Source organism: Trichoplusia ni, chromosome 1 (genome assembly GCF_003590095.1).
Source record: "Trichoplusia ni isolate ovarian cell line Hi5 chromosome 1, tn1, whole genome shotgun sequence".
Lineage (NCBI taxonomy): Eukaryota > Metazoa > Arthropoda > Insecta > Lepidoptera > Noctuidae > Trichoplusia > Trichoplusia ni.
This window is the reverse complement of record NC_039478.1, coordinates 15,554,883-15,699,061: the sequence shown is the minus strand read 5'-3', so window position 1 is coordinate 15,699,061 and position 144,179 is coordinate 15,554,883. Positions and strand designations below refer to the sequence as shown.

The 144,179-nt window shown below is 34.1% G+C and overlaps 3 protein-coding genes across 3 annotated transcripts; 1 reads left to right on the top strand and 2 right to left on the bottom strand.

The window, feature by feature from the left end:
- Positions 1-55,733: 55,733 nt before the first annotated feature.
- Positions 55,734-133,484, top strand: LOC113497191 (collagen alpha-1(XVIII) chain-like). Its single transcript, XM_026876617.1, has 28 exons — positions 55,734-57,305; positions 64,916-65,463; positions 94,469-94,540; positions 95,157-95,198; positions 106,211-106,301; positions 107,074-107,120; positions 108,351-108,464; positions 111,193-111,207; positions 112,163-112,318; positions 112,633-112,830; positions 114,035-114,202; positions 114,285-114,402; positions 114,923-115,003; positions 115,375-115,421; positions 115,895-116,104; positions 116,652-116,795; positions 117,095-117,103; positions 117,395-117,493; positions 125,395-125,653; positions 126,866-126,934; positions 128,168-128,277; positions 128,698-128,790; positions 129,238-129,381; positions 129,911-130,041; positions 130,379-130,555; positions 131,321-131,464; positions 132,040-132,123; positions 132,262-133,484. The coding sequence occupies exons 1-28, from the start codon at positions 56,963-56,965 to the stop codon at positions 132,365-132,367; spliced, it is 3,819 nt and encodes a 1,272-aa protein (XP_026732418.1). The 5' UTR covers positions 55,734-56,962; the 3' UTR covers positions 132,368-133,484.
- On the bottom strand, positions 117,488-119,831 carry LOC113497175 (cytochrome P450 6B2-like). Its single transcript, XM_026876590.1, has 2 exons — positions 118,412-119,831; positions 117,488-117,934 (listed from the first exon to the last, which is right to left on the bottom strand). The coding sequence occupies exons 1-2, from the start codon at positions 119,772-119,774 to the stop codon at positions 117,750-117,752; spliced, it is 1,548 nt and encodes a 515-aa protein (XP_026732391.1). The 5' UTR covers positions 119,775-119,831; the 3' UTR covers positions 117,488-117,749.
- Positions 122,344-124,495, bottom strand: LOC113497185 (cytochrome P450 6B2-like). The gene is made up of 2 exons (XM_026876603.1): positions 123,048-124,495; positions 122,344-122,893 (listed from the first exon to the last, which is right to left on the bottom strand). Exons 1-2 carry the CDS (start codon positions 124,408-124,410, stop codon positions 122,709-122,711), a joined length of 1,548 nt encoding a protein of 515 aa, XP_026732404.1. The 5' UTR covers positions 124,411-124,495; the 3' UTR covers positions 122,344-122,708.
- Positions 133,485-144,179: the final 10,695 nt, after the last annotated feature.

Here is a 144,179-nt window from a genome sequence, read left to right as displayed (position 1 = left end):
ATACTTTCCTCAGGCTCTTTTTGTAAAATTTCTCCGAAGCACAAAACACTTGAAGGGAAGTTTTACCCTAGTATTAAAACGTAGACTGTAAACTGCAGATGTCCATTATGTTCAGTAGAAAAATATTCCTGTATCAATAAGATAAGCGGAGCAATCTCCTGGTGACCTATAACCGTTGGAATTGTAGTTCGATGCTCTACCATTTGAAAATATTGTGTGCTTGTGTTGTTGTAAATTCGACTTTATGAACGTGTAGTAGAGTTCCATGTCTAGATCATTGAATATTTATTTTACTTTCTTTTTGTATTTCATTCAAGTTTTGTGTTGGAAAATTAATATTGGTAGTAAAGTAAAAAGGTGAAATTCAAGGGCAGGGAAAACCCAGGAAGAATGGTATTTGATGAATTAAGTGACATTCTGAATAAAATTGCTAAAAGCCATCTGGAGCTCCATCCTCACATAAGTTAGAAATCATGCCTAAAAGTTTTATCATTTATAGAGGTTGACGTCAAGTGATTATACGATAGCAAAGTAAAATAAAAGTACCCAAGCAAATCAGACTCAAAGAATTTCTGTATATCGAGATTTTTATTCAATAAAGAAAGACTTCAAACCATAACAGAAAATACAACCCAAACCCACCCTTATCCCACTCAAAATCTTCAATTTAAACCGATACTTAACGATAGTACCGATCCAAACAACGTCAAACTAGATAGTAACGTGGGCGAAGTTTTGCAATAACAAAATCGCTATGTGAAACTCAGTTTTTTGCTACAAGGAGCAATACAATCGAGTTGAGAGGGTGTCCCAGCTACGTTTGTTATAACCGTACGATAGAAATTGTGTCGAGAATTTTAAAGAAAGTCGGTAAAGTGTTTTGTTATATAGTAGCTCAGCTTGGGGATTTGTTGCGACTTCATGGCTTATGTACAATCGTATTGTGAAGATGTAATGTTGTGTCTTTGCACTGTTTTATTGAGGTACGAAGTTGAGATTATCAAATACCGAAACTTTATTTTTAAAGTCTTTAGACCTCTATCTGTCTTTATATTTTGTCTTGAATTGAAAGAAACAATAACGTACTTAGTGATGCTTAAAACTGATTGATGTTTCACTATTTAGCCGAAAGAAGGTTGGTTTTGGGCTTTTGTTTGTATCACAAGCATAAAGCTTAAAGCTTGATTAATAATATCGTCAACATTAATTTAAGAAGCCTTTTTGTTAGGGTTTTTAAACGTTTGTGGTAATTCATTGTAGACAAAAGCTGTAATTTATAACTCACCTTCTGTTGTTAAATATGAATAATTTTACTAATCACGCATACATATATACACAAGGGTTTTTTAAAAAGATGTTTAGCTCCAAACCGTAAACACTATTAAGGCACTTACACTCATCCATAAAGGAATTGGAATTATAAAACAAAACACTAAATAAAATAGAAAAGGAAATTTAAAACGCCATCAATATACAAGGAACGCTCTAAAATCCAGTGTTAAGAATCACGAACACGGACAAAATCCGCAAGGATTCCTCGAATTGCTTTCAAAATTTAGTGTAACCAATATATCTGGAGTTCGAATCCGCTTGCCTGGATTCAATAGCGTTGAAGACCGGATCACAAGTTGCCCCACAATCTTCCTGCTTAGAAATCTAACAAAAGCTTTTAAACACACTTCACATGGATTCACACAAGGCAACCTATATGTTTAACCCCGAGGAGTACCATAATTTTCGCTAACAGTTTCCTTACTGCAAAATATAATATAAATTATTTGAAAACGCCTTCCTCTCGATTCTCGAGAACGTATCGTAAAACTGCAAAACCGTTTTCGATGTAAAGCACTTTTCACACAGCCGTGGTTACCGCCTGCCACAATGACCCACTTTGGTTGGACAATGGACTGTATTGTATTATATTTTTAGTCGAATTTCATTTTTGTAGCGTCGATTAAGTGACTGAAGTGAATATGACTATCAATATTCTTCAAACCCTTAAGCTTATTAAGTTAGCTTTTCAATATTCAGAATTTGGATTTTGGGAAATTAATATAAAATTGTTTGGATTAACTGTTTACAAAGCTGCTTTTGGCTAACATTGGATCATATAGGTTAAAATACATTATTTGTCCTTAAGAATAGAGCCCTCGTAAAAGGTTATTAAGATAGTAGGAGTTCGTGCATTATTAAAGTCGGAGATTGAAAGAATTATTTCCAATGCACAAAAACGCCTCCATTGCAACATTTCTACAAACATCAGCTCATTCCACAGCGTACGCGAACTCTTAATCCAAAAAGCTGAATGTGGGATATAGTTTTAAAACACATAATCCTTAATCGATAGGTTTCATTTTCACGAGAGCTTCACTCAATAATGGAAACACGATCAACATACGAATGAAAAACGACGGCACACGAGTGTTCGTAGCTTTCGAATACTCGATTTTGTACAAGTTTAAACCTTGGCTCATAGGCGGGAAGTGGAATTACATCGCGTAATTACCTCATAATGTTTCGCATATATTACTCGATATTACTGCATTAATAGAGTCCTTATGCACAGCTATTTGCTTTAAGATTCGAGTGTAGCACAACTTCTGTAGGAGTGGCTTTATGAGTATTTGTTAATACGTTTATAGACTTGTTTAATCACTTAGAATAAGGTTTGCGTTATATTATAAGTGATTATGCCTCAAATGTTAAATCAAAGTTTAAGTATCTGCTAAAGTTCATGATGAGAATCCTCGTATTTTGCTTCGGTGGCGATTTTTGGCAGTATTAATAATCAAGCACGGTCTGTGACACGGGAAAACAAACAAATTCGGTTGAGTGCTAGTCGGACTCAGAACACTGAATGTTTCGTACAAAGGAGCTGAATGAATACAAATAGAATTTATTCGTCTAACAATGACAACCGTTTTTTAAATTTTATTGTATCAATAGGAATATATTCATCCATCTGTGAAAATGTCAACTGCCTAGCTTTCACGATCATTTGCTATCCAACTCCTGAGGTACAGCGTGGTCATGGACGCACAAATAGCATTGCGTCAGTAATACGTGTTCCGTTTTACCCTGAGGACCCAGATCCCTAAAAAGAAGACTATGTAGAATACAGAACGCCCCGATTTGTATACATTTAAAATAACTCATTTGATTCTCATTCCATTCATAAATCCACATTATGAATTCCATTCACAGTTTTAGATAAACATGGAAAATAATGGACTTCAGCACGCGGTAATAATTGTCTGTTGCAATTCGTGACTAATGTATTCCGCGTTTTTGTATTCATTATTAAAGGCAGATGCCCCAATTTTAAGCCGTGATGACGAGAGCGAGAAATTTTAATTTCCCAACAGATTGGTATTAATATCCCCGCTGATTATTTCACGGTTGTAATTTATGCGACCGTCATCATTACTCTTGTTGAGAGCTATTTTGTTTAAGAGAATCTTAAAAGATTCAAAACTTGTGTAAAGTAATTGATTTAGAAATTAGTTAAATCATTATATATGTAGTTTAGATTCATGCAATTCCCAAAAAAGCTCAATTTTTTTTTTAGTCTGAAATACATTTTGATTGCATAGTTAACTATTTATATGGGTCGATGGATTTTTCCATCTCAGCCTCAGCATTGGCCACCGGCTATAGTTGTTCTGCAAAGAGAGTATATAGGTGGGAGGGTACATGATAAATTCATCTGATTTCTGGAAATCTTGTGAATTCGTTGGAAATTAAACTCTAAATACAAAAATTATTAAGTATTGTTATTCCGTACAAACTTGTACGCATTCAGTCAGAATAAAAATAACTGACATGGTTTTCATGTAACTCTATAATTGTTTTAGTGTGCAATGAAACCCGAGACATGTCTACGAGACAGAATGGTGCTTCTTTTTTTTTAAATAACACAGATACTGCATCTGTGACGAAATTTGTATCTTCACGGATTGTTACAAAATGTCCTGTTACATACTTGTAGGCATCGTGTTACCGTTTTTTCGAAAGTGAAGATTTTGTTTTATTTTGGTAGTGCGCATTGTGTTCGTCATTGAACTTACCTGAAAGGAGAACATTTCGTTACGTTTCGAATTATTCTGAGGATATGCGATAATACGTTTAGATGATGTGCAAAAAAAGTGGAGAATGGTAAGTGGTACTGAACATTGGTTAAAAGAGATAAATATAAAAAAAAATATTGCTCTAGATAAACAAAATTGTCTGTTCTTCAAGCAGAAAGATTAAATATGATATTACTAAAGGAACAGTTGTATATAACAAAACACAATCAATTTACTAAACACAAGAATTTCACTCAAGCTCAACAGAATTGTCGTCGGTATTCCGAGTCACATCCACACTACAAGCTATTTATTGAGAGTATCCTATGCCCCGTATTTATTAGATCAAGGAACCCAATTCAGGCTTTCACAGAAGCTTACAATGGCTGCGTACAATACCGTATCGAATGCGGTGTTGCACCGTAAACGCTGTCGTTCTCCTCCCACAATTTGGTCGGTAACGTATCCTAAGGCATTGTTTGTACTGAACCGATCATATACTAGAGATAAACTTAATACCTATGGTTCAATAGGTTTATAGATATCTTCGAAACTGGAACATGAATTAAATTTAAGGCTAACGAAGGCTTAGGAAGCATGGAGATTATGTGAGTAGATCATATTTATTCAAAATCTCGTCAAATATGGTAGTGTTTCTATGTCTGGTTTTGTATGAAAGGAACTTTTTGAGAAAACATGGATTCTATAAATTGGAATTTGAAATTGCAGGCTAGCGATCAATGCTCAAACCTTCTCTATGTTTATTTTGTCTTATTTTATATACCTATATATTATGCTAAAAGTTCTGCAGGTGATGTATACAAACTGGTATTATATCATATTATTATAAATCACGAGATATGCCACGTGCAAAATCCCGTTCATACAAAAATATGAACATACTAAATAGTATTTTTTGTTTTACATTTTCCAGCATAATATTTTATAACTTGTCATTTATACATGCATTGCTGAAATACCTTGTGTTTTCCATAAACTAAGTGTATTGCCAGTATTGGTGTTGCCTTGAACGGCATTTTGGGATGCAAGGAGATGCGTTTCTAATCTAGACGCGAGTTGACTCCGAGCCAAATTTGCAGAATATGAAATCTACCCTGCTTTTTCAACATTATCCATTGTATCTTAGCTCCCATTAGTCGCAGCGTAATGATTTATACCCTTAAACCTTCCTCTATGAATGATCTATTGAACACAAAAAAAAATTTCAATTTGAACCAGTAGTTCCTGAGATTAGCGCGTTCAAACAAACAAACAAACTCTTCAGCTTTATATATTAGTATAGAGTATAGATTAGAATAAAGGTAATTCGATTTCGATCCTCAACTTGTCGTGTTGAAGCAATACGTAAATTATTATGAGTTCTTGAAAAGTTCGAAGTTGTTCATAAAATGTATAATTTGTATATTTTAGTTAAGTGTTTACACATCAATGGTTTAATCAACGGGACATTGGATGTAATAATATTTAGGGTTCCTTACGGGTCAAAAAGAACACCATATTGCTGAAGCATCGCTGTGAGTTCGACCTTCCGTCACAAGACTGTTTTTTATGAAACCGGGTTATACGAAGTTACGAATCTAACGGACATTTCCTGAGGACGTTTAACCAAAAATTTACTTACCATCCAACAATTTTTTTTCTGTTGCTATTCGAACGGAACCCTTAGTTGTAGGAACTCGCACTTGACCGAGACATAGTTCCTTTTTTTAAAGACCAAAGGCATATCATTACTATCTTAATGAAACACATTACTTGACAAAATTCTAAAGGTCAAAACTGTCAATCCGTTGATTACTGATTAGATATTGAGATGTACTTCCTATGGAGTTATTAATGATCGTCATTACGTTTTATCATGTTTGCATATCAAGTAGCTCACAAAAACCAATCACTTTATCTATACCACTTAAAATTCTTCACCCTTCATTAAACTTATAACACATTGCTCAATAAAAAATATCAACGTCGTTAGAAAGTTACGAAAATCGATTGATCAGTAACCAAAGTTACAATCGATTAAAAGCATCGGTAACAATCGAATGATTTAATGCGCTCGCCTCGATAAACTTGTCGGTAATTTTTCAATCAGCGCCTTTTACCATATGATTGTAATCGATAAACGATTCTACGCCGTTACGTTAAGAATATTCGAAATGCCGTGTTTGTTTGAATAAACATTCCTTTGATTTATCGATACTAACTATGTAATCGATACTATCGATAATGATGCGTATAAGCCTAAATAAATACAGACAAGATAAAACTTATTGAATGAGAAAGATTTAGGGAGGCGTAGGCGTTCATATTTGTAGTGTAAATAATCTGTTTGTTTTTTTTTTGCCGCTGGGTTTTTAAATTGATTATATATTCAAGATTAGGAATATTTTGGAACATTTCGATGCAACGTTTTTATATTGATACTATCATAATGTAAGTTTATGATTCTTTTTTAGCGGTGGGCGTTTTAAGGGATTTTTGGAACGACCGGAAAAGTGCTTAACGTTCTTAAGATCATTGATATGCATCGTCTCTTTAACCACCCACTGAGGGAAATATTCTGTAGGATACCGAACCCAAAGGGGAAAACGGAACTCTACTACCATGGTCTTGCTGTCCGGTCGTCTATTTACATAAAGGCTGAAGTATCTTTTAAAATCGAAATAGATTAAAGTTCAAATTTTCACAAGAGCGTACTCTGTTGGAGGCTGTAACAAAAAAAAAAATACACAAACATAAAATCATATTCGAGAAAAAAAAATACCTTTTACCCTATTTGAACAAAACATGTCGCTAGTCCAACTCGCATTTAACCAGTTTTTGAAGTCATTCAAGTGGGAGAAAGACTCGTGGTTACTGTGGTTAGCCACAAGACATGAAATATTAATGATTCATTCACTCTATTTGTCAATGAGGCGCCATAGTAAAGTGGCAGTTAGCAACGTCTAATGACATATCACAGAAGTTGATCTGACGGACAAGATACTATTTTGAAAGCCGTATTCATTAGCTCTTACTATTTTCGGAATAAGATTAGTACGTAAGAACTTGTCATAAAATCACTTTTATGACAAGTTCAAGTAATAAAATTTTCGAAAATTTTATTAATTTTCATTTCATTTTATTTCATTTCAATTTAAATTCTGACCGATCTAAATCACACAGATTTTAAAATAAAACATTTAGCTGGCCACTACACTTCATAAAAATCGACTGAACATTTATCGTAATGATTTTACACAATGGTGAGCCAAACAAAACAAACGTTCGTCCTCTAATTATTATCAGACAAAGTCAAGATGAGCTCAAACAAATTGGTCAAGGTCTCTTGAGTTCGGTGTTCGGGTTACTGACCTTTATAACATTGATAGTCATGTAATAATTAAAGTATCATGTTTGCGAAATTATGTTGTAGAAATTTGATTTCTATTGCACGGATATACGGTTTTTATTGTGATTTTTTTTTAATATTTAATATACACGGTAGGTACAGGGAAAGCTAGCGTAACTAGACTTGCCTGAAGTCTCAATTGCGGGATATCAAGGTATCCATTTTATTGAATGTGGAATACCACGTAAAGCAATAATAATAAACTTTATACTAAAGAACTATTAATTGATAGATAGAAAAAAATCTAAGCTTCGTAACTCCTCCTGACAAAAAGCGGTATGCATTGTTCTTTATATGACACTACACAGCAACGCACAGAATTATTTATCACCACGTAATTTACGATGAATCATTTAGGGCAACGTTCTGAGACTACCGACACGTTTATGCCCAATAAAAATCCCCAATAGGTCCTTCCCATAATTGATACGGCTTGCTACGAAGGTGTTGCCACACGCATTGATTTATGTGTTGGATACCGCGTTTCCGGCTTCCAGCTAGTGACAATGTGGTGACAAAAAAGTTTGTAACCGATTAAAAAAAAATAACGTTTTTTGTATTCGGAATCGTTTTAGATTTGGTCTGTTACATATGTTTTGAGGTTGTAAAAGGTGTAGTGATGTAATAATACGATTGTAAAAGTTTGACGGTTTTTTGTTAGAAGAGAATTTGTCTTAAATTGGAGTGTAAGATTTAGACCTAGTTGTTGGAAGGTTAAGGGTAAATTTCACCTGTTATTAATGTACTTAAAAAAAATTGTTTGCAAATCATGTAAAGCGATTCACAGCACTTGACATTCACAGTTTGACTGAGGTTTTTTTTGAATAACTGTCATGTTTTGGAATCTAAAATCTAATCCACCTTGAGTGGTGGAGGGGTTGTAAAATCATTCACACAGGTATTTGGAGCGGATCACAAAAATGCTCCGTCCGACACTCTAGCGACACGTATGCGAAAAATGGGTTTGGCACGCTGATCTCTACCCTCGGCTATCCGTGCAATTAGTTTCTTGTCGCATTATTTCTCTTTATTACCTTAAATTAAATAAAGCAAAATGCCAAAAAGCTTCAAAACTTAAAATCTCTTCACGTATCCTAAAATACCACATTCAAAACCCATTGGGAAAACAATTAGAGTCTCTTATGAAGCTTTAAATTGCGGCCAGCATAATACCCTAACTATTAAACTATCCAATCTTCCTAATAGACAAAATAAACTCACCAACGTTAACTAAGCATAATTGATGAGTCTGCTTGAAGCTACTCTGTCCGTTCCCGAAACCTATACATTGAGTGTCACCCGCTGGACACGTTTGACACTTCATTCATCAATATCGATCCACTCATTTAGGAGGTTCGGAGCTCGAACGATTTGGAACACTTAAGGCTCTTCAGCTCGTGACTATGTCGTCTAAAATTTGTTATCATTTAAAGTGGACTAGATTCGTGTAGCAGCGATTAGATGTAAGCGGGATAAAAATGAAAATCAGAATAACATATTCTTTGTAATATGCTTACATATACATAAATATATCGAATATGACTCATACAACGCTGATTTTCCTTATATACCATTTATTTCTTACCAAGCTTTTCTCAAAATAAGCAATAAGTTAAACGAGATAATAATAAACACTTTTAACTACATAATTTATTAATGCGTTGACAGATTTTTATAGTTTAAAACCACTCGCACATAAGTCACTTTTGATACAAATTTTACTTTAGATACACTTAATCAATAAAAAATAATTGTAGTTATTCATTCCCAGTGGTATACCAAGAATTAATTAGCTAAGTCAGATGGTACGGAAGCATACACTGATTCCATTCATATTGTCAGTCCTAAATGCATTGGCTGAGTACAATAGAAACTCGAATTAACCAGGCTGTCAGTCAGCCTACAAATTAGTGACAGGCCTATTGACACGCCTTGACAGTTTAGTCGATCGCAAGCTTGAACTTGTGGTAATCGCATGTGCATGCGACTTTTAGTAGTTATGTATGATTAGTACAGAAGTTAGTGATGGTAAGCTTTTGGGATTGAAAGAGTTATTTTAATCTGTTTTATTATGAACAGCAATTAGTTTTTAATAGTTGTCTATTTTTACTGTTTAAGTTTTTTTTTTTAAGTTGCCGTTTCGCAAGGTAGATTTTTAACATAATTTGGATAAATTTCATCATCAATCATTTTTGAAAGCAATAAAAATTGCGAAGATAAAACGAAGAAAATATCAAAATCAAGTACAGGAACTAATAAAAACTTAGTCTTGAAAGGAATATTAATAGGTCGAACCTGCAGTAGACCTGCAGACGTCAGGTTCTCTCAGCTATGAACAGCTTACAAGACAATTGCAATATTTATAAATGTAAGCAGTCATGTACAAAGCACACAATGTTTTATATTTTTGTGTTAAGTACTATTTAAATGGGTCAGCGGATCAATGATTATTCGGATAAAACGTTCTGTTGTGGTTTTGCCTTTGTTGAGGTATCAAGCTAAAGCGAATTTAATGTTCACTCAAAGCAAATAGTAAAGTGGCTACCCACGATACAATTTTATTACAGATTAAATATTGATGTTAAGTGTAATATTTATACATTTCTCTAAAAAAAATGTATTTCATTGGCCTAGCCTTTTCCCAACTATGTTGGAGTCGGCTACCAGTCCAACCAGTTTCAGCTAAGTACCAGTGTTTTACAAGGAGCGACTGCCTATCTGACCTCCTTAACCCAGTTACCTGGGCAACACGATTCTGACTACCTGTAACGACTGTCAAAGATGTAGAAATAACAGCCGGGACCCACAATTTAACGTGCCTTCCGAAACACGGAGGAACTCGTTATGACAAAGATGGTCACCCATCTGCGGACCAACCGCGTCAAGCATAGCTTAACCTGCGATCGAATCACTTATGCGGTTATAGCTTAGCCACGAGCTGTATTTATGATAATTTAAAAATCGAACCATGTTTTTTCTTTAATACTTTTTGCTTACTACCTTCTTCTATTCATAAAAAACCGTTCCACCACATCCGATATTAAAAAGCTCGAGCAAAATAAAAAATAAATAGGTAAGTCTCAGCTAAATCCAGCATTCAAACCCCCGACACGGACCAGCTACAATGTATAATTAACCACACCTATTCCCAGCTGATATCAGCGAGAATTTCCAAACTACTGCTACGACTTATTAATTCAACCAACTGCACCGAGAGGGTTAAACTGTACCGGGAATGCCCCAAGCCTCGGGCATTCGAGGCATTCTGGTGACGTAATTATTAATTAGTGTTACACGGATAATGTTAAATCGGCTTGGGACAGTATAATGTCAATTAAGGTGAAACGTGACCGATGGACAATCAGCTGATAATTGGCGGTGACGAAATTTGTGATACCAGATTAAATGTATTGTCAAAAGATTGGTCGGTGAACACGGTATTAAGTTTTAATAGTTACGTATGTTTCGATTTGGAGAGTATAGTAAAATCTAGTACTTTAAGACGACTTTATGGCAGCGTTCCCACCAAAACTGTGCAAGGGAAATTAGTAGTATATGTACCTCGATTGGAGACGCACATTTTGATAGATATTAGGAGTATGTATGATGAACACGATAGGCCAAAAATAGTATGAGACTGAAATTTCTGAAGAAAGTTCCAGCAAAAACTTACTTGCTGGTTTTTTTATTAAAGTTGCAAGAGATTTTAGAAGCCAATGTCTTGATGGAAAATGGTTTTCTTAAATCACTATGACGGGTACAATAATTATTATAATTTATTTACCAAAATTCATAAGAATTTCGTATAAAGGGTCATTTTTACGAAAATGATGAAAGATAGTGTTTCTTTTGTTTAAAAAAAACTACTGACTTAAAGTTTTTTTAGCATTTAATTAAAACTTGTGAACATGGACATTCGCAACAGTTTACGAAGGCAAATATTTGCATAATTAAAACGCGGAAATTTACCAGCAGTTACATTGGCTGTTAATTTACAAAGTGTACGGAACCATAGCGCTTCCGGCTTAATACTAGGATAGGTTCAGTGACATGAACGAAATTAGGTCAATAAGGTCAATCAACGAATCGTATGTAAGTAGTAGTGGGTCCAACATGAACGGTCAGTACAGAGGAAACCGAGCTCTAATCAACCATTAATCAAGTAAACGATTTTAATATGTATGTCTTGTACTTTAAAGTTGATTTGAGATTAAATTACTACATAATTATAAGTCCTTAATAGTGTCTCCATGATAAAGTTTCATAAAAAAATGGAATAAGGTTTTATTCTGCCTATCGGTGTTCCTTCCGTATTTAAATCAACGGTTAATTAATTGAAGGACAATAATTAAAAAAAAAAGAGTCTGATTTCTTAAATTCGTTTTCCTACACAGAAGTGATGTCTAAAATATGACCGCGCATTTCCAATATACCACATACTTAATTAATAATTTAATTATTTCTTCACAATTCCGTGAATTAAATAACTTTAATCGATAAACATTTTATAAGTTTCACTTAAAGACAATAACAGGCAATAAAATTGTAAATAATTCAATCATTACATAAGAATCGATACTAAATCGATAACGATTACCAGGAAACGATACACATTTACAATTTTACGAGCGTAACATATTGGGATTAGAATTAAGTAGAACTTTATCATTTGAATGATCGAGACCCGACCCGGGTTTGGGATTCTTAGATTTAGGAAATGGCTAAGTACGAGTCGGTCTTACGACACTAAGGGTTTGATATGAATAAACTGAAAAAAACAAATCAGTTGGGTGACAAATGAATTTAAAAGATCCCAATAAAAGTATTACCCTACCAATCATTGCTTAACCTCAATGTTTACTTTCAATATTTTTCACAATAGCGGCAACACACAAATTCAATTTTTTCGTTGTAAAGTTCATGAGGCTGGTGAGAGACGGACGGGCGGACAGTTAGCCTCAGTAACGGAATCCGTACGGATCCCCTAAAACATAAAGATCATAATCATATTTTTTTAAATTCTTAAAAACATTCAAAATTATGAAGTTTTAAAAGTAATGGGCATTATACATTATCAACACAATAGGATATGGATATGGATACAAAATAAGAAAAAAAATTGACTATAATAAATTCAAATGCATCGAATGAAATTACTTTTTATAGATCACAAAATAGTTATCACAAATAACAAAAATATAATAACAACCAAAAACAAGAACATAAACAAACAAAACGAACTCATTAACAATTAAATTACAAATGAAATAGTTGAACATTTAATTTTACATTGTAATGGTACATTAAATAAAAGATTGAAAGGCAATTAATTATTATTATCGGTACGTTTTGAAAGCTACGATAAATGCCTACCCACGATACACCTACGCTTGACAATTACTGATATAGCTTTAAGAATAATGCTCAGAGCCTATCAGAGCGTCTTAAAGTTGACAGTTGTTGGAAAGAGACAGCGCATAGGGCCGTAGAGCCTTGTCTCTCTTCTACAACGTTAATAATATTACTTTAAGATGAGATGACTTTGTGTTTCTGTTGATAGGGGAATTTAAAAGATTACGAATATTAAGAATGATTAAATGGATGGAGATGGACTTTTTTTTGTTTTTAATAGTATTAGTAAAATTTGGTCTTAACTGGAAACTATTCTACGATGACATGATGTGGTTTTGTAGTGGAATATGAGCACACATGCAGGTATTGTTTCGAAAATTTAGAAATTTCTTAGTTTATTTAATATACATGGTGGTAAAAATTGTAAAGTGGGTCTTACATAGCAAGTTCTAGCCACAGGCACAAAGACACCAATCTAAGAACAAGCATTTGTGGATGACACAAATATTTGTCTTAAGTGGAGATCGAACCAGCGACGTGTCGCGCTCAGTACCAGCTCAAATGTACCATTACTACTTGGCTAACCAGGCAGTTTGTAAGCTCGTCGTTGTCGACGATTATTTTCATTGCGTGAAGAAAATGCGTCACCGTATCGTTGTACCGTTGCCAACTAGGACGACGCTTCTTTGAGGATTAATATTCGCAGTTTGGATCAAATATTAATAAATCTACCGTGACGTCTCATAATGTTAGTTTGAGAAATCAATGCAATGCAGAATACGACATAATAAATAAAAATAAATAAAATCTACAACATCGTACAGCCTTCTACAACAATGAAAACAAATGATTTCCTTAATAACTAAGTTCTATGCGGTCACCAATATGTATATGTGGTGTAATAATAGGGGGGGGGGGCGACCAATATTCTAGAAAAACCTAAGTCAGGTTCTTACTAAAGAATGAGTCAATTGATTGACTGTATTCTAATAATACCTACACTCCACTCCTTTATTTTTGAGAAGAGCCATTTTTTTGTAGTTTTTTGCCGTCTTTCTTTACTAATAACATTTTGAAACCATGCACCTAGAGTCGTCATTGTAAAGTTTTAAAAATAAATCCCTGAAAAAATCTCTATTCTTGTTCTATATTTTAGCCCCTGACCAGCAGTGAGCTTTAAGCTGACTTAATTGATATTGACCATCACATCTGTGTGAACAGAATACTTAGTCACATCTTAACGCACCTCATAAATGCACTTTACTTAGTTCAGTAATGACTGAAGCTAATAATAATGTTTTAGTTAGTTAATATTCCCTACATGTTAAGTAGGTCCAAAGGGTTATGGACCATTAAGGTGCCTGAGGGCAGAACGCACGCATCGTAACTTGCACTGCAATTAAACCTTGCCTAACGCATGTTACTTAAATGTAACAAAGTTATAAACACATTTGTAATGACTAAAATTTGTATCAAACTTGTTAATAAATAACTGTTGTTGCAAGCGCCTTTGTTCGCGTGATCTTAAGTAAAATTTTGAGAATCTGATGAAGAGTAACATAGATTTACTGTAGCAAATTTCATAACTGTTCCGTTTTTGTGAATCATATCGGGATGGTTTTTGCCTTTGCCAATAAATGGACTATCTAACACTGAAATATTTTTTCAAATCGGACCCGCTGTTCCTGAGATTAGCAAACATTATTCAGTATTCTTTAAGTATAGATAAAACAGGCCTAATGAAAATGCGAGTCACATAAACTAAAAAGAAACAAATCGGCTTGGTGACATACTTCTAATCTTCTAAAACACCTATCTAACATGCTAAACATAATTCCCCAAATTTCTTTGCTTTAAAACTGTTGATACCGACGTTAAGATAAACGAAAACCTCTCACGTCGTCATTTAAACGCCTATCAAAGCACCTTATCCAATCTTTAATCGCTTACCTACCGCATACTAACAAATAATTTGATGCAAATGCATATTTACGACAGATTTTTCGTGTGAGAGTAATTTTCATTAACCTTTTTGTGTTTTTGGATGTTTAATTAAGTCAATTATTGCTTTATTTTTTGTTAACGATAATTGATACAATTAAGACAGGTTTTATGTTGTTAGTATAATAAGATCGACATAGGATGTCAAAGGAAGCTCGCAGCAGTTGTTGGTAGACGAAACCAACCGTAACTTTAAGGTGACCCTTTTTTATAAATCAACTCCCGCAGAGATCAGAAAAGCCTGGAACTTAACATTTGTATCCTGGCGGGTTTAAAAACATTCAATTCACATGCATACATTTGCTTGTACCGCGTGCGAGGATCAAAAAACCCGCGCCACGTCTCGCACAGCGGTCCATAATAACAATATACAGGTATTAATGAGATCATTGTTTCAACGTATTATATTTCCTTTACCATCTCCATCGCGATGTTATCGTTAATCGTTCTAAATCAACATTAATAACAGCTCATAATCGAATATTAAGTATCCATTAATTCTATAACAGTAACTTGCAACTAAGTGTCAATTAAAACGAACTTAATAGCGCTAGTAAAAAGCGATCCATCAACTTTTGTCTAAGTACACTTTAAGCTTGATTTAGTCTGTGCGAAAATTTGTATTAAATAGCTATACATTGCCGGGCTGGTACAGCGATGGTACAATAAATGACGGAATTAGACAGCAATGAACAGCATTTGTAGTGTAATTCTCGCGCTATGGTCTTTATTGTAACTTGACACGATTATTGGTGTAGGTGTAGGTGTTGAACAATATGGTTTGATACTTGTGTTTTAAGGTTTTTTCAGTTATTATACCGTATGGTAGTATCGTAGTAAATTATTTGTATTTGTGTTTTAGTTTTGCCTATTAAGAATGCTAATGTATCGATTTATTTTGGTTTTAAGTTGGCTTTCTGTTATAAGTTGTTGCACATATTTCTTTATAAAATTAATGTTCTATCTTTATAACGAATTTATATTTCTGTCTTCTTATGCTTTTTATAACAGACAATTCTGAAATATTACGTTATTTAAAGTATGTCAGTCTATAAAATCATTTTCATTTCACTGTATAATATTTTTTTGCATTTTGAATTTCGACATGATTTATGACAGCCGGTGTTACTCAAGCAAAATAAAACAGACTCAGAACAACGGCAACTGAAACTAGTTAGCGACTTAACATGCTATTAACCTATATACCTATTTACTTTTGTGCACGTACCTGTCGTTATGCCAATAGTTTAACGATCACATAAACAAACAATAAAACAAACTTAACACCAGTGGCTCAACTGTCTAACAAAACCAGTTGTCATCCAATAATTCAAGAGCTCGTGACGAAGTTGTCACTTTATATAAACGTCTGGGGCCCATTTATCTTGGTGTGACAACGTAACCAATGTCGGCAGCCAAGTAATCGTATTAAAACTAAGCCTGCATCATTATACGTACTATTAACTTAATTTATTACAACGATATTGAACCTTAAGTTGACGTAATAAGGGCTCAGGATGCGTCGGGTGACGCTACTTTGTACAAGTCGTAAATCTCTTCGAACGTCTTAAGTAGTAATAGGTATGTTTGTTACACGTGTACAATATCGCGAATAAATCTTTGAGAGGGAATCTTGTGCGTGCTTAATGAATCACTTATGTGTAAAACTGTACCTTAATTTGTTCAGTCGACAGGTGAATAGGTCCCTTAAAAGGATTGGAATAACTGTGAACCGTGACCGCATTATTAACTTTATAGCTCAATCAAACCCAAGGCGAGGTACATTTAATTTACGATATTGGAATAGAAAACCTTATAACGGACTTGCAGATAAATTACTTGACAACAACCAATGAATTTGTAGCAATCACATAAATACGACTACTAATCACGTAAAGGACACCTCGAGTAAACATTATGGCATTCGCTTCAAACATTTCATAATTATGTAATAACGTTATTCAACACTATAATGTGCAATCAACAATTTCAACGCCCTTATGAGGTAAAATAAACTGATGTTGAATGCAAGAGAAATGCAATAAAAACGTCGACGAGCTTATTATTAGAGAGCGTATGTTTAACAAAGGAACACGTTGTAATGATGAAAGAATTTCATGTTATGTTAACCATTTGGTGCTGTTGGAGATACGAGAGTTCAAAGATGTGTATTATAGGTAGAAGGTGTAGATGAGACGTGTTTTTGATGAGTTGATGGGATAGACGGAGCAGAAACAAATGCTGAACTGAAAATAAACTGGTTAAGTGAGAGTCAGACACACGATACTGAGGGTTTTGTAGAAGTTTTCTAGAACCTCTCACTCATCAAATTTATGAATGCTACTGCTTGAACTCATAATTGTTATCTATTGCTTTTGGTAAAATTTATCTGAAAATGTCAAGTACCTAATTATCATCGGTTCTTCCTATACAGCCTGTCAGGCAGACGGACAGCGGGCCGGTATGAAGATATAAAAATGTGCATTTAAATGAATTCATCTGCGTTTAACTAAATCTGAATTGTTTGTGTATTTAATCTTGACAAAGAGTACTTTATTTCGTATGTTTGTGTGAAAGGTGATCAAATAAATGAGATATCTTTAAACGGTAACTCAACGGAATTCTTGACGAAGAAGATAAAATAGCGATCTCCCAGATTCCTAGAAACAAGAAAATGATAGCAGAATAGATTAAAGCAACAATTCTTCAGTTACCGACACCTACAAAGTTTATGAACTTACAAAGTTATTCGAGCTTAACTAATTAGACACCCGAGCACTAACTATGATAACTTCTATCCAAATTCCGTTCCACACAAAGCTTCATCCGAAACTCTTTAGTATTATACAATTTATGATGCCGGTTTTACAGTTCAATATCAAAACTATATGAAGTCATCATTCTTGCTAAATTATAACTTGAGTTTTTTATAGAAAACTTTTTCTCATGATCAAGGTAAGATCTTTTTTCTTTTGTTTTATGGCATCCATCTTTAATATTAACAGACAGTATCAGAACGATTACGTAATACTCAAAACAACCTCTACCTACCATCATTTCTTGAACGTCTTGGATTTTGAATTCTACCACCATGAATTTAAGATACAATTTGGATCATATCGGCCTATCCCTTGCCTGCCAGTTTCGAACAATTGAGCCCGCATGACCACTATCTACCTGCAGCCCCGTGGCCAACAGTTGTCTTGTCGCATGTCTCTTGTCAACATTTCCGACTCGTGTTCCGGTATCACGAACTTTTTTCTACGTGCTGCCATTGTTTTACACCGAAACGGTTTTGGAACACAGCCAGTATTAATGTTTTGATTGACATACAAGACGCAAAGTTTCACTCTTGCATACCTTAAGGTAGGCATTTAAGCCTTTCTAAGTCTCTTTGTATGAAATAGACGATTTAACTGGTTTTTGAAGCTACTTTAATGCTGGCATCTGTTATAGATCGGACATTACCAAAACTCTTCAGCATACTTAAATAACTGGCCTCAAGAATGTTTGTCGTATAAAATAGTAAGACGACCATTAAATAAAATTTTGAACTCAAAAATTAAAATATTAATATGCAAAATTTCTCTAGCACATCACCAAAGCAATTTCATTCCGTCGTTCATATTACAGACATAATCAAAATGAATTCATTTAAATTCACCGGCCGTGGTCAGTTCCACCTACTTTACACAAAGCTTAGTAAACAAGTGGAACTAACTCGAGAGGAAGCACGCATTTGTAATGAAATTTAACGTGAGTGTAAAGCTTTGAGAGTAGTGGAAAGTACACCTGCGACCGTTTACAGACTGCATGCAACGTAACATGCTCCAAGTGTTTATATCTGCGATAAAAGTTGCCGTTGTTCTTTAGAAGTACAAGAGACATTTGCAATGCTTTTAGCTGATTAGATCTAGATGAACTTGGCTTTAAAAATGGATATATTTAAAGTAGTAGGAAAAAATAATCTTTTTTTTCAATGAATCCTTGTGTTTCAGAAACATTCAAGTCATATGCACAAAGATACAGATGCACAGAAAGCTTGTATTAGGCGGGGATCGAATGTGCGACAAATCGCGCACAAAGGGGTTTATCGTGGTGATCACTGGTCTGTTTCTCATCACAATTGCATTTTTACTGCCTCTCTCTTCTATGAATTAAATATTTACGTTTCTGTACAAAATTGTCAGAAAAAGGAGCTAACAAAAGTTGATGAGAAACCAATAAGCGTGTAATGAAGAGGAAAAATACCAAGTACACGACATAACATCCCTCATAATATAATTTCGTTTCGAAGCACGATACCACTAACAGATGGTTCTTTCTCACAAAAACCTCACAAAGAAAATAGTAGAAAAGATATATGTTTTAATCACTCAAACTTGGCATATCAATTACAACTGCCAGATGTCCTAGATATCCAAGTTTGTTCCAAAGAGTTCTAGAAAATACGTGACCATAATCCTACCAAACTTTGCTTTTCGCAAAATTACGTAATTCCCTGACTACGGTAGTTTTATTCCGAGAGCTCTGAAACTACATTGTTTGGAAAAGGGAGAATTATATTCGCAGTTAATTAAGCGTATCACTTGCATTTCGTCAGTTCTAATTTTTGGTTTAATGAAAAAAGGACTTTATGTTAATGTTTTTGCATCTCATTTTTGCATGTATGATGATAGTTATTTTATATATACTGTTGCCAAAGTCTGTGACCGTAACTTAAAAGGGCGAAAAAAGTCAGGATAAAGCAGGTAGAAATGATAGAAATACCCTAGCAACAAAGGTTAAAAACCAGCAGTAGCAATCAAAACTATTTATGGCATCCTCATTTAATTGGCGATGTAGCTGTTATTCTAATTAGCTAAGAAACGAGTCTGTTACGGAGATTCAAGAACTAATTAACAGCCATCCAATTAGCTGGGCCCTGAATCAGCACTAAGACGATCTAAGTAATTAGGTTTGGTTGCGAATGGAATGTATCGCCTGAAATGTTTATAGCACTGGTTTTTTCCAATGATTTCGTTTTCTTTACGTTAATGATGGATGACTGGTGTTGGAATTTTGATAATTAGACCCACCTTTCAATCTTTTGTTTATACGTATCAGCATGTCAGAGTTGTTTAGACTTGGTATGGTGTAGAAGGCACTGTACTATTGCCTCAAAATTATGAACTTTGGGATCTGTGTCTATAACCTCATTCCTCAAGGGATATTTTTGCTGGTTCCTCAAACTCTCCTATGTAATCATTAGTTTCAGATGCTGTCAATCACCTCGTTTTCAAATTAACTGCTTATACGGTTTACTAAATCTACGCAACCCTTTTTCAAACAATCTTTACCATTCGTGCAAACTGCTCAATCTCATCAAAACTATTCCCGTGTAAGAATAAACTCATGCTCGCAAAATACAAAAGGATCTTCCACACAACATTTCCGAACACATTTACCAAACTCAATCAATATGTATGACTAAATGAACCGTTGAAAGTGGTTCCAAGATAATTTCGGGCAAGTCTATTTGTGCCGAAATTAACTAAGAACTCTATTCAGAACTTCGGGCAACTTTCAAAATGTAACGTAATAGACTGAAGCAATTCACCCTTGGAAGACAAAAGCTATTGTATAAAGATCCTTCCTCAACAATCCGATTGATATTAGCAATGTTTAATTGACTATTGTGTAGTAAATATTCCAAAAATAGCAAGATCTTTATTGTTGGTTTGAAGAACGTTATTGTATTGTGATGTTTTACCAATGTTTCGAGGACTGTAATTTATTTTAAAATTGAGATCCTCAATTTGTTGAATTCTGTAAGGCATTGTTAAATTGTGGAGCTGAGTATGTCTGTAATAGAAATTAATGACGATGGTTCTATTTTTTCAATTCAAAATATCTTCCTTACAGAATTCCAGATACAAGTGCGATACGGAAAAAAATATTTAGTGAAATAAAAATGTGTTTTGTGATACATATATTTAAGAGAAATTTGAACCAAATTTAAAAAGATTTGCTTCTATTGCGTCATTCCCAAATATGGTAATTAATGCTCATCAGAACGAGTACTGTATGATGATGAAATCTTAAGACAATAGACGATCGTATCTTGATCGTATCAGCTGACTGGCGCTCAAGCAATAGAAATATTTAGATAAACTGATATCAAGTACAATGGACTGGAAACCTAGATTTGTGAGCATTATTGACAGTATCTATGCACGCAAATGCTTAAAGTACTGACTTGATCTTATGATCAGAAACAAAGTGGCAATATCTTAAACAATTAATACACAATTCCAATAAATGTTTAGGCAGTCAAATGATAAAGTGATATTGAATCGATTTTCAATCTAAGTAATTATTTATCTAAATTGATCTTAAATGAAACGATCAACTTCGTGTTATAGTTGAGTGATACTTATAAGTTAAGGGTCAAGGGGTAACATGAACTTGATGATTATTTGAACTATTTTGGTAGAGGAGACAAAACCAAATGCATAGAAGAAATTGTTATTTTCTCAGTATTTATCGTTTTTGGCTATATTTAATAAACAATATGTTTCCCCTTTCTTTGGATTCTTTCATTGCCCACTTTTTGCAAGTAATGCTTCAGAAAGCGAAAACATAAAATTGTGTTGAATATTTTATTTTGCCATAGAAATTAATCCATTCTCAAAGAAGACTACTCGAGAGAGTACTTGAAGTTCGGCTTGCACTATAACCTTGCGCATAGTTACATCCATAGATAAATCTATCGATCCAATTTAATCTGTGATTTGTGGAGAATCAGTCCAATCATTACCATCAGCTATTAATCGATTATCTAGTACAAACAATGCTGTCTACTATCAGACGATGATTTATAAAGAGTAATGCACCGTTTGTCCATAACAGGATCGGGTAATCGTCCGCTTGCAATACCACTTCGCTTTATGTTTTATTGTCTTAAGTTGATATATGACCTGCCATAGGTTCACAGCGACAATTCTGTCTGGTCCCTTCGTGCACACGTACTGTGTCCCATATATCATATTGTAGTGTTTCGATATATCATGATGTTTAAACTTCATTTCGATTTCAGTCCATTGTCCGGTGGATTATTTTCGTTGCGATCTAGGAAAGTTAAATGGCTATAAGCCGGCTATACATGGTAATTGTAATGACGGATTTAGCTTGCAAAAAGTTAATTATTTAGGAAATATTTTTATCTCATGATAATCAAGATTATTAATATTATTTTGCACAACAACCATTAAAACTTATCCCTATTCTTAACGCCACATTTTTTGCGATGGTATTACAATTTTACTTTGAGATAAAATTCTGCCGCTCAACGGTAAGCTCTTACAATCTATTTAATTAACATTATTTTCATTAAATCTTTACAACCGGTGCTAAACTGCATTAATATAATTTCTATATGAAGATAAAAGTGTATGGTCGGCATGTTCAATGCACGCTTGCATTAACTGACTATAAATAGTTTTATTATTATTACATGCAATTAGAAGCTTTTTGATCTAATCTCAAAGGTATGTGAGGTTTATTGATTTATGACTTTTTAATTTCTGATAATGTTATGTAGTTTACAGATCTTAATATGGCTTGAAAAATACATCAACATTTATAACATTCTTTGGTAAGAGGAAAATCTTGAAGTAGGTTAAACAAAACGTTTAATTAAGTTTGTGTGCATTTAAAGTTAATTTTAATTTAGCTTCGAATTTCGAGTCGATGGGAATGGGCACGACTAAAGGCAAATAAAGTAAATTGTTGTGGGAATATCGCTAATCGATAGTAGGAGGATACTGTATTTACTTTTAATCAGACGTCTTAGTGACAGCTAGATTTTTCTCAAACATGAAACACAGTACCTCTTTGAAAGCAGATAAGAACGAGAGATTCCGCTTAAGTCATGTTTGCACCGTCATATTCCTTCTTAGAAGAAAGTAATGTTTGAAATACTGTTATAACGGTTACGAAATAAACTAAGAAACTTAACACCAACATCTACCATTGTTCTGCGCTGAAAATGGTCACAATTCCTAACATTTACTATAAGGGAATTTCACATAAGATTGTGTGATTTACAATACAATGTCCCTTGAATACCAAGAACTGATAAATCGTCGTCAGCTGCGTTTGCGCAGAATGTATCCAAATTTGCAAGGCAAAGGGAAACACATGATTTAAACTTGGACAGCAACAATATTAATGGATTTAGTAACGCTTCAGCAAAAATGGCCGTGGAATTAAATTTAGCGTAAGATTTATGTTTGTGGCAAATGTGGGAGAAAAAGAAATTAATGAAAATGGAAGCTAACTTTGGATTATATCTACTGGAAATTATAGGGTAATGATGAATTTGTCGCACCAGAAAGTATAGGCTGGTGAACAGTGCGCACACAAAGACTACATACTCTGTTTTGAAAAATTGGCAATTTAGAAAAATATATGAGTTTGGATAAAACAGTCATTATGTAGGTACTATTAGACATTAATGTGAAAAAGAAGAAAAAATCAGCCCTAATCTCCCATGTACTTTAACTAAAATCAGAACTGATCGATAACGTTTCTGTTTTGAGTAGGTACCCAACAAAATAACTATTTGCCAACTGATTGAAATAATTGAGTAAGAAAACGGCAAAACTAATATCAATCGCATAAAAAGCTGAATGGTAATGGTCACCACGCGAGTGACTGTAGTGCCCGACGTGTACCCACAAATGTCTGTTCTAATTTCAGGTGACTTCATATATGGGTGGATCGTGATCACAAATATAAGAATATCAGTTCGGGAATCGTTAAAAACATTGACTTGTTATGATGTATAAGTATCACAAATAAGATGAATACAGACACTTTTCCAATTGTTAAAATCCCCGAGAAACATCGTGACGCCCACGGAACAGTGTGGGCGAGCGAACAGTAGCGTTTCCCATGAGAGCAAGCTTTATTGTTGTATCAATAGCCCCATTGCGAGAATATAAAATTAATCTATTTCTTCCATAAAACTTTCAAGTCTCTTTCAAATAATCTGTACTAATATTGTAAGTGAAGTGATTGTCTATTTGGTTCTGAATACCTTAAACGTATTGTTTGACTGTTTCAACGTACTCTTAGGGCATTGTCTGTGACGATGTTATAGCTTTAGAATTTTTACTAATTTCAATGGAATTTGTGCCGCTTCATTCAATTTGAAGAAGGATATAAATAGGTTGAGGTGATTAATGAAATTTGGTATCAGAGTAGCTTTAAGTCCAAAAAGGACATTAGTATACGCGTTAACTAACAGCTATAAGGAAGATATATAGGCAAAAGCTAATTTAAAATTATCTTATATCTAAAATTCTCGTGTCATAGTGACCGATTCTCATGAAATGCTGTGTGCATTTTGGGTAGGTCTAAGAATCGGACAACATCTGTTTTCATACCCCATTTTTTATTCCCTGGAACTCATTTGTATTGCAAAACAACGTTTACCATGTCAGGTACATCTTCTATAAAATTTGGCCTTTGTGTTATTTCACAATAACTTCGTTAATAACAATATGTTTTGGAAACATTTCAACATTCATGTTTTGGTTGAACGTTCTCATTTAATGCTAAACTCGAAGTTTGGTCACGAGTCACGACCTCGCAGGCTAAGGACTTGTGATTGAAGGTTTTAATCGAGTTTCAAACAAGTCGGACATGCGGAATATTGTGCATTAGTATATCAACAACACGAGCTTGAAGTTTGGATTGCATGTTATTAACAAAAGTGCGTTTTGTGTGACTTGTTAAATCTGATACGGCATAATATTAAAAGATTTTAATATTGTATTGTATAATTTTAACTTTTATATCTTTATGGCAAATTATTTATTTTACCTACTATAATACATGACATCTAATTAATACAAAGATCTAATTAACATATAATTAATATAAAGAAATTTACATCAAATGAAATGTTTTTGGAAAAAACTTTTTATAAAGCGTTAAATGGACAACAGAGAGAAACAGTTCTGCCTGTACTTTTAACTTTTTCCCTATTTCGATTTTTGACCTACTTAATTTCGTACTTCGCAATGCAACGTTTAACCTTCTTGCAAAGACAGACCGTCAGGTATTCAGATATATATATCATTATTAGCAATCTACCATAGTTTATCACTAATATTTTGTCAAAACTGCGTAACAGCTCTTCTCTCTAACAACGTTAAGTCATTAAAAGTCCACCATATAGGGCCTATTTACACGACTGTAACTGCAATAATATATATTTCCATACTACTCGAGTGAGTCTCATTGCACTATAGACTCCACGATCTGTAAAACAAAGGCTCGTGTACTGAGCATTACCATTTTAAGAGACTCGGTTAGAACGAGCCACAAATCAGTGTCATTCTTGATCTTTACTATAATTGTTTTCAAATATCTTGTTTAGTCTGCAAATATTATTTTAAAGTAATAGAACTTATGGTTTACAAATGACTACATGGTTTAGTTTCTTACAAAATCTATTCGTCTTGGAATCGTTATTTATGAACGCCACTTATAGTAATAGTGCAGATAAACAAAAAATATCTGCGTGTCTATGCGTCTGTGTAAAATACTAATGTGTAAATCTAAATTTAAAATCGTCGGGTTGATACCAGTACATAAAACCCCTTTTTTGGTGACGTCTCAAACCATCTTTTGTGAGAAGAGCCAGCTACATGCAACAAAAATACTGGGGAGTGCCTTTTGGTAAGATAAGATAAAACAAATAAAATTATAAAACAGATCTAGCTAAGTAACCGGTAAGTGTAGTAAAAAGCAAATTATGAATGGTACCAAAAACCTCTAAACATAGAACCATTAGTAAACAAACACGAATCCCACACGTAATTATAAACATCAAAATCAAAGGCAACCACAACGCCAGTCAGCTGTTACGCAGAGCACAAAATTCAGGACCCCTTTGTGACATAACCATTGTTTTCGTAATTTATAATATGTCACAGTACTCTGTATGAAAGACAGGTAATTTCATGTGTCGCTATTATACTGAAACAATAGGGGGCTGTGTGTGACAGTCCATTAGGGAAGGCCATCGTCAATAGAACGCTCTATCCGTATCAGTTAATGATTAATATCGAAAAACAAGTGATAGTATCGGGTCACCGTATTAATTGTTTTGGGGCGTTTGTCTTTTGTTGTGTTTTGTTTCTATTGGAAACTATTTGGAATGTGATATGTTATTTATAGATTTGTTCTAGTTGCTTAAGAGGAATCTGGTCGTATTTTTAATGATATGGGCCTAAATAGAAATTGACATGGTTTTGCAAAGAAAAAAGCTGTCGGTATATTTGTTAGACTTTTATACTGCATTATCAAAATCAATAGATTTTTATTCAAATCAAGTGATAAGTAGCAATTTCGAAGGTCAAACTATATTGGACAGCGCCCAGTTTCGCAAACCCTTCATCGCTTCCTAAGTGCTTTTGCTGTGAGAGAAGAAACGGCACAAAAAAATCCACAACAGTACGCTGTCTTTCAGTTTACTATAATGATCATTTAATAATATAATTTTACCGACCTGTCTGTCCAAGGATAATATTATATACCGATCTGACTGATCCGAGATCCGAGTCCGAGGATATACTGACATATTTTTATGGATTTCAATTTGAAAAATCGGTCATAAATCGTGTCGTTTTGTCTTCAATCTTTTATTGAGAAGTGCTGTCGTTATCGTTAAGTTTAACGACAATTTTGACAACTGCCATTTAAAAATAATTTTGCTTTGTTGCAGAATGAAAATACTCTTACTGTGTTTTGTATAGCAGGCTTATTCATCTTCCTTTAATATATATATTTTTTGTATGTAAAAATGTAATTACCAACATGCTAGTAACTTATTAATGACACCAAGACTTAGGACAAGTATTCGTAGATCAGATGGATACTTGTCTTAATCGGAGATCGAACCTGGGTTTCTCAAACCATATCCAGAGAATCTGAATTTATAATTAACATTTTATTCCTCAAAAACTTGATGCCTTAGACAAATTTTTGAAATTCCAATCATAGAATACGTACGAGTATCTAAATATCATCGACATAGTATATACAGTATGTTTCAAAAGATATAACATGAAATTTCATTCCGTATACAGCATTAATACAATATACACATAATATGAATGTCTGTATTTACGAATGTACGATAACATCTACCCATATGACCCAGCATTCTGCCTACAGACACAGACTACATCCAAAGCTCTCAGTATAATCCTCTCCGAGTAATAGCCGAAGCATTCACGGTCGAACTAACCTCTATAGGATAAAATCATTCGAATACATTTACACGAAACTGTAAACAAATGCAATTTACGAGGAAAATACGTTTACGAAATAGATGTTACCGTGGAAGCCTGTCCCTTAAGGGAATTAAATAAAAAGATCTACAGATTCAAAACAACGTAAGTTTCAAAAAGATTTTTTATATTTTCTCTCATAAATACATAGGAATACATTACAATTACATACACAAGGATTCTTAATTACTTGCTTAAAGATAACTAAATAAGTATTCTTTTGTGTGGAGCGTAAGGTTCGAAATTGCGTGCTTGAATTGAATTTTACCTAAGGATTTAAGACTTTTCGGAATTCAAAGCCAGAATAGTGCTGTCACAATTGAAACGCGTTGACGGGCGCTACAAAGGAACATTGATTTACATCTCAATCCGCTGCCTTCTTAGAATTTTTGCGTTTTCTCTTCCAAATACGTTTTATGCACATTGTGTAACTGGGGAATGTAAAGGCACTGATATTGTCGGAGATAGTGATTTATTTGTATACTGTGTCTTCTGTCTATCAATTGGGTAAATATTCCTTACTAACTGTTGCCCGCGACTTTGCCCGCGTGGTTAGAAGATTTATGAACGGAAGCCCTCGAAAATGAATAATTTTCCCTGCTTTTTCCACATTTTCCATTGTATCTTCGCTCCTAGTAGTCGCAGCGTGATGGTATATAACCTAAAACCTTCCTCGATTAATGGTCTATTCAACACAAAAAGACTTTTTTGAACCAGTAGTTCCTGAGATTAGCGTGTTCAAACAAACAAACAAACTTTTCAGCTTTATATATTAAGTATAGATTTTCTTATATCTATGTACATTCTGAATTAGATTATCCTCAAGTACGAATGAATATGATTCTCTTGTGTTTTTTATATAGCTTTCCTTGCTTAGTATTGGGATGGTATTGCTAGTAATGTTTTTAATATTGCAAATGTCACTTTTATTCCTTCTATGAATTTTATAATAATAATTACATTAAAGACAATAATCAAATGATTATTATTATGTTCTAATTTCAATCTCTACATTATTTACATTCAACGGTATAATTAGTGTCGTTCCTTTATCGTATACATTTTGTGTGCCAGTAATATCTGGTATAATTAATTAATCACCACTGAACATGTCTAATAGACTATTATTATACATTTGTGGGACTATTTAATTACAGAGCTATGAGTACAGATTGATGGTACGGTAATCTGTTATATTAACGCCTAAGATGGTCCTGGCTGTTCTATTGATAACTCTTAATTGCTTCGAGCGACGCAGACAGACCAAAAAGGTTTTATTCTTGTTCGAAAATGAGACACCGGTACTGAGGTTTCTACTGCCTCGTCTTGAAGAATATTATAGCGTGGAAGGGAGATGCCGCTCTACGTGGTGTATAACGCTATCCCGTTTCCTCCTTTTGGAGATGTATCAGCCCTTTTGATGATTGTATAAAATGAACGTCTATAAATTTGTTTTGTAAGTAGTAGTCGCTTGGAGAGTAAAATCCTAATAGCTGAAGTAATGAATTACGCTGATAATTTTGTATGAATTTGGAAGGACACAGAAGTGTAACATAATGTACTTAATTCAAATAAAAGCAGAGGACACTTAATAACCTAACAACTCCGTCTAAACTACAACTAATTACATTTCCATTATTAACTTAATTACAAATTACAAAAATAGCTCTACTCAACCAAGTCTATTTGTAAACCACAAAACGAAAAACAACTCTATTAAAGCAAACAAGCTGAAACAAACAAAAGGAATAAAAATCAGAATTTAAAAGATGATCTGAGGCTCAGAGTGTATTACTCACACACTTTAATCATAAATCTAAATGTGCTCTCGCCAATCAAGCAGGCACTTTGCAGCTGCCTTTAATTTGTCTCGACATTTCACACTACAGAACGGTCTTTGTAAACACCCTTGCAGATACAATCGAGAAACGCTGCGTGAAAAGATCAAATGAGTTTATTCATGAACATCGTGGAATTTAATTAGATTTTTGTTTTTGTTGCTCTTAGATTTTGCAGTGATATGAGATGCATGAGAATACGAGTGTTAAGATGTGTGAACTAAAGGCTCGCTGTGAAACACGTGGTTTTTGGTTTGATTTGACACTGGCTTGAAGTTTGATTACATAGTTCGTGGTCCCACCTCATCAGCTTATGATAAACGACTCTAGTCGGGTCTGAAACTTGTCAGGCAATATGAGTATACCATTGTATGATAAAGTATTGAATGGCATTTTACACTAGTGGCTAGTAACCCTGCTGTACAGGAGTTCGCGGGTTTGATAACCACCTGGAATAAATATTTGTGTGATAAACACGATCATTTGTTCTGTTATGTTCTGTATTATGTATATACTTAGATTTAAAAAAGTATGTTTATCAATCGTCTAGTACTCATAACACAAGCTTTGCATAGTTTGACCAAATTTTGAACCAAACATGTTTGATCGTTTTAGTAGCTTTTAAGATTCAACAAAGATAATATTAAGAATAAATATTTTGAGTTGAAGATCAAAGTTGTTTTGTGTGCAAAAATAAATACGATTTGGCAAAGAATGGTATTTACTGAGCGAAAGGATGATAGATAGTATCAGTATGTAAATAACTCTTCTTAATTGTTTTGACATTGCAGTCTTAAAATACCGTAGCATTTATTTAGGACATTTTGTTTACCTGTCATTGGAACAAAAATATCTTAAATTAAACTTTAAAAAAAATCTGTTACGAATCAGTTTATGAAGTTTTTGATGTGATTTAGTGTTCTGCTTACTGTTTAGCCTTTTCCGAGTTTTAAAAGGGTGTATTTACTATGCCTCTTACTCTAACAGAGGTTGTGCATCAACCACGTCACGATGAGAAAAAAAACTTCTCCAAGTAAAGAACCAATATTCCTTATTATATGTTGATAACAATCCCTAAATTGTTTTATGCCACATTTGTCTTTTATTTGTTCTGTTTATTAATGAAATATTGTACTAATTCATAACATTTAAATTGCTATGTCAAGGAAATTAATGATTCCATTTAATTGTAACTTGAACATCAACAATTATCCAAATTTCTACACTAAAAATTGTAGAAATGTTCGTATTCTTCAAATAAATTCTCCACAACGCGGGTTTCAAGCTTCAACTAACAATTCTGTACGGCCCTTAACATCATTTAAACCTTTGTTTCTCTGTTTGCTAATCAACAAGTGTGGATTGTTTCGCTGAAGATTTTTCATTGAACCAATCATTTTAACCAAGACTCATTGTTTTATGGCGAGGATTAAAATACACGAGCAGATTTAGATGTTTAATGAGTGCGTAGATAGATTGATGTACGCTATTAATTACTAGGAATAATTGAAACTATGTGATCTTTTGGTGAACTCTCAATGTACTTCAAACGGAACACCTGGTTTGCTGATGTTTTGCGCTTTTTGCCTTCTACGCGATGTATTTTGGTATGGCCAAGAATTCTTTGTGCACAGTTTTGCAGAGGTTAATTTGTTTGAACTTTCACGTTGAGAGATATGTTGGGTTGAGATTTAAATAATATGTGTTTGTTTTGTCATTTTTAGAACGACTGATTTGTCTTGTTTTAGGTGGTAAAATAATAAAACTTGAATTTTTGTGAGCGGTGCTGGTTGGAAACTTAAAGGAAGGCCACTTAAAAAACTGAAAAATTTTATTTTTCGTAGATTTCCGTTCTCCTTCGTAGATTCCACTTTTATATGGGAAATGCTTTTTAATAGACATACAAAAAAGGAAAAAAAAAACATTTTATTTAAAAGAATAACATAATTAGTAGGTATTATATTTTACGCCTTTAAATGTTTTAAGTAATGTTTTTCTTTGTAGAGAAATTCAGCAAATATAAAAATTAAAGATTTAAATCAACATTCTTATTTATAATGCCATATTATTTACTGACGAAACAACTTTACGTCCATACTCAAATACTAATAGTCACCTAATATTATTGTTAGACGCAAACCTTATTTGAGCAGTTACTCCATGCGGATAATCTCAATAGCTAATCAATTATGGTTGTTAACACTTGTGTTCCAATAGTCTGTGTACTATTCAACCGACTAACAAAAGGAGGAGGTTCTCAATACTCTTTGTATGTTTGTTACCTTAAAAACTTGGGACAAGTTGAACTGATTTTGTTGATTGTTTTTTTATTTAACTTAAAATAGCTGTCATTTGCTCGCAGATTTGGCTAAGTTTTAATTTTTGCATCAAACATACAACAAAACTGTCGCAAATAAAATTCTATTAAAAAAATATCATATGATCAGTTTCATTATATAGGTACGTACAAATTAAGTCCGTCGTGAAAATAAGTATTTTCATAATTTATTCAACTTTGCAACGGATTTGAATCAATAAAAGAGCACACACAAAGTTTCTAACCAACATTCTGTTCCATTGTAACTGGGCGTAAACATACAGCTTCAGAACCGAAACTGGCTACTAATATAAATCGATGTTAAATTAAAACTAACCACTCTAAACTATTCGATAATTTAATTAGACTAGATCACTTAGCCATGCAGATCAGCATAATAATATGCATTTAGTCCGTGCGTGTAATTTGCACTCACTCAGCTAATAATTACTCATGTATTCGGAACGCAAACAATGGCCTCAGTTGAGTTTCATTACAATCGCTATATCGGGCAATGACCTAAAATATCTTATAAATATTTTTAAGGCAATAAATTATAAAAAAGAACCCTTTTACTCAGTTTCTTGTCGTCTGTCAGTCCGTCTGTCGTTTAGGCTGTATGTCATGTACTGGGATAGCTACATATACGACGACCTCCGTGGTCGAGTGGCGTACGCACCGGTTTCAAGGTGTCGCTAGCTCTGAGGTCCCGGGTTCGATCCCCGGTCGGGTCAATGTAAAAAATAACATTTCTACATTGTCTAGGATCTGGGTGTTTGTGGTACCTTCGTTGTATCTGAATTCCCTAACACAAGTGCTTTAGCAACTTACTTCGGGTTCAGAACAATGTATGTGATGTTGTCCGCATTATTTATTTATTAGCTACCTATACGGTTGTTTTTTTTTACGATCATGAGTCATAGATTGTTATTTCCCCACTAACAACAATATACTAAGAATAGAATCTAACCAACTTTGGCATAGTCATTTTGAGTAAATAGTTATTTTTGCAAATTTGTTTTTTTTAGGCTATTTGTACGGAACTCTCAGTGTTGGGGCTCACATAACACATTTTTTGTGTCTATATCTCTTATCTTTGTCACATTTTCATTATGTTTTTTAAACATTTTTACAATATGAATAGAATTATAAAAACAAATAACACATATCAAGAATAAGAAAATTGATTACAAGATGAAGGTAATTACACAAAAAACCTTGGTTACGTTGAATACGTCTCGGTACAGTTTCTTTGTAATAGTAACAAAGTCCTCAATGAAAGTTAAAGAGACTTCAGTACCGATACAAATAACAATAACACTTATTACAAACAATAACAAATTATTGCATTTCACTTAAGGCTTGTATTCTGGCTAGTGACCTTGTGCATTTGGACGAGTGCGGGTTTGATACAGATGCAGTATTTATACGGGACGCATTTTTAAATAGTTATAATAGAAATCAGACATATTTTTAAAAAGTAAATAAACCAAATCATTTTCCTATGTATTGCAAAGTAGATATTTTTCTAATGTTCTTTTATTGAAAATAAAGCAGTAAAATGGTTTTATCTCTACGAATTGGCGGTGATTTGGGGATTTTTTTACTTGTTATGTGGTGCCAATAGAAAAATTATGGCTAAACCAAATTACGTATCATATCATGTAGATAACTATTTTTAGCAGATATAAATTCTCTGTAAGTGCCGACGAAAAGCTGTTTCATCTGCACGCTTTTTTCAAGCTTTTTACGAAAGAGCAGCCTTAAAAATAATAAAATACGACTACTTTTCTAGTAGAAACAAAACAAATATTACGTTGGTAGGTCTAACATCGAATATCGCATTGATAATTAGATATGATAGCAACCAACTGGCCAAGCGTTTGATCAAACGTTTGTTCAGACAACATTTATACGTGATTCTATGCGGTAATGTTTGACCAATATTTTCTGAGCTTTGGTACTATGGAATTTCTGTCTTTTACTTATAGTAATGTTATCTTTGGTAATGCTTTAATGCTTGGTCGTTCAAAAAAAATAAAGTTTACTTCGATTTGAAAACTGTATGTCTGTATATGTATTTTTAATGCCACATTATAAAAAAATAAAATCAAAAAATTTCATCCAAAAAATCAAATATTTTTTTTATAGTGTGAGCAACCCTTAACACTAAGGCGTATGAAAAATATATGTTAGTCGAGTTAGTCAGACCTACTGAATACGCATATAAAATTTGGTAAAAATCGACTAAGCCGTTTCGGGGGAGTACGGTAACTAACATCGTGACACGGGAATTTTATATATTAGAAGAAGAAGATATTGGCTATTTTTATTAGAGGTGCTAAACCCTCTAATAAAAAAAAGCATTGTCGGTTCTTTACCTTTTTACATGTCAATACGGAATAATAATTAAAATCTGAGTGCAGTGTGTGTGTTGTTAATAAGAATGTTTTAAAATAATATTATTATTAAATTTATGAACACAGAAATATAAATTCAAACAAATTAATTCGTCTAGAAACTTGCAACTTAAATTTAGTAGTAAAACACATGGTATACGTTGAGGAATACATTTCACCGTATAATTTTATCTTCTCAGCTGTGAAGAATAAATTTTAAAGCTCTTGGACTGAATGTTAATTTCAATTAAATTCATCGTAAGTTTACTGGGAACGGGCTCTCAAAATAGTTGCTAGTGCCGTGACTAACGTACCTCTCTATCTGTTGCTATGGTTCAACTTGGTTGCTATGGTTACGGTAAAGAAGTTTCCATTGATATCCTACTAATATTATAAACCTTATTTATTCCTCTTTCACGTAAAAACTACTGAACGGATACAGACGAAACTTGGTACACAGATAGTTGATAACCAGGATTAACATTTGAAATATTTGTATCCCGATTTTATGTTCCCGTGTAGCATCCCGCTGCAGCTTGTTATTCTTATTTTTCTTTCACTTAACTACTAACTACTATTAACTTTACTACTCGTTTAAGCTTTAATAGGTCGCCATCAAAATTATCACTTATGGCGACGTGAGTTCGAGCCCCGCGTTATACAAAAGTATGTGACATCCTGTCATCTTAAGACTAGAAGTGTTTGCGGTCTGATTGTCTACAAATACAATTGAGTGTGATCTGTATGTCTGTGAAACCACTGAAGACACGAAGATTAAAATCTTAGCACTTGAGAAGAAACATGCACAACAAAAGCTTTTGAAAAATGTCATGAAAAAGAACTTTTAAACCTACCAACAGTTTGCTCACGTGTGTGCACAAAACAGTTTTACGACTCAATCTTTATTTATGAAAGTATCATAATTAACTCTAATTACTTTAAGTAATAATTGAAATATAACCCCATATGAAACTCGTGACTAAACATTAAATGGGAAGACCAATTATGAAAGCTTATGATAAATGAGTCTAATGAATGTATTGAATGAAGATGGAGGGTCAACTTATATTGGTTGTATTTTAATGTCTTAAACAATGGAACGATTACATATTCCCGATATTGAACTTTAAATGTTATTTGTAGAGTGGTAAATTATATTTCCTGTCAATAGTGTATCTTTGTGAAGAAAATAAGTTAATTTACGCGACTGCTCAAAAATGAGTTTAATTGAGATTTTCCTCCTCTTTTTCATTGGGTTATTAAAGGTGTATTTCGTTTTATTCGAACAAAAATACCAGTGCCTCAATTGGTTTAGGTGTATCGTTGTATTTTTTGGCATTAGTGAGAGAGTGACTGGTTATTGTGAAAATAATATTTGAAATATAGGTTAATTGTTTCCCCCATATAGACATTTCCCGATCCCGATTTATTCTTATTCTTTGAATGTGTTAAAAATATCTTGGACAATTCCTAAATTAATTTTAATTTTCCAATTTAATAGCCCTTTTTTCTTGTTCGAAATCCGTAAAAGGCTCATAAGCTTCGGTTATAAGAATTTTAATATAATATCTTAAATTTTTAATTAACATTAGGGATGTCTGACCTTTTAAAAGGTTTGGAAGACTTCACAAATACAGAGTTCAAACTTAAGAATTTTGATTAAAATTATATATTTTTTTTGATATTCGAACCCTTAAAAATGTAAATTTACCGTTATTAGCAAAGATTTTGTTAATTATAAGATATCAACAAAATCTGGTGGTATACCGATTGACATTCAGAAGGCATTAATTCTTCTTATTAAATAATATTAAATATTGATTTTTTTATTTAGAAGAATTAATATTGAACCAAATGTTTAATATTAATTCTTCACAGAGACGAAAAAGCAAAATTTTAAATAAGAAACAGATTCTAGTGTTTTAACTTTAGAGGAATGAAGATTTAAATCGACAGGTCGAACAGTCAAAAACCACCATTAGATAATGGTTAGCCGAGTGAACGCGGGTTTGACTCCCGACTAAGAAAAGCATTGACCTGATCAGGCAATGCTTGTCTTTGTGCATGTGACTTGAATGTTGAAACCCTTCACTGCAAGAATAAATTCATCAGTGCGGGAAGCATGTTTTTAAATATCTATGTTAGTGTGATCATGATTTGTTCACGGAAATGTAAAAAAATATATAACATAACTAACTAATGCAACTCAATATAACACAAAACAAAAGTCAACCAGAAAACCAAAAGAGTATCGAAGACTCACAAAAGCCATTCCAAAAATGGCATCTTAAATAATTGACTACATCGTTCTGTGAGCAACCGCTACTTATAACTGTGTTCCTAATTTACATCTTAATTACTTGTAAATCAGTCATAGGAAACAACGAACCAATTACAACTACTTTCTTCGCACGCAAATGTTGGGAACGTGCTCCTAACAGAATTTCAAAGCCTTACTTTGCGTTTAAAATAAACTTCGTGTACACAATGTTTTGAAATACGCAATTAAAATTTGACTAGCTTTCACGTAGTTGGAACGGGGAATTGATTTTGATGTGACTGGATTTAGATTTTATTACACAACACATGCCATTATTGAAAGTAACACCAAAAAATATTACTGTTAATTGCGAATCTTTTTTTGAGGTCCGTGAACATATTTCATTTTTCTTTCGTAGAAAAATGTAAAGACATTGCAAGTACCACAATAAATCTTATTTTTGCTAGTCGGTTTATCGCCATAACTGTTTTGGAGGAAGAAAGAACAAGTCATGACATTAAATAATTTTCTTTTTGTATTCTTCTTTGATGATTATTCAAGTAAGGATTCCTCTCTAATTTCATACTTTGTCTAATATCCTAATCAGTTGATATATCTTGCAGGACAATCTTTCGGGACCGCTAGTTTTATTTAAGTTATTTAAGAAGTCGTTTGGTCAGAGCGACGGTGGCGCCTCTAACGGAAATTTATGGCACTTCTCCTGGTACTAAGCCAATTAGCTAACAAATTCACTAAAGCGTTACGTAAGCGTGAGCTTAGTTTCTTGAATACGACTATATCAATGGTCTTAAAATTAAGTGGAATGATTTCAAATTAGGTTAAGCTATTTTCGAGATGAAATTTTCCTTTAAAATAATTAGTTCTTCTGTTTGTATAGAATGGAAAGTGTTTATATCAGGAATGCTTAAATTAACGCCTTTTTATGTACCAAATTGACATTGACACAGCGATATCATGTGTTATAAACTTTGAGCTTTTTTTTCAATAAGTAAAATTAGTATAGGTACCTCAAATAACGGAACAAATACAACTTAAAATAAAACTGACAAGTTATGATTATTATAATGTGTACCCAATCAATAATAATTGTTATTTGTTGTCTTTATTTTGGTTTCGGAATCTTAACGAAGAAATACTGAAGTATAAAAAAAATATTAAAACCATTCTTATATGCCACCAACGAAACATGATTCAAAGAACAATAAAATTAAATAAGAACGTACCTTCCCGACCAGATTTTAAAACAGTAACACCCAAGAACAAGTCAATTTAGTATTCAAAATGTTTATGAACTTATTCATATTTGTACCCGACACGTCAACCATTACAAAATTAAGACAAGGCAATGTTTTACGAACAATGCCTTGAAGTATTTTTATTCCTTTTTAGGGTTCCGTAATCCGTAATCGATCTTATTATTGTCAAAAACACATTTTTTGTGCAAATGTACGTAAGATGATTTTTCAAAAAAAAATATTTATTAAATTTGAAGTCAAACCAAATCTTAAAGGTTTTAAAATAGCTTGTTTGTTAGCACTGTATTTTTTTTTTAAATCCAATGCTGTCATAACGTGGTAATTTACTAAAAAACTACTTTTAAACTTAAAAACTGTACCTAAAATAAACCAAGAAACTCTACTAACCTAAAATGATTAACCTTTAAGATATTTGTTAAGAATAATTAATTTATCAGTACAACATATAAATTCCATTATTTTTCGTGCCGCGGTACCCACAACACAAGAGTCGACTCGCACTGACTTTGTTTTTTGGCATCGGTATGCAAGTATTGTGTGCATAAAAATGAGGTTCTTACTCAAAAACGTTTGCTGTTAACAATCAGTATTGTACTGCACCCAATGCTTTGAAAATGAAGTTTAATATTCTTGTAAGAACTTCCGTTGTTCAGATGAAGACGTCTCGATAAACGAAGGTATTTTGCTAAAGGATGGGATCGTTTGTAGTATAAAATGTTATTTGAATTCTTTGTTGTACAGCAATAAGACAACTGGAAACAAATAAGTTGTTGAAGAAGGATGGATAGGTATTTTAGGTTTTTTTGATAAATATTTTTGAACTGTTCCTTATCCAAGGGGTACAACGAAAACGTTTGTCAGTCCCAAGGCTGTTATCTCATGAACCATGATAGCTAGAATTTCTGCTTGCTTTTCATAAATCTGTTTTTGGGTGACGAATTTATTTAAGGGTGGTTTCGCACTTTTTTTTGACACCCTGCCAATTTGTTTATTTTAGCCCATTTCGCAAGAAATGCTAAATAGTCACGAGTTAGACTCGCACTTGGCCGGCTTCCGTTTTTTAATAAAACTGGTCTGTATTTTTTTTCTGTAAATACCAAAAATACGCAAATTAACATGCACATGGAAATGAAAAACTTTCTTTATGGCAATAATTAAATACCAATGAATCTTTAAAAAAACTTCTGCATATTTAATGCGGGAGCGACATTTTAAGTGTTGCTATTTGTGTGAATAGTCTGTCATATTCACACAAACAGGAATTTCTGTAACACCACTGTTACAATGTGAATAATTACTGACTTCCACTTAACAAGGCTATAAAGAATAAATTATGTTACCCATCCCGATCTTCATTTGTTTTCCCGTATAATTTTTAACACGTCGTTCACTTTTCACTTTAAAATCATATTACGGTACGTTTTTGTTGGCCGCGTAAATTATCATCCACTCGCCTTTGTGTTATGAATGGCATAAAAATTAACATAAAAGTCGGACCATTCATTATGTTCCCGAGAGGATCTCGTCAAAATGTTGCTTGCGTAATTTAAAATCCATACTAATATTATAAATGCAAAAGTATCCGTGTCTGTCTGACTCGCTTTTACGCCAAAACTACAGAACAAATAGTAATGGTACACAAATTGTTCCGAGTCTGTGAAAGGATATATACATTTATAATCTAGCTTTTAATTAATATTTGTAATTTACATTTGATTTTAAATTTTAAGGAAGTGGGATTTAAGGCTTCATTTTATCCCGGCATGTCCACAAAAACGGGAACCACCGTGCTCTACAAACTGAAGTCCACGCGGGTGGAGTCGCGTGCAGCAGCTAGTCATTAATAAATGTAATATAGTCAATAAACGTTCCGTAAATCATATAAAAAGATTAATCCGTTCACTATTTAAGTTAACAAAAGATTTTAATCAATGATACAATGCTTTCGTGCGTATTTTGCGTCATTTACGTGAAATCGGTGCACGTGTGTGCTTGACTTGAATCCGAGCGAGAAATGAACGGGTAATGCGTTGGCTTATCTGGTATTTACGCTGAAGTTTGCAGAATGCCAAGAAAATGTGGAACCAGTTCTACTGAAATGGTTTTAATATAATAGTAAGTTGTATAGTACACGAGGTAGACTGCGCTATGTGGATTTTGTTACGGGAGGAATTATAAGAAGTTGTTTTTTGTTTAGCGTAATTAATTTAAACAATTTTATTCTTTTGAGAGTTTTGCAGCTGATATTATATATAAATACTTTAAGGGCTAAGTTCAAATGTCGAGAATTGTATCACTGAGGCACTACTGTCTGTCCGTCGGTCATTCAAGAGGCGATCTCATGAACCGTGTGAGTGAAATGGTGTACCTACTCCAGTTGGCCTCAACTGGAGTAGGTACACCATGTTGTTTATGTTTCATTTTGCCGGACTGATTGAAATTGATATAACTGTAAAAAAAATGCTTAAATGGAGGAAAAGATAAATTGAGTTTAAAGAGGTGAGGTGACAGTATGTTTTTTGGTGTTCATGTCAATAATTTTATTTTGTCTCTTAAAACATTCAAAATTTTAGAAAAGCTCTCTATCCAACCCCGAAAACAGAGTAACTTATGGAGTTTCTTGCCGGTTCTTCTCCATAAGAATGAAAGTTTGGAACCGTGCAACTAGAGTCAGTAATGTAAAGTTTTAAAAGTCCCTGGGAAACGGGCTATTTGAAATAAAAATTTTTGATTTTGATTTTGAATTCCTCTATTTACGCCGTTTTACCATTTAACTTCTACTGCTCTTCTTCTGCACACAAGCCGTTTGTCCCATACCTACATCAGCAAAACGGATACTATTTCATTGCACAGTGGGCCTCTTCTCATGGAAATCATACAAATTATGGGGCTCATAGTGCGACCAGTCATGCGATACAAGATTGCAGGTACACGCTGAAATTCCATTTTCTCTTTGTGAATTATTCCGTTGCTTCTCGCTACGGTCAATTACAAACGTAAGGACGTTTCTGACACCGTCAAATTGTGAGTATCTAAACGTTTTGAATTTTATTTCTTCAGTTTTTAGACATGTGCTTTATTGTTCCAAAAAGGAATTGCAGGACACACGGAATAAGATTTTGAGTAAGCTTTACATTTTCAAACTGTCAAATAGTGAAATCTATACGTCATATAATATTGAAAAAAGAAGCTAAAAATTATTAAATGTATCATATTACTTCCTCTTATTAGATTTAATTGTGCTTCATTTTATATTTAGTGTTTGGCTTATTTCAATCGAAACATAATTAAAAAAAGTTGTGCCAAAGTGAAAGTGAAAAACAAAACAATTTCAAAAAATATGGAACTTGAAAATATATTCCTTGAGCTAAATAAAGGTTGGAATATAAACCACAGCTCCCAGGCACACTCCACACTTGACCGTTTTTTTATAGTCACACTTTACGCAAATGTCTCGAGACAAGTACCCTGCATACATAGCTCCCTGGGGTGCTACAGGCAAAGGTGACATTTCCCTGTTTTTTGTTACCCTGTTTGTTGGAAATGTCCCGTTGAATAATTTATAAGAACTTCGATACCTTGTTTTGACGTTTGTCTTTGTTCATAGAGATCGTTTTTAATGAGGTCTGAGTGACTACCGCCATCTCTTAGCGCCTGTTTCACAATCACTAATTAGCCGCTACCTGGCAGATAAATTGAAAAATTCGACATTATTTGTATGAAAAAATCTGTCAAGTAATTTATCAGGAACTTATGTGGCGATGGTGAAACAGGCCTATAGAGTAATATTGTTACTGGTATAAAGCATGACAGAGCTCTACACAGCGTAGAGCACTACCACTTCCATGCTTGCAATGACATTACTTTAACTTGTTTGTAGGCTATCTAATTTCTGTGGGCTATTAATCTATAATGGGGTTTTGTTTTTTTTTTATAACGTGAATTTGAAAATAACATTTAAGTTAGTTTCCTTTGCTTTAGGATGGAGATAGGGTCAAACCTTGCAACTTTAAAATAAACAATGTTTACTTTAAATTAATGAAAAGTGAGATTTTCACTTGATAATTTGTGATACCTATTTGGGTTGAGCACCCAAAAGGTGAATACAGACCATACATTTCCACAACACCGTGTGAAGAAATAAAGCGATAATTCTAGCTATAGCATCAATCTTATCCAATTACAATTATCATTACAATCGGTATTCAATGATTGAACGTGAGAAATTCTAGAAATAAAATTACATCATTGCCACCCAATTATAGATAACTATCAGATATTGGAACGGAACGCTGACTGGACATTCTTAAACTACATCCCAATGAATTTGACTGCACGGATAGACGGGTAGTATAAGTCATCAGCCGAAACTCACTGTATGCGACGACCTAGCCTAGGACAAGAATTTGAGGAATATACGAAAGCTTGATCCGAGTCTGGGTATCTGATGCATGTTATTTGGATGGACTCCCGTGATACAACGATTAAATTCCTTGGAGCGAGAGGGGATTTCAACGATAAATAAAAGTCAAAAAAATGAGACAGCTTACGTTTCTGATAGAAGATTGTGAAGAATTTGGAATAGCTAATCCGTAAATGTGAAACTATTTTCTCTTTATGGGAATAGGTTTAGGGCCCCTATATTTTTTTGGTCTCTTTTGTTAGCTATTCTTTTAGTTAACTATCAACACTTCTGCAGAATGACATAAATATAACCCTAATTTTGACAAAGGTTCTCGTATACAAGACACATACATTAATCAAATTACAAAACTTGATTCTAAATCAATTTGTAAAGAGAATCGATTGTATAATAACTCGTTTCCTGTGCTATTAGACGGCTATAAAGTAAATACTAATGAGAAACCTATAACCTGTAGTAAGTGCTAACTAATCGTCCATTAGCTTCTAATGACTGTTGCACAATTTTAATAGTCCCCTACTAAACTTCTACCACTTGTGAGAAAACTTCGAATTATTGATAGATTGAGGTTCTTTTATTAGTGGCGAATTATTGGTAACTTTTTTTTTACATAAAGTAAGGAATTTAATCCTTGTGTCACGGGGGGTTTACAAACATAAACTCACATGCACAAAAATACCCGGACTCAGAACAAGCATTTGTTGATCACACAAATACTTGTCCTATGCGGGGATCGAACCCGCGACACGGCGCGCACAGTGGGTTTGGCGTGGTGACATCAACCACTATCCATGCAGGCAAATGGGTCTTGATAGTTTCACCTGCCCCATTGTCTGCAATCATATCCTTCAATACCTCTCTTAGTGAATTGAGGTAAACTTCACATACTTTTGCTTGTTAGGTGACAATTCAATTGTTATTGTTAAATGAAGTTGAAACTGAATTTACTTTTGAATTTTGTTAGATCTTGCAGTTTAGTACTATAAGCTTGATCTCATGACGTTAAAGGAAATTGCGTAAAACTTCTATTTGAGAACTATACGCCTACAGACTACAGACAAGACCTACAGACTTTTTTGAGAAGAGCATTATTGTTACTATTATTTCTAGAACAACCACAAATAGATCCATTGGTATACTCATTATCAATATTTATTGGGTCAAAGGCAAAAACTAAATTAAAAACAAAAGACGCAACACGTAGACTTAATATTGTCCCATGCGGGAATAAAACCCGCAAACCGCAGCGGTCACTTAATGACTTGGCCAAGCTATATTTCATTTTTTATAACTATAAAATAATTGGACTCACTGCCTTTGTAAAAGCGTTTTAATACCTTAGTTTCGAAACGATTGAAATATATAAAAGAGTTTTTATATAAAACCCGCTCACAAACAGAGGCGAAAGCGACACCGGATTATTTACACACTATTAAGTATTAATTTATGGTATTAAAGCTGCTGACATCATTGTTATTCTCACGGCCTTTCAAAACACAGTAAATTAACAAAACACTTTACGAGAATATTGTGAAATGTTCTCGTAAAGCAATTTCTTAAGGGCCATGGAAATGATCGAACATGTTTGGTTCAAACGTTACGTTTTTTTGGAACCGTTTGAACCAGCTTAAGCCTTAAAAACTAAAGTTTGAAACCAGTGGGAATAATGCCACAATTACTAAATACTTTACTTACTTTGCTAACGAGCTTCAAACAAAGTTAATTTTGGTCAGTTACATCAGAGATAGGGACTGAAATTTTATCAAATGCGCTCGTCAACCTCATCATCAAACTGAGCCAAACCAATAACCACAAGTTTGACCCAAACAGGTTTGATCGTGTCCGGCCCTTTAGCCCTTTCCTAATGAAGAACTGAGAAAGGTAAACAAATGAGTGCTTTATTCGACACAACTAGCTTCAATTCTCTAAGTAAACGAAACACTCAATTAAGACCATTCAAGTCTTTGGAAAAATGATTTTATAATGAGCACTATTCAGCAGCCAATTAACTTCGATTTGTTACTAAGTACTAAATACTCAGGCTACAGAAAAACATACTCTATTTTGAGAGCATTAAGGATGGTATTTCGAGAATTATATTGAAAAGGATCTTATTAGTACGATGTTTGGTTATTGCTCAATAATAAATTGTGTGGCCATTAAACTGCCTTCACAGCTTTTCAATCTGATCTTGATCAGATCATTGATATATTAGACCAACTAAACATGAAACAGCTTCAATCCCAATTTAATTTTGGAAAAATTGTCGCCCCAAAATACTGTTGTTGTAATTTTTATTTATTTATTTAATCATTCATTACCAACGGGAAGTTAAGTTGTATTTTTCAAAACTGTATCCGTTCAAGCAACGCAATTCTTTAAACCTTTTCTATCAATTTTAGGCATATCATTCTACACTCCATTTTAGTGGCCACGAAACAAAATATGCACCAGTTGCGTACCAGCAATAATTCAATCAATCTACAAAGTTATGTGCAAGTTATGTTGGACGGTATGTCTAAGCGAGCGTCAATCAATTCTTGGGTAATTGACAGCAACACTATGTTTATTGGCTCAACTGGAAGGGAATTAGCCCGGATTTGGTATTGAGACGACCTGATTGGTATAGATGCTATTGTCTTCTGATTAGATAGAGCAGTTTAAGGGATGTAAATTATTTGATACTTTAGAGTTGGGTGTCTGGGGAACAAGAACTATTGAATTTAAGTAGGCATTTTAAGACAGTTTTAAATCGTTATACTAATGATTGTAGTTGCTCGGTACCAAAATGTTATTCATTGTTTTCTAGAGGAACGGGTAAAATACTAAAATGACCCTTTTAAAATCAGAGGTAAAATAGTAAAGTAAGTGATTTCAGATAAAACTGCAACTGCTAAAAAGTGATTAAACTAGTTTAAACTAGTTGATAGTGGTCAGTCTAAAGTATTTTAAAATAAGAAACTGAAAGTTATATAGCCAATGTGTTTACACATAGCATCTTATAGCATAATAATAGGCAAAACTTCTTCATAAACGTTGAATTCTTCATGTTTGTTCTCTAATATAACGGGGGTGAACAAGCCCTGGTAGATGACCATCGCATTTTAGATAAAAATTCTCAACAACGCCTCTGTAGGATCTGTGTTTCTTTCTTGAAGTCGTTTCTTGTGAATACAAATGAAATCCAGATATTTTTAAAAGGTTACGTAAACGAATGTTTTAACTGTTTGCTGTTTGCCTAATATACCTACACACAATAGATCCGAACTGTAAGCCAGGGCATAGTGAATAACAAATCCAAATTTCAGTACATGATAATCTATACTTCTATACTAATATATAAAGCTGAAGAGTTTGTTTGATTGTTTGTTTGAACGCGCTAATCTCAGGAACAACTGTTTCGATTTGAAAAATTATTTTTGTGTTGAATAGGTCAATTATCACGGAAGGCTATAGGCTATATAACATCACGCTGCGACTAATAGGAGCGAAGATACAATGTGATAAAATGTGGAAAAAACGGGGAAAATTCTAACCACGGACGAAGTCGCGGGCAACAGCTAGTATAATATATGTATAAACGGTAAATTATGAATGTGTGACTCTACTTAAGGTTTAATTATATTACGAGTACGTACTGTAAGTCATAATTGACAAATTTACATAATTACTAACTGCATAATTATCTGCATATATTAAACAATATAAATAACAATTATGATGTCAGTGCATCTTATCATTATGCATCAGACTTAAGGTGCGGTACAAATTAATGGCATCCTTCAACATTTGTTTATTTCAATTAATCATAATTATATTATTATGTATGCGTTAACGATTAAGATGATATTGTTTTAGTAAGCAATATTTTTTTCTGGGAATCTCAATTTATTTTATTTTTGCCTTCTCACCAGCCACTATTGCATAATAGGATTTATCTGAAGCGAGTCGCTACGAATTATGAAGTGTTGTCGGATAGTTATTGATGAAGGAGAACATAAAAACTAAAGTGTTTTAGTCAGTAGAAGCCCACTTTTAACGTGCATTTTGACGGTTAAGGTAGTTAAGGAAAATTTTCACCGTATCGTAAAAGGCATTATCAATTTTATATACTTCAAATATTTTGTTTTGGAAATACAAGATATTTATACAGAGACAGATAGACAGACATAGCATGAATATTGTAACATAATATAACTGCATATAAACCTCATCTGTAAATGTCGGTCTGTAGGTTCAAACTATCCCGGAAGCATTTAATTTACGATTTACATTCAATACTGCACAGATTCCGTTGTTATTCATGTACAAATAATAAATACAAGTATCCTGATGTGAAACAAATATCGGTCAAGTTATACAAATATTAGCAACGGAGTAATAACACGGAGTTTGAACTGAGAATGAATCTAAATATCCACGTATCTATACTCATATTGTAAATACTAAAATGTAAATACAGGAATCTTCCCATTGTTAATATCTCCTTTTCTTAAGGTGGATACTACACACCAACAACCCTGGAATATTTAAAACACCCGTAGGTCATCGGCATGGTTTTAACGGAACATACCCTTGAAAAATTCTCAGGTGTCATTTCTTACGATGGCATCCTTCACCGATGTAGCAACTTGTGATGATTTAAAATACGCATATAAATTCTAAAGGCATTTATATAGAGCATATTAGAGCGGAGTGTCATTTAGGTACCTACAGAATTTGAAACAAATAAAGTTTCAAACGGGCCTGGTTCTAAGCCAAATTGTTTAAAACCTAGTACTTTAAAGAAGAAATTATAACAGACACCTAAAATTTAGAGGACTTAGCAATATGATTTTATCTAGCCCCCTATACTACTAGGCAAAAGCCTCCCAAAAAACAGTCCCCCAAACCTCAATCTTGGATCTCGATGTTCGATGGAACCATCCCATACAGCAAGCGTATACATCAATATAGTGTATTTAATACTATCCCTCCACACCATAACAGTTCAGCAAGGTATGTGTGGTACCCCATACATCTCAGTATTATCTCATGGTACTGCCATATCAAAACGCACTAAATCCTAAGGACTGTTGTAAATGCAAAGCAGACATTGTCTCTCGTAATAATATGAACTGCCAGCTATTAGGGTTGTACGTGACGATCGTAACAATAGACTTAACAAAAAACACGTGTGAAAACGTTTAAGCTTAATAGCTATACACTATTTTATGTAAATGCTGTCGATTTGTAACGACAAGATTTTTTTATAGTATTTTTTTTTTTCTATTTTAGATTTGGAGAAGACATTTTTTCTGATCTCTAGTGATTATGACTCTTATGATCAGTTTATGTGAACTCGTAATAAAATATTCTTGATCTTGACTGCACATTAATAGCCCAGCGGTATAGGTTGCTACGCCAAAATATTTGTGCGTGATATGCCGTGGGTTCGATCCCCGTAGAGAACAAGTATTTGTGATATCCACGAACATTTGTTCTGAGTCTTGTTAATGTCTGTAATGCTGTGTTTTTATTCATGTGACTTGAATGTTTGGTAAACTTTTTTTTTTAATTAATCGCCTCAGCAATAGTTTATTAAATAAACTTGTTGTTCTGTTTGTTAGGTAGACAAATAACCTAAATAGTTTTCTTTAGGCAAATCTCAAGATTCAGTCATGTCACTCTTTTCCAAATGTCAATCCTGAGTAAAATCTTTTAAAAACAAAAGGAATTATTGTAGTTGACATTCAAACAACATTTTGTGACAAAAATAATACAAATTTATAACGTTTTCATATAACACACATTACTCACGCTTACACTTCTATCAATAAAAAACTCTGTATCAGCTCTCTTTTTTCCATTCAACTATTATCTAATACAGCTATTCACAAGGCCACACCCTAACAATACTTCAATATGGCTTTTAAACCTATAACAACAAATAGTTTTCAATTCAAATGTACGCATACCAAAGCACCTATAAACCAGGATCTCGTTATACGACCTTTTGACACACGTATTTAGCGCCAAGCCCAGAACATTTCTCACAATAAACCTTAGAAATATCTATTTGATCGAAACATAATATTTGAATTATTTGTACGCAAAATATGTTGTTTCTTGTCAAATGTTGGGTTTAAGTCGACTGAATTGACAAAGTGATAAACTATGCGTTTTGAATATGGCTAATAGGTAATTATAATAACTGTCGTTTGCGAGCAGTTTATCCACGTGTATTTATCAAGACCACTCGCGACTCCACCGAAACGTCAGTTCATAAATAAGACTATTTTTTTAAAATTTTTGAAGTAAATATTTTTTTTAATGGGTATGTTTATAACGATCACCAAACGTCAATACAATTCATTACAAAAAACCTGTAGCATATAATAAAAAAATACTCCCTATAAATCTCCATTTATCGGTTATTTTATTTTAACGAGGTCTCAGTATAATGCGCCTACAACCACAATTTTCTAAGACAAAAACCAATGTTGAAGCGAGACGCCGCTCTACAATATATATGGCGCTGTCTCTTTCCCACAACTACAACAGTCTCGTATCAAGAGATCGTGGTAGTCCCCCTGATAACATCAATGCGTGACTGTGAATACGTTTGGAAGTAGCGGGTCATGTCCCAAGTTAATTTATGACCGACGTGTGTTCGCAAATGATTAGTTAAATGGCTGTAAATCAATCGGAAAAGTTTATTCAGAATTACTATGTTAATTGGCCGATTGTTCCCGGCTCAATGGACAAATGATTCTAGTTATGTGCATGTACATACATTGCTGTAGAGAGCTACTTGTAAATGTATTCTGAGACTGTGGTTGACAATTGACACCAAACGTCATCTACATTAAGAACAAAATTTACGCATGCAAACCTTTATTTCATAAGGAGGGACTTCAAAAAACATAAAATAGACCACTTGGTAGTCAATCTGCCCTTTTCAGATGGTAAGTCATCATATGAATCCTCCCGCTTAGATGTTGAGCAGAAAGGAGCGCCAGACATTTAGATGCCTAAAACAACCTAGATTCTTAAAAATTACGTACAAAAATTAACATTGTTTTCTAATTAATCGATAACTTATACTAGACTTCATGCAAACAGTGATCATCTTATTTGACTCCACTAGAATCAATTCGTTAAATAAAGTAACTTAATTCGCGATTCTAACACAAAACAGTCCTATTAAACCATTATAACCTCAAAATCACACTTCAAACAACAATAACGTGATTCCTTTCGTAAACGTACCGTAATTACATGTCTAGCAAAGGTCGATGGGAATTAGGGCCATAATCCACAATGGTAACTGCTGTAGGGCCAATAATAATAAATAATGTTACAAAGGTACTCAAATCGAAAACGTGAACTTTCACCTTAAGGGCGATTAATACTGCATTATACTCTTTGAGTGATTTGTTACGGAATTCATAACAATAAGTGAGTGCGCTAATGATTTTTATGTACAACACAGCGTGTGTTGCGATAAAATTGTATAAAAACCTAATCAACTTGCGATCGGATTGTGAATATGAATTGTGTAAGGTTTAAAAGGTCGTGAGTTCATTCTTTATTGCTCTTTGATAAATTATTTGATTGGTTAGATAGTCTTGGACGAAGAAGGTTCAATAACTTAACGGTTATATAATGCATTAGTTAGTTAAATGTGTTCAGCGATTGTTTTGTGATTTTTAAGTAAATTCTACTTAAGGGTCCGCACCTAAAGGGTGAAAACGGCACCCTATTATTAAGGCATTGTTGTCTGTCCGTCTGTACATTCGTCTGCCACCAGGCTATATGGGACAAGCATCAAGCATGGGATGTAGTATTTATGTTGACATTTTGAAATTCGTACGAATTCATGGTGTTTATTTTCCAAAAAGCGTACCCATACATTTGTCTCTTGCCGAATATGGATGCTACTTACAAAGTTAATTTGTTTGCCGTCATAACTTTAGTTCTGGTACAACATGCAAAACAAACATTAAACGACCAAGAAACTCAATCCATTACAAATCACTGGGTACCATAAATGTGTTTTTATAATAGATACTAATATCTTCTGTCATTGTTCAATACCTTGTTATTACTATAAAACTATTAAAATAATGTCATCTTGAGCGAAAATAAATTATCATGATATTTTTAAAAAAATTATTTTGAAAAATAATGAAACGACTCTAAAAAATAGAGCGAAAAATTATAGCAAAAAAAAACTCATTGGAAAATTATAAAACAATTGACACACGCATGCAAAATTAATGGCCGCATCCCAGATAGCGTATTGTTTGTTCACATCGATACCGATTTGATTTACCGACGCTACAATTGACATAATCTGTAGTAGTGTAAACCATGTTCACATATTTCAAGTACGAACCGTTGTATGGACATTGAGTGGGCTGCATTCAATGTTTGAGTAATTTCAATTATTATAGTCCGAATGTTTGTGTGTTTGTGCTTATTTCCACCGCACTGTGAAGTGGATGTCGATAGAATTATTAACTAGTGTTCTGTGTGCTAGTAAATGTATAACAAAAGTCGGGTATATATAGCATTCAAATTTAAAGTGAAACATGTTTATTTTATTTAAATGGAAATGACTCCAATAACGACTCCCATTTGCCTGCCCATACCTTCAGGTTGTTATTTCGATGTGCTATTCTTGTGATGACGATCGAGTTTCTGTCAAGTTTAATGTCATATTAACCTTGTAATCGTGGATGACTTCCTCAGATTTTGTCCAGAAAAAAATCTAGAATATTTGACATTTAACATTTACATTTGCGTCTGGCTAGCAAATTACAGTGAATTAATATTTAATAAGCATGTGATTGAGTAACTCCAAAAACATGCTAAAGAATAGCAACGAATAGTCTATCATCAGGTAGCCTCACAAAGATATTTTTAATAAAACCATAATTAGTTAATCGACGACGTCACTTAACCACCGTCTACTGATATTATTTGTTAATATCAATATGCAATAATCTACTGAAAATTAATGGATGTGTGTGGTACAATTTATCATCCACAACGTCAAGATTAACGTTCAATTTTCATATATTTTCATCAGCTAATGTAACGAGCATGAAACCTTAATTGGTCACCAGTTTGTCATTCAAAGCATAATGCAATTTGTTAACTATTAGATAAGGATTATTTTCCAATGGATCTGATGACAAGTAGGAGTAGTGTAATTACACTAATATTATAAACGTGACAGTTTGTATGTATGGATGTTTGTTCCTCTTTCACGCAAAAACCACTGAACGTATTTAGACGAAACTTGGTACACAGATAGATTATAATTATGTATACGTTCCCATGGGACCATTTATGTTTTGTAGCTAGTGGATCAGTGGGCTGCAGTTGAACAAAAAGTATTTTATATTAAATCAAGTGATACTTTTTTAAATTTTGGCTTTCCTCTTATGTTAATGTCTTGGGTAGGACGTCTTCCAGCCCAATAGATCAATGACCTGAAAATACCTGGTTATAATGGTCATGTACAACTTGAGAGAGCCCAGCAGTGGACCGTCATAAGTTGAGTTGATTGACTTATTGCAGAATAATTTAAAATGTGCATAATTACACATTCCAATAGAAAACAAGTTTATACAACCAATTTCCGTTTATAAATACAGTTCGGTAATTTGTTAACTAATAATAATAATTATAATTAGAATATTAAATTTACTATGTAAAACATGAAATTTAGAATTTAAATGACTTTGCATATGATAAAACTAAAGTACCGTTTTGTTGATTGCATTTGAGTGCATATTAACACAAATTTTAATTGATCTCGATAAGGCATAATTTGATTTAGAATCATTGAGTTTATAATTAACATATTTCTCACATTTTGTATAATGTGGTTAAAATTATATTGATTTGAGTTTATATCGAATCGCATTGATTTATGGAAATGTGTTATATTAGTTGAGTTTTCTTCATAGGCTTTGTGTTTTTAACCAGAAACTCACTGGCTACCAAAGTAAGACAGATTTATAAGGTGGCCATACGTGTACAAAGACCCAAGTGACATGCTTCTAACTAATATGCCACTATTCCTATTGGCAAACAGTATAGGACGTCCTAAGATCTACGCGAGATGGCTGGTAGGAGCTGGATCCGAGCTGCCGAAGATATATCTCGATGACGTGCAATTGGGGAGGCCTACGTCGAGCAGTGGACGAATATGGGCTGATGATGTCGGTATCTATGTGAAAATCTCTAGAATCTTTCAGACGTCGTCTCCGAGATTGATGTTTTGGAAAAATATAAATTAAATATATACCCTGCTTTCGTGCGGTATAATTGATACCAGTTCCATGTACCTCTGATGATTCAGCGCATTCCGTTGTCCCTTAACTATAGTAATAGTGGCATTGTGTTTGCTCAGACAACTGTATTCGCATGGAATTCATAATAAATTCATCATCTCAGATATCCTAAGGGTACACCCAAAACAACCCTTTAGCGAAACAATGACGGGACGTTCATAATACAACAGAATTGGCCTAATCTCGTTATCATGGCATTGTTCTGTCCTAGCATCGGAGATACGGGACCATTCTGTCCTGAATGGACCTTGAATCACGGAAATGGTCCGAATTAATTATCACGAGGGGAACAAAAGTCTCGAGGACCAATCCATCACGGGAGACGGACAGAGGTCTAATTTGTACACTATTCTAAATGGGAAACAAGTGGGAGTTTTCTGGACTTTAAATCGAATTAAGTGGGTGTAATTGTTTATAGGTAGGTGTGGTCCAGCTTGTAGATAATGAGATGGTTATTTTTTTTCCTATCAAAAGTGAGTATAGGTATTCCTTAAAGACTTCAATCCTAACACCCCGGGCCTTGACCACTTACGCATGCTCTACGTGGCTCTGGGAATTCTAGGACTTGGTCTTTTTGGACTCCTTCTTGAGGAATGAGTTTAAACAGCCCGACCTCAGGTATATTCTTATCTACCGCTGGTCTTTTTATGGCTTTCTACCTGTATCAATCTGGAGCTAGCCATACCACGACGAAACTTAAGCTCATTTTTTTATTTTTAACCTGCAAAGAAGGATGCGGTTATAAAATCGTTTTTTTTTTCTATAAAAATTCCGCTCAACCCAAAAATAATAGTTTTTGGCATTATAAAAATCAATAAAATACTTTCTTCTACTGACTCGTTTTACGTTTCCTTTTTCAATCGTGCCTGTTGTGACCCGGTCGGCAATTAAAGATGTCAATAAAAGTCACAGCAACCATTTCTAAGCATAATAGAGATAGCAGCGTTATTAATTAATTTATCGATACATTGATGGCGGGTTGCGCAGCACGCATGGAACTATCTCTGCATACTAGGTTAATAGCTACAAATTGTCGTTACAAACTCGTGTTAACTAATATATCGTGTTTCGTTCTGCTCTACACATTTGTACCGATTTAAAAAAAAAAATATAGAGTTTTGTCTAATAAGTCACTTAGGCAAATTTCTTAAAATATTTATAAACAAAAACAACACAGATAAAACAGATCAAGTGTGGTAAATCGTATGGAAGTGGCAGCAATAGTAAAGTGATAGTCTCGTGTGACGTCATTTGGTAAATCGTATAGAAGTGGGAGCAATTATATAGTAAAGTAATAAGCTCGTGTGACGTCATTTGTCATTACACCTTAGCCAACAAGTGACGTCACAGAGATTAGAAAACAGTATTTAATCTTTAGAACAAAACTGAAGGAACTTAATAATTTAAAAACAAACCTTCAAACGTACAAACACATGTTTATCATATTCATAGCTCTATTTGTCCAAACACTGTCCATTCTAAGGCCAAAAGTCGGTAAACAAACTCCTATCCGTCTCATAATTATCACAGCTGCTCGCCTACGTACCTTACAAATGACTTGTAAGTAATTACTCGAGAGATTCACGTCCCTGTAATAATATACACTTTATGTAATAACAAACTGACACTTCCCACGAATTACTTTATTAGGGGTCCGTATCGAAATTGTAAAACGGCTCCACTGTCCGTCCATCTGTCCGTCCGCCAACTACCTCATGAACTGTGATAGACAATTGACAATCAACAACTATTAATTTGACATCCAAATGATTCATTTATCTTTTACCTATTTGAACAAGACTATCTGTGTCGCGACTCGCACTTGACCGGTTTCTATTAACAGTAGCTTATAAACACCTATTATAGGAAAGTGAATGTCAGTTTGCCTAAGTTATGGTGATGAGAGCTTGTTGACATTTTGTTTTAGTTAAGGAATATTTAAAATATCTCCTAGTTATTTAATGTTTTTTTCTACTAACCTCACTCAATATACATCTATCTTAATAAGCGGTTAAGTATCAGCTTATTAATACGTTTGGGTAATGCAGTATTCCACAGCAAGGCTAGTTATCAGAGAAATAATGACTTAGCGATTGTCTTTGATCAGAATAAAATGGTCACCCATTCACATAAAACCAGTGACGTATTTTCGTTTTAATCATCGATCATACTTAGACTAAAGTTTCCGTTAGATAGCTAAAAGTTTCTACGTCATAATGAAAATAAATTCACTTCTCTATTGACTTAACCAGTTCAATTAATAAAAAAATCTCCTTTATCATTCATTTATGTGATTCGCAAAGCAATATTCTCCATTTGCGCATACCCCTATCACAAAACAAAAAACTATTATTTGATAACAACAACAAATTCGAAAGCGCAATTCCATCAGTGAAACTTGTCATATTAAATTCCTGGCGATCCGATGCAACTTGTACTGCTAATAAAATTTAGATTTTATGTGCTTCAAGCTCAGTTCAAGGGGGCACTCGCCTCACATTTATTAACACACACATACAAAGTACTTTAAGTTCAATGAAAACAATAACATGAAGTAATATGTATAACTAGTATAAGTAGTAGTCAAGTACGAATCGGATTTGAATTCGGAAAAGACGTTCGAAATTGAGCAAGTATTTTTTTCCAATTATTGTTATCATCAAGATTGATTGAAACCTTTTTTGTGTTCAATGCTATTATAGGTATTTCATATTTTTAAAATTTACTACTTTTTGACATCTGAGTGGATTGATTGTTTGTCAACTCACCTTTATAAGACTAGGTCCCTACTTGAATACCGTAATTGTAAGTTTATCTACATAGCCATCTGATATACGGACTTGATAGACGCACATTGTTTCGTGAGCATAAACCCTAAAAAGTGTATGTCTAGGTCTTCTTTTGTTTTCGCTTTAATACGCGAATAGGGATGATGACTGGGTATAAAAAGAAAGAATCTCATAAGTCCCTCAGTTAGATAATTGAAAAGTATGAGACACGTATTTTTTCCTTTTTCAGAAAAACTAGAATTGACAAAGATTATCTGCTTCAAAGTTTAGGAGAGGGGCTTGTGACGTAACGATAGAGTGAAATTTATACTCAATCGTGACGTCACGCGTAAGTTTCATTCACTGTAATTTGGTCAATTTATGTTTGCGGGACAAATTAAAAAATACGTATCCAATATTATACAAAAAACTAGAAGGAGGACACTGCAAAAAAAAATTGTCATCCCTTTTGCAGTGTCTGTTGTTTAGCAAATAAGTTTGTCTTCACTTGAAACACAGTCTCATTGGATACGAGCAAAAATTTTATTTGATCTACTGTCTCTACTCGTTTAATTTAGTTTTGTTTGTTAAAACTTCATTTAGCTGACTTCAGTCATAACCTTCGTGTCAGAGAAATGTTTGTTAGTCTTCAAGCTATGCTAAGCTGCATAACTAAACAGGTATTGAGTTGATTGAAAACATGGCTGCGAATGTAATCATAATTTAAATGTGCCCTTTGACATACACAAAGTAATGTCCTATATACAATACTCAGCAATTCAAGTTCGTAAATATTATAATTGTTATGAAATGAGGCAAAATATCAACCGACCGTTTTTATAACTTTCATTTTCATGTTTACGATATTTATGAAAATATTTTATAGCATGCAGCATATGTTCAAGATTAACTTTAGTATTTTGCATCCAATCAAGAACTATTATATCCTCCTTATTTGGTAGAACTAGCTTGAAAATCAATGCGAACATCGTAAAGTCGGCTTAACTGACCGTTGAATCGAATACAGATAAATTTCAATAAAAGCACTATTTGTAATTGGCATACAACCTGTCACTTGGAAAGCACTTACTATAAAACTTTATCGCTGAACTGTGGCCGTTGTGAAAAAGGAGACAAAGCTACGTGCAGTGTAGTGTGCCATCTCGCTTCCATTTAAGAAACAATTCTGCGTCATAAGCTCACAAAATCCCACTGAGTTTAGTCAGTAATTGGGCTTAAATCGTGCCTCTGCGACTTGATAAGTATTGATTATAGAATTAAATGCTAGGTCAAAGATTATCATCGTGTAATTGAATTGCAAATTAATGTCTTATAATATTGTCCGTTGCAAATCCTGCGAAACTCGATTGAGAAATAAAGTAATGATTACAACGACATGTCTTGAATTACGGTGACTTGGGTCGAGAATAGATTAATGCTGTTCCCACGCAAATTATAAGAAACGACTGAAGGAAGCATAGGTGTGGCAATAGATCATTGCCATTAAGTACTTACTTTTGATTATAAGTCTACTAGCTTCTGCAATAGAAATTCTGTTTGAAGCTTACTATTCATGCGGCACACGTGGGTTGAAATCTAAAGAAATTAATTTATGATGTGCGATACACCGGCGCGTAGTAATTATAATTTACGTTTATAGCTCTTTGTTTCATTTCGAAAGGCATGATCATTTAGGTTATTTATTGCAGGTTAGTCATTAATTTGATTCATTAATTTAAAATATCGCTGAAGTTGTACTATAACACTTTAATGAGTCGTATTGTTTTTGAAAGGTAACTTTTTGTTCTTGATTTCTTCGCAGTGACGTTTTTTTGCCTAAATGATGGTACATTTAAATTAAAAAAAAAACGTAAACTATCCGACTCAATGCCAATATTCGTATCAATTAAGGTTCTCTTCAGCCGAACCGTTTCAAACGCGATTTGAATTGCAAATACACACTTTTTCTTCGCGTTTCGAATGTACGTCTAAATGGATCTAATTGGAAATTCAACGCTCCTTAAATCGTCCAAGTTTGTTTCCAGAAGCGAATTGGTCCTTTTGACAGATTATTTATTGAACGAACTGTACTGAAAAACTGGAACATTTTACGTCCTGAATATCCACCATCCAATATTTGAGGATCCAAACATTCATGAAGACTAATGACCAGCTTGTTTCGGAATCGTTGACGAAAAACAAATGGCAAATATTGACAGCTTTATTTAGAGAAAGTGAACGAATGCTGGCGGAAGAGGAAATTCGGCGGATGAATAAAAACTGCTTCAAAATTGACATCACGTTTTTAAAACAGTTAAAAAAACAACTGGTTGAATACTTTAAACTAAAAATCCCATCGCTCCTCATCCAAAAAGCAGTGTCACATGATGTGTCTAATATATTCTATTTCTTTTTCAGATATCAATGGTTTATCATTCTGCTTCTGTCTTCGCTGTGCACCGCCAACGATGGACTCTTTGGATCCAAATTTCAAACCGGTAAATACTTATTATTACTTTCAATTATACTTAATTTATTCATTTGAATATTGTGAATCAATGATTGGACTTGAACATACATATATTGTGTATTAATTTTACATTTGGAGGAACAAAAACCTCAACAATTTGGAGGAAAACTGTTTATCGTACATTTTATGCACAAAGTACGCATTATTTAACTTATTTGAGAACGGTTGACGAACCAATTGAAGTGCTTAATTGAGGCGAGTTCATCTTCAATTTTTTTTTTTAGTTACGTTCAAACCTTATGTCACAGGCACATTATAAAACACTGAAAAATAATGACCGTCTATACAGAATCAATCATAATTTAATCATCTATTTAAAATGATATTTATAACCTTATGTTGTTTATTAAATACTCTAATGACGACGCGAGAAAGCTTAACATATTGTAATTTGTAATTAAAATCCAATTAGTATTCAACACATTATAATGTTAACGAATATACGTCCACTGTTAAACATTAGCGTCCTCGTAAACCGAGTAATTAACCGTCGATAGTAATAAAATAATAGCGAATGAGTCGGATAACCACTAGCTGTTCATGAAAACGGGATAAATGTTACGAATATATTAGTTATTTATTTTTATTTAAATATTTATGTCTACTGAATAACACTGACGACAAGAAGTTAGGGCTTGTTTTTATTCTTAACTTTGGACTTTTGACTGCGCTGATGCAGGGTGGTCAAGGTAACCATGCCAAAAACACATTTCACCGGTTCTATCACCGCGCAAGACAAGTATTTGATTGATCCGCGAATGCTTGTCCTGAGTCTGGGTGGCTTTGTGCATGTGACTTGAATATACCGCTGCGAAACAAGGATTGAATTCCTTACTGCAAGAGTCATTCTTATTTATTGCTTAAATACTGCCTCTCTGGGTTTATCTGTAATTAAAAAGAAACAAATAAATAAATAAAATGTCGTATTTACATACATTTAACGAATTAAAAAATCACAATCAATCACCGAACAGTTTGATTATAAAAACGAAAGGGGAAATTGAACACTCGATATCCATCGCTCATTGCTTAAAATCTCATAAATATTTAAAAGGCACTTTATTCAAAGGCCTAATTCATCAATAAATCATAATAAAGGCGATAACGTGAAACAGTAAATACGTAATAACATGAATTAACAACTTTATTCTATATTTTTTTAGGATTCCGTACCGAAAGGGTAACAACGGATTCAAATTACTGCGTTTCCGTCTGTTCATTTGTCACTAGTCTGTCTCAGGAACCGTAATCGCTAGATAGTTAAAATTTTCACAGGAGGTGAAAATGAATATTGAGGTTAAGCAAGTTCTATTACGGTCATAAAATCGATAGTTGTCAATTTTTGTTCTGAATTGGGTTTTCTTTACCTTTTGTACGGAATACCTAGAGTTGGGAGTGTGACTCACACTTAACCAGTATTCATTAATCCTCAAGTGATGATAAGCTGACTTTAACAAATTTTGGAATGTTTTTCTTACTTTGATTCTGACATTAGCTCTGACAGAGCATTTCGACTTAAAATTCCAATGATGATTTGGTTCATTCGGGTAATTATTTGTAGTTATTATCGTCTTAAGTTTGTTTAACGATCGAATGAATATATTTTATGAACAGTCTTACTTAAAAACACCGGTAAGAGAACTGCACGGTTATTTTTAATTAATTAGTTTTTTAGTAAAGAAGTTGCTAAAAACACATTAATTTTAATGAGCATGCAATTTATTGTGATTATGCCATTAATATATATATACACATAAAATACTGATATAAACACTTGTTTATGTAAATTACAAAACTGGTCAGTACGAGTCGGACTCCTGTCACTAAGGGTTCCATACAAATATACGGAAAAAAATAGAATATTTGTGGGTTCCAACGACAACCCAGACACCAATTTCTGACTAAAAACCTTTGCTTGAACTCTATTTGTATTTTCTTTTTGTAATTGATAGGGGGACCAGGAAAATGACATCTGCCTAGATTCCGTTTTTCAAACTTTGGGAACGCAACGTCACCTTTCCTAAAAACGAATCCATTACGCTTTTCATCTCTTCTATTATTAGCAATAATTCCTTATCCACTTATATATCACTACCAATGCTCATCTATTAGTCAAAGCTACATCTAGAACTTTATAAAACGTCCATTATTGAGACCTAAAATCTGAGTCCATCTAGCCTAACTATCGAATAGCCGATACCGTCCATCCATTATGTACAATCCCTATTGCCATTACGGCAGTGGTTAGTTTCAGCTTCAGCTCTATACAAGACTGTCGATACTGGATGGTCCGATCATTTTTGAGCTGAATAGGGCTTTATGTTAAAGCCTTTGAGCTTACTGTAATAATTATACTGATATCTGTATTAAGGCTCAGATTAGATTTAATATATTCTATATATTATATGTTGGTTTCTAAGTCCAGGAGCATAACTCAACTCGAAACAAATTAGGCATAAGCATAATTTTACCATATTATGTGTGTACTATGACTCTGACCGTGAAGTCTTCAATGTTTCTTGCTTAACTTTCTTTTATAGCATTTTGATATTAACTTTTTTGGAGTTTTAAATAAGGTTAACTTTATTTACAGAATGGATTACCAAAACTGTTAACACTTTCATAAAACATGCAGCACATCACATAGTGCTAAAAAGAAACTAGTCACAAAGAAACATATTAAAAAAAAAACATCACAATCTATACGATTCCTAACCGCTGCGTTTTCTTAATTTTTTAAACTAATGGCAAATGTTTCTCCCGGGAAAGAATTTCATCATCGAAGTCACATGCACAAAGACAACCAGACTGGGAACAAACATTTGAAGATCACACAAATGCTTGTCCTGCGCGGGGACTGAAGCCTCGCGCAAGTCAGCACGCCAAACCGTGGTGTCGTATCACGACATACCACTCGGCTATCCGAGCATCAAGATATTTCTATGATACGACCGTATAAGTAAGCTTACAGCTAGCTCATGCTCATACAGTAGTATAAAATGTAGAGACACATGCTACGTAATTACACACCGATGATAAACCTATATTGCGTCGTTTGAAATGTTCATCCCTATTCTCAGAACCGCAATCGTTTTAACTGCGCCATTTACTATACAAAGCGGAGAAAATCGTCGAGCGTTAATTGTCTTGGCGTTTCAAACAATTCGTATGAAAAGTGCCTTGCTTCGTAGAATACAGTAGAGTATTTAATTTTATGTTTTAGTATACTCTGAGCGGCAGTTAGTTTGAGGCTCCTATGAGTATGATCAAAAGTATTGCCTGTCATTACGCTGGTGATATTTTGAAATGGCGCGGACGAGATTTCTGTTCTATTTTAATGATTGTTTTATGTTCTTGTTAGCAGTCTTGTTCTAAACATTTTTCATTACATAACTCTGTCCAACTATGATTTTCTTTGATGCTCTCATTTAAATAGATTGCATGGGAAATTTTAGCCAAAATATTTTCTGGTTCTCTAAAGCAATTCAAAAACAGCCTTCCTTAATCTGTGAATATTGATTTCTAAAGAATATATTAACTAGAAAAGTAAGAAATAAAATAGTGCTATTTAACAATATTCTATATGTAACTTTTCTAACAATTTTGATAGACAGAATACCAACTAGAAATTGCTCTCATGACGTAATAGCATTCTCAAGTAACCCCGAGGAATTCTTGTATCGCAACAAATTGAAAGAGTATCAGACGTTTTTTCATCAAATCTAAAACGTTTTTCAAAGCTTTTGACGTTCGATATCAAGAGAAACTTCTTTAGGTATAGGAAATTGTGTTGGAGGAGTATAAGAAAATAATGAAATGAAGAAAAAACTACACAGCTTATTTTGGAGATTTTCATTTTTCTTGGAGTACCTATTCAATCGCCTATTCTGCTTAATTACTTGTGTCTAATTTCAAACCTATTTTCATAAGCGCAACTTGGTTTAGGCAATATCCAGCAGTGGACGTCATTAGGCTAAATTGATTGATTGATGAAGAATTTGAGACATTAGTATGAAGTAAGGTAAAATTAAAACTGTAAATAAAAACTTTCGACCCATACAACTTCCAAATGGCTTAACCAATTAAAAGCAAACATATCTAAAAACACTGGCATACCTTTAATAGTTTTTCATTTTTGCATCGGAGCAAAAAAGAGGCAAATAATCTTGGTGTGTCCTTTTAAAGGTTAAAAAAAATGCTCCCAATCTATAGAGTTCACTTATTAGCATAAAGAGCTAGGTTCTCTTGGGAACATATAGTGGAGACGGGAAGCGGCAAGAGGCATGCAAATATATGTAACTATGTATAAGAGTTACGCGCGTCGCATGCATTTGTGACTCATTAATCGTTCTACCGTTTGCAGCGCGACTTGTTTACTATTTGTTTAGTACTTTAGTAGGTAACATACTTCTGGTGTTATATAAACGTCCTTTCTAAATTGCGATATTAGTTGTAGTACATGCGTATATAGTTTCTAAAGACGGAATTTTATAACCACTGATCTTCATGGTACATGTAGATTCAACATTGCCTTTATTATCAAAAACAACATATTGTTAAGCTAATATATTTAGTAGAGCATGTCCTAAACTGATTGTTCTTGTCAATCGATTTGACAAAGGAAGGTAGCAATTGTTGCCTTATAACTTCGGACTGAGTAAACGTCTTTGTTGATTATTTTTAATTTACAAACTTAAAATATCAGTCAATGGAGCCGATTTCTTTGAAGTCGGTTGTATCATTATCAGTAATCAGTATTAGGAAAAATGAAGTAAAATAGAAGAAGAAATAACGTACCTACAGTGACAACAAACAAATCTAATAAATCAATGAAACGTAATCCATAATTCGATTCCTGGAGTTGTATTTAACTTTGAGGAACATTCGTACAAATTCAAAAGTAACATTAGGAATTTGGATTCAAATCACCGTTATTTATACTTCTGCTTGGTGACCTGAAGTTACCTTTTTAATACAATATTCTGGTGGAAGGACTTTGTTTTTGTATATTTATCGGAATTTATATAATTAAAAAAATCTATTGTATATACATATGTATTTTTGAATCCTACCAATACTTACTTGGTATTTGCATCAGTTTTGTCATCAAAACCAGCTCTTTTTTCTAGAATACCGTATTTGTCATGCGTCAAGTCAAAATATATTAAGTTCTAGTATTACATAAGAACTGAATACTTCTTTATTAAGTAGGTACTTACTATACATTAGTTTGGGCTACAGCGGTTATTTTTTCTGAGACATTCGTTTATCGTGGTTATAACCCACCATAATTATAATATTAGGTATTAATATTACCAATACTATCTAATATAGTATTCACAAATATTAGCTGATAAACCTAATACTATATCAGGTACTAGTATCACCTAACATACCTAATATGGTATTCATAAAGTCTAAAGTATCTCTGTTATGTGTTCCTTGCAACGCGTTACGAATATTTTGTTCTGACTACTGTGAAGTGGACTAGAAATTTCCGGAAAATATTTTGCATGTACGAAGTACACTCGAGTTGAGGAGGAATCTGAATTATTTAGGGCTACGTTGGAAAGGGCTCCGTTTATTCGCAAAACATTTGGAAGATCGTTGTTTTAAAATGCACAAGGTAATGTGTAAAATGTGGAGCAGAAATTATATATTAATGAGGCAATCGTCCCCGGGCTATGGATAATTTCTGTTGGTAAGGTAGTACTATTATAAGAAAGAACAGGGAAGTATAATCAACTGAAATGTTCACATTATACACACATTAAAGTGTTGTTTTATTGACATGGAGGGATGGTGTGAAAGATGATCGCCGTGAGAAGGAGAAATAAAATAACAGGTAGAAGACACGAATAATAGAACAACACACTGTGATAGGTCAGGGACGAAAATATAAGGTATATTATATTCTGTTTTCATTTAAGAGATTCTTCCTTCCTAATATTATAAACGCGAAAGTTTGTATGTATGGATGTTTGTTCCTCTTTCACACAAAAACCACTAAACAGATTTAGACGAAACTTGGTTCACAGATAGTAAAGTTTATAACCAGGTTTAACTCACACAATATTTTATCCCGACTTTATGTTCCCGACGGAACATATACGATTTGTAGCCTAAAAAAGATAGTGCGAAATAAAACTTAAATACAACAGTCAAAGGATATTCCGCATAAGGACTCGAAGTCGATTATCAAACTACAAAATTATGTAAATTGTCTGCCTCAATTGCAGCGTCTAGAAACTACGATAGCCTGTATCTAAAAATAGCCCCGGCATTAATGGAAACCCATTTAATCGATCGACACTTAGTAATACAATTTCAGCGTCGAAGCTAGTTTCTTTTTCAGGGCATTAACTCCGCTATTTTTAAATGTTGCTGGAATAACGTTTAAGGTTTTCAGGCCCGCAATAATACCACTCAGCCTTAGAGTCTACTTACTGGCGTGCTTTTCGTAATGGTGGTTGAATTAAAAACAGAATATGGGTTTCCAGTTCCTGAAACTAAAGTAATGCTGGACAGTGTGAAACTTGTTAAATTTTTGGTGAAGCCAACATTCATAATTTTAAGAGAATCGTCTTTATCAACTTTTGTAGCTCTAGTATTAAAGAAAATGTCTAGGTAATGGAGTCTAATAAAAATAAACAATGAGATAAAGATTTTTCGATTTTAATGGAAATATATCCCAGCTTACTTAACCAGCTTTTAACGTTCTCTAGGCTGAAATTATATGGTAAGATATTTGACTAAAATCGAATTAGTCCTTCTTTTATCACCTAAACAACATATGAAGTTGGTGTGACGCAACGTATCAGTCCAGTTTTTACCGGCAAGTGACGTTGTTAGCCCTTTCTATCATAATAATATATTATGATCTTAATGTATCTCTATTGAAAGGGAATTTGCTGAACTGGTTAATAAATAAAAGTTTGAACAAAACAAAGGTTTATTATATAGAGTACTTAAGATCGAAGAGTCACAGTTTATAGACGTTTGAGGTTCTTTACGTTTGGAATTTTATAGCGGTATAACTTTTATGTCACTGGAATAACGATTATCGTCCCAGAAATCCATATTAAAGCCACTCAGCCTGAGAGAGTCGAGTATAAATTTACTTAGTTGCATTTAACTGCACCACCCTGCAGAATTTTAAAGGAGTCTCAACTATTTCAGTAATGAAATTGAATAAATAAAAATCATTGGTATTTTTTGTTAGATCTAAGTATAAAGCCGCCCTTTTAAAATCTTGAGTATCTCATTATGTTATAGACATAGGCATGTGCGAAATATTAATAAATAACATGAAACATTACTTATATATTTAAATATGATTCAAATTCTAAAGTTGAATGATTTTTGATCAACGCGCATTAACGTGCAATTGCGTATTTTTGGTCGGGTTTAGCTATAGGCCCGGGAATAATGAGCGATATTTAATTGTTATTTCATTATGCATGCAAAATATGTTTTAACTACATCATCTTTCACCTGTACAGCTGGTTACTATCTACATCAATAGCTACATGTACAAGATATCATACAGTTTCTTACCAATCAATTTCTATTTTCCAGATATTCCCGAATACGACTTGCTGCACGCGATTGGAGTACCGTTCAGTAATCCGAAAACGCAATATTTCGATGAAGGACTCGACGGGTTTCCAGCTTACGGCCTGATGCCCGGCTCCGATATCAAGTCACCTTACCGCCTGTTCATGCCAGAGAAACTGTACGCGGAATACTCCATAACAGCTACAGTGAGACCGGCAAACAAAGATGGCGGATTTTTATTCTCAGTCGTCAACCCTTTGGAAACTGTTGTTCAGTTAGGGGTGCAGTTGATCCCGTCTGGCCCTGGTTTGACGAACATTTCTCTGCTGTACACGGACGCTAATATTTATGCTTTATCTCAAACGATAGCGTCGTTTGTTGTTCCGTCGTTTGCGAAGAAGTGGAGTAGGTTTGCTTTGAGGGTTACGACTGATAATGTCACGCTGTTCCTGAATTGCCACGAGTTTGATACCGTCGTTGTGAAGAGGAATCCTCTGGAGCTGGTCTTCGATTCTGCTTCGACTTTGTACGTGGGCCAAGCTGGTCCTTTGATTCGAGGTGCTTTTCACGTGAGTATAATTTTTATACATTTTTCTTTCAATAATGTTTATATTGAATTGTTAATTATTTTAGATGTAAGATCACGAAAGACAGTTTATCGATCGACTGAATCCTTAGTACATAGCATCTTCACTTACCCAAAACATCTCCAAGGAGAAAATTTTACAAAAAGAACGTGATATTGTTTACGTTCGTAAAAAAATAATTCTGTCACTTTACAACCAATAAAAAAGTTTTAATACGTTTAAAAAACCGTTTGAAACAACCCTCAGTTTGCAACAGTTGGGTACAAAGATCCCTTAGTAGCAACCATTGAAACTTTTCTATTAACTTGAAGTAACGCGGAGTTAGAAAGTTTCTAATCCTACTGCACCAACTTGTTTATGTAATTATCGATTCTATGAGTATAAAATGCTGAACAAACAAAAATACAGAATACAGTTTAAAGGGGAATCCAGTAAAATGTTTTATTTGTTTTTTCTAGCTTTCTTTTTGTTTCGTTTTTCTTTAATCTTTCAGCTAGGATAAACAGCTTTGGAAAAAGTTTCTAATGAAAATAAAATAAAACTTCGCTAACTTCGAAGTCTAAAAAGGACGTTAAGCTCGAGACATTTTATTTAATTTTAAAGAAAAGAAAGACATCATTATTTATCAAAGGCACAAATAATATTTTAAGGTAGGTATTATAATAATCCTCAGTCCTCGTCTCATACAATTACTGAAGAGGGATTTAGACAGCCAATCATTTGAAGAAACATTAATTTCTAACCACTTTAAATAAATACAAAAGCATTATGTTAAACAATAGAATTGCAATTCTGAAAAACATTAATCATTCGCGTGAAGGGCGTTAGAAGACAATTCATTTAAATTGAAAGAAAACAAAAGACTTAAGATTTTATAGAATAACTGTCTTGAGACTTAAATAGTAGATATAAATATTTATTTAATCAGATTTCTATTTGTATAACAACTTGTACATGAAATAAAGAATACTTAGAGTTGTCTTTAAAGTTCTCTGAGCTTCGCTATAAAATGATTTTAAGAAATAGTAGGTATATTATTTAAAGCGAACACAGTGATTTCTTAGGTTTACGCGAATGTTAGACATCGAAAAGAAACTACTTTTATGGATTTTATCGCGGTTTAATGTTTGATTTTAGTTCCTGACGTTTCGACACCTTCGAAACCGCGATAAAATCCGTAAAAGTAGTTTCATTTCAATAAAGCGAACACTTTTCACTTCATTATGGTATCTATTTCTTTCAAATATCTTTTTCATATCGTTTCAAAACAGATCATGTATGTAGATATTGTTTTCGAAAACAAGAATAAGAAAATAGGAACCAATTATTATCTTCTTTGAAGTATATTTTTATAAGTATCCAACTCATAAAATTATAAACGTAATAAATTTAAAAAATCTAGAAAAAAGTTACTAAATCACCAGAGGCTTGAACCATTAAAGGATGCTTACCAAAAACCCTACTATTTGCTCTGTTCCGGGGTTAGACAAGAAGGCGTGTCAAGGAAAACGACATGGTATTTTTTGTGATGACTCCGTTTTCTTCCTTTCTGTACAACCACAAAATTTTGGTAACGTTAACTAAAATAACATTAGGGAATGTACGAAGGCAGTTCGTGTGTTAAGAAATTCTTCCAAACAAGCAAGTTTTATACTCCTTACCTGTGTCATGAGAATGTACCGAAAGATCGGCCTTATTTGGCACCAAATTTATATTTGGGTGGTATCCTATCGGTGATCTTGACGGCAAAAAATGGAGCATTGAAAACCAGTAAAGTAATACTATAGCTAAAAAAATACTTCATTTCACCACTGAAATTATGAAATAACCTACCTGTTTTGATTTTCTTAACCTCGATTATCTTTTTAAATTTCCGTTTTTTGAGTTATAGTCTTTTAGTTTATGGTGCTTTATATACAGCTTAGCAAACGGACTGACTGAGATAGTTTTGTTCTCGGCTAAGAAACGATAATAATTCAAGTAACTCAAGAGAGAAAATTTCGGAAGGATAGCATTATGGAACTCAAATACGCATCAACAAGGCATCTCCTTCGATCATCTAATGATTCTATTGAATCAAGCCTGGCTGTTCTCATGTTCATAGTAATAACTTTAATAAATTAGATTATAACAAGCAAAACAGCTTTAAAATATTATAATCCCAAATTAAAGTTTACAATAAAAACACGTAAATATCCAAACCAAAGTCGACAGCGAATATACCCAGAAAACTTGTACAGGGGGTAACGCGTCCCCATTTTATCGTGCCTTAGCAAACAAAGCCGCCTTTACTAGAGACAGATAAACAAAATTCTGTCGCTAAGTTTTGGGTTAACAATGCACGAGACATACTGCTCAGTCGTTGGGGGAACAAAGCCGAGAAATTACTCGTGACATTTTAATTTGATGACCATACAAAATGGTAAAGCATTTTCGCTCTGTTTTCCGGCTTTCATAATGAGACCGTTCATATTTCAGGGTTTATGTGGTGTTGATGATAAGCTGTAAGCTTGTCTTTGGTAAAAATTTAAACCTCAAATTTTCGGTTTTAGTCGTTACAGCTGAAGGTGTCTTTGGTTTCGTAAAAATGCTAAACGTCAACGACGTCTGCTAACTTCGAAGAAGCATAATGCTTCGCACGCATAATGTTTCGCTACCACATTTTTGTGATAATCCGTCTTAAAAGTCCATAGTAAGGCTAATAATTCACTATAGGAACAAATGACAGAAATACAAATCAGACATCAAAAACTAAAACGCAACTTTACGACGCTGAATCCCTCTACAATCAAGCAAGCTTTAATATGTGTAACTAAATATATCCATAATTAAAGCAGTTGATCCACAATACGAGTAACATTTATTATTTCGCGTCTGTTTTCAACATTGAGTGACCGAGTTAAGTTATCGTACAACCGAAATACCAACCCGGTTATGTACCTGAATATTTCAGATCCCTTTTGTATACATTGGATTATTTTTCGACGATTAATCATGCGAGAGTTTGCGCTATTCGAAATCGAATGATTGTTTGTTTTTGTCTTTTCATCCTGGCAAAAAAAAATATTAATGCTTCGTTTTTTTTTCCTAACCATCGCCAATGGATTTTGGAAATTCCTTATTAGGTTAGTGAATTAATAAGTAGTTCAAATTCAAAATGGTCAAATATTTTTGTCTGTGTACTAAGACTATCCTTAATTCATCATTTTATATCTCTTCAAACGAAAATTTTGTAACTGTAACTTTTATTTCCTTAAATTTTTAAGTTCCTAAATTCAAATAACGTGTCCCCATTAGCCTCCCAGTGCTTATGGGATGAGATAAAACTTCAGATCGTGTGGCGTCAGTTTTTGCGTTCCTACAAACTACGTCGTGGTCATAACCGTCCGAGATATTGTTATTAGGGTTGTCAGTTTTCTCTGAATATAAACTCTATAGGTTTTAAGTTTCCCTATTGCTTGATTTTCTTGCAAATGATTTTGATTTCAAATGTGACACGTGTTTACAAAATTGTAAGTAAAACATAAAAACAAACTGAGTTTTTCTTAACATTTCAAAGGTTATGTAAGTTTCATTAGTTATTTAATCAATCTATTTTTATGTAGCCTTTCTACATTTCATCTCTTTCCTATGATTCTATTTTAACCTTCCCCACATTTCTTGATCATACAAATAAATATTGTATTCTCTACTTAGTTAAAAACACTTGCAATGAGGCAGCCCTAAGGAATTCCCAGGTAGCAAAACTTAGTCGAAAAGTTTGGCTATATGAGGCCACGTTTGCATATCAAATCTAGCAGTTTAGTTTACAGATGTCGCATGCATCGTGCAAGTTTCATAACTTAGTGCTTACTGCTGTAGTTTGCACGGATTTGAAAATTATCGCGTAAATACTTCACAAACTTGAAGCGGTGGCAATTATTAAGTTTTATTTAGACAGTTCGAGTATTCATTGTTATTTAGGTATGCTCTATAAGATTTTAAATAAACAGTGTAATACAAAATACAGAAAGTGCACCCGAGTATATTGAGCTCTGCTAAAACTGGTCGTATGCTTGAAGATTTTAGAATTATTGTTGATTGACAGCTATTTGGAAGAGCTTCATCTCATATAGTATCAAACATATAATTACCATACTTAAATATTTTTTCTGTCATTTGAGTAGAAGCTTAATGATCAGAAACAGGACATGGTTGTAAAATTGTATTAGTTGCATCAACGAAACCAAACAACCTAAATCTGTGTTGTTTTATGTGAGTTATTACAATATAACGTCATAGATTTATCACAAACACACATTTATCTACCGTTGTCAAATATTTAAAACAGATAGTTCCGCATTTTTACTGGGGCATCAATATTTTAAAATTCGAATTTGGGTGTCCGGATCAAATATTTTATGACGCTATTGCATCAATGCCGTTTATTTTATTTTTCCACCTCGCAATATTAAAATATTCAAATTTTTCACCTTTCAGATATTCGAAATGGGTTTTTTATTATTTATTCAGGTTTGAATTATAATGTACCTAATGCAAACGACTTTGTTGTTCTTTATTTCTACGCAAACCTAACAGTCGAACAGAAATCTAGCAAAAGATTGCTGGTTGAACAATACCAGTAATCATAACTATTTGGCTGAATGGAGCCGCAGCTGACTGGTTGTATCACCACTCACTGTGGGCAATGTATCGTAGGTTCGAGCCCGCGTACGAAAAGCGTCTCCATGATCCACGAATGGTTCTGTTTAGGTCTTTTAGCATGACTTAAATGTTATTTTTTCTTCATTTCATTTCAATAGTAATCAACTAAAAATGACCTACCAAATTTAATTCTATGTCAAAGAAAATATCGCATCAACAAAAAACGAAGCCATCAAAATCTCGCACTAGCTTTAAAACCTAAACTGAAAAGTTCCTTTAGAAATCCTCTCAAAGATTAATTCAGCGTATATAAGGCTGGTAGGTATTCAGCTACCTCGGTTGACTTTCGTACGCGCGAACGCTTTTATTTCGCATGAATGCACCGGTAAAACCGCTTCTACTTATTTTTTAATATTTCCCTGGTATAGTTCTGAAGAGTTTCGAGGACTGAGAGATAGATTTAAAGATTTCTCTGATATCTGGCTCGTTGTGTGTTTAATATACTGGTAGTGCTTGAGAAGAAGGATCGTTGGTCGAAAGTTGGAGATTCTGGCAATACAATTAGGAAAGAGGTTGAGTTTTCTCTTGTTTAGTCAATTTTATCCGTTTCTGATGGAATATCAAAGATTTATTTAGACGAAAATATTACGACAAGTTCTTCCATACTGGAAAAACATTGGAAAGAAACTAAGAATTGTTAGTATCCGTACTTGTTATTAATAAATATACTTTAAGGCCCACTTTCTTTGCTCTCTTACTGAGTTTCATATAAAGTGTAACAGAAAACTAAAAATATCGGCCCATTTCGTTCTCGAGAGACCAACACCTATTTTTCTTTACCTATGCCTTTGCTAGCATTCTATTACTCTTTTACAAATAATAGCTGATTCAGATTAAATTAGTACTATTAACTAGCTAGCTCACTGCGGGTTGGCGACATCAGATCCTTCACGATATTTTATTTCACCGTTTTTCATTGGTGTCTTAGAATAATTAACACAGATAACTTTGAAACAGTCACATTTGTAATTTACCTGTGTTGGTATAAAACCTGAACCCTCTTGCATTCAGCTCCATGCATGAAACTGCAAGACCCTCACAACACACCACAGATTATGAATCACAATACCATGTTTTCTGAAAGACCCGTTCAGTAGAATATTTGCGCTTTGTTGAACGTTATTAGGTCAGCGGTGCTCTTGTCCCCCATGGCCTAATTACTAACGGCTCTGATAGTTAATTCCCACGTTAGTCTGAATTAAATAGACATTGAGTATTTTAGCTGTTGACTGTGAGTCGTAAGAGTCAATTGAGGAACATATTTCACTGCTGTTCCTGTCAGTTTGGCAGTTAACACCTAATCTTTATGTTGCTTGAGATCGTTTAACTGTTTTATCATATCTGTTTGTATTTTAAATGTACAATAAATTTTAGTTTTATTTAAGAATGACATATATATTTTTTGTGAATGTTGATCATTTTGGGGTATCGAATTCCTCAAGAATGTATTCACTTTTGTTTATTAAAGGAATATCAGGTCTATAATCGTTATGCATAAACGAGGATAGGAATTAAATTATCGTAAATCAAAACATTGAATATCTCTAATTTGACTTAAGTCTAAAGTAAATGTTAGTTAAATACACATAATTTAAACTCATCCAAGTTTTATTTTACTTTCAACCGGACATTTTTCTTAAAAGAAATCCGAGACTAAGAAAGTCATTCAAGACATCTCTGTAGTTTGACTAGTCAAATATGTACTGCAAGTGAATGCGAGAGGTGCCCGTTAACCGCCCAGAGCTAAGCCACTCAGCCGTGATACAACATAGGGGAATACAGAAAGTTTAGTATTTTTTTCCTTTTTATTTATCTAGCCCACTGTGTGTCGCTTCTGGGCAAAGGTTTTCCTTAAATCCTTTCAAAATTCTCTGAAGGCCATATGGAACCAGCTCTCGCGGTAGGTAAGTGTTTAGATCGTCCCGCCTTTGCTTCCTAGGACGCCTCCGTGCTCTTTTCATGTAGTACACACATATTTATATGGCACTATCAAACCATTATTGGTTCATTTTACTGTATATACCATAATGGATCTGGAATTTACCAAGGTCACATAGACAGTATGTTCAATTTGTCATCTTTCATTTTCCTCTTGCCGCCTCGGAAATATTTCGCTCCGATGAAATGAAATGGTTTTATTGGTGTTATTTGACATTGGAAACTATTTCACCCAGTTGAACAAATGCAACTGACTTTGACTTATTGATAATTTTGAATTATGCTGAGTTTTGCCTACGTAAAGCCCACTGTGCGATATATGTCGTAAGTATAATCCCACGACAAGTATTTGTGTGATTTAATGCTTGTTCTAACTGTCATGTCTAGCTGTCTAGCTGTCATTAACATCAGCACATACATGAAGTATGGTATTTTGATGTTAAAGTTTGTCACACCCCGTAACACAAGTATTAAATTCGTTAGAGAGAACGCGTATCAAAAAATAGACCTTCTGAAACTTTAATTTTACACCGCAGTCTGCATTTGGGGTAAAACTGAAAAGCTTTAGTTTCGTTACATAGTCATGAGGTTGGTTTTACGCGGAAAATATATTTCAGCCCATTATTAGCTAAGGGGGAAATGTAGATAAACATTAAGAAAGTAACCATTGAAAACGTTCTGAGGAGGATTTTCTTACTTCAGTTTGAATTTAGAATTGACGTGCCGCAAGAGTAATATGTAAGGTTTTTTTCCTTTTTATTGGCGCAATTGATACTTCTTACCGTATAGAATGATCATGAATAAATTAAGCACATTTCTTTAGCGTGGAGAAGAGATGGCGTGAGTCGATAAGGTCACCACGCCAAACCCACAGTGCGCGTCGCGTCGCGGTTTCGATCCCCGCGTAGGACAAGCATTTGTGTGATCCACTAATGCTTGTTCTGAGTCTGGGTGTCATTGTGCGTGGGATTGGTTATATTTATTTGTATTTTTTATTATATTGCTTTGTGCGGGAGTCGTTTATTAAAAAAAAACGAAACGAAAATATTTGTTAAACTGTATGACCATTTCGAATACATGCATATTTCGCACGTAACGTTTTTGCGAATTCACTTGTATTATCAACGAGGTTGAATTTTACATTGCCGTTTGCGATTTGTAAATAGAGAATTTTACTATTCGCATCATACAAACAATGTTTGTCCATGAATAATATGAACACCGTAGCGCCATCTATGTTTTCAGTTGAACATTGGAATGGTTGACAGTGGCTCCATCTGTTGTAACAAATTAAATCTATTTCTAGTTTTTTATTGACATTGAATTATGTACGTGAAATTGCGATATTAGAGATTCCTTTTCTCAAAACACTTGTATTTGGAAACAACTTTCAGAGAAAATACTATAACAGATCAGATACAATGATACTTATTATTATAGCCCATTGGCGTACTTATACATACTAATTTATACTGAATCAATTACGTCAATCACAAGAATGTAAACAATAAAAACTAGCGAAATATAAAACTTTTAATCGCAATGCTGTGACGTAAGACTTTATATACTGTTTTGATTTTTTCACATTTAAGAACACTCAACGAAACAATAAAATTTCCCAAACAAATACTTTTATTAAACCGAATCGAATACACTTTATCTCAATAAAAAAAAAACCAACTTTCCGATTCAAAACATCTGAAGCTTTCGAAATGTAACACAAACCTCAAAAAGTCAAAGGGAGGCGCGAGATGATTCGGAAAACCTTTTAACACCAGTCGCGCCGCACTTCGTTATAATGCTGTCTGAATCGGAGTATCGAACACTCGATACTTTGTGCGGTGTACCTCCCAAACGAGAGCCGTCAGTTCCCTAGATGATGTACTTGTGTAGTGCTGCGATTAATCGCAACAGTTTTAGAAGAATGTGATTGAAAAAGGTTTTATTCTAATTGTTAGAGAAGCTAGGAAAAGGCTGTCTTAAGTTATTTCTAGCAATTTTTTCAGCGTATTCAAAGATACCCTAAGTATTTTTTTTTTATCTGATTATTGTTAAAGAAAATTCCTGGATACAGTTTGAAATAAGTACCGCATTCATGTAGGTAAGACGAAGCACCAAGCAAGCTTACAAAAATAAATCATTCTCAATTAACAAACGTAAAAAATGGCTTCATCGTGCAAAAATAACATTGGCTGTTCAAAATGTGAAGAAAAATAGACTTATTTTTTTGCAGCCGTCTTACGACAAATCGCTTGGTCGTTCTTAAAGTCGCAAGTATACAATCACCTCCCTCATAAAATCTACCACCTGAACACTCAGACGCACTCAATACACAACACCACTCACATACCAACAACACATGCGTTTACCATCATAGTTAAACACACTTTTACTTTCAATAAGTGCTCTATGTTAAAGGGTTAAGGTCGAAATTGACTTTTTGCAAGCGAAAATATTATAGTTGTAGGCGCGTAAAGAGCTATTGACGTGATACGAAAAATGCCATAGAGTAGTAAGTTAATGGATAGTATACGCATTATAATAGAGAGACGATAGTTTTTGGTTGAGCGCAATCTTAAACCTATTAAGTTACGTCGTTATTTACATCAAGATATAAATATTAGACACAACCCAAAAAATTTAACCCAAACATTATAATAAGTATAATTTATTATGAATTTACTCAGCAACAATTGCTATAAAGTACTTGAAAATATTAATCATTCAAGTTTACATCGGCATCTCTATTCAGATTTACTTTATCTATTAGGTTTTAAAATAAAGCAAATATATATTATATTATATAACTGATATTCTTAATTATTTAAAACCTCTAGAATTATTAATATCGTCACTAAACCTTCACAAATTATAATACCTATATACTTAATACACTCCATAATACTCCATGCGTTCTCTACTCTGTGTCCTATCATTGAAGCTCGCGTATGTATCGTTACAGGGGAGAGTGCGATGTTTGCTTTGTATCCTCTATCGTTTTTAACCTCGATATAAATGCTAAAACGTAGGTGCATTCGGAATGCTGAATGATATTTTATAACGCAGTTTGAATCTGCTTTGTATAGCAATGGCTGTGCTTTGAAATGGCCTGTTAATATTTTAGCCTGTACTGTATGCTTTTACAAAGGCTTTGGAGTTGGAAACCATTTGATTTTAACATTAATACTTAGTATTGACTGTAGAAATGGGCGTTCACGGTCAAGTAATTGCATGCAATGGGAATTTTATTTTGGTATAAGTGCTGAAAAACCGTTAAAAACATATATAAAAAAAGCTTTCATTTCATAAACTGTACCACGTAACACAGATTACCATAACACTAAAGAAAATCCACTAAAGAACGGTAAAAAAGTTCAGTTCAAAAACTTTCAGTAACTCAATTACGTTGTAGTCTAAACAGATTTGAATAAAAATTGTAGTAAAATATACCCGAGCGCAGCTTAATTCCGTTATTGCAGTAGTTCACTCGCGCACATTTAGAAAATGAGTGGCAATTTGCACGTAGCTCATAATTCGCAGTTGTAGACCGAGTCACGTAGATGCCCAGTAGCGGTGCATAACAGATCAAACAGACCAAGCAAATACAATATTGACCAACATTATGTTTTGTTCCACATGATGGCATTGTTAAAAGCTTTCGTTAACTGTTGCGATGTGAACACGAACGAAACGTTAAAGCGTTGTAATTAAGCGTGAATGAGTCTTAGTACATTGCAAAATGCACGAGTGACCGAGTAGTGTAGTTATTACTATTGTGCTCGACGTGTTGCGAGTTTGATTCCTATAAGGACAAACATTTGTGTTATCTGAAAAAGCTTGGTCCGAGTGTTGTATTCCTTAAGCCGATTAATGATATGTAAAAAAAGACATAGGAAAATGTAGGGGTTGCGCACCCAGCATTGGAATCGTGTTTGTTTCTTTTGAAAAACAAACCTTTTTTGGGATATGCTAAAAAAACTGTAACACTTTTACCAAATTAAAGGAAAATGAACTTTGAATTCATCACGCACCCACGCATCGGTGCGGGATTAAATGTTATTGTATTCAAATATCACAAACCTATAAAACCCCTAAACCCAAATCTAACAGTGTAACTGTAACTACAGCTTAGCGCTCACTCCATTATAACTACAATGCACATCCACCAGTTTTGAAGTAATTAACTATCCTCGCAGCATAACCTAGTATTGGTGGAACTTGTGCAAGATTGCTATCCGTCGTACAAACACCTTAAACTTAGCCTGGGTCCGTAACAATGTAATAAACTTGCCCATGCTAGGAACATATGACGGGAGTCTGTTCTTAAAGTGATGCATTACGTAGACGCGAGCAACCACAATAGTTTCGGATGACTTGCTTTGAAATCACAATCGAATAGATTGAAAGTGTATTTTTGGATGGAACGGAGGTGACTAAAATAGTGTTTGCGAGTGGTGCTATATAGGTGAGATCAAAGAGGTTTGTAAACATATTGAGCATTGACGTTCGACTGACCTCATATTTAAGGTACTTGCTCTAGATTAACCTTGTTGGGTTAGCCAAGCCTAAATTGCACCATAGATCAATCTAGTAAGTAACGATAGATCAATCACGTGCTTTCACTTAATTTTGTTAATTTATCAACCAATATTTTGATTGATTTCCTTTTGGAGTTCCCCAAGGTATACCATTAGGACCGTTCTCGCACTAATTAATTAAGCTTCCTTTTTACCAACAGTTCATTCTTAGCTGAACATAGACCTTTCAGGGTTGCAATTTATTTAATCCAAGCTCACTCATAAAATAATTAAACCTCAAAAAACAGCTCCTTCCCCAAACATAAAAATTTCAGGCCACAATCAGCGCGGCCCTACACAAGGTGATGACGTGTTTACTTTAATCATTCGGGTTCGTCCCTCGTTGTGTATTCAATCCCATCTAACCGGACCGCCCAGGAGATTGCTTTATACACCGCTAAAATATCAGAGGTACGTCGGGTTTCAAAAAAAAAATTTAGCTTTCACGGAAATGTTAGGCGGCTGGCTTAAATTTCCTGGTAGTCGAAACATTTCGGACTTTACATGTTTTATTTAACTTTGCACAGAGATACTTCTACTAGTATGTAGCAAAAAAACTTTTAGTATAGATTGAAAAAAAAAAGGAATTGACGTTAATTCTTTGTCGATTATCCTACATGCCAATCTAAAATATTTCTTTATTTAGAAATTACAATCAAAATTCTGTTCTTTAGCACACGTATAAAGTTTAGTACAAAACCTACGGGACAAACGACACTACTACATAATTAAATTATAACATTATTCTAACCCTAAATCTAAACCCATTAAACAGTTGTTTAATATAACTGTTTAATGGGATAATACAATTAAAACTATTTCCATTTGCCATGCAAACTATTTAAAAGCACTTATAAAAGGCCGAACTTCAGCAAAGCACATTAAAACAGAAATGAATGAGTTTTAATGATTTTCGTTATTAAAAACTTTTTAATTTATTTTGAAAAATAATATTGCTTCAATATAATTTCAGGCACTATTAGAAAAATACATACCTTTATCTTCATTTAGCAAAGAAGCAGAAACTGAAATTTTTACCAGTAGGTAGAAGCTATGCATATTAACATTTTCAGTACCAGTATCCATTGCAAAGAAACTCTTTAAGCGATTCTCACAGTGCAACTAAAATTCTTTTTGCCAAAGAAAAGTCTTTAGTATGTAATTGTCCATTCTGAAACTCTTGGTTGAATACGAAAAACGTAGGTACGTGAACTAAGTACAAAGTTAAAATGCACAAAAACTTTAATATTACTACAATGACAGAAAAATCTGACTTTTACGAAAAATTGTGAAAGTGTTGAAAAAGTCAATATCATTAAAGTCCATAAACAACTTATCACATCACACATCTATGAAAATGTATGAAAGTTTTGTCATAACTCAATGCAATAACTAGAAAAGTTTTACTATCTACTCCAGTGTAAACTTTATAGACAGTTGGTTTTGATCTCTGGGTGATTTGAACTAACACTGACTGGTCGGAGACTGAAGAACTTTTCGGCACAACTTTTGAATTCCAAATTCAGCTCGAGCAACTGCAAACTTTCAATATCCAAAATTTCCAGCGAAACTCCAAAATTATTTTCGATAATGAACATCTAGGGGAAAATAATTTTCTTCGACCTCACGCTGATGAAATGAAAATAGAATTTCCTCCCGTAGACGTTTTTTATTAGTATCGTAAAATAACTGCCACCTTCGTTTCCCCCATACATAATCAACCCAACTAGGCACTTTACCCCGCCCAAAAATAAAGACAACGCACCAAAACTTGTTACCTTAACAAGTCCATCCTCGTTCGAACTTCGTCCTAATTTAATGTACCGTAGTTTGTGATACAATGGCGTTTTTATCCTTCACGTATATTTTGGCAAGTGTATAGCGAGAGAAGTGGATTACATCTCAGTCTAGATCGGTCGGCTGCGCGGTGCGCACGTTATATACATAGTTATAGTGTCATAGTGCATGTGTCATATTGACGTTTGAGTGACGTAGAGTGACGTTAACCGAATGCGCGTGACACGCCGATGCGATACCGCCATGACGGTCACGTGACTCGGGCGAAAATTGAAATGACAGTTACGTTCGTATTTTGAATTGCAAATCAGGATGCATTAATAAATCGCACTTATGTAAGCCAATTATCAATTGATTGGCTAACTTGACACGTATTGGATTCAAATAGAGTTCTCTAAAGTTGGGCTTAACTCATCCGTTGGAAAACCGCACACGAGGGCTATTTAAGGTACATTAAAACCTAGCTCTAGTCTACACTAGATAATGCAAAGGTAATGATCTACGTTATATCGATTGTGGTCTAAAAATAGTTTATAGTTTCTTGCTAAAGGGTGGCGATTCAGGTGGTACCATAACACCAGTGGAGGATTTCAAGTAGTATTTCAAGCTGTATCTGGCTTAAATATAAAGTCATAAAACTAGTCCTTACATCAAGTTCCGCAAGTTTTGAAAAACAAAGTTTAAAAAGTACCGTGCGCCATGTACCTACAAACTCTCCACTATAGCAAAACAGCATGCCTTGGTATTAAATACAATAAACAAACTAATACCTTCTTCGAACAATAAAAGCACACCTACACGTGTCCAATAGATTTACACAAGAAGCGGTTAATTGGCGCAAATAAAACTTTACAACATCAAATGTACGCCATTCGCATTTTTATAGCGAAAAAGCAGTATCTTAGTTTGAAACTTTTAATTTGCGGTGGATAAATATACTAGAATGTGCTGTGCCCGATGTAAAAAACGTCGTTTAGCAAGTAGTCGGCACACTGCGGTATTCTGAGATAACTGGGTCAGTTCTGCAGACTGAACGGCGCCTGGACTATTGACTAGTCAGTGTACTGCGGGATTACGAGAAAACAACAATCGGAGAACGTTACACCGAGATACGAACATTTGAGGCCATGAAAATAGAATTTTCGAACGTATACCGTCGAACTTTGATTGATGTTAATGAGAACAATTTTGTGATTACTTTATGTTTATCAACACCTACTCAAACCCGATCGCTTACAAAAACTGTACGCTGCAAAAACATTTAGCGTCCTAGATGGCGCTACTGATGGCAAGGCAAAAAATTTGTGGAATATTAATTGAAATCTTTCTACATCAGTTTGAATGCAAAATTTGAATACCCTCCACGGTTCTAAATTACGATTAGGGTCGTTCGTTCAATCCATTACAAATCTTAAAAGCAATCTACATTATATTGTATTCTATACGAACCTTTTTCACGTTTGCGAATATCTTATCCTGAAAGCCGCGTTTTCAATCTTTGGTTAATTTTAATGGCAAATACAATTAAAATCCCAGTTTTTTTCAAGGATTATAATCTAAAATGCAAATCACGTTTGTGTTTAAGTACACACCGATAGATTATGTTGGAACAACGACCGAGCTAGCACTTGTTTACGGCCGCCATGAAACTCGCGTAAACAAAGTGCTGTCAGCGCCCCTAGCGGCGAGCATTCTAACTATTTTACGATACGGGCGGTAATTAAATGTTTGACCACATGTGTTGTATATTCACGCAGCAGTTTTGTAAATTATAAGTAGGTAATGTTACAGTAGTATAAATTTAAGTGGAGGAGATAGGGGTAAAATGTTACTTATAAAGTGCGGCCCTTTAAGACTACCCTTCCTAATATGAAAAGCACTTTAATAAGCGTCCTCCTTTGAATTAGAAACATTGCTTTCAGACATGACCAATCTATGTAACCAAGGTGGCGCGCCATTAATTAAGACTGTTGTACGTTGTTATGGACACAAGACAGCACATTACAGGTTATTTAGCGAGTTCTTGTTTTAAAACCTGCAAATGGCATAATAAGTGTTGATTGACACCAATTACCTTGTATTTAAATATTATTCAGTTCATCGGCATAAATTTCAAGGTGTTGAAAATGCTGGCCTCCTCTAGTGGACTCCAGACTGTACCTGACTGGTGAAGTTTGTTCTTTGCCACTTTACACCCATCCCTTAAGAAGAAATCGACGTCATATTTGACGTGAAACAATAGATAAGAACAGGCTTAGACGAACCGGCGCCACTGTTGTATATTGTCGCAGAGCTGTCTAGACTAATACCTTACAAAAGAAACACTGGAAATTGTCTTCAGCGTTTGTGGTTTCTGTCTTCATTTCAAGTCAGAATCTTGTTTCTGTTAAACTGACTGTAGGACCTAACCACCTTACTCCCATACTAGAAAGTAAAAGCCTATAGAGCATATTAACCGGTCAAGAGTAGGCTTATCATGTCCCAATTTAGAATAATGAGTCCATCCAAGCATTTACATAAAAAAATACTGCAAATTCGACATCCTTCTTGTTCGTTCTACTAATCCGAAATTAAAGTAGATCTATCTAACGAGAACAAAAAACTCTTAAAGCAACTTAATGAGGGGTATCCTTGCCAAAAATCCGCATCCAGCCTCTTTTAACGTTCGATCCTCCATGGGGGCTTACATAACAGTTTCTGCGTCATGTAATTCATTGGTTACGGAAACTAGGCTTCCAGACAACGGGGTCAGATTGGGAGACGAGACGACGCCAGTGATATCGATGTGAACAGCTGATGCTCCAACATTTTAGTAGCTTGAGAGCGGAGCCGAGTCGCGTGCACGCGAGTACCGAATATTACGCGCTTCTGAATTGTTTAGTGATTTTTGCTTTTATAGTGACTGTGGACCTTGAGATAGATTTTGATTTCCCTGTAATATCATTAAGTTCATATATATTTTTCTTGTTTTTGAGTCATCTACTGTGATGTATTTAGTTCTATTATTTTGGATTCCGTTCTAGTGAGTGTGATTTGAAATTAAATTAATCCTTGTAGTTTAACAAAAATAAATCAACTTTAAATAATCATATCTACAAATATATCTGATACTCTGATGCCTTTGCTAGGTTTAAAACAAGTGCTATAGGAGTCTTCTTAGTCTTTATTTTCCATTCATACTTTCGCTGATTTATGTGGTTTAAAATTAACGTTAAACTCTCCTGCCATGGGTACAGCTTTTCTGTAACGTTTTCGTATTGAAAGTATTGGTGTAATAGCTGAAGGACGCAGGTGTTGTATACCTCTTAAGTACCGGCAAAAACTGTGAAGTTTCCAGTATACAAGTAGGTATCTTTTACGTAGTTTTTATCCAGACGGTTGTTTTTGTACGTGCTTGTTTTCTTCGGGGAATTTTTCGTCATCGTACTCTTTTCTCGTACGAGACAAATTTGTACTCACATTTCATTTTGCCTGTATCCTGATATTTTGATCGTTTTGACAGCAGTCTTGACGTCTATGTTCCGTTCATTTTGTTAAAAAGCCTCGAGTTTTGAGAAATTGGACTCTATCTGAATAAGTATAGAATTTATTTTTGTCTAAGAACATCGAATCTTATAATAAGTTAAGATATAATATCATTTGTTTCACTTGTTCAGATAAGCATTTTAGTAACATTCATTAATAAATGACTGTCACAAAAAAGCTAAGGTTTGATATCGCTATTCAACAATATTTTATGGACTTATAACTTATAACGGGCTTTAGTTACAAAAAATCTATTTAAAAAGTGTTTTAATTTTTAAAGTAGATAATCCAAACTTTTGTAATAAAATTTTTATAAATTCATTTAATTTTAATCTTCCAGTGAACATTTTAACCCTTTCCAAAAAGCATTTTTTTATCTATTAATGGAGTCTAGAAAAAAAGCTTTTTAAACATTTAAGAGTTTTTAAATTGATAAGCAGATATTTTGTATCTATAAATTCATGAATAAAGTACCTAAAAGTGATTTAAAACCTTTTTCAATGAAACCGTCTCGCTGGTCATACAATGTGACCTTTCAGAATAAAAGTTTACTATGTTGAATCGAACTAAAAAAATAAAGCAAATAGAAAAATAATCACATAGAGCCTTTTCAATATATATAATATGTATGTTTTGCGATATATTTAAAAATGGCATGTATATGTATTTAAATATAAATACAGTACTTTTAATTGTTTCAGAATTTTGCACTGTCTTATTTTGACACTACCTTAAGTGCTTAAGCAAAAAGTGTAAGTCTGTTAGCGACTAAGTGCCCTTGAAAAAGGTGTCACTTTCAAGGCCTAACAGGCCTACTCTACTTTGCTTATATTACTAGTAAAGATAGCTTTGGTAGTTAATTCCAATAGTCAATGTTAAAAAAAAATGAATAGTCGAAATTTCGAATCCTTCATTTTCCATCACAAAATTTCCAGTTTGGCTCCAAATAGTAAAATGAAACTGATACGTCACTAGCGTAAGTGTAGATCAACCATTTTGCTAAATGATTCACTATCAGAACAGAAGGATTAAGACATAGGACAGTTGTTATCGTTTATTTTCTCGTGGGATCATTTTCGATTTAAAATTACAATTAAGCTAAAATTACATTTATGACAAAATTTAATTTTTACGAATAAGGAAAACACAATCAAATATTGTTTGTAAATTATAGGTCTCTATAGACTGCCTTGGTACATGGTGAATTAATTAAAGACTCGACTTGAATATTTTCATAATAATAAATAAGCAAGTGCTGTCCTATTAATAAGTCCTTTGGATATAGAACTCGCGTGGGATGATAAGGAATCGATTACTTTCGAGTAGATCAGATCTAGAGATTAAATATTGGCACTCTATTTCAAATCAATTCTACTCTTATGGGATAATGGAAAGTTAAATCTCATGTATCCGATATTGGTACGAGAAGAGTGAAGCCTATGCCCCGGAGTGGGAGGACAAAAGCTGTGAATGTTAATGATGAAGATGAAGATACAACTTCTCTTAAGATGTTTCTGCACGTCTATCTGTTCCTATTACAGTTTAGTGAACAAGCCTAAATTAAGAATCGCTAAAGCAGTCTGAGCCTATAAATAAATACGTGCCTTATAATTTATACTTTAAGTAACTTTACCAAATAATAAAAAAATCTAAATAATATGTTTTTCTTCATGTTTTCTTACTGTCTTTGGACAAATCTATCATCACCATCATCCTATGCAAAATAAGAAAGTAAATCGGTAGGATGACTAAATTGGACGACGTACAGATAGAAAAACAGCAGAACCTTAATTCTATGGTTCCGTCATGACGTCTGGGTACGAAACACTAAAAACGTTAAAACATTTACCACTTAAAACTATTATAAGAAGACACCCACCTTTCCCATTATCTTTCGTAACTAAGCTCTTTCTAACTTTGATAATAATCTAAATTTATCGCTTATTAAAGGCTTACTTGCCATCTTCGGTTTAAGATAACAAATTGAATATTAAACAACGTTGTCAATTTGTTATGCAGCGTTAAGCAACAGCTAAGCGCCTTACACTTTATCTATGTAACACTGATGGAATATTAAATTGCCTTTTAGATTTTAGTAGGCGCTTTGAAACTTAGACGATACGGGCTATGGCGTTGGATTGAAGTGTGTTTCCATTCGTTTAGTGCAGTCGCAATATCTTTGTAAATTAAGTTATTTATCAGTAGTGGTTTCTTAGGTTTACGCGAATGTTAGACATTGAAATGAAACTACTTTTACGGATTTTATTGCGGTTTAATTTTTGATTTTAGTTCCCGACGTTTAATACAAAAACTCAAGGCTAAACCCAAGACCAGCGTTGCAAGACATCACGACACAGTGAGCTCATACTGCGTAGGTCGGACCACAAATAATTAATTAAAAATATGAAGGTAGAACGAGCAACATCTTCTGTCAAGACGAACACCATCTCAGTCTGCCCGTGACCATGATACCTGCAAAGGTGTCGAAACCTCGGAAACTAAAATCAAAAATTAAACCGCGATAAAATCCGTAAAATTATTTATCAGTATTTCATATATTTCATTTTGTTTTGTTTTTTACCGGATAAACCGATTTTATTGACTTCTTTTCATCCCATAAAAATTTCATCAATTTTGGATCTGCAATTTTTATTGCAGTCGGTTATATTTTTTTGTTGTTAAAACAATATCATAACACTTCTTTTTCCAAATCCCAACAACGCTTTGGAAAATAGACGGAACTTGAAAAAAAAATAATTTACACAATCTGATTGTTTTCATTATCATGGGTAGAATGTGTGTCAATATCTTTTCCCACAGCACATATAGAACTTTCTAAAGCTTCAATAAACCCTGTAATTGATGAAAACATTTAATTTTGACGTATGTGCGCGCACCAAGAAATATAAGCAACAGGGTTTAATACGTCCCCAATTACGTCACCGAATACGTATTCCTTAGCATCTTAATGATACGTTGTAGGTAACCCTCGTCAAGCCCAACCCGCTTGTCTCACATCTTTTTCATTCCGTCTTGTCACCATTGATTCCCGCCACCGTTGACATTCAAGTGCAGCGAGAACCTGAATGGCTTTGTGGACGCTTTGAATGCTTGTCAACGACTGAAATAGGTCATAATTGTGTTCAACGAGTCCTTTGTATTATGTTGCCTTGATCAACTTTGTGAAACAACTGAAGGATGCCGATCGGCTCTGAGTCTTGAGTGTTTAATTAGTATCTGCTTATTAAGGTGTTCGTGCTTGAAGTTGGAGCGGTGTTCATTTGATGATTTGAGTTGAATATACTGGAGTGATATTGTTAACTTTGTGAAGGATGGACTCCAAAACCATTATCAGTTTGCGTTGTCGTCTGTACCAGAAAGCAGAAAAATTGTTGTATGTTTTGTCACTTGCAGAACAAGTAATTCTTGCTCAAAATTTTTTTCGTCGATCTTTATATATAATCTAATAAATCTCAGTGTTGGCCAAAAGCCTTGCTCCTCTTAGTTCTTATTTTCTCTCAGTTTTAAACGATTTCTGGCCAGCAGCATCCCACATAATGTGAAAACCTTCGTTGATCCAAATTTACATTAAATTAGATTGTGAAGTTTACCAAACATTTTAAATTTATCCTTCATAGTCTTCATGATAACTTAATAATAGGTACCATTTCATTTGTATAGTAGTGTCGCCTTAATCAGAGTTTCTGTGCACAGGTAGCTACGGACAGCCTTTTCATGAATAGATGAATAGACCTGTGTTTAATTGATAGCGAGTAGTCTGAATATCAAGTCGAAAGCTGTATTCAAATGGACTATTTTCAGACACTGAGGTAACGCTTAATAAAAGAGCATGAATCTTGATTCTAAGAAGGTTTTATGCTTAACATGTTTATATTTATAGAATTGTATAGATTTGTTCGTCGTTACCATTTTATTTCATAGTGAATAGTTTTTTTCATAATGTTTTGCATTTGATTTGAAGAACAGAAAAGTTTATTCTGTTTTTGTACTGCTTATAGCTATTTCTTATGCGTATTTGCTATAGCAGACATTTTCGCCATAGCCCTTATTTCTGCCCAGCAAACGATGTTTTGCCATAATTAATTCTATGGAAAAAATAGAGAAATAGACTTGTCCTATTCTCAAGCCAACCCAATACGAGGAGTACAGTTTCGTACACCGTGACATGAGAATTGTATGTACACATTGGTGCTTCTCTGCTCTCAAATCTAAACTTCGAGCAAACAAATCGAAACACAATACCGCAAGTAACCGTAAATACACAACATGTTAAAAAAAAAACAATATTCTTTCTTCATTGATCCTTCGAACCTTCAAATTTTTCTACTAGACAAACCTTCCGTTTAAACTTGTATTGTAATATCTAGCCATACACCTCTACACGCATATGCTTCAGCAAATTCACACACACATACATAGACACACGTGCTTAGCTTATGTAGTGTGAACGGATTAACAAGGGAATTAGCACGAGATCAGGAATGTTATTAATGCATTGAACTGCCGTGAATTATCTCTTGTAGGTATGTTAAGTACAGACTTCTGCTAGCTTAGACGTGCATCTGTTTAATGCATATAGTTATCTTGTAGGATTTGGGGAGGTATTTAGGTCAAGTATAGAACTGGTATAGTGTATAGATATTTTGTTTCGCAGGCTTTTTAAAATTATTTAATTATACCTCTTTCAATTTGAATTATTGAAATGTTAGGTCTTTCTCATTTTAGAATAACCGGAAAAGTTCATTTAGAAAACACAGTTTGTATGAAATATCGTGACGGGAGACACATGATACATTTTTTTGCGTGTAGGATATTTTGTGAATTATTAACTCATTACCATGGCTACTTAATTATGTTAACAACTATTTTCACTCACAGTAGAAAATAGATGAAAATAACCAGAATCATGAAAGGCCAGTCAACGTGACATCCATATAAAAAACAAATCAAACCATTCTTTTAAACATTACCATTTCCTTACCTTATTTAATTCTCATTGATTTATAAATAACATACAAACACAAGTGTAATAGTGGTAAAATAAACAAAAAAAAACTCAACAGTGTGAAATACAAAGCAATAAAACAAAAGACTGATTTGTGCCAAACTTTATAGTGAAGTGAAAAAACATTTTAAAAATGGCGATGGTGGTATCAACAAAATCAAAGTGCTGTATTTGTTGGTTGTTAATGCTCGTGGCTCTAGGCATTATATTAGCTGTGATATCGACACTTGGACTATTCGATAAGAAGAGAGAACATCACTACGCATTAGCTGAGATGTACAGTCAGACAAAGTCAGCGCCACAAGTCGTCCAGATTGGTAATGTATGTAATTTAAGTAGTTCAATCACAATAATAATATTTCATAACTTTCACACAACGCCATCTAATCTCAAACTAAACGCTTGTGTTATGAGCACTATAAAACTGATAAACATAGTTATGTACACATAATAATATAAATAAATGACAGCCAGACAGAACAAATGATGTTGCTCATAATCGAACGTTTCTGGGTGGGAATTGAAGCCATGACCTGCGGCTTAGCAGTCAGGTTCACTAACCTCTAGACCAACAGGTCAGTCTGGTTGATCTGACGTTATTTTGAAGATCAATCAAGGAAAAAGGTTTACTTGCATAGTACAATCATTTTACTGGTAAGTTGGTAACTCAAAGTATTTAAACGGTGTTGGTGATTAGGACTACCTGCATTTATACTAGTTGCCGTTCATAAATCCAGTCCCTAAGAATGCAGAAACTAATAATTTATTAATCTGCATTTAAATATCAAGTTATACTAACCTGAATTCATCTAGAAACTCAATCCTAATCGCAATTGGAATTCTAATTTACACATCCATTGGTTTTTATAGGGTCAATTAATTTTCTGACCACGTTACGTACAGCAGCGATTTGCACCAAATCACATCAACTAATCGTTTATTTGTAGCAATAATAGTTAAGTCCTATTTAACCGGATAAACGGCAATACTCGCGATAAATCGGTACAATCAGAATCGGAAAAGCCTTCAGTAAAACCGGCTCTTACCGAAATGACCGCACTTTAATGTTACAACGTTATTACATTCTACCAAATAACTTTGACCCATGCGTGTTTAGTGTTAAGTAAGAGTTATGGGTCTGTGTTTATTGGTTACCTGTGACGTAATGGGTGGGATCTGCCGACGGCCTATAAAATTAATGGCGTTTGCATGTCTTCCGAAATGGCTTAGGAAAGATAGCGCCTATTCAATCTCGGCCTCCTTGCGTTCTTCTGTCACGTCACGTTCGACATCAAGACCAAATGGAAATCTAGTTCTATAAAAATGTTATATTGTGAAGTTTAATGTACCAAATAGTAACCTTATAGGGAATGCAAGGAGGTTTTAGTCGTAAGAAAATCGGAAAAGCGATTCATTTTGAGAAAAATCAAAATATTCTTTCATTGGACTTCATTACACTCCCGGTTTCATTAGTCATATTATTTATGGTAATGTATTTATATGTTGTATGAAACATTAATTACTTATAAATAATGGTCGATTTCAAATTCTGTCACGACCACTCAAGTGTTATAAGCATAGAAATCTACTTGTTATTTAGATTTCTATGGTTATAAGTAACTATCTTTCTCACTACCTTAAAATAGACACAAATACAAATGAAACGTTTTTGTATACCTATGGCCGTTAATTGACACCTAAGGCATGAAATAAAAAGAAAAAGAACTGAATTCAAAATTTAGGAACTCAAAACTTCAAAGTTCTCTATTCAAATTTATCTACTGCCAGTATTACCGTTGATCTCTTGTATGTACTCCTTCAAAGCAGTCTTTCATAACGACTATTACTAGAACAATCTAGAGGGATATGACGTCATTACCCGGGATTGTCTCACATCGCCGAACCTAGTTCAGTAACTACCCGCTATCGTGTCGCTCCATACTGGCAATAACAATTTGGGGGCTATATGCGGTAGAAAAACTAAAGGCGGTTACAAAAAGGGGCTTTTTGTTAGACAAGGACCTTTTGGTATCGGATTTTTGCTGAAACTAGTATGCAATTCATGAGAAAGTAAGGAGATGCCATCTTTATATACTGAAAAGGGTTGTCTGGGTTAGGAAGGGGTAATAAGGAGTATATTCGATTTAAAAGGCGTTGTTGTTTTATTTTTTTTACCTTAACAGGTTTAGAAAAGTGTTTATAATATTTTCTTTGACACAAGAAGTTAAAATAGAAAGTTTTTTTAAACTCTTCTTCAAGCATACATTTAAGCAAACCGTACTTTTATCCAAATATCTCGTGGTATTTTTTACCTACTTCGATTTTAAAACAGCTCATATTTCACTTTAAAACAACAGTAAATTATATGGTTTTCATGACTCTAACCTTATTCTTAAAACAACATATTTCAAAATTAAAACTTCAAAAGAATTTCGGTAGAAATCTCCACTATTTACGTAGTATTTGGCATGATATATGAACTAAGCAGAGCCTTAGTGTTCATTGCAACCGTTACACGTGCCAAAAATGGAATTACATTTCCAACTTTTATTTTTCTGCATTAATCTTGCTGCACACATAAATCAAAGGCAAATTTTTCTTTTACCATTCCACCTGTGTCATACGAACTTCAAAAATATATCTTTCCAACTAAAAATGTTTTATGCGGGGCTATTAATTTTATTTACACGTGCCTACCATTGTGACAATTTTATCCGATGCTGCCTAATCCGTTTAGGCCCTAATAAATCATCTTGGTGAAATAATTTGTGTCATTTTCCAGAGAAAGGGGTCACTCAGTCATTATTCGGGGCATTCTATTATCGCCGGGTAGGTCCGACCGGCCAGTCGTTTTTCATCAGATGTCGAACATGCGATAAAAGGGTTAACATTTGACCTTACCGTGTATGGAAACATGTGAAATAGGTTTGAACCCTTTATAACATTAATGTATACTTTCAAATTCTATATTCGAACGACACATTTATTTTCCAACTTTCTCTACATAGGTTTTTGAGTTTGGAACGGATTTGAAATTCTAACTCAAATGGAAGTTTTTGATATTCGTTTGTTTTCTTTATAAATCAGTTCGGTACCCAATAATATTTTCTATAGTATTTCAATCAACAAGCGACATAGCTCAATAGAAAATGCTAGGTTCCTGCAGGCTGCCTTCGATTGTAAGCTCCTATTCATACCAGGCTTTATGCTATTACCTGAACAAGAGACAGACTCAACAAAGGAATAGACAGCGCAATAGAAATGGCCTAGTTTTATTTAAATGTGGTAACTATTCACGAGTTATGAGATGAATGAAAGTAAGGTAGATTGTTTTATTTTATTGTCACTTTTATTATATGTAGTTTCTGAACACACCCGTCACTTATTAAAAATTGATAGTTATTTTTTTTTTTGGGCTCTGAATTATGATCAATTCGTGGATTGTTTACACGTTTTTGATTTTATGATAAACCAAATTGTAATATAATAATAACTTATCCATGAGTATGTAAAAACTGAATATATTTTCAATTGAGAAAACCCCAAAAATAGTTAATTAGGTTAGTACTTTAGGGAATTAAAAGCTCAATTCGCATTTGCACAGAAAATATTTCCTCAAAGTAGAGCAACTTTGCGAGCGCATCTAAATATTCCTTTTTATTTTTTGTCACGATTCCTCATCGTTATCCAATCTCACGTCTATTGGAATGGGTGAAAAAAATATGTTTAACCAACGTGTATGTAGATGGACCTGAAAATAAAATTCCCGCAACTGGGAATTACTTTTAGTCCTGCCTTCGTGTCATGGAAATCGAGGTGAGCCCGACAAACTCACTTTCGGTCCACAGTATTTTTAATTAAAAACATTTTGGGTATCAACATTTTGTGCTCTATTGTATAGATTTTCGTGTTCATTTTCGTTTTGACATTGTTGGTATAGATTTCCACGTAAAACTAGTTAGTTCATTCTGATGAACGTCAGATTTGTTATAATCCAATTGACAGCTGAAAAATTGGATATTGTTAGCCAAAAAATGGTATTTAAATGCCATTCCAAATGCAAAGCTATGATATTTTTAGGCCCTTATCACTCTTCGCAACTGGTTAATAGGTGTTTTTACGAAGTCATGTATACTATACTATTTACAACCTAAAGAATACGATCAACTTAATAGTTAATTAAACTTAATTATTATCAAACTGAAAACTACCAACCAATTTGTCTAAACAAAAACAAGACAATAATATATTTGCGCGTTTGGTGGCATTTTGTGATCATTTAATTAACACCAACTGACACAATATCTAGATAGAACTTTAGAAGCACAAAGCTTTAATGTTCTATTAGCTAACGAGGTGCTATTCTCAAAGCACTAGAGAAATGGCCGCATTAAAGTCGTGTGCGGCATACAGAATAAGAAATGTTCAACATTACTTGCTTTATTGTGTGTTAAAGCCTATTTTATTGCCTTCTGCCTTCTTGAAATTTACTGCATACTTCTAGTCTGCAATTTTAAATGTTATAAATTTTCTTCTAGTGAAATATACCTAGATGCATAGTACACATACTGCCTTTTATCACACGAATGTTGTAAATTAATGGGAATGTATTTGGGTGTGTGTATGTTTCTTACCTTGGCTGGATGAAATCGATATTTGATTAATATAATTACAGCTTTTATCTCATTTCTTTAAAGGAGGGTATTTTATGTAATGTTTTAAAGTTTTTTTGAGGGTAAAACTGAAACCTAGGTGAAATCGCAAACAACCGCTAGTTATATATAATTAGTACATAAATCTAATAAACATAATTGTAACAATTGTGATAATCACCTTTGTAGCTACCATAAATTCAGATTCAAAATTATAAATAGGATTATTTTAAATATTGTTTTCTTTAATTAATTCTATGCTTACTTTTATCATTTTCATCAGTATTTTGATCAACGTTTTATACTTTGAAACCAAACGGTGACACTATTTCATGATAATCACAAAATTCAAGCATATATTATCTATAATACTCAAAATAACTACTCACATATACACTTCAATCATACAAAAGTCTCTCGAAAATTCACTCGCTAATATATCGGGCGATTTAAGAATAACCCCTTCACACTTCAATTCTGACAAGCAGGAGTAATTAGATCGCGCTACCCGTGAATAGAACTTAGTAGTGCTTTGACAAAGAGATGTGGAGCTGAATAGAAACGGTAGTTCTAGCGTAATGAATTTCGGCACCTAGGCGACGAATATGGCCCAATGTATCTAATTCTGTTATGTATTTTGAATTATTTTGTGGTATTTGTGGGGTAACAGTGCTCTGTTTTGGGTATGGGTCTGAGTTCGTAGTATGAAAGTAAAAAGGTCGTTAATCATTTGTATAGAGAAAATTCTAAATTCAAAAACTCTGGACTAGTTATTCCCACTAAACTACACGATGTGATTTTTCTTTATATTTTGTACTACATATGTTCAACGGTCTGCTTTTTTTTCTATTATCTACGCTTTAATTAAAATGACGTAGTCGTTATATATAACTGTGAAAGCGTTTTGGGATAAAAGTGATAAATCATTTACGACATTATGTTGAAAACCTTAATAAGAAAAATAAATTAAATAAACCACAGCGTGAGAAATACAGTATTTAGGTGAATCGAGACTGGAAATTAACTTTGGAAAAATGAGAAAAACTTTTCGTGAAAGAGAAACGTTTTGCACAATGTGTATATGTTTTGAAATATTTCGTATTTGCTACGAACGCGAGATATTTATAAAAGTGTTTCGTGTTAAGCGAAATGGAAAGCCACTATCAATTTGTTCCAAAACGTTTATTTGTTGTTTCGAAACAAAAAGTTCTCGTTTGAGTTGTTTTTACGTCATAGGTACGAGTTGTTTCATCAAAACAAAATAGCAATATAATTAAGGAATCAAAATATACTTATTACTAGCTGCCCAGCAAACGTTGTTTTGCCTAATAAAGTATTCCTAGTGTGTATGTATTTTTCAATGCCACATTATAAAAATGTATAAACAAAAAAAATCTTCCAAAAAAAAAAATTTTTGTGTCAGCAACCCTTATCACTTAGGGGTATGAAAAATAGATGTTACATCGTGACACGGGAATTTTATATATTAGAAGAAAGATGTTAAATTGCTGCTTAAGAGTATTTTTAGTATTTTGTTCACTGCAATTCATCTACATTAAAGTACCTATAAAATACTTGCATTATTATTAGGGATTTGCTGATATAGCCTATATACCAATTACAAAATAAGAAAGCCCTGTATGATTCAAAGAAATAGCTTACAAAGTACACCCTTTATAATATTATTAAGTTAGTAACAGCCTGTAATAGGAGCTTACTCTTATCCTATGGAGTGCTCTGTTTTCAATTTAGTGCACAGCGGCGCATGTGCCCGGGCGCATGCGTAAGCGCGTCATTGGATTCCGATTTTCAAATTAAATTCAGTTACGTTGTGTTTTTAAAGAGGTTTTATTGTGAATTACTTTAAAGTCAGTTTTTTTCTTTTTATATTTTTAAAATAATTATAGGAAAAGTATTTGCTATATTAATGTGTTATTTTTATCTCTAAAAGGCTTTTCAGGCTTTTAATTTTGTTTCAAAACTGATTGAGGGTGAAATTAAATTTCTTGAACGATAGTTGAGTGTTGTTATTCTCTTTGCTCATTTTGTTTCATTTACATGTGTGTCAATTTAACAAAAAATATTTTATTATTATAAAACTGTGTGAAAACCAAAAATAAATAAATAAATCTAGTGCTTCAATAACTTATGATTTTTTTACAATCGCTAATTTATAGTTAATAGGCTGTTTGTGTTTTAGCTTTCATAGTTTACTTAAAGTGAAAACTACGTTTAAATTGTAATTTATCTTGAAGACAAAATTATAAACTTTAGAATAACAGAGTGCTTTTTCAATACAATTTATTCTTTAATTACTTGTGTTAACTTCATTAAGTTTGAACTTAACTAAAAGTCATTGTTGAATTTTCGATCTAGATTTTTACATTGTCAACCACACTGTGAAATTGAATTATACTTATAGAGCATAAACATTACATTTTTTACATTTTTTTAACTGCTACTTATACTTAATTCAAGACAACATCAGAACTTCTGGATCTAAATCAATTTTATTAATAACTGATATCTAATTTAAAAATACTACTAATAAGCAGTGTATAAACATTTTTATCAACGTAACAATAAACAAAAGTGTCGGCTGTTCAAACATACCAACTTCCCATATTTCCTTATTGATTGCGATGTCGATAACCCTTAGAAAGTGCCGGTACTACGATGCGTGAGTGCGAACAAGATCAGCGATCGATAAACTGTCAGTCGATATGAAATCGGTGTTGAATCGACTGTTAACTTTTCTCGTGGTACAGGGTGCGTTTCAAGAGCTCAAGTTGTATGGATCACCGACTCAGGCTGAAGTGCAGTGTGTCAATACTTTTGAGGTAAGTTGTTTTAACTTATTTATATTTTACGATAGTGTTTCAAGTTTAGCTAAGTACGGGCAACATCAAAAGTTGTCGAACGAAGTTAAAACATATCAGCTAAACACAACTGAATAAAATATACAGTCGTTGTGTTTAGGAAGCTAAATAGAACAGTGCAAAAACAGGAATAGTTTTTTTATAATACCGGATTTTTACAAAAATATTTTCATTGTGTCAAATGTTTCGTAAATCTGACTGTACCTTCATCAAAATTTTAGCTTATTGTAGACTAAACATTTTAAATTTTCACAAAAATTCTATTTCGCAATTTAATCTATTAAATTGTTATTGTTCACGAACACTTAAGTCGTCTATGAAATTTGAAAAATGGAAACTTATATTTTTACCTCAAATAATAACTATTACGTTGCCCGTATCATTTACCTGTAGTCGATAATCATTATCTTTTTAGCTTAAGCTTTAGACAAAATATCATCAATTTTACAGTACATTTAAAGGTCTCCCAAGAGCAAATGAAATAAATTTAATAACAGATGTTATGTACTAAGTGAGAAAGAAAATAGCACATAATCCGTTAAATTGCAATCAAGATAATCTCTGAACCTTTTGACAGGAATCCGGCGACGGCGATGAGATTGACATAGACAATTACTTGGTGATTACACTTAAACTTATCGCTTATCACTAACAGCTAGTAACACGGTGTGATTGTGATGTCCTTACTAATATAACAAACACTAACAATAACGAGAAGTCGAGAAGCGTAAAAACAATTGAGTAACGTTTTTTAAGAAAACCTTGTGATTAGAACTCCTTGGGGCCGACCACCTCCTCTTCGCTTGTGGTATTCTGCCTTGTTTTTAAGATCGAAATCATCACTTTTACTCGTATAGCCAAATTATCTATTAAGGCTCATGTGTGTGTTGTGCCAATTGCGGTACATTGCGGAGCATCGCAGCTCAAGACAAAAAAGTTATACGTCATCGCCGGCAATGTATTGCGTCTTACACGATATTTCTCGCTTCGTCTAAATGAGTCTTTAAGCTAATATCGGTTGAAAGATGGTGCCAATATCCGAAATTCTATAAAAAATATTCCTTGCTATGTGAATTTCAAAAACGCTTTAACTTTTCAAAGTTCTAAGTCTAAGTAAACGCGCTCAAAGAAAGGGAACAATAGATCAATGTCAATGCTCCCGTAATAAACCTATATCTATATAATAGTATCTTTAAGTCATCTACAACGTTAACAAAGATTATCTTTATTACGAGGAAAGATAAGCCCGTTGGAGCGGTATGTTCGCAATGAAGCAAATTGCCCGCAAAATTGTCAAGAAAATTAAACTTGTTTATTTAATATAATGGCCTAAATACACATTTAGGGAATCATTTTCGGCCCTTAATGATTTCGGGAGTATCACTTTAAAATTCTAATTGGATGTAAAAAGAAAATACGGTCTCCGAATTTAATTTTAAGCAGTATTTTACGATATAAAATATTCATCTTCGCTTGATTAAACATTATAATAATGTTTATATTTTTTTTTTCAAATGTTTTGAACATTTGACAAAAATAATTCTTCTTGTTTTGGGAGTTTTTCTCTTCTTTAAATAAAATGGAAAGAAAGTAAAAGTTTCTGCCCAGCAGTACAATAGCATGGTCTTATAGTACTTATAATAATAGTGTCTGACTACAAACCCACTATATATGACGTGTCGCGGGTTCGATCCCCGCGTAGGACAATCGTGCTTGTGATCACGAATGCTTTTCCCTGATTCGGAGTTTCTTTGTGCATAAGACTTGAATATGAGTAATATCCCCGGGACACAAAGATTAAATTCATTACAGCGGCAATCTTATTTTTAATAAAATATTTAAATAAAATTCCGCATATAAAACTGAAAAAAGAAACCAAAGACATCAAAAACCCTTATACCCTCAAAATAGACTGAGTTTAATAAAAACACTTTAAATAATACACTGCAACTACAGGATAATAAATAAACCAAAATGGTGATCATCAAAACTCAAATACATGTATAGCAACAAAGTGCATAAAACAGGAACAAACACGGAAATGTGAAGTACGTACTAGAATATCTCTACTTGACGTTCGACGTTCTAGATCGGATGATTTCTAACCTCGGTTGTACGTTGACACTGTGAAGCAAACAGTCATATCGTAAACAAACTCGGTAGCGGAACATTGGATTGCAATCAGATAGGTTGAGGACTGAGTGATGGGAGAAGCGACAGGAAAGTGAAGAAATAGATGTATGTTTGAATGCTGAAACGTCCGTCGGTTTTGAGCTGAAGGCGTTTTATACACTTCAGCTCAAAAGAGTTTAGTTAGTTTATTCTATGACTGCAACGCGTATGATCCTGAGTTGTCTTTAAGTTTCCCACTTTCAAGTATAAAAAGAAAAATGTTTTATATAAATTAATTAGAGCTTAATGTTTAAAAAAATAGGTAATACATTATATATAGTATTTCATAAAACAAAACCCTTCAGGAATTTATATTCCTTTTTTATCGGATGTTTACTAAATATTAACTTCTAGTAAGTCATTTATGAATTTGTCACGTTCCTTTTTATCTTTCAGGATTATAAAATGAAACGATCGCAAGTAAAAATAAAAATTAAACTATATTTAAAATGTTCGCATAAACTTAACAGTAACCTAGGTAAATACGTAATGAGAGGGCAATGAGTAAGGCCGGTACAAAGGTCGGACCACGTAGAAGGTTGCGAACACCGCACTCTCCTGTTTGGTGTCAGTCGGTTGTGTCGGGATGGCCTCGGCGACAGTCAGTCAGCGGAGCAATGCAGGATGCAGTTCCATCAGCCAGCTTCAGCACAGGTCTTCAACCGCTTAGAAGTCCCTGGAACCGTCGTTCCAAAATAGCATTAGGAGCTTATATTGTTAAGCCACCCTTGCAAGCCTTCACCACCTTACAGAAAGAGGTTGGCATCTACTAGAAGGCTAGTCTAGGTTCAGTAGGTAACAAGAAGGAAAATAGTACGCAAGCGAAAATGCACTAATGATAATAAGAATTAGTAAAAGAAAGTAAGAAGTCTAAAATATCTGGTGTTGGCGATAGTTTACATTATCAGCTGATACCTTTTTTTTTTACAAATGTGGGTATCATGGTGATGCCAAAAATAGCTGTTATAAGCGGACCAAAGCGAGCAATGTTACAAGAACAGTATGTACAATGAGTTGAAAACAAATAGCGTTTTCTTAAGCGGCGGTGGCGACACACATTATTGAAGACAACCCATAATTATAATAAATTGTACAACTTACCCAGTACGGGACGAACTAACACTAAATCACTTGTATATTCAAGTATTCTAATATTTATTAATAATTTTAAGCCTTGATAGGGTGCAAGGTGAATATGAGCCACTAGCAAAATCAGTACAGTGTGAGAATTAATACGAGGGCGTACGCGGCAGGGTGCCGTACAGAGCACTAGTAGATGTCGTTCCTCGACAGCTGATCGAGCGGCACTGGCGGCGGCGCCGGCGCACGGCAAAGTGCGCGCGCGCCCCACGCAGGTGATAGGAATATTCCATAAATATAAAACAGCGCGCGGTATTAAGTTGTCGTGTTAGTTTGTTCGTATTTTTCTTCAGATTATTAAATTTTAGATTTTATTATTATATTTTATAAATTTTGTAATAGTTTTAAGGAAATGTATGTATATTGTGACAGTACCCCCCTTCCGAGATAAGGATTTTACCTCAGTAAAATCCTTAGGTTAAATTACTACTCATTACCATCATGATTACGATTTCAAATCTTTGATGTGCCACGCTCCTAAGTCACGACCAGACATATCCTCCAATATATACACTAAAGGCGAGCGCTTGTCCTTTATACGGCATTTCTGAAATTTCGGAGCTAGTTTTTTACTGAAATGCGCATCCTTGTCACTTTGGAAGTAACACCTCTTCCAAACTATGTCTCCTATTTGAAACTCAGCATCCTTACGTCGCAAATTATAACGTTGCGTATTTTTTAAGTGACTTCGCCATAAAGCAGATTGCACACTATCGAAGACTTTACGGAGGTGACCCAAGTTAGCAGCGTATTTATCACGGGGTGAAAAAATTAACTCTTTAGGCGCAGTATTCTCCAAGTAGTGTGAGCCGCAAGTGACGAGTTCTCTACCATGGACTAAAAATGCAGGTGTAAAACCAGTAGTTTCATTGACCGAGTTATTCATCGCGAATTGAATCTTCGACAAATTGAGGTCCCATGTCCTGTGATCTTCTTCAACGAAGGCAGATATAGCTGTTACAATAGTCTTATTGTACCTCTCTACAGTATTAATTTGCGGAGTGTACTTTGGCGTAAAATGAACGCATGGTACCTTGTACTTTAAGAATAGTTTATCTAATTCGCGACTTATGAATTGGCATCCGTTGTCGAGTATGACTGTTTGCGGAATGCCATGTACGAGGAAAACATTGTCTTCTAAATTTTTAGAGACCAAGTCCGCAGTGGCCCTGCGAAGAGGAAATAAAAGGCAATATTTGGAGAAACAACATGTAACGACAAATATATAACAATGTTGTTTCCTACTGTTTGGTAAGGGACCCACCAAATCTATTGACAATACTTGAAATGGTCTAGAACAGTCCTTGGGTCTGCCCATTTTTCCAAACGTACCATGAGTTGGCTGTTTGTATGCCAAACAGGTCTCGCAATTTCCAATGAAGTTAATAACGTCTTGGCGCATACCTGGCCAGTAGTATCGAAGTGCAAGTCTCTTGTACGTCTTGAACACGCCGAAATGACCAGATATAGGCTCATTATGGTTTTTAGAAATTACTTCATTTCGCGCCTCACATGGAACTACGATTTTCCAGTCGAATTCTGCTAAAAGTGCATTGCTACTTTTCATAAATCTATATAGAACATTGTCATCTACGCGATAGTTTGGTAAACTGTTTGGGTTTTCAAGACAACCTTTGTAAATTTTTAAATACCATTCATCTTTTGTGTTAGACGTGGAAAGTATGGCTGATGTAATTTGTGCTACGGGTATTGTTCGAGATAATGTGTCTGGTACTATGTTATCTTTCCCACGTCTATGCTTTATAATAAAATTGAATGAAGATAGTCTTACGCCCCATCTGGCGAGACGCCCTGTTGGGTTTGAAAGGGATAGGAACCACTTTAGTGCTGCATGATCTGTATAAACGGTAATAGTTTGACCGTTTTCCACGTAACAACGCCAGTGTTCAAGAGCCGACAGTACTGCCAATGCCTCTCTTTCGGTGACACTATAGTTTTTTTCAGAACCAGTGAGTGACCTGCTCATATATGCAATAGGATGCTCATCACCATTAATCTGTTGAGCAAGCATAGCACCTACACCATAATTGCTGGCGTCAGTATGAACCTCAAAGGGCATACTGAAATTGGGACAAGCTAAGACTGGTGCATTGACAAGGCAACGCTTTAATTGTTGGAAAGCGGCATTAGCTTCCGGAGACCAAAGAAAGGGAGGAGAGTTTTTTTTAGTAGATGTCAGTTTGTTTAAAGGTCCAGCTATAGTACTAAAATTTTGTATGAACCTTCTGTACCAAGAGGCTGTTCCAAGAAATCTTTTAACTTCCTTTCTAGTGGTAGGTGTAGGATAGTTAAGTATCGACTCAGTTTTTGCTGGATCTGTACGGAGACCACGAGCATCTACAACATAACCGAGGTAACAAAGTTCATGTCTAAAGAATTTGCATTTTTCTAGGTTAATAGTTAGGTTAGCCCGTTTTAATTTTTCTAGAACCCTAGTAAGGAGTGCAACGTGTTCGGAGAATGAGTTACTGATGACGATGACGTCATCCAAGTAGGCAAAAACCTTCAGTTCAAACTCTGGCCCAAACAATGCATCAACTAGACGCTGTTGAGTTGCAGGTGCATTAGTCAGTCCAAAGGCAGTAACCTTGAACCTAAATGTTCCTCGTCCAGGAACGTAAAAAGCTGTCTTGTCCCTATCTTTTTCATTAATTGGAATTTGCCAAAAAGCTTTAGACAGGTCTATGCTAGATAGAAATTTAGCGTCTCTTAGGTTGTCTAAGATTTCTGAGACAAATGGCAGACTGTAAGCATCTTTTCGTGTAACGGAGTTTAGCTTTCGGCTATCGAGGCAGAACCGAGCTTTGCCGTCTTTTTTACCTACCACTAGTACTGGAGAAGACCATGGACTTTCACAAGGTTCGACTACATCAAGCGATAACATTTCATCTAACTGTTCAGTAATAATTCTTTGTTTTTCAGGTGACAGTCGGTAACAACGCTGTTTAATAGGTTCAGCGTCACCGGTATTAATCCTATGCTCAATAAGAGAAGTCCTGCCTAATCCTTTATGTTCATAAGATATGCTTGTGAACTGACCAACTATATCATCGGCTATAATTTTTTGGTCTTCAGACAGTGAGTTGTACGAATGCAGAAAATCATTGCCTAATGATGAACTAAGTAATGATGAATTATCGTTTGGAATCATAAATACGCTTGTTAAATGTTTGGAGCATATTTTGAATTTCCTCCAGAAATCTATTCCTAATATTAGAGCAGAATCTATTTCGGGAATAACGTGCGCTGTAATGGAATCCATTACATTTTCATAAATAATTGGCAGCTGCATATACCCAATAGAAGTAATCTTTTGGCCGCCAGCAGCAGTAACTGTAATTATATTATCGGTCTTGAGGGCAAGTCCATATTCCATTAAAGGTATATGCGAATTGTTACCAAGGATACTTACGACAGAACCAGAATCTAGCAAACCATATACATATTCATGTCTTCTTGTATTTATACAAATCTTTACATAAGGACGGGGATCATTACTCGGCTTATTATGAAAAATCGAAGCAACCTTATAGGAGTTGAAAAAGTTTTTTACAGTTAATAGCCAATTCTTCCAATCCGAGATATCGAAACATTTAACTATTTGATTACTTCGATTTTTACAATTTAGTTTTTTGACTGGTCTGATTGGGGCGGGTTACATTTTGGACACTCCGGTATGCGAACGTCTTTCATTCCACATTTAAAACAGAATATAGTGCGCTCTGCAGTACATTCTTTCATAGAATGTGTATCTACGCGACATCGATGGCAGTATTTTTTATTAAGATCGCCGATAGCGTAGGTTTTGATATTATTTTCATTAACCGTATTATTAGTTTTAGTATGAGAGAAATAAGAATTTCTAGAACTATTCTTTGCATCCTTAGAGTTCTGGTATGCAAATTCTGGAGCTAATGAACCATAACTAGAGTTCGGTGGCTCCTTAAAATTATCGCATCTAACCTTGACACGCTCAAAGTTCCGACAAAGTGTACGTAAGTGATTTACGGAAGTAATGTCGGGACAAGTTGCTAGTATATTCGCATAACAAGGTCTTATGTTGTGCAAGATTATATCGAGTTTATCGACTTCACTCATTGGTTTGCTAAGACGAGAAAACATGCCTTCCATAATTGCTAAGTAAATAGTTATGTTTTCGGCATTACCCTGAGAACGATTACGGATTTCCGACAACATACGGTAATCGTAATCCACGATATCAAAATCGTCCTTAAGTAACACTAACAATTCATCCCAAGAGTTTACATGAGATTTGACACTACGGAACCAATGCAGCGCATCTCCAGTAAAAATCTCTGTTGCCGCATTCATCATTTTGGTATCAGAGACCTCTTTAGCGGTTCGGAATTCATTTAAGCGCTGTATAAAGGCACGCACACATGTTTTCCCGTCATATTTTAATTTAGAAATATCAGAGGATAAGCCACGGTCACAGGTGACGGCGATTTTTGTTATCCCTTCTGCCAAACTATCTACTTTAGAAGCCGTTACGCCCTCGACTGAAGGCCCGGATGATTTTAATATATCAGCAAAATGCGATGATAAGGTATTATATGTTGATTTTAAATTATTTAATAACTTGTTATGCTCAGGTGTAAGTGGAGGGACAATACGCTGTAATCTATAATGTAAATGGTGTAATAAACTTTGTGTTCTATCAACCAATGATTTTTGTGTATCTGACTTAAGTAGCGTTATATTATTTTTAACTTTTTCTAGGGTCTCAGAAAATCCATTACAATCTTCTACAAAGTCTAAACAGGATTCATAAATATCCTCAGGTGGATATTTTTGTGTTAATCTAGTGATTTGACGACGGAGCTCTGTAACATTATCCACCGGTACCTCACCTCGAATAGTGACCTCATAAAGCAGTTCAGATTTTTGTAGTAATAAAAATTTAATTGGAAAAGCCATTTTACAAAACGCTGGGTATGTTGTACAATAAAGTAAAGCAAAATTACAAGCTTATGGCTACCAAGTAAAGCGAGGTAACATTCAAAATCAGCTTAAATACAAGTTATTTCCATTTAATATTTGAATAAGGAGGTAGTTAAGTACAGCAACATATACAATAAATTAAAAAAAAAACAAAAAAAATCGAGGAAGGAAAGAAAATAACACAAGGACCCAGTACAATCACAAACACCAACTATAATACTACCACACCAAAGAATGCCTAATAGCTACAAACCAAATACGTTGGACCGACCTTTGACCTTTAGAAAACCACGTTTCTGGGCGCCACTGTCACGTTCCTTTTTATCTTTCAGGATTATAAAATGAAACGATCGCAAGTAAAAATAAAAATTAAACTATATTTAAAATGTTCGCATAAACTTAACAGTAACCTAGGTAAATACGTAATGAGAGGGCAATGAGTAAGGCCGGTACAAAGGTCGGACCACGTAGAAGGTTGCGAACACCGCACTCTCCTGTTTGGTGTCAGTCGGTTGTGTCGGGATGGCCTCGGCGACAGTCAGTCAGCGGAGCAATGCAGGATGCAGTTCCATCAGCCAGCTTCAGCACAGGTCTTCAACCGCTTAGAAGTCCCTGGAACCGTCGTTCCAAAATAGCATTAGGAGCTTATATTGTTAAGCCACCCTTGCAAGCCTTCACCACCTTACAGAAAGAGGTTGGCATCTACTAGAAGGCTAGTCTAGGTTCAGTAGGTAACAAGAAGGAAAATAGTACGCAAGCGAAAATGCACTAATGATAATAAGAATTAGTAAAAGAAAGTAAGAAGTCTAAAATATCTGGTGTTGGCGATAGTTTACATTATCAGCTGATACCTTTTTTTTTTACAAATGTGGGTATCATGGTGATGCCAAAAATAGCTGTTATAAGCGGACCAAAGCGAGCAATGTTACAAGAACAGTATGTACAATGAGTTGAAAACAAATAGCGTTTTCTTAAGCGGCGGTGGCGACACACATTATTGAAGACAACCCATAATTATAATAAATTGTACAACTTACCCAGTACGGGACGAACTAACACTAAATCACTTGTATATTCAAGTATTCTAATATTTATTAATAATTTTAAGCCTTGATAGGGTGCAAGGTGAATATGAGCCACTAGCAAAATCAGTACAGTGTGAGAATTAATACGAGGGCGTACGCGGCAGGGTGCCGTACAGAGCACTAGTAGATGTCGTTCCTCGACAGCTGATCGAGCGGCACTGGCGGCGGCGCCGGCGCACGGCAAAGTGCGCGCGCGCCCCACGCAGGTGATAGGAATATTCCATAAATATAAAACAGCGCGCGGTATTAAGTTGTCGTGTTAGTTTGTTCGTATTTTTCTTCAGATTATTAAATTTTAGATTTTATTATTATATTTTATAAATTTTGTAATAGTTTTAAGGAAATGTATGTATATTGTGACAAATTATCATTTGCAAATTTATAATATAATGTGCTTAAACACAAATTAACAATAATTTGTCACTTATATTTTCTATCTCACATACCACATACCTACGGTGCACTTTCACCGCTACCAGTAACAATGTAACCGCATCCTAATCGTAGGTATCGATGTCACATTGTCAAGTGAAACGGCATCATGTTGTCGTGTTTACACTCGGCATTAGATATCAACTTCTGATAAATCACAGCACAGTTACAAAGCTCTGTCAATTTTGATTTACGATTCCTATTTCGCAAAACTATATTTATACTCTCAAGCGTTTGAAATATTTGTCTACAGAATCTAGCATAAAGTTACTTTTAAGATTTGAGTGTTCCTTTATTCAAAATAAGCTATTAAGTGACACTGTTTCAGGATTTAATAAATGAACAGACAGTATTTTTATATTTCGCTGCAGAAGGCCCTAACAAGCACTTCATGTCGCAAAAGTTCACCGAAGCCTAACAGAAAAACCACGTTAAAGAAACTTAGCAAATTGGTCGAAAATCAAAAAGAACATCGTTTTTAAATCAATTCAAATTTTTGGCTCACAAAATCGATACCAAAAATAATCGCTACACAAATTCGTGTATCATTTCCAGTCAATTAATTCAACCCGAGTCACGGTCGGCGAGCAAACGCGACTTTCCACTCCGATTCAGTAATCAAACCAGTCTACATATCCAGTAACGTTCATAAGTACGAACTTCCTGAAACCCTTTGTTCGCAAACACTTGTGTACCACTATCGCTCGCTAACGACTCGCGTGTTTGCAGAATAAGTAACTACGCTTCTCGTACACAATAGACAAAGCAGGATTCGTGTAATTCGCGTAACTAGGTAGTTGCCAATTTATAGACGCAAGTTGGAGTTGACTAAAACAAGTGCCTTCACTACGATGAAATTTTACACACGCTCTGAGTTCTGATGGCAATACATGAATTTATAGCTAAAGAAACGTCATTACAAATCACTATATCGGCCTGTCCAAGATGGCGGATTGGCTATTTGAAAGCATTTTTCAACACGAATTTCACGTTCAAGGTGATTTGCAAAGATATTTTCGGGGTATTAAAATAAAACAATTAACTTTTATGCTATAACAAGAATGCAACAGCTTTAATCTTTAACAGCACTTGCCAAATAGTTCACAATTCTCACTAATCAAAAACGCTTCACTTACACGGGTCAGCTGCACACCGGTCGTACAATATTTACTAACACCCTAACCCTCATTCCTCTGCATTATTCAGAGACAAATATTCGTGTTGACTCAGCACACTACCCCGTCACTAATTGCAGGGTTACATTGTGAATATTTGAACACCCTCTATCCTATGTAATCACGATATTACTAGAAGGAGGCGTCCGTGATTTTATATAAGTATAGCGAACGGACCTTTCGTTAATCTCGAACAAATGAGATTTAAATAAAATGTTTAAGCTTTAACTTGGATTATCTATTCATTTTAGGAAGATTTAAGAATTTCATTATTTTATTACATTAAAAGACAATGAATTCAAATCAGTAAAACAAGGATTAATACAAAATGTTGTCCCATAAGTTATATTTTCATCAGTGCCTACATCCACTATGAAATCTTGCAGCAGAAATGTTGCCAATATCGAGACAACGCCATACCATGGTATCACCCAGTGGCATCTCACTTCTACAGATAATGGCTGATTTTAAGAGCTCATTATAAACCTCCTGTTGAAAATTCTGAGATCATTTGATGATCGTTTTAAAATAACGGTATTTAAAAAAAAGTAGCAACACCAGCTAACATCACTAATACAAATAACAGGATCTGGTAGTGGACTAACATCAATGCCAATATATCTATAATAATTTGTTGAATGCAGGTTGATCAAGAGGAGGGTGATGCTGAAGGCTCCGGGAGGTATGGCACCATACCGCCTTTCCCCCCTCCACCACCCGGCTTGGACGGTACAGGTAATAACACAATAAACATCTCGATTTAGTACCTACTGTTGGTTATATACTACAGAAAGACTGAAATTCCTTATTTTGTACGAAATAAGATCTCTTCGGAAGGATATAATATACTATTAATAATCTCTTCTGTATTAAACTTTAATACACTTTTTAAAGTTTATGTTCTTGTGTTTATATGTATGATTCGTTTATGAGTTGGATTCGTTTATTCTGATTGACTCGATAAAACTTTACTTCCAGTACATATTTTTTAATGTATTTATTGAAAGCTGTGCACCAGTTGTAAACTTACCTCAATACTGTACCTACTCACTACTACTATCAAACAAAAGCAAAGTTACATAACTACTCGTAGTATAAATTTTGGCTTAGACCGCGATTTGGGCATGTTAAGCCTGTCCAAACCAGACCTGCAGTCAGAACAACCGATGAAGACCAATACCGAAGGCAAAGTTGTACAGAGAGCTACCTTAACCTTTTATAGATTACGATTTAGTATTATTGCAGTTGTTGGAGTGAGATGCCGCTCTACGCATTGTAGAGCACTATCTCTTTTCCACATTTGGACCAGTATTACTTTGAGAAGTGGTTGTAGACCTCCTGTTCTAGACTTTACAGTTTACTTTGAGTTTTGCTTTATAACAATCTATACCTATTAAGATTTAAATCAAAGTGCGTTTTTAATACTTCTGAATTGAATAACATAATACCCACTACTAATCAATCACCATCAATATTTCTGGATGCTTTCATGAGTTTTTGTTTTCAGGATACATGCTACGACTGAAAGGCGAAAAAGGCGAACGAGGACCAAGGGCAAGAATAAAAGTTTTAATAAATAAATCTTCACCCAAAGCTTTTCTACATTAAACATATAAAAGCAAAAACAATTTCAGCAAATTAAATTAGGAATTATAACCTCCATACAACGGATGAATAAAAGCATTTAAAATATTTCGATAATTTAAAACGTCATTAAAATTCCGAACACCCTAACAGTATAACCATTTATTATAAACAAATATGTGATGCTACCATAGCAGGTTCGCACAAAGGGGGTCGTGTATTGTTTTCAATAGGATTTATGATCCCCTCTGTGCCATACATACTGTCAAAGTACATATACACGTACATATACAAGCTTTATACTACGTATAATGGTAGGTATGGTATTATATTCTGCTATTTATGTTTATTATTGTGTTAGAGTGCGAAATGTAGAGTGGGTTAGGTAGAGAAAGCTTCTTGTTGCGGTTTACTGAAAACAAAAGACTGACTAGTTTGATTTGTGCCGCTGCGAGGAGTCAAGAAAAAATATATAGGGAAGATCATCTGATAATTTTGTGATTTTTTTTTTATGAAAAGTAAGAGATTTAAAAAACGAATTTATTTCTGATTTAAATATCTTAGTAAATTTTAATAAATAGGCACTACACTTATATTGCTTTTATAAAAAAATTGGGCATATTAAAAAAGGACAAATATATGAAGACAATTTTCTCACATCGAATTGCGAATTTCCAGGAAATCTTAGTGACAATAAAAACGATATCAAGAGCCATTATTTGACACTTAACAACGTGTTAACTGTCACAACCCTTAACATTGAAAGGCTTTGCACCCCTCATTTTGATATTCGTATGATAAAACATTTAGGTATTCAATGTTTGACACACAAAATATTTTATGTTGAACGAACGGAGCATTATGTACGTGACTTTTTATTGCACGTCATACGTATAATATCAAAACACTATTTAATAATGATTTTGTCACCAAAATCGATGTGAAGCTACATTTATTAGAATTGGTAATTACAATTTGAAAGCAAATTACAACATTACGATACCATTTAAATAATAAAATTATTGTTTCAAAAATAAGTATACCTTTTCCCTTGACTGATAATATTGCTTTATCACATTTATTACATTTTTTTAAATCTTAGAAATCATCAAAATGTTCTTGCTAACAGTAAGTCAAACATCACGCAAATTTTGAACACCTTTTATAAAAAGCCAGACTAATCCCTTACTCTACATACAGGGTGCTCCAGGCGAGTCTATCAGGGGTCCACCTGGTCCTCCCGGTCCTCCAGGGCCATCTGGTCCTTCTGGGACTCCCGGGGTGGTTGCCGAAATATCTGGTTCCGGAGATGATGTGAGTATGAATAAAAATAATTTTTTGAAAAGTAGAGCCCTATTTTAGAGAGTCAGTAGTTAACCAGGTCAAGTGGATTATATTATAGTGAAAACGTGTTCAAACATAAACAGATTGTATTCTTTCAAATAACACTTTTGGAAGTGAAACTTTTTTTTAAGACAACTGAATTGAAAAAAAGTGGCTTGAGGGATTTTTTTGTAGAGTAGTGTTTTATGCGTGAAAGCAATTGATGTGTCTGTCTAAATACGCACATAGAGTATTTGATAGATAGATACCAGTATTGTAACTTACTAATTGTAACCTTAATGTAGCTATACAAATATGCTTTTTAGTATTAAATAAGTAACAGTTATTAGATAATTATATGTTAAACTTAAGTTCTCTTTGAAAGATGACCAGATACTATAGTTATTACTATGCTCGGCTGCCTTTTCAATATGAAAGCAGGACTTAATCTGATATTAAACTCTATACGGCAGAGTTCTCATTTAGCCTATGGACTTTACTTACCTCCCTCGATCCAAGGTAAACAACTTGAGTGGTGGAAGTCATTGCTACTAGCGAAGTTATGGACTAAGAAGTCACATTTTTGATCATGGTAGTTGTGTGTACTGAGTAACTGCCTTAAAACAAGACTTCTGCCTTCTATCATACTTTGATATTTGACAATAGTTAAGTTATTACCTACATTTAGTATTGGAAAAGGCTGAGCTATCTCGCCTGGCGACAAATTCGAATATTGTTCTTACATTCTAAACGCGAAAGTTGAATTGATGTAGGGATGTATGTTACTCTTTCATAAAAAAGTACTGAACGGATTGTGAAGATATTTGGTTCAGAGATAAATTGTAGTTTAGAATACCATGAAGGGTTTATTCGATACAGCAATAACCGACACCACAGTATATTTTCCACAATTTAATTTTCGATGAATTTTTAATTTTGAAATTCACGTTTCCAATTCCGGATTCTATTCAAAGATAACAGTGCTAATCAATAAATTAATCAGCATTCATTTTTATCACAAATTAATATGTTAAAAATGTAATTATCAAGGATAAGATTAAATTAAGCGTCTCTCTTAAAATAGTTGTTGTTAATTGAATCTACGCCAATGTTTTTTCCTTTTCTAGGTTTTAGTGTTTCCTTCAGTATCACTACAAAAGTAATTTGAGGAACATAATGATAATAGAAAATCTAACAACCGGTCTTACTAAGGAGTATGTATTGCCCACGTAACTGGGTTGAGAAGGTCCGATGGGCAGTCTCTCCTTGCAAAACATTGGTACTTGGCTACAAATCCGGTTTCATAGACACTAATATTATAGTTCGAAAGAAGGCTAGGATGATGATGATTTTACAAATTTTCTCAACACAGTCGTCATAAGGTCACTATTCCTTATGTCATAAATTTTCAAGAACGATAATGATATCTCTGAGAAACGAAAGCCAATCAACGCCCATTACGAGTATTGCTTCTGTAGTTTCTATGAGACGCTATCTCGACTCCATACCACTCGTACTTCAGAAATCCCGGACCGACTATAAAAGATGAATAAATTTACTCGTATGGCGTAGCATGCGAAATACCTTACCAAGCTCTATGGTACCAGTCCATTCAAACATATTCCACGACGCAGTATTCACTTTCACAGCACAATTGTGAACAGTCCCTTATCACTTGCACCACACGTCATGAGCATTATACTGACTATCTCTACTTACCTCGGCCACAATGCGTAGTTGTATCTAATATGAACTTGAATAGCCTATTGAAAACCAACTTTTTACATTATTCTCGGTCACTTGAGCCTCGCTGTATACAATGAATGTGAATTTGCGAGCTGTTCGCTGTGATACGAAATGCTTAGTGTTTTGAAATGAATTGAGTTTTTGAATTTTTAATATATTTTTTATGCAGATATTTTTATGTCGAGTGAACAAATGAGCATCGTTGTGTCAATTTGAATTGAGAAAGAAAAATAATTTTGCTATTTATTTTTAAAATCAATGACATGTTAAATTGTAAAATTTACTTTTCCCTATTCAATAGACTACAGAGTGTAGGTAATGAACATACTTAATCCCAAATTATGATTTTGTAAGGTAACCCCAAACCATCTTTACAAATACCCAGGATCGTATTTCTGTGGTATATTAATGAATTCCAATTATATCTTGCTCATGAAATATAATATTCCCTATATAGAAGATATAGTGGTACATTCAATATTGGCGACTAAATTGGAACATTCTGCCCGTTACAGTCGTAACAAAGTTTATTATGCTCTTGGCGCCCGTCCTACATTCGATTTGACAATATCGATTCAATTGATTCGCTATCCGAAAGGTTTTGCGTCGATTCGTCACTATAACGAAGTTAGCTAACTGAATTTATCAATTTCTTATTTGCTTGTATTATATTCTTTGGAAAATATTTTTTTAATTACAATTGATGTTCTTTTTATTGAGAGCTCCTGTTTCTGTGTATTATAATGCGCCAACAACTTACATAGTTGCATTTTGAAATTTGTCTTTGTTTATCTCCTCCTTTAGTTTTTGAAAATTAATGATGCTGGCGTTATTTTTATTATACTTGTACGCTTGATCAAACTTAGCGTAAAATGAAATACGATTTATGAACCTATTAGTATTATTCTAACTCCTATTAACACCTTTCTAAATTGTCATTTCTCTTTTCTTGCACCTTTTGGAATCGCCACAGAGGAGTACAGTCAAGGTTAGTATGATTCGACGAAATTAACAATAATAATAACAATTGGTTACCAAAGGGAAAAAAACAGACCTAACTTTCCAGCCACTAACAAAAAGCAAATAAAAAGTTCTGCTCTGTTTATTTACTAAAAAGGATTAAAATCAGCAAAACAAACTATCCTCTAAAATGAGCCTCTATTATGTGAAAATGTTTCCGACCAAATGAGTTTTGCATAATGAGAGATAATGCCTGACAACCCTAATGAGATCCGGGTCCTTTGCAAACCGACCAGAATACGCCAACTTGGTCAACAAACACTGCACAATAGGCTAGGGTTGCTACTCGATAAAAATAATCACAGCCATTATGCTTGGATTACACCCGGTCGTTAGCCGCATTCAACTGTACCGCACATGACCACGATTAAATGTGTAAATGTATCTATAGTAATTCAACTAATTCAATTGGAACCACATTCCTGTACAGAATTTGGCACGATGCCCCATTTGGTTGACCATTTCATTGGGCCATATAGGGAGTGCCATGATCAATACAAACACTGCTGCTGGTTAATGATTTGTAAATATTAGCCAAAACTTTTTGTATGTTTATTAAGCCAGCATTACTCAAAAATACAATATAGAAGCATGGAACGCTAAAACAGTTATCAAAAGATCAATAAATGTTTCTTGTACTCAAAGGCGCCTTATGCCCTGTTCAATAATGATTGTTTCTGCCTTGTTCAGGCCTTTCGAATCAAGTGTAAATTATAAGTACTCGATGTTTTTTCTCTTTGTAACATTGTCCCATTAATGCCGAAATGTTGATGGGATGAAAGCTTTTCTTCATTCGAACAAAATTGCTTCAATAATTTCAATGGTTTCTTAAAAGGCTTTCAATGCTGTTTGGAATGGTTTGGTGGTGTGTCATTCTACAGTTATAAAATACATGGGATATTTAGAATTATTTCTTTCAGCAGCAGATTTTTGGAGAAAACTACGCATCGCTTGGACAATGTGGGTGCAACTCCAGCACTATACTGGCTCTTCTGCAAACGGCTCCAGAACTGAAAGGACCACCTGGACCCCCAGGGATTACTGGTGCTGATGGAAGAACTGGCTCACCTGGTTTACCGGTTTGTATTTATTTCAAATTATTTCGTATAAAAGAGTACTTGTGGTGGGGAGATTTGTAACAACCTTTGGCTAAATACTCTAAAACGACTTCTAATCCTTTCTTATCCCTGAAATATATAAAAGATGAATCTGACGTCTTGCTTGAATGACAGGCTAAAATCGGTTTACGAATAGCTTTTACGAAATTCGTGTAAATGTTTTTACCAGACAACGTTTCAAAAATAACTTAAATTAGGAACTAATAATTTTAGTAGAACTAGAACTAGTAATATAAACATTAACATTACTACTAACAAAATTAAAACATTAACAGGGCCAACCGGGCACACCTGGTGAACGTGGTCCAGTCGGGCCACGAGGTGACAAAGGAGACCGAGGTGATTCTGGTCCCAGAGGAGCAGAAGGACCAGCTGGGCCCAAAGGTGAGGCAGGGGTGGATGGCAGAGCAGGGCCCCCTGGTCCACCCGGGCCCCCAGGAACACCCGGATCCTCAGATTACAGTAACTTTGATGTAAGTACCATATAGAAATCTGCTTCTAAAGCTATTTTGAGTATTTTTCTGTCTAACTACTGGTTGCTGATTTAAAAAATAGTTTTTTTTTCAAAATACTTTAAAGAATGAAAGAAAAAGTTACGAAATATAAACATTTGCAGAAAAAATCTCTTCTGGAGAATCAGACACTGGTATCATGTATCGTTTTTTGAGATAGAGTAATTGGAAAATTAATAAATGTGTAATACGCTTTAAAAATAATATAAAAAAGCTCTGTGTTTAAAAAAACCTTAGTAGCTTTGCTATTAAGAAGTAGACTCATTGCCTTAAGTTCTAATCAGTGTGTGATTTTTATCATTTTCATGCCATCCATTTCTATTAATTTAGTCAAATTGGAAGCCTAGACAAATATATAAGGTAAGTTTTAGAGACAGTAGTATATTATCATCAATGCTTTTTAAGCTATGCATACATTTACAAATGTTACTGGCTTGCTACCTAGACGTTCGTCAAAAAGAAATGAAACGATTAAAATATAAAAGAACACCGAAAAAAAAGCGGTCGCTAAAATAGAAGGAATAAATTCTATAGCTACGTACATACCTACATTGCATAAGTCATCAAAATATTGAAACTGCCAAATGACAAACCTCGTTTACAGAAAGTTCGAAAGAATCGATCTTCGCTTCTCGATTACCTTCATTGTCGAGTCACTTTGTTTGTGACTAAAACGAATTGCTTTTCGGAGGCAACGATTGTGCCCGCTTTAGCAAACAAACCACTCCGAATAACTTGGGCAAAAGTGTGAAAGTGGCTTGTTCACTCTTGATTTATACTGACGACAGTCCCAGATAAGGGAATTTATTTGAAAACCTCTCGCAAAGTTTTTGTCATGTGTATCGTTGCATAAGAAAATAATTTGAGCCTGCCTTTTTGGTGGGTCTTTGTTGGAACTTATTTTGGTGCCGTCCGATTTGTTTATTTACTGAATAATGGAAATTTATATTTGCTAACAATTTGGGAGCGATTGATTCTGGTCGGTTGAAGCTAGAAACTTGTGAAATGATTTGAGTAACATTTTTTTAGGAAACTATATTGTATTTCTATTATATTGATATTCAATTTGAAGACTCTTCTCACAGTCACTGCGGACTGCATACACAGAAACTACAATTCGTAACTTCACAAAACAGTAATAATTAACCATCTATCTTTTAATTAGGAATCCTTAATTGGGTCGTACGGCGGTGCTATAGGAAGACCTGGAGCGCCTGGACCTAAAGGTGACGTAGGGCAACCCGGACCAATAGGGCCACAAGGTGAAAGAGGCTTCCCAGGGCAAAAGGGAGAGAGAGGACAAGCTGGCATTGCTGGACATAAAGGAGATAGAGTAAGTTTTACAAAATGATCTCAAAAAATGCTCTGAAGATCAGGTTCATGAAAGTGTTGTAATTAAATTTGAAACTACACAGGGCTACCTCGGCCCTCAAGGTGAGAGAGGGTACAAAGGTGATCGTGGCAGCCCTGGACTGGATGGAAGACCAGGAATACCAGGTGCCAGTGGAAGACCCGCAGACAAAGGCGAAAAGGGTAAGAAAAGATACATATATTCATAATTCTCAAATTCCAATGCTACATCAATTTTATTAGACCATCCTTTAGATCCGAAATCACGTTATACTGTCAATGTCAGTCGTCGAGAATATCTAGGGCAGTAATCACGTATAGCAGAAACCCGAATTCTGAATGCTGATCTAACGCAAAGATACCAATCGTCCTTTACTAGTTGGATAGTCGAGGTCAGATGGAAATCGCTCTGTCAAATTTTGAGTCATCCCAAACGTACTGGGAATGAATTTTGTAGTTTCGTAGCTTTCATTCGTAGCTTTATTAGTGGACCAATGCAAATGATTCTGTTCTACTTTTGTATTTAATGAAAATATAATAGGTACCAAAATTTATATTAAAATACAAATATCTGCCATTTTAACAAATTAAAAAATGATAATGGATTTATACATATAGAACCACCCTCATTTTATTTACGTCAGCAAAAATAGTAATCAGTCTATCTGTATTTTATGGTTATACTTGAATTTATTGTTGCTAGGTGAAAGAGGAGAGCCGGGTCCACCAGGACCACCAATTCCTGGAGTTTATAATCCTGATGACGCCGAGTTTTTGGCTACTGGTATGAATTTAAACACTTACTATTTAGCATCACAATCAATAACAAGTTTATTTAAAATATAATGAAAAAAGTGCTTGTAAAGTTTTTCATGAAATAGAATTATGCTCAATATCAGATAATACATAAATACGTAGCGTTTTTTCAATATACAATAAACATATCAGCCGTCATGTGCAGATGGAAAACAAAATTAAAAAAACTATACGAGTTTTACGTTATACGTTTCGTATTCATGCATTAAATTCAATAAATCCAATAACTGCTGTGACTTAATTAAGTATGCTTTGCTCAATATACTCGTAAAAGCAAAAAATATATCACAGCGGTGTAAAAAAAATGTTCGCATATTTACCTTTAATTTATTTTTATAGGACAAAGGCAAGCTGTGGCTGGCTTGAAAGGAGACAAAGGTGAAAAGGTGAGGTTTTGAATTTATTATTCAAATACCAATTACGTTGGGGCGCATTTGTGAACAATTCTGTTTTCATTGATGTCAGAATCAAGTGGTAAGGTGAGTTTTAATTGAAAGAGATATTTTGGAGTGGTCTTCTTTGTGATTCTACGAAGTTTCATTCTCTCATTGAAGTTTGGTTTTTACTTTCAAAGAATTTTAAATTATTTGAAATGTGAGATGTAACACACTCGAGAATTCGAGTATGAGTGCTATGTTATTTTTAAATAGGCCTACATTTTTTTTTCAGTTTAATGAAGTCATAAATGAGTAAAACAAACTTATATTATGACGATGAATATTATATACGTCTATTATGTTAATACTATGAGATTTTGCCTAATACGGAAATAATTATGAACTCACAACTACACAAAAAAGAATCTTATGAACAGTGGATGCTTATCTTCCTAAGGGGTTTAAAACAATTTCAACTATAGGGTGAAAAAGGAGCTGGTGGCAACGATGGTCCTCCAGGGTTTCCCGGTAAGGATGGGAAGGCGGGTGAGCGCGGCGACATTGGACCATCGGGTATGCCCGGCATTTCTGGACCACCTGGTCCTCCCGGCTTGAAAGGGGAGAGAGGAGAGCGGGGCCCACCTGGACCTATCAGCGTCACCATGGCTGGATCTGATATTGTTACTATCAAGGTATTAAATTATAATTTTTCTTACATCTTTTTTAATTGTTTGGCAGTGGAAGTAAACAGTAAGAATTAAAGAGGTTCTTGCCCTACAATAAGTTATCGTATTGTTCATCGTCATCGAAAAAAAACACAGATATTTGAACTAAGTGTGTTTCAAATTTATCTTTTCGTTCACACATAAAAAAAAGATACGATAATTGACGTAATTCAGATGCCTCTATACTGTCCTCGACATTCACCTACATAATTACGTTTCTAGGTCACCAAATGTAAATAAACTTTGTACTCGACTGACGAATTTAGTTTCCGTATACTTTTAGCGTCTGTTTTGATACAACACAAATAACGTAACACATTAAAAATAATTTAATTAACAGGTTGAGTCTATATTCTATTTATATCAATAAATTAATTTAATATTCTCACCACTATGTTAAATTTACCAGACTGACAAATAGTATTAGTTGAGACAGCATATAATTAAAATATTGATAAGACAAAAATAATTAGGTATAATTATATGGGTAATTATCTATTCATTGTGATAACAGGGTGATAAAGGAGATGCCGGGGTACGAGGTAGGCGGGGGAGGCCAGGACCACCCGGACCTAAAGGCAGTATCGGTAACCAAGGACCCCCAGGACTTCCTGGAAGACCAGGAGACAAAGGGGATATAGGCTTACCTGGATGGATTGTAAGTAAAACTTTAGATAAGAATATGAATCTACGTAAGGATAGAACGTTAACTTTGGAGTATTTTAATGTCAATTAGTTTAAAATTTAATTTTTTTTTTTTTACCTAATAGTACCTATTTTGACGTCGATGTTCTTCCATTTCTCGAGCCTGTTTTCTTCTTATTTTGAAGGCGACTTCAAATGTGAAATATTATTTCAAGTATTGTTTAGATCCATTATCTCTGAACGACTAACAATGACTTACTACTTAAATGTTTTTATTACTATTTAATGTTTTTATTTTTTCTTGCCGCTCAGAATGCTAAGGTACGTTTTTATTGTATTATCATGTCTGTGCGTAGTTTACTTGTATTACATTTCAAGGTTATTGTTCGCGACTCTACAAAAAATATGTAGTAGATGAACTTGTATATTCTTCAACAACCGGTTTTGTTTTGACAATATGAAGGGATACGTCAACAATAAAACTCTAAATACTTATAAAGTTTTAATAATTACTTTATCACATAACTGGCCACAATACTAAAATGTTTGTTTTTCTTTTCTTATGTCATAATGTATCTACAAATGGAATTCAAAGATAGAATGAAATTTCAGGGTCGACCAGGGACTTTAGGACCCCCTGGAGCCCATGGGCCTCCTGGACCCAAAGGAGAGAAAGGGGATCCTGGAGTGAACGTCTTGGATGTCTCCATGGTAAGTAATTTATTTACATAACTATTAAAAAAGGAAGAATAAATAGGTCAATGGAACTTGCAAGCGATGAGCGACTAGCACATTGCAACAAGTAAATTACATGTATGAAAGTATAGACATTGCGAGGTTTATGAAGATCATAAACTAAGCAAAATCAAATACCTATAGGAAAAGAAGAAACCATAACAATTAAATCACAAACTTTCAATAAATTAGATATTCAGTCTGTTTCTAAGCAACATATGCCTAAGTTCTATCACGCGGTGTAGAACTTCTCACGTCGCTTCAGTTTCAAGGGTAGGCCTCCAACGAATCCTTCAGATACGATTCCAGTTGGCTCTGGCAGGGGATATTCTACAGTACAAGCTGCTGGTTCCACTGAGTATTTCGCTAAGACTGCTGCTAATCCAGCCATGGACTGCATCTGACCTAATCTTGCACCTGGAAAGACATTTCAATTTATTTATATGTATGTTCACTAAGGACGCTACATCAGTATTTTTATATATATTTGACATTGATTCAATTGTTTTATATGGAAAATAGCAAAGACTCTTTAGAAAACTCAGTAGGTCACAAATAGACACCAAAAATTCAAAAAATTGAAATGAATTAATATAAGGCTATATAAGTCCCACTGTTAGTTAATGCAATGCCATGCCATCTGTCCATTTTTGAAATGATTAAATTACCAAAACCATTTAATAGATCTCCATTTTTGTGAATGTCGTAAATAGAATACGAGCATGATTTATGTAAACTAAATCCAGATTGAATTATTTTATTCAAAGTTATTCTTAAAATCTTTTTCCATTCAACCATTTGCCAAATAGTGCAAGCGGCACTATTATTAATAGGTATTTAATTCTGCAGAGACGAAATAGTTTTTATTTAATTACATAAATGACTTTTACGTACCAACGCAAGCACGAGGTCCTTCTCCAAATGGTAAATAGACGAAATTCTTTATATCATCCTTAGCGCCATCAACAAATCGTTCAGGGTCAAACTTGTGAGGTTCTCTGAAGTATTTTTCATCTCTATGCAGAGCTTGAATAGGAATGATCACTTTAGTGTCTTGAGTAATGGTCAAGTCTAATTCTGGGAATGTGTATTCTGGCACACAACACATTCTTATCAAATAAGCCACTGAAGGGTACATCCTCATGGACTCGTAAAAAGCCATTTCTAAATATTTCATCTCTTTGATTGCGTCGTACGTGATCTTATTATTATGTTTTGCTAAGACGATGTCAACTTCTCTCATTACTTTTTCCTGGAATTCTGGATGGAATGCCAGTCTATGTAAAGTGTAACTTGAAGCAGTGGAAGAGGTCTCAAAACCGGCTCCAAAGAAAACAAATGCTTGGGCAGTCATTAACATGTCATCCATTTCTAAGTCAACAATTTTAGGTGTTCCATCAGGATTCTTCTTTTCAATTGATTCTCCAATAATCTTGCCCTTCTCTCTAAGTTCCAACATTAAATCAATAAAATCATTTCTACCAGAAGGCTTATAATTTCTGTTTTTCAACACAGTTTGTACCAAATGCTTCATGTTTATTTCCAACTCTGGTGCTAACAAATGTATATTCTTGCACAATTCGGGGAACATAATTTTAAAGGCTCCTGCCATCGCATCTCTGAATCTTCTTTCAAAGATTCTTTTACCCAGTTTCCTAAAGTGAGAGTTTTCGTCTGTCAACGAATCCATGTCAATACCGAAAGCACACACACCGATAAAGTCAGTAGTATATCTGGCCATGAGTTCTCTGACGTCATAGAATTCCCGGTCTACGACCTCTTCAGTAATAACTTGCAATTTCTCTGCTCTATCAGTGATGATATGGAACATGGCCTTCAATTTTCCAGTACTGAAAGCGGGGGTGAATCTCTGCCTGATAAGACGCCATGAGTCACCATCAGCAAAGAAAATGTTCTTGAGTAGAGGCTCGATAACTGTTTTGTGTGGATTAAGACCTCGGGCGTAGAAGCAGTTAAAGTCTGTTGTGAGAATCCTTTTAATAATTTGTGGATCCCTAATGACTAATTCTGGGGCTGTTCCTCTGAAGAATCCAACGACTTTTTCTTCCGGGTACCTGTTGTATGTATCAGTAGCCATCATAGCCATGCTGGCCTGCTGCATGAACTGTTTCAAATTGGTTCCAAACACTGGTAAAGGCTTGTCATGTTTGACGCCTCTTTTCTTCCAATAATCGAATGTCCGAGTTCCATAGAAGTAAAGAGTCACTAAACCGATTATCACTAGTATCAAAAACATTTTGTTTTATTTACGCATACACGCCCGAGGTTAGTCCACACAACGCGCGATCAGCACGTACACTACTGCCGAAACGAGTGTGTCGTACTTATTTAAAGACATATTAACTAGTATACGTTAACACGTTCATATTCTGTGTTCGCGTTATCTTTTTAAGCTCACGTTAATCACTGATATCGATAATACAGATATTGGTCTTACATGATTACGCATTCCCTATTCAACTAATGTTTTTATTATAATTATGTTTTTTTTCATGTAGTTACTAGGGAATGCAAGAAAGACACTTTTTATCAAAATCAATTTGATAAATCAACATTTTTGAATTTCGGCATACGAAAATAAATAAAGGTTGTTTCGTTGTTAAAAAACAAGTAAAACTTGTGTTGTTTACTACAAACCGTATAAGTATCGTAAAACATTCCATTATAATAAAACCTTGAAAAGCGTTCTGAGGAAACCCTTTTTTATACTTCGACGTAACTGAGCAAAATGTGACTCGCAGAACTATCAGTTCACGATAATTAGCTGTCATTAAAAAAAATGCCTTACCGATCTCTATAATAGCGTCATTTGTGCAGTTAAGTAGATAAGTGGTGAACTGCATGACAATGACAAGAATAACAAAAATCGACCATACGGCTTTGGTATAAGAGTCGATATTAATGAACCTACTTCTAATGAAAGGTTTGTGTACAACTCAAGAATTTATAACTACTCTTCTTAACCATCTGTTAGAGATGTCCCATTATGATATTGAGAGCTGCTTTAATTGGTGTTGAATGCCGGCTGCAGTCAATAATAAGTCGTTTCATTGTGCACTCTAGACGTCAAACGAACAATTACTTGAATTGATACATTGGTCCCACTTGTGTCTGAATGTGTTAAGTCGATGAAATTATCGACAATAGGCGATAAATTTGAATTTTAAGTGCAAATTATTAAGATAGCAAATGTCATCTATTAATTTTATCATACGTGACGCACGTGAAATGAAAGTGGAAAAATTAAATTCGTTCGATTTAGAAGGATTAAATACCGATTGTTGTTAAGAAGAACACATGATTTATTTTATTTTATGATTTTGGTCGTTCAGTCAACTGATTTGCTAGGTTTGTTTATAGGGATTTCAACAAAATTTGTAGTACTTTTTAGCTTTTAAGCCGGCCTTTTTGCAACTGTCAGTTTCGGTGGCAAATAATTTAAGGATTAGCTATGATGACTGCGGCCATACATTTGTTGGGTGAGCATTTTCGTTACAAATTTAATTTTCTTTATCCTATTTGTACGAAGGAAGTATGACTTATACTTGACTGGTTTTATTAGGATATTTTACAACGATCTCTTACAAAGAACTTTTTATATGGGTTATTCACATTCAGTAAGTTGAGTATGAGTTACTTTAATATTTTTAGCTGTATCTATTTCGAAGTCGTTATTTAGACGGCCCTTAATAAAACCGTGGTACTCGAAAACTGTAGTAGACAAAAAATAATGTTACTTCGATTGCTATAGCAAACGAAAGCTTTAAATTACTTTTGTAATCCTTACTTTTTCAACAGAAAAAAACCAAGCGTTCAAATTCAATCAATCGATGTTATTTATAAGCGTACTAAAACGCCCCTAGGTAAACAGAAAAAGGTCATGTTCACATTTGGGATTCAGTACACACCCGTAACAGGGCTGTTATGTAAATATAATCATACAAAAGAACAGTCAACCTAAAATTTCGATTCGTATACTCAGCATCAAAAATCGTTCAATGTAATGTTAACTTTATGTCTATACGGTTAAGGTTGTTTTATAATTGAAATAGAGACGGTTATTTAGTTATGATTATCATGGGGAATATTTGAAATATGAATGTGAGTTTGATTGTTACGCTTTAATGCCTGAATCACTAAACCTTTTTTTATAATTATCTAGTAGTAGTTAAGTAGTAGTATAGAATCTATTCGAATATTTCTAAGAGGGTCTTATGAAAAAACCTACAAAATAACATCATTTTAATTCACTAGACACAAAAATATAATGCTTAACTTAATAAAAGTGGGAGAAAATTAATTAAAACCATTTATTCTGTAAGTAGGATATTATGCCTTTCACATGTTACTTTTTTTTAGCTCGCTAAGGTCGATAACTGGTATTGATATCTGGCTACCTTAAGCAGACATGTCGAAACAAACTCAGGGGTTTCTGAAGAAATCAGAATTCAGAGGTCATGTTTTCTACGTGTTTTTTATGGTAACTTCAAAAGAGAATAGAGTGGAAAATGTCGGTCAGTTTTCCTTCACTGTGACGTAACTTTCTTGTAATATGTAATAATTTACACTTATTCTATTTTTATTACTTAATACCAGTTTAATCACTGGCATTATTAATTACGTTGAATAAATTATTTACGACACATTTTTTTTATATAAGTCCGTATTAATAACCTATTCATCTTTGACAGCCACGTTAACATATTAAAATTAACAAAAGACATTAACAAAAACAATAACATTGAATGATCTTTAAAAAAAATAGCAAAAATTCGAAGTTGTCGCATGGAACATAAAACACTACATTATTGATATACTAAATTTATTTATTTTATATACAAAGCTTTTAAAGCCGATTTTTTTTAGTACGGTTTTTGTTTCATGAAATCCATTTAATTATAGAATCATCTCAAGTGTGGAATTAAAAAAAATGCATTTTTAAAATAATAATATTAACAAAAACTCTGGAAATGCAGACTAATTTAGATAATTATCTTAGTGCTTAAGAATTACCAACTTAAACAAATTAAATGTTTTAGCTTATCTAAGTTTTACTAAAATAAGTATATGTAAAATAAGTATATGAGTCACATTAGACTAGCTACCTAATTCTAAATCTTCATTCAAATTTTCAGTCTGCAACAGCATTAGTGAATATTCAGAATTATAATTATGGACTATAAAAAACGTCTCGTCGTCTAAGTTTCAGAGGTAGACCGCCAACAAAGCCTTCGGAAACGGTACCCGTCGGCTCAGGTAATGGTACTTGTAAACTGCAAGCAGCCGGTCCGACGGAATATTTTGCCAAAACTGCTGCCAATCCAGCCATTGACTGCATTTGACCTAACCTTGCACCTGTAATTGAAATAAAGTTTTTTAAATTACCTTAAAGAAATGGATTAAAGATGCAACGTCGAAAGACGCAAGTCTGCGTGCAATAAAATAATATTTTTAAATATAGCCGTGCAAAGACATGGCTGAATCAATTATAGATTTGAATCAAACGTACCAACACATGCTCTAGGTCCCTCCCCAAATGGCAAATATACGAAATTCTTTATAGCTTCTTTAGCACCATCAGCAAACCTCTCAGGATCAAACTTGTGCGGTTCTCTGAAGTACTTCTCATCTCTGTGAATTGCTTGAATAGGAATTATCACTTTAACGTCTTCGTTTATAGTCAGATCAATTTCTGGAATCGTATATTCTGGGACACAGCACATTCGGATTAAATAAGCCACTGAAGGATACATCCGCATTGACTCATAAAATGCCATCTCTAAATATTTCATATCTTTTATGGCGTCGTAAGTGATCTTATTATTATGTTTTGATAAAACGATATCGATTTCCCTTTGTACTTTTTCTTGAAATTCAGGGTGGAATGCTAGTTGATGTAAAGTAAAACTTGAAGCAGTAGACGAAGTTTCAAATCCTGCTCCGAAGAAAACAAACGCTTGGGCAGTCATTAGCATGTCGTCCATTTCAAGCTCCACCATTTTAGGAGTTCCATCGGGATTTTTCTTTTCAATGGACTCTCCAATAATCTTACCCTTCTCTCTAAGTTCCAACATTAAGTCAATGAAATCGTTCCTACCGGACGGCTTATAGTTTCTATTCTTTAAAACAGTTTGGACCAAATGCTTCATATTTATCTCCAATTCAGGTGCTAAAAAGTGTAAGTTTTTAAACAGTTCCGGAAACATGATTTTCACTGCAGCTATTATAGCATCTCTGAACCTCCGTTCGAAAATTCTTTTACCTAGTCTCCTAAAGTGAGAGTTCTCATCAGTCAAGGAATCCATATCAATACCGAAAGCACACACACCAATAAAATCAGTAGTATATCTGGCCATGAGTTCTCTGACGTCATAGAATTCTCTGTCTACAATTTCTTCGGTTATCACTTGCAACTTTTCTGCTCTATCAGTGATGATATGGAACATGGCCTTCAATTTTCCAGTACTGAAAGCGGGAGTGAATCTCTGTCTGATAAGGCGCCATGAATCTCCATCAGCAAAAAAAAGATTTTTTAATAGTGGTTCTATAACTGTTTTGTGGGGGTGGAAGCCTCTGGCGTAAAAATATTGGAAATCCGTTGTAAGGATACGCTTAATGATTTCTGGGTCTCGTATTACCAGCTCTGGATCTGTTCCTCTGAAGAAACCTACGACTTTTTCTTCTGGGTACTTGTTGTACGTTTCAGTAGCCACCGTCGCCATGCTCGCTTTTTGCATGAACTGCTTCATATTCGTTCCAAATATTGGAACTGGTCTATCATGTTTGATGCCCCTTTTCTTCCAGTAATTAAAAGTCCTCGTTCCATATAAATAAAGACTTACTGAGGCAAGAAACACAAGTATTAAGAACATTGTTTTTATTATATTTTAATCTAATACGCGCCCGATTTAATGCGCCCGACACGCTATCAGCATATCAACTACTGCCGAAACGAGAATGTTATTCGTTTTTATTGATAAACTTGTAAGCGAGATCAGATTCCGTCCGCATTTAATTGTATTGAAAAATTTATAACGCTATTCGGCTGATATGTTTGCGAGTATCTTAATATATTTTAATTATGCATTCTGTAAGTGACGATGAAGATCAACTGAGATGATTTAATTATTTTGTTTTAAACGGTCAGTCGCCGTTGCTCTATATTTATAATATGATTTTGGTAGTTGCGATAATTTGATAAACTCTTAATACAGCATGATAAGCGTAAAATTGATGCTTGTGACCTGTTTTTGTGCACTTTTGAAGGTAATTAAGCATCGTTTATGATGCCGCACTAACAAACCTGAATTTGGCTCTCCTAAGCAATTACCTTTTAATAACCAACCATTGTTTTAAGAAGCATCTCTTGTACAGGAAAAAGGGTTTGTTACTCTGGCCCTCAACCTCTTTATAGCAAAATTATCCCAAAGGGAGTTGTCCCATAAAACAAACTTCCCACCCCAGCGCAGTAAACTGAGATTTTCTGTGTCATCCGTAAGCTTACAACTTTGGACTTTATAGGGAACTCGCTTTACCATGTTTATGCGGTTATATCTTTGACTTATGAATTATACAGAACGTTAGCCGGATAAAGCGGTGAAAAATTGCGTGACATTTTCAGAAAAATAAGACATCTACGTATTCAATTTTGATTGGATCAGAGACGCATATCGAAATAATTTAAGTAGTTTCCGGCGCATCGCTTGTGATAAATGAATTACGAAATCGCAAAAAAACTATACGCACTGTAATAGTCAAATATATTATACATCGTTGATCTAAATTTTTTTTTCGAATCCTTGTTTATTTCTGAAACCCAATAGTTCAATTTCATAGTTTTTCTTTTTCTTTAACAGTTCAAAGGCGAGAAAGGCGACCGTGGCTTCGACGGACTTCCAGGATTACCAGGAGTGCCAGGCCCCGCTGGGCCTCCCGGTCCATCTGGGACTCTCTCCGAAGCTGTCCAGTACCTCCCCGGCCCTCCAGGACCACCTGGTCCACCTGGTCCCCCTGGGACCCCCGGAGTCTCCATTGTGGGACCTAAAGGAGAACCGGGAATCAGTCATCTTGAAGAACACCCTGTGCATGGAAGTACTAAGTTTTATGGAAGACCAAGTAAGCCTTAATTGTACACACTATTAAAACGTAAAAATAAGTATAGATTGGTATTTTAATATTTTAGGAGACCACATAATGGTGTACTTTATTTTCAAGACATTCATTAAAATGTTTTAATCTAGAAATTGAATACCTATGATCATATACTATCGACCTAATTAAATTTTAGTAACACAAAAATGTGCGATTATAATAATTATCACCTTGACATACAGCCTGTACATGACAATAATGATACACGTGTATATAAAATGTATACTGTTGTTTATTTGCATAAAAACAATTTTTCATAATTTATTATTATTTTCTTTGTATTTTATACATTTAATGAGTACCTTCGTTAAAAAAAACATAATACAATTTTTTTGCTAGTTCATGTTTTAGCAGACTTCTAATAAAATTATGTAAATAATATCATTGTTTATCGCATTAAATAAGTTATCATATTTATTCAATACCTAACTATCTAAATCTGATGATAACTTATAAGACTACTGGATTCTTGTTAAATTTGTTAATGTTGATTCAGAGCAAATAATATTGGAAATTATATGAAATAAACTTTTTAGGACCTACTTTTTGAAAGTTATAATACTGCAGTTGTAGAAGAGACACTAGTTTTGGCATTCAATGTTTCCGAAGAGCCAGATCAGGACTGATTTAAAAAAAATCTTTGTGAGAGACATCTCTAAGACCTGTAGTTCCCTGCCATACTCCAAAGTCTACAATAATATTACATGGCATTAAAAAAACTGTGATGTAACAGTCGTCAGACGTATCTCACACATTTCATATTCGGTGTTAAAATCTTATCCAGCTAAGCAATCGCTATATTTAGTACGATACATAAAAAATACTTAACATTTTTAATAAATTGCAAAGTAAAACATAATTAATGCTGACATTAATTTGAAACAAACTCATTGGTGGCGGTCTCTTTTAAACTGTCTCACTATTACTTTCATTACCAACAGCACCGCAAGCCAAGTGTCATTATTACAATCTTCGCTTTTTAAGTCGTTAATATCAATAATAAGTGCTAGAATGTATGGACTAGGCTAGATGGGCTGGAACAACAACGGCCTTGCATTTTTTAAGAAAATTAATTAATTCTCATTATTTGTTACACTTTAGTATAGTATACCTGTTATTAAACTAATATAACTAGTATTAATACATTTATATCTTCTTTTCTTGCTGCCAAAATAGTAATAAAGAGTCCTCTTGATGAACTAAAGGCTCTAAAGGAAATCAAAGACAGGGAGAGGGATAGACACGGTAAGTATTTAATTTAGTGTATCTAAAAAGTCATTACAGGTCATTACATTATTTTCGGTTTTCCTTTTATTTGTAATCATATCTTGCAAGATACATTTTACGCACATTCAGTTGAATTTTGGTTACAGAAATTCATCACGCACTGACCGCGGTTAATAATTAAATACTACATCTAAATCAATCGATACCTACCACCTATTCGTAAAATAATATTGTTGGTAATGTGGGAGCGAGTCAGCGCTCTACATAGTTTTATATTCCGTCTCGCTTACACAGCAATAACGTTCCTTTATGAGGTTTCTTCAGTACCATAGTACGTCCAAGTTATGCAGTTCAGAAGTTTTATCGCCAGTTATCGAACTCCAAATAGAGTTTAGCGTAACATTTCTGAAACTAGAAATTGTTTTAGACTAATACTAACGTTATAAGAATTTGATGTTTCTAAAAGGAAAATTTAAATGGTATTTTATAATGGGGAGTGAATTGAAGTGTATTTATTGATTCTAGTAATTATTATTCTTCTTTGTTTTTGTATTTTGCTATTCAAAAACCAGTAAATAAACTCTATTCGCCCTATATTGTAAGAATATTTTGTTAAATACATGACAATACATATTGGTGTTTATTTTTATCTTACGAATAATTTTAAACTTAAAATTGCTGTGATGAAAAATGAACCTTAGCACCTTAAAAAAGAGTTTATTTCGCTTTAACAGACGTAGAGTTTATAGTAATCACAATAAAAACAGAATGTCATGGTTAAACTAGTTATGACAACACTGTTCAAGACTTGCGCTATGATTCTCGTTTAAGACAATGCCCTTTGATCCTCAAATAGTAGAGAAATCAGTTTACACTGATAAAGCAGCTGATAAAGGGATAATTAGCTAAGATAGCGCGTTGTTCCAAAATAATGTAATAAGGACAATCGACCAATCAACGGAATATTTATTTTTTATTTAATTTTAATAATCTTTTGATATGTAGTGTATTTTTTTCCTAGATTACTATAGTCAACTAGATTATTATTACTAAGTAGATGAAAAATCCATACTTAAAAGTGAATTTTAGCCCCGTTTTTTCCATTTCTGTTTTTACAATTGCGTCTTAACCGCGCCTGGTCGTAACCGGCTATCGAATACGAAAATATAAACAGCGGACATTTGTTAGTCCATAAAGGCACTTAAACCAACGGAATACGTATCACATTACTAATAATATGTACCTTTACAGGGCCTGTTCACGCACCTCCTTCAATGTCGCACACAGCACAGAACACAGAAGATTCAAACAAGTCAGTTCCAGGAGCTGCCGTGTTTCAAACTACTGAAGAAATGTTGAAAGTAATTCTAATTGTCCTTATTTATTATTTTTCATCACATTTGATGTAGTAGGGATGATGACTACATATATACAAGGAATGTTTTTAGTCCATTAAAGAGATGAATAGGTATAATTAACAATGTTGGGCCACAAATTTTGCCTTTACCTGCATGACAAAAATTTACAAAGATAAAATATATTACTTTGAGTTCAGAACGATGATGAACGATAATCGATTAAACTATCTGAGGGACATTAAAAACAATATTGTGTCTTTCAGGAGATCGATCAGGAGACAAATTCATGGATTTTATCAATACGAGAAATCTAGTCCAGATTCTCAATCCAAACCAAACAAGCCCAACAATCACCAGAACTATATTCCAAATAGATTTGTATGTTATATGTTACTATTGGTTTCAATATAATTTCGTTTTCAGCTCGCATCATCAAGCCCTGTCGGTGCCCTGGCTTACGTTGTCGAAGAGCAAGCTTTGTTTGTCAAAGTTAATTCCGGATGGCAATACGTACTGGTAAGTTTTGTTCAAACTAATAGCGTAAGCTTTTGGTTTTCCGAAACCTATTTCGACGGGATTGGGTTAGGAGTGCTCTACGATATGAAATCGATTTTGTTTATCCTATACTGACTGAGTTAATTAAAAACGACCTTATTGAGGAACAATAAATGAAAGAGAAAAACTTAATATGAATTGTCGAACTAAGCAATGAGCTACATATTTATAGCATGGCATTGGACCAAAGTAAAAAGAAGGAAAGAGTAAATAGGCACCTCCTAGTGGAGTAGAAACTGTCTGGAAAAAAGAAGTAATTATAAAACTGAATTTTCTCAATGAGTTCTAGTTAAGGCGAAAACCTTGAACAAAACCAAACTAAAACTGAAGATATTCTTAGTTCTTTTTACCAAAAACATTTCATTCTCAACAATCCCGTCTCACCCTAATTTTCCCTCTGCCCGACAGTTAGGCTCCCTAGTGACGCAATCGGCGCCTGCGCATCACAAGCCTGCGCCAGCGCCGGCGTCACCGCCCATGCCGGCCGCAAGTCTTGTGCACGTGCCATCTATATCCAACTTTGTGGAGAGCTCACCCGCCGTTGGACCTAGTGTATGTGTTATTTTAGAATATGAGAATTTTCCTTCTGCATTTTTAATTCATTTGATGGAAAATATTGATGTCTAGGACCTTGTGTCTTAATTCATACTATTAAATAATGCAACAGTTTACTCACTCGACCAATTTCGGACACAACTGGAGTCATGAGTTGACGCGGTGGGGTTGCGAGTCGAAGTAACTAGTCGGGCAATCCGATAAAAATGCGCGAGTAACCGTAACCGTTGCATTATTTAATAATGAATCATTCTTGCGATAGTTAGGATCTATAAAAATTTAATTCATTTTGTCTAACAATGTTCACAAAGGTAACAGCAAATATTTTCGATCTTCTAATCTATCGTCTACCAACAATGAAAGCAAAAAAATATTTGTTGTATTGTAAGTAATATAAGAAAGTCACAATCACGTCTTTCCTTTCTAACATGCTCTTGAATTGACTTTAATTCTACTGATCAACTTTTTGAACAATCTTTGTTATACTGTCATTGCTTTATCTATTATATCTACCTGCTTCCCTTAGCTCCACTTGGCGGCACTGAACGAGCCTCTCTCGGGCAACATGCACGGGATCCGCCGCGCCGACTATGCGTGCTACCGACAAGGCAGGCGCGCCGGCTTCAGGGGAACATTCCGAGCTCTACTAACTAGCAAGTACGTGGAATTAGACCGAATAATTTAGATCTAGGCTAAAGTTAGTTATGCTAAATTAGTGTACTATGTTGGGAAATCCTTATTAGCGGTGATAAAGTTTTTGGTGGAGATTAGTATTTATAGCAATTCGTCTCGGATTAAATTGTTCTATATTTGACATCCGCATGATACAATGAATGAAGAAATGTGAGAGCGTGCAAGTTTGTTACCTCTTCACGTTTCATCGCCTAAAACTTTTTTGTCAAAATATGGTTAAAGATTTACTCGTACGCTTATGGCACTAATTGAGCTTTTTTGCCTTTTAACGAAGTCAACTTCATAACGAATTGCTTTCCAGAATCCAAAATTTGAACTCAATAGTTCGTTACTCGGACCGACACCTGCCCGTCGTGAACACTCAAGGAGAGGTGCTATTCAAGTCGTTTTCAGACATGTTTGATGGGAATGGCGCAATGGCGGCTGGATCTAGGATATACAGCTTTAACGGCAGAAATATCCTCACTGATTCACACTGGTACGTATTTTTTGAATAGAAGTGATTCGAGGTATGTTGTAATCCAAAACACCATTTTTTTAACTATCTTTAATTTTGTTTTTTTCAATCAATGCCCTATTTTGATTATCCGTACTACTCACCATATCAGAATCATTTTAAGAAATAAATTTAATTTAATAACTTAAATCAATGCAGCTAGTATTGCTCTCTGGAAACAACAGTTTAACACAGCATTTCCTTTAAATTTGAAACATTGATATTCGTTCTCGACTGGCGAGTTGAGAATTCAGTAGTATTACGAGCAATATTGTTTGCTATTGTTACCTCAACGCAAACTGTATCGTACGCAAATTGCAGCATATTCCTATCTACTCAGTTACCGAACGAATTTCCTAACGTTTATTCGTTAAAGCTGAGTCCAATTCGGAAACTGAAACTAAATCTGTTGACTCCGTTTCAGATGCAGAACTGGTATAGGTATTGTAGTTTTGCTCTACACGTTTATTTTATATTTTCCTAATTCTACATAAAAGTTGTTCACGTTTTCTCTGGGTCGGGTATTTTCACATAGAGCGCTGTGGATTCCATCTGCAATGCTGGTTCAGTAAAATAGATGGAAATATTTCTGTCTTAGCTACTCATTTAGGACTTACCGTTTTTTTATATTGCTGCAGGGCAAAATGACTGTCCATCTCCATCTAACCCTACTGCGATATGTTATAAATGTGATTGTGTTACAAAATGTGTTTTGGAGATAAAACTTTAAGTATTTTTTTCTCATAGGCCGCAAAAGGTGATATGGCATGGATCACGGGCAAACGGGGAGCGAGCGATTGACAGCTTCTGTGAGGAATGGCAAAATGGTGACCCGGTCAATCGCGGTCTGGCTTCGTCACTGTATACCCACAAACTATTAGGTCAAGAGAGGTAAGGTTCATATTGGCAATTTATGTACTGACGTGGAAATTGAAGCTGTGAACGTTGTAGGCACCTTAGATGGAGACTCCTCCAATTATGTCGACCAGCTGATCAAGTATGAAGGAAATAAGACCCTTTCTATCATCTAATTTCACAAGTATTTTATAGAAATGGATGAAAAGATACAAGACACCATGATAATAACGACGATTAGCAAAAAATTACAAAAGGTTTACTTTATATCTTGTAGGTACAAGGTAACTAGGGGAATATGTAAATGAAGTTTTCGATTCATTTTAACATATTCTAGTTTTTATAGGTTTAAAATAGTTTCTATTTGGATACCTGGACCAGATTTCGGTTCAGTTATGTGCTACATATTTGTGAAGTAAATTAATTTAAATATTCCACACGAGAGATTATAAACAAAAAGGGTTCATAAACAAAAGTTATTTAAGGAAAATTCAGAGCCATCAAATTATTAACATGTTGAATATGTATCTAAATAATTTGACCGTCATGCTGCTCCGGTTCACAAGCAGACCTATAAAACTAAATTGAATAATGCTAATGACTATTTTCAGATACCCTTGCAACAATCATTTCGTAGTGCTTTGCATAGAAGTGGCATCCGAACTAAATTCGCGGAGAAAAAGAGAAACACCAAGGTAAGAATGCATCAAGAATCCAAGACACATCAGAAACAATCTCATTTTATACCTAAACTAGAATCTACTAACATTATTTATAATATTCAAAGAAATTTTTGAGCAAGATGTTGAAGCTACTAACAAAAACTCTTTCAGATTTAATGCTACCGGATTACTAGATGACGACGACTATCTATACAATTCCGAGGAATACCAACAGCTACTCAACGAAATATTTGCTCAACCGTTTAGAGAAAATTAAAATAAATTCCCACTCGTTTATGAGTTACCTTAGTACCGCTCCAGTGTTTGAAATCGTACACGTTTTGATGTTGATAGCTTGCAATAAATCTCATTCTCCCCCCGAAGGGATATTTAAATGTAAACTTTGAAATATAAGATTGGCAATTTGAAAAAATCTCTTCTTCTTTCGATCGAAATTATTGTTTAGTTAGAGATTTTTTTGTTCGCAATTTGGAGATCAACTCTTTACGTTGTACAATGATTTGGAACATTGCATACCGAGTATCTTGTATGTTTCAATTTATCTTAGCATGCCTTCTGGTCAAAGGAATTTGTCGAATCTTCAGTGAATTTCCGAACCAAAATTTGTCTTCTTTCTGTCTAAAAGAATCAAATTATATTTTCCTCGCCATTTTCTGTATCTAATTATTCTTACGCTGGTCTAAACTAAAACTAGTTTAGCCATAGTTAAACAACCACATAAGACAAATGAATTTGATCAGTGGCTTGTGACGTCTCCGTTGTAAACTTTAGCAAAATTCTACAATTGGGGTCGCGTTAAATGAGATTGAAGTACTAAGTCCTTAAGCTTGGTGTTCATATGAGATTCCTATTAAATTAAGCGTTATCTACGAGTTACTGCAGACCTATAATTGTATTACTGTATGTATAGTAAAATGTAATAAGTTTGTGCTTCGTAACGCGTTTAGGATGTTTGTAAATATACTTTTTTTTTTAAATTAAGCTTATGGGTCGTGATCAAAAGAACTATGTTTAAACAACAAGTACCTCTAAAATTTCTAGCAATTCTTTTATCTGTGCCAAAATGAATGCTGGTATTTAAAAAACATGTAGACCAACACTGCCATCTACAAAGTCATAAGTCTTATACTACATGCTTTTCAATCAGGGCAAGATAGCGAGGAAGCAGTACGGCAAACTACACCGAATACCTTTGTCTCGCTCCCACATTGTCAACAGTCCTTGCTTAAAGAGGTTATGACACTTCCTTTTTCTTACATTGTCGTGACCTTGGAAAGCCTATGTTCTTTTGTTGAACGACTCATAAGCTTATTTTTTAATTATTTCTAGTTTTAAACACAATACCAATGTTTGTGATTTTTTTTCGATATTATCGAGACTGTATATACTTTTATATGTTTAAATAATTAATTTTATTTTGAATTTAAGGCAAATCAAAATTCAATAAAGTAAAATTCTTTTATAGCAATCGATATTTTGACTGACCTGTAATTGACTGATTTCTTACTTAAGCATTTATTTAAATTGATTTTTTTATTTGCAGACATGATTTTATCCTTATTAAAGAACTTGTCTGAGTTTGCCCACGACATTGATATTTGACAGTTTTACCGTCATTAAAGTTAAACACATTAATTATGTACACCTAAGCGATGACACTACACAAATACAAGATCCAAAAACAATCTATTGGAAGACCGAAGAGTTATTAAAAAATCAGTTTAAAGCTTCTTGTTGTTCTTGTTTTGTTTTTAAATTTTCACATCTCTAAATCATGTCTGCTTTTAAATCTGAATTCGACAATAATATTAATTTTCTACTTTGTATTATACTTGTACCTATTTATGAAACATATATTCACTATTGTAAGTACTTGCTAATAACTGTCATCATATTTATAATTTACGTCTCTTGTAAGTCAAACCTGGTCCATTTTTAATTAGACTTTTTCGATGGGGATGTTGACTTAGAATAAAAAGTATATCATTTTTGACCGTCGGATAGATTTTTTCTAGCACTTTTGCCATACTGTAAAGGCTGTATCACAGCAGTTTCAAAATAAAAATATTGGACATTCGTATTTTATGAAAACTGAGCAAACCAAAGGAATCGGATAAGGAATGATACTAGCTCCCACTACAATGTTTACTGGCTTTACGCAGTTTTTTTGTTATTTTGACATAGGCAGAATCGTATCGAGGCCTAGGAAGCGGTTGCGAGACGACCTTAACGCATACCGAGCGGGCTGGGTCCATGACGGACAGAATAGAGAATCATGGAAGGATTTGGGGGAGGCCTCTGCCCAGCAAAAAAAATAAAAAATGATAACGTATCTGAAATTTCTATCTGACGGTCATTTGAAATGTGAACTTCCTCATTGTAAGATTTTTAAAAGAATTGTTTTAGAAATTTTATTTGTAAGCACAACTCTACCAATAGTTTGACTAGTCGCACTCAGTAGTTGATTGAAAATCGCTGTCTTCAATCTTATTCCGGTACCTTCATATGAAATTGAACTTACGGTTTCGTATATAAGGACCAATGTTCTTCGTTTTTCTCTTCTAGTGCCATTTGTATGGGGTCTGATTTTCTTCTTTTTTGAGACATTTATGTATTTCTGCTAAATTAGAAGTAGTGACTTACCTGCCTGTATTTTTACCAGTAACTTTAATTTAATGTACCCTAGTCTTACACTGTTCGACTGTTTTTGTGAGTCAAACTTACAGAGAGAACTAAAATCTGTATTATCACAATCCTGTCAATTTCATATTTAAAATAGTAGTTTCCAATCCTTTCCAAACCTAAAAAATATACATGAAAAAATTTATTATATGGGTGATGCCGTTTCGGGGCAGTATGGTAACTATCATTATGGTACGAAAAACCTATTTTTAAGGTTATAAAATAAATATTCAAACTCATTTAGAACACCTCGAAGAGAAACAGGTGTCAGACTCTTGCTAACTAACCCTAAATCGCCGTGCAACGTCTTCCGCATGAAGTCAGTGCATGTCAAGAGCACTCCAAAGCTGCAGTCTTCCACAATTTAGCTGAAAAACTGTACCATCGCAAATACACTAATTGGTAAATTAAAAATCAAACAACAACCATTTACCGACTAAACTCTACAAAGTAATTATTTAAATGAATTAAACATTTACAGACAATACTATAAACGTCACATTAAACCTTTTAAATGTATTTATTAAACTCTCAATTAACAAATTCTTGGTTTTGCGAATTAATTCGCGGAAACAGTCGGACAGTAGATATGAATACATGACATACCTACAGCATTTAATATAAAATCGTTAGTTGTATCGCATTACATCGATTTACATAATATTCGTGTATTATATAACGAACGACTGTATACTGATAAGTTAAACAAATAAATGTTTTCACGACAATATAGAAATCTGTATTTTTATTTATATAAGTAAACACTCGTCCTTAGTTTCAGGGAATATTTGGTCCTTAAGTAGGTACAAATAGATTGAAGAGCAAAACAGTTAGTATATGCGCCTGCTATTAATTATTTTGAGAAAAAGTAGGCAAGGTTAATTTGTTTACAGTTTAATGTTCGAATATAACACAATTTATAGAAAATTTATAATTACCTACATAAGGTGAGACAACGATCGTCGCTGAATAGTCACATACTAAATATATAGATAACAAAGACTTGTAACAAAATTCTGTTATATTATGAGAATTTAGTATTAAAAGTCCTTGAAAAATTTGCTTTGAAGTTTATGACCAGATCAATCGTTCGAATGCGATTTTATTTTATTTTTATTTTTTTTTGTTATTGCCGCAAAGTAAATCCGTGACAATGTCAACTGTCTAACACGGTTCACGAGATACAGCCTATTGACAGACTGACAGCAAATACCTAGAAATAGAGTCCGTTTTAACCGTTTCAAAGCAACAAAAAGCACAAAATCATATCACAAGACTGCAACACCTCTACCAAAAACACCTGAAATAAAAACACATCCAGCTCTATCCCTGAGCAGCTTGAAAATACAATCCACCAGCAATCCCAGATACCATTGACGGCTGAGCTATTGAATCTCCTTGATTTGAAGAGGTGCAGTTAGCAACACGAGGTGCCTGCGATTGGCAGGCTAATTGGTTTCAACTCAAACGCAGCCAGGTAAGGCGAATTTTAGCTGTGAAATTCTAAGGGGTTGCGGAGTTCGAGAGCCTGCAGCCGACACATATTTTATCGATAGATTAGGTTTTAGCTTTGGATATGATAAAGCCGTTTTCTTGTTTAATATAGAGCGCGGAATTTAGAACTAGGGAGGGTGATATTATATTGAAGTCATATTCGTATAAAACAATTCATGTTGTATAGGAAAATATTTGGAATTTTGCTATTCAGCCGCATGTTAAAATATTCAATTTTGACAAATACGTCGAAACTGAACTCGATCAGAACGTTCGTTTAGACCAAAAAGGTAAATAGAAGGATGGAAAACATAATATTTCTAAAATATTATGATGTACGTAAACAAATAAACAATCAATAACTTACATCACAGCATTTAGAATCAAGCAAGTAGTTTTTATTTATAGACGGCCTTTTCAGGCATTTTTAACGTATAAAAATTACTTTAGAAATCGTCTATACCTATCTATGAACATTTGTATAGCCCGGTAAAGTACTCAAAACCAGTGCTAAAAAACCTTATAAAAAAGATTATAAAAAGAGTTCACATCGTATTTCACCGCATAGAGTTCTCGCTAGTCGAACTTCAGCGTAATCTTTCTTGCACCACTAGAACCCCTGAAAAAGTGCACTATTACACAAAGAAGCAAGTTCTTTAAAATCCGCTTAGCATTATCTTACAAAGCGCTAAGTTTGCGCGTGTTATGCAGTTCATAGCTTCAAGTAGTCTTCCTGCTCCTCATAAGACGGGGTATGACTATGCATAATAAAGCAATTTAAAGTAACGTTAGACATATAAGTTACAGACTTAATATCTAGGTATGTAAAGGAGAAAATTATTGATCAGGGAATCATTACTGATATTCTAAATGCAAATGTGAATTTTTTCAATTGATAAAACTATTTTTTTCTCTGAAAAGTGTAAGAAATTAAATATATTCGATGCCCGCATTCGCAACGGTATAGGAACTTTACGGGTAGGCATAAAAGCATGCGGAAATCTGAAAAATGTAAGGTATTTTCGCTTTAGTCCTAAGAATAATTTGATAAAGCAGAAGTTGATGTGGAAGTAATTAGTAACTTTTCATTAAAAATAATCATATCTACTGTATTTACTTATCATATGCAATGGTTAGAAATGCCCACAAAAGCATTAATTCAATTATTGGTCTTCATGAATGTACCAAAAGAATACCGCTTACCAATCATTCGGAGAAAGCAATAGCGACGGGAACACTCCAGGTGTTTATATACCAAGTATTTTTCCTCGTTGACAAACTTCGTCAATCGAACAGAAAGTTTTCTTATTAAAGTAGAGGCTGTGAGGAATCCTATCTTGGTGTCATTAATGTTGCAGTGGCTCTGAGGTAAGAATCGAGGAGGTCTTTTTTACTCTACTCTTCTAAAAGCGAATACTAAGGCACTTACACATCGTGTGCCGAATCTTGATAAAATATAGTGATGTTTTATACCGCATAACAATGATTACTGTGACTGTACTTGCCATTTTGCTCGTGCTTTGAATGTTTGTAAATCCGACAAAAGAATTAAATTCCTTAATGCGGGAGTCTTTTTAAAATATTAATAACTACACCTACTGTTTAGTTAATAGATAAAAAATTGAGGAAGAACTTTTCCCATGTATAAAAAAATTTAAGCTGGTCCGTGTTTCTTTTGATGGTTGCGCATTGGTCAGTGATGTCGTAGATGTATGATGGCCTTAGCATGCATTTAATGCGCCCAATTAAAAAAAAGACTCGAAATGTTTTAAAATAGATTAACATTATGAAACTAAAATATAAAATGTTTAGTTAAAGAGAAGTGGAATGTTATATAAAATTTATATTAGCAAGAGCAATTTTTTGAAAAGATAAAGGTTCTGTTTTTAATTTCCGCGAAAGTAATCCAAGATAAAATGTTTCCTTGCTCAAAGGTGGGTGGTATTTAAAATTCTAGATGTAGTGCCGTGTCATAAAACATTTTTGCTCTGACACTGTTTTTAATGCACTTCTTTTTAATTAAAGAAAGGAGGTATTAAGTGACTTCAAAGGGAATAAAACTTGATGATGTTGTTTGCGGGCAGAAGACGCCTTTTATCTATTTACTAGCTGTTGCCCGCGACTTCGTCCCCGTGGGTAGAAGATATAAGTTATGATTTATACCTGCCCTGTTCTTTTAACATTTTCCATTGTATCTTCGCTCCTATTAGTTGCAGCGTGATGGTTTATAGCCTAAAGCCTCTCGATGAAAGGTCTATTCAACACAAAAAGAATTTTTCAATTTGGACCATTAGTTCCTGAGATTAGCGCGTTCAAACAAACAAACAAACTCTTCAGCTTTATATATTAGTATAGATTTGAACATCTTTATAAGAAGTACCTAATTACTCTTTATCACAACCGAGTAACTATATAAACTTTTTTAAAAGTAACCGTCTCAAACAGTGTTCATCTTATTATTGTATGTATTCAGTTTATTTCTGTGTTATGTATACGTTTATATGTTTAAAAAAATAGTGCACCATCTACCTCTGTATATAGGTACTGATAATTTTCCTGTCCATCCAAAGGTTGTCTGGAAGATAATTATGGGTTTAAGCGATAAGACCGCCATTGTACCCTAACTGCTGCAATTCCATGGTGTACAATAAAGAATATTCTAATCTAATCTAATCTATTTAGTGTTGTGAAGTTCGATATAAGATTATAAGGTATATGTTCTTGTTCATGTACACAAATATCCACGGAAAATAACGGTACTACAAAATTACCTTTACTAATTATTTTTTTTGTTTTGTCATTTTTTTTTAATTCTGTTCTCGAATTATACTAACACTTCTACAAAACAATGAGCAATCCCAGTAAATAGAACACGAACTACATGTTAAAAACAATTTCACTATTACATTTCAGTGTCTACAAACAATATTTTCACCAAACGCGAAGCTCAACCGAACCAAGCCGCCGCTTGACACGAAATATTTGTGAAACTGAAAATCATAAAAGCCGGTATGATAACACAAAAGCGAACACACCACAAAACTCACAGGAAATATGAAACTATCTCTTTATCCCACAGAGATGCAGAATAAACAGCTTGTTGTGGTCACAAAGAACCGTGTTTTAAATTCCTCAAAACTCGGCGCCCGCAAAGCCGCTTCAAAAACAAAATTGGAACGGAACAAAGTTACTCCGGACATCAGTCGACAGAATTTACTTCGTTTAACTATGAAATACAATTGTAACGACAAAAAACGTGGTGGGAACGTTTTGGTTGTATTTTTGCCACACGCCACTGAAGACCTGTCTCGGTTTTGTTACGAAATCCTCTTATGAAAGTTTGAACGGTCAGTGAAATTAAACCGCTTTGCCAACTTGTTGGTGGGTGACTTACAGTGTAAATTGTCTTCACTGCAAACGTAGGAGGTAGAAAAATATTTAATATTTCACAAGTATAATACGGACATAATTCAATTTATTTTTGAATTCGTATTACATAGAGTATACTTGAATTGTTTTAAAACGGAATCCTATCACTAAGGTCCCGCTTTGCCCATCCGCCTATCACCAATGTGTAAGTCATGAAAGGCCAAAATAAAACAGTTGAACATTTCACGGAATATGTATTTCGGCCGTTAAAACAACAAATATCATCGGCCTAGCCTTTTCCCAACTATGTTGGGGTCGGCTACCAGCCTAACCGGTTTCAGCTAAGTACCAGTGTTTTACAAGGAGCGACTACCTATCTGACCTCCTCAACCCAGTTACCTGGGCAACACGATACCCCTTGGTTAGACTGGTTGTCAAACTTTTTTCAAGCTTCTGACTACCTGTAACGACTGACAAAGATGTAGGAATAACAGCCGGGACCCACAATTTAACGTGCCTTCCTTTCATTATTTGTTAAAACAACAAATAATGAAAATAAAAATCGAAGTTAAGCAATTCTCACATTGTCATGATTCACATGACCATACTGCAATTTCTTGTCCGTGTCTTCAATCAAATCTTGCAAAAAAGGGTGATTGTCCGATACCCTCGAATAACCTTTACTCCTGTTAAAACATCTCTTATCGCACTTTGTTCTAACACAAATTACCTTCGCCGCCAGTAAAAGCTTTTGCCTTTAGCTCTGGTTAAGTAACAAGGAGTAAGCTAACAACCGCTGCAACTTTAACAGATAACCTCAATTATGCAAGTACATCTAAGTTAGGTAAGGGTAACTGTTATCTACGCATACATTCAAGGAACGTCGACCTTTGTGAAAATCTATAAGATTTTCTCTTCACCAGCCACAATTATAATTAATCTTCTTATATTACGGTTGATGCAAGACCTGACAACAGGAGTAGAGAAAGTTAAAAATCTCAATGTCAATCAGTTACTGAGCCAATCGCTTTGTAATAATTTGACTGGACGGGGACTTTTATTCAAATACATGTCTTTTCCTTGTTTTCCCGGAAAAATCCTCATGGAGACCCACTTCTTCGGGGAAAAAAGCGGATAGCGTCAGACTCTTGCTGACGAAAACTATCCGCCGTACTACGTCATCCGTGTTATGGTATCGGCGCTTAGCATATTCCTAATGCAATGTGTTAGGCCCCGATGAAAAATCGTACAAAACATCTTTCAAAATAAGTATTTAATCATCAGTAATGTTCCAAAAAAAAGAGGAATAAATCGGCTTTAGAAACTTGCTACCACATTGGTGAGCACTTTATTTCGTAGAAGGAAATTGTAAAAGCAACACCTACGGGGAAAACTTGAACATTTTCAATTACCAAAGAGGGAATAAAGTATTTTTCTTTCGCTTACAACGTACTATCCCCACCTAATTACTAATTAAGTTCGGGACAGTGGCGCAATTGCTTTCCTGCACTGTTCAGTGAATTACAACAATTTACACGTGGGATCTACGCCTTGGGATAGAGTTTTAGAGATCTAGATTTGGGAAATGGAAACCTCCACAGGCCCATGTTACCGCAATGCATATATCTACCTACCTAGTTTCTTTTTGGAGTATTTTACGAAACTAGATTTTCTTTTAGTTATAGTTTTGCCGGATTCAGGTAAATTGGTAAATACCGCATCCTAAAAATGGGTACGTATTGAGAGAAAAACTGACAAGGTATTGAAAGTTTGAATACCCCGACCATCATAATAGTATCCGCCAAACATTCCATTTTATACGGTTTAAGACTTAAACCAATCACTGTAGATACCTATTTAATGATAAAATAAAGTAAAAACAATCACTTAATCACTTAAAAAGGTTTAAAGAAACAAATGTTCCTAAAATAAATCACTAAAGTAATTTTCGCTTCCACATTTCCAGCTGCACAGTGACTTAAAATCAAGCAAAATCTTTTCAAATACTCGGATAGTTGAGGTGAACTTAAGCCGGATTGCAGTGAACGTTTATGTTAGGATGAACGGACCACAAAATCGCCTGACACATAAATACAGGCAATAACTTTCATTCCCTCGCTTGCTACTACGAAAATATTTGTATTATTTTTACAATGTAACGTAAAGTCAGATGATTTTTGTAGCATTTGTTAGTATAGCGTAAGAAGTGGGGTGAAATGGCTTACATTCTGGTTCATCTTTATGTTATTTCTTTGTTAAACACTTCACTTTGTTGCAAAAAATGCTTGTGGCGAAACGGCTACTACGTTTTGACGGATATTCATTTCTTTTACCCTCGTAATGTACCTTGTTATTACAGAAATATATTATACACTTTTTACGGCCCGTTATTTAGAGTAGATTTAGAATAAGTCATTTCCTCTCTAAAGTTAATCGTCTTTTAAATAGATTTTGGGGAATGAGATCTTTGTCTAGCTGAACATCTAATTATGTGTTAACACATTATTAGAAAATGTCGTATAACACATAAGCTCGGTGAGGTATATTTCTGAAAAAAAAAATGCTTTTATTTTATTTATGACATAAACACAAAACTAAGATAACAAAGAAAGTTGAAATCTCTAGTGACGTCACTTGTTTGTACATTTTTTACAGATAAGTGATAAAATCCCCCATTCCCATACGATTACCATGTATGATGCATTTTATCTTCGTAATTTTTGTATTTTTTTTGTTGTAAACTTATTCTACATTTTGATAAGGCTTCTAAGCCTTATCAACGACTAATTAAGACTATTTTTTTGCTGCTCTTTTATAATAACACTCACAGACACACACACAGACCGTCTTCCAGTATACAAATGTATCTCTTTCACTATTACAACAATCTACCTTTACCCAGTTAAAAAGTCTCCAGTTTCCCTCATATCGGACTTCCTACGCAATTATCAAGTAGATACTCTTATAATGAAAATCAATTGACGGACTTCTCATACAAGAAATGGATGGACACACAAGTGTATCCCATTACAAGTCTTGAGAGGTTAAAGTACATTTCTCTGAAACGTTTCAGCTTTAAGTCATAAAGGTCATAGGTTACAAGGGTGTAGTCACTCGGAACTAATGTAAAGTATTTCCTGCTACCGTCTATTGAGATCCGAGTGCACTCCAATATTATTCTTTCTGTATGCGGTGAGATCAGAAGGATAAGATTTTATGTATTTATTTTTTTGTTTTTTTTCTTTGTTCGGTTAAGGATTTTTGCTGAAGAGATGCTAATTGCATAACTTAATAACTTATTATTAATAATTTATTATCATACTAGCTGTTGCCCGCGACTTCGTCCCCGTGGGTAGAATATATAAGTTATGCTTTATACCTGCCCTGTTTTTTTTCACATTTTCCATTGTAACTTCGCTCCTATTTGTCGCAGCGTTGATGGTTTATAGCCTAAAGCCTTCCGCGATGAATGGTCTATTCAACACAAAAAGAATTTTTCAATTTGGACCAGTAGTTCCTGAGATTAGCGCGTTCAAACAAACAAATTCTTCAGCTCTATATATTAGTATAGATAATAGATTCTGTGTTTAAGGACATGATGATTTTTTTCTTTATTTTGAAGCCACCTGAGCCACCTTGAGTTATCTCTGTCAGTCCGTCCGCCACCAAGCTGTACCTCGTGTACCGTGATAGTTTGGCAGTGAAAATTTTGACAGATGATGAATAAATAAATAAACTCATTTGTCACCTTAATAAGAAAGTCCTAAAAATAAATATTCCGTTGTATCAACGGCTTTTAAGATGATACATTTATCTCCTACTCGTTTTCTTTATCCTTATTCTATGTGCACTGAGCCCGGATATTTTTTTTTATGCTTTATCGAACGTGTGACCTGTCTGAATTTAAAAACGTTTTTTACAAAATGACGTTATTGAAAATAATTAACTTAATAAACGATAGTGAGATAGCTGAACGCATCATTTTTTATCCTTTTTAAAACAAAATACTTCCACTGTTTAATTACCCCTTTACGTAACTCACTTCCATTATTGCTGTTAGCACTAAAAGAAGTTTTAAGAATTGAAGCATTCAAAGTGATTTTAATTTTTAATATTCATTACAATTCTTTCTAAGAATCGTTGTTCAGTTATTCGTTAAGATCATAGCTGTAAAATTATTTAATCTGTAGAATGTTTCTAATGGTTATTCTTTGAATATGAGATTTCCTGCTCTTGTTTCTGCTAAAACTATCACGCTTTTAAGAATTGTTTTAACACTAAAACAAGTAACTAAAACAGGTAACTAAAACAGGTAGGTAAACTTCGAATATAATTTATTACTATTAACAATGAAAAATAACTTCAAGTGGATAAACTAGTTACAATTGCAAAATACTGATCCTTGCTCATTAACTATTATAGGAGTCCACACTTTAGCCCATTTCATCAACAGAATATTAAATAGTACTGACTCATCACTTAGACGAACTTGGTTTATTTTTTTAGTTTGTGGAGTAAAAACA

Excerpts from the sequence above, each read along its gene's own strand:
- LOC113497191 (XM_026876617.1), top strand. The coding sequence starts at position 56,963 with ATGAAGACTAATGACCAGCTTGTTTCGGAATCGTTGACGAAAAACAAA. Across the intron at positions 116,105-116,651 it reads CTGATATTGTTACTATCAAG|GGTGATAAAGGAGATGCCGG; the intron begins GTATTAAATTAT and ends TTGTGATAACAG. Across the intron at positions 117,494-125,394 it reads ACGTCTTGGATGTCTCCATG|TTCAAAGGCGAGAAAGGCGA; the intron begins GTAAGTAATTTA and ends TTTCTTTAACAG.
- LOC113497175 (XM_026876590.1), bottom strand. The coding sequence starts at position 119,774 with ATGTTTTTGATACTAGTGATAATCGGTTTAGTGACTCTTTACTTCTAT. Across the intron at positions 117,935-118,411 it reads AGGACCTCGTGCTTGCGTTG|GTGCAAGATTAGGTCAGATG; the intron begins GTACGTAAAAGT and ends ATGTCTTTCCAG.
- LOC113497185 (XM_026876603.1), bottom strand. The coding sequence starts at position 124,410 with ATGTTCTTAATACTTGTGTTTCTTGCCTCAGTAAGTCTTTATTTATAT. Across the intron at positions 122,894-123,047 it reads GGGACCTAGAGCATGTGTTG|GTGCAAGGTTAGGTCAAATG; the intron begins GTACGTTTGATT and ends TTTCAATTACAG.